The sequence below is a fragment of the Nymphaea colorata genome, chromosome 6 (genome assembly GCF_008831285.2).
Source record: "Nymphaea colorata isolate Beijing-Zhang1983 chromosome 6, ASM883128v2, whole genome shotgun sequence".
NCBI lineage: Eukaryota > Viridiplantae > Streptophyta > Magnoliopsida > Nymphaeales > Nymphaeaceae > Nymphaea > Nymphaea colorata.
In genome coordinates, this window is record NC_045143.1 from 16,924,807 (window position 1) to 17,064,092 (window position 139,286).

General features: G+C 41.2%; 16 protein-coding genes across 24 annotated transcripts; 7 read left to right on the forward strand and 9 right to left on the reverse strand.

The window, feature by feature from the left end:
- The first annotated feature begins 3,956 nt into the window (after positions 1-3,956).
- Positions 3,957-8,101, forward strand: LOC116255755 (L-type lectin-domain containing receptor kinase S.4-like). Its single transcript, XM_031631719.2, has 2 exons — positions 3,957-4,072; positions 4,193-8,101. Exon 2 carries the CDS (start codon positions 4,959-4,961, stop codon positions 7,047-7,049), a length of 2,091 nt encoding a protein of 696 aa, XP_031487579.1. The 5' UTR covers positions 3,957-4,072; positions 4,193-4,958; the 3' UTR covers positions 7,050-8,101.
- A 2,221-nt stretch (positions 8,102-10,322) lies between these two features.
- Positions 10,323-13,880, forward strand: LOC116255756 (pentatricopeptide repeat-containing protein At4g13650-like). 5 transcript variants are annotated; one of them, XM_050078272.1, is made up of 2 exons: positions 10,323-10,567; positions 10,651-13,880. In XM_050078272.1, the coding sequence occupies exon 2, from the start codon at positions 11,831-11,833 to the stop codon at positions 13,694-13,696; it is 1,866 nt and encodes a 621-aa protein (XP_049934229.1). In that variant the 5' UTR covers positions 10,323-10,567; positions 10,651-11,830; the 3' UTR covers positions 13,697-13,880. The 5 variants fall into 5 exon arrangements, with proteins under 5 accessions (XP_049934229.1, XP_049934230.1, XP_031487580.1 ...); XM_050078273.1 differs by having other exon boundaries at positions 10,748-13,880; XM_031631720.2 differs by having other exon boundaries at positions 11,540-13,880.
- Positions 13,881-15,001: 1,121 nt separating this feature from the next.
- Positions 15,002-17,828, reverse strand: LOC116256304 (light-harvesting complex-like protein OHP1, chloroplastic). The gene is made up of 4 exons (XM_031632639.2): positions 17,742-17,828; positions 16,300-16,620; positions 16,050-16,172; positions 15,002-15,439 (listed from the first exon to the last, which is right to left on the reverse strand). The coding sequence occupies exons 1-4, from the start codon at positions 17,811-17,813 to the stop codon at positions 15,371-15,373; spliced, it is 585 nt and encodes a 194-aa protein (XP_031488499.2). The 5' UTR covers positions 17,814-17,828; the 3' UTR covers positions 15,002-15,370.
- On the reverse strand, positions 17,819-23,279 carry LOC116256846 (uncharacterized). Of its 2 annotated transcripts, none has more exons than XM_050078400.1 (12): positions 22,976-23,111; positions 22,158-22,285; positions 21,628-21,700; positions 21,188-21,234; positions 20,936-21,083; positions 20,128-20,187; positions 19,209-19,404; positions 18,928-18,989; positions 18,720-18,820; positions 18,584-18,638; positions 18,465-18,506; positions 17,819-18,304 (listed from the first exon to the last, which is right to left on the reverse strand). In XM_050078400.1, the coding sequence occupies exons 1-12, from the start codon at positions 23,001-23,003 to the stop codon at positions 18,129-18,131; spliced, it is 1,116 nt and encodes a 371-aa protein (XP_049934357.1). In that variant the 5' UTR covers positions 23,004-23,111; the 3' UTR covers positions 17,819-18,128. The 2 variants fall into 2 exon arrangements, with proteins under 2 accessions (XP_049934357.1, XP_049934356.1); XM_050078399.1 differs by having other exon boundaries at positions 17,822-18,304; positions 22,971-23,279.
- A 3,326-nt stretch (positions 23,280-26,605) lies between these two features.
- Positions 26,606-27,667, forward strand: LOC116256847 (thaumatin-like protein). Its single transcript, XM_031633360.2, has 2 exons — positions 26,606-26,740; positions 26,849-27,667. Exons 1-2 carry the CDS (start codon positions 26,680-26,682, stop codon positions 27,526-27,528), a joined length of 741 nt encoding a protein of 246 aa, XP_031489220.1. The 5' UTR covers positions 26,606-26,679; the 3' UTR covers positions 27,529-27,667.
- Positions 27,668-28,372: 705 nt separating this feature from the next.
- LOC116255626 (pentatricopeptide repeat-containing protein At3g24000, mitochondrial-like) lies at positions 28,373-31,317 on the reverse strand. The gene is made up of 2 exons (XM_031631498.2): positions 31,248-31,317; positions 28,373-30,935 (listed from the first exon to the last, which is right to left on the reverse strand). Exon 2 carries the CDS (start codon positions 30,848-30,850, stop codon positions 28,433-28,435), a length of 2,418 nt encoding a protein of 805 aa, XP_031487358.1. The 5' UTR covers positions 30,851-30,935; positions 31,248-31,317; the 3' UTR covers positions 28,373-28,432.
- An 895-nt stretch (positions 31,318-32,212) lies between these two features.
- LOC116256470 (thaumatin-like protein) lies at positions 32,213-33,190 on the reverse strand. The gene is made up of 2 exons (XM_031632841.2): positions 33,112-33,190; positions 32,213-32,995 (listed from the first exon to the last, which is right to left on the reverse strand). The coding sequence occupies exons 1-2, from the start codon at positions 33,176-33,178 to the stop codon at positions 32,325-32,327; spliced, it is 738 nt and encodes a 245-aa protein (XP_031488701.1). The 5' UTR covers positions 33,179-33,190; the 3' UTR covers positions 32,213-32,324.
- Positions 33,191-34,861: 1,671 nt separating this feature from the next.
- On the reverse strand, positions 34,862-46,223 carry LOC116255445 (laccase-17-like). 3 transcript variants are annotated; one of them, XM_050078234.1, is made up of 6 exons: positions 46,030-46,223; positions 37,709-37,860; positions 37,091-37,335; positions 36,660-36,788; positions 35,479-36,456; positions 34,862-35,296 (listed from the first exon to the last, which is right to left on the reverse strand). In XM_050078234.1, the coding sequence occupies exons 1-6, from the start codon at positions 46,156-46,158 to the stop codon at positions 35,166-35,168; spliced, it is 1,764 nt and encodes a 587-aa protein (XP_049934191.1). In that variant the 5' UTR covers positions 46,159-46,223; the 3' UTR covers positions 34,862-35,165. The 3 variants fall into 3 exon arrangements, with proteins under 3 accessions (XP_049934191.1, XP_031487126.1, XP_031487148.1); XM_031631266.2 differs by lacking the exon at positions 46,030-46,223 and adding an exon at positions 39,023-39,200; XM_031631288.2 differs by lacking the exons at positions 34,862-35,296; positions 35,479-36,456; positions 36,660-36,788; positions 37,091-37,335; positions 37,709-37,860 and adding exons at positions 41,921-42,303; positions 42,486-43,463; positions 43,667-43,795; positions 44,098-44,342; positions 44,716-44,867.
- Positions 46,224-48,925: 2,702 nt separating this feature from the next.
- On the reverse strand, positions 48,926-52,903 carry LOC116255542 (laccase-17-like). The gene is made up of 6 exons (XM_031631404.2): positions 52,728-52,903; positions 51,749-51,900; positions 51,196-51,440; positions 50,742-50,870; positions 49,494-50,474; positions 48,926-49,312 (listed from the first exon to the last, which is right to left on the reverse strand). Exons 1-6 carry the CDS (start codon positions 52,836-52,838, stop codon positions 49,182-49,184), a joined length of 1,749 nt encoding a protein of 582 aa, XP_031487264.1. The 5' UTR covers positions 52,839-52,903; the 3' UTR covers positions 48,926-49,181.
- A 5,011-nt stretch (positions 52,904-57,914) lies between these two features.
- Positions 57,915-60,093, reverse strand: LOC116256885 (transcription factor PCL1-like). The gene is made up of 2 exons (XM_031633423.2): positions 59,275-60,093; positions 57,915-59,103 (listed from the first exon to the last, which is right to left on the reverse strand). The coding sequence occupies exon 2, from the start codon at positions 58,942-58,944 to the stop codon at positions 57,943-57,945; it is 1,002 nt and encodes a 333-aa protein (XP_031489283.1). The 5' UTR covers positions 58,945-59,103; positions 59,275-60,093; the 3' UTR covers positions 57,915-57,942.
- Positions 60,094-64,555: 4,462 nt separating this feature from the next.
- Positions 64,556-69,693, reverse strand: LOC116256889 (hsp70 nucleotide exchange factor fes1-like). Its single transcript, XM_031633428.2, has 6 exons — positions 69,351-69,693; positions 67,983-68,125; positions 67,835-67,885; positions 66,026-66,247; positions 65,826-65,928; positions 64,556-65,360 (listed from the first exon to the last, which is right to left on the reverse strand). Exons 1-6 carry the CDS (start codon positions 69,434-69,436, stop codon positions 64,805-64,807), a joined length of 1,161 nt encoding a protein of 386 aa, XP_031489288.1. The 5' UTR covers positions 69,437-69,693; the 3' UTR covers positions 64,556-64,804.
- A 712-nt stretch (positions 69,694-70,405) lies between these two features.
- LOC116256858 (uncharacterized) lies at positions 70,406-71,636 on the forward strand. The gene is made up of 3 exons (XM_031633380.2): positions 70,406-70,839; positions 70,952-71,137; positions 71,356-71,636. The coding sequence occupies exons 1-2, from the start codon at positions 70,489-70,491 to the stop codon at positions 71,120-71,122; spliced, it is 522 nt and encodes a 173-aa protein (XP_031489240.1). The 5' UTR covers positions 70,406-70,488; the 3' UTR covers positions 71,123-71,137; positions 71,356-71,636.
- Positions 71,637-74,037: 2,401 nt separating this feature from the next.
- LOC116256857 (pumilio homolog 1-like) lies at positions 74,038-84,081 on the reverse strand. Of its 2 annotated transcripts, none has more exons than XM_031633377.2 (10): positions 83,866-84,081; positions 83,035-83,732; positions 80,711-82,269; positions 80,476-80,617; positions 80,285-80,392; positions 78,403-78,615; positions 78,201-78,311; positions 76,121-76,315; positions 75,238-75,412; positions 74,038-74,466 (listed from the first exon to the last, which is right to left on the reverse strand). In XM_031633377.2, exons 2-10 carry the CDS (start codon positions 83,677-83,679, stop codon positions 74,429-74,431), a joined length of 3,186 nt encoding a protein of 1,061 aa, XP_031489237.1. In that variant the 5' UTR covers positions 83,680-83,732; positions 83,866-84,081; the 3' UTR covers positions 74,038-74,428. The 2 variants fall into 2 exon arrangements, with proteins under 2 accessions (XP_031489237.1, XP_031489236.1); XM_031633376.2 differs by having other exon boundaries at positions 83,856-84,081.
- A 10,919-nt stretch (positions 84,082-95,000) lies between these two features.
- Positions 95,001-97,691, forward strand: LOC116255415 (glycerol-3-phosphate acyltransferase 5-like). Its single transcript, XM_031631216.2, has 2 exons — positions 95,001-96,179; positions 96,577-97,691. The coding sequence occupies exons 1-2, from the start codon at positions 95,595-95,597 to the stop codon at positions 97,510-97,512; spliced, it is 1,521 nt and encodes a 506-aa protein (XP_031487076.1). The 5' UTR covers positions 95,001-95,594; the 3' UTR covers positions 97,513-97,691.
- A 1,674-nt stretch (positions 97,692-99,365) lies between these two features.
- Positions 99,366-101,448, forward strand: LOC116256568 (probable E3 ubiquitin-protein ligase RHC2A). Its single transcript, XM_031632968.2, has one exon. The coding sequence runs from the start codon at positions 99,857-99,859 to the stop codon at positions 101,030-101,032; it is 1,176 nt and encodes a 391-aa protein (XP_031488828.1). The 5' UTR covers positions 99,366-99,856; the 3' UTR covers positions 101,033-101,448.
- A 14,529-nt stretch (positions 101,449-115,977) lies between these two features.
- Positions 115,978-118,099, forward strand: LOC116255521 (aspartic proteinase PCS1-like). The gene is made up of 2 exons (XM_031631374.2): positions 115,978-117,085; positions 117,559-118,099. The coding sequence occupies exons 1-2, from the start codon at positions 116,120-116,122 to the stop codon at positions 117,859-117,861; spliced, it is 1,269 nt and encodes a 422-aa protein (XP_031487234.1). The 5' UTR covers positions 115,978-116,119; the 3' UTR covers positions 117,862-118,099.
- Positions 118,100-139,286: the final 21,187 nt, after the last annotated feature.

The following is a 139,286-nucleotide window of genomic DNA, read 5'->3' on the forward strand; positions in this document are numbered from 1 at the left end:
TGTTGACATCGATCGGATACATATATCGTGACACAATAGCTAATATTTTCATTTTTCATGCCCCATAAAAAACTTGAAAAATTATATTTGGCCCTTGAAAATTCTCAGGTACTTCATGAAAAATTTTCACTCCCGCAAGAAAAGCTTCCTGGCGCTGTGGAGGTGAAACACGAAAAACAGATGTTCCATGTTATATTCTGTCTCCCTCCTGGACGCAACAAGACAAGTTGTGATGGCACACGTTTCAAGAGCACACCAAATGTGAAAAATGGTGTTCTCATTGCATACCTTCCAAGAACAATAGTCAAACGACTCTAACAGGTAGAGTCCCACCTGCCACGAAATACATGGCGTTCAATATATTAGGCGGATGCAACCACCCGTTTGGTGTTCTTACTCATGCATTCATATTGTCATCAAAATTAATCACTGATTAAGGAAATTATACTTACTTTGGTTTGAGGCGACGAGAAAGAAATCATTTGGGGAGGTTTCATTACCCCATATCTCATATTCAAGGTGATATATATATATATATATATGAGACCATTGAAGGGAAACCCTGGATCTAATGTGGATTTGATGTGACATACTTTTGCTGATATGGTAAAAGATCTATGATAAAGTCCATAATTTATAAAAACCTTATGTCGGACTTAAGATTCATACTTAAAATCCTTATTTGGCTTTTTTGCATTAAGAAAATATCCTGTTTAAGATTGAAGGAGGGACGATCTGATCTTAAATCTATGGCTTCAAGTATTTAGAACCCAAATCCAAGGCTATCAAACGTTCCTTGAGGATCTGAGATCAGAGGATTTGAAGTCAGACTTGCCCCATATATGAAGTTTTAGCCACATATTGAGGATCTCGGATCCTCATTTACGGCGAGATCTCATATGCTTGCTAACTTTGTGGGCTATCACATACACCCTCCAGATCATGTTTGTTAACCAAAGCATCTAAGGTCCGATGAAATATCACAAACTACAGTGAATGAGATTCACACAACAAAATTTATTTGATGCGACCGGTGAACATTTTCGCAGGCCTCTTGTGAAGTTCAGACTAGACCTCCCCCAGACCTCCCTTCCACTCTTTCCCGCAACTTATTTTCCGTCTTTTCTGTGGTGAAGTTTTTTCTCCACGTATAGAACGAATAAATGCGTTCCCATCCAGCTGTGGAAAGTTTTACTTGGTTTCTAATGCTCAAGTGCCAAAGAAAAGGAGCTTTTTGATCATGTGAGAAGGGCCAGCTTTTCATCCAAAAGAGGAAACGCCATTAATTACCTCTTCCGGGGAAGCTACGGCCGTATACATCCCATCGCCACTGGCTTAAGCTGTAATTCTGAACAGCCCTCCTGCAACTCGCTTCCATACAGGTTGAGAAGCTTTTATGGAAGCTGAAATGCCAGTACCATTCAGATATATTTATTGAGAGAAACAACTTCCATAAATGTTGATGATCTGCAACTGTAGAAACACGGAATCCCAAGATTCCTGTGTAGCCAACTGCAGAAGAGAGAACAAGTATGAAGGCTTGAGTCGAGTGGCTGTGGGGGCTGCAATGGCGACGGGTCACCCTCGTGGTTGAACTGCTTGTCGCGTTAGATGGGAACTAAAGTTGCTGTACAGGATCACTCATTTGATGGTGGTCGCTTTCTCCAGATTCCACGCCACCACATGAGCCCTACCGAGAAGAGGTTGCCCGGTTGAACTTTTCTTCTTTGAAAAGAAGTTTGAAGGCCCGGCTAGTACTGTGGAGATAGGAATGAATTCGGCCTTCGATTCTCTATGGTCACTGCTTCATATTAGACCGACGTCAGATCTCGGTTAATCGGAGGACCCTCTAACTGGAGTTTCTAATCCTCCCTCTCTTCCTCTTGTTTTAGGGCCTTCAGACCTTCCAGTTGAAGAGACTCAGTTGCAGTAACTTGTAACAATCATGTCGGTCCCAGGTTCATGGAGGAACGATTAACTGATAAATATGTTTGAATCCAATAGAAATCAAAAGGGGCCATCCCCACAAAAAAGCAACTTTATTATTGTACAGAGAGAGCCCACAAAATGAGAATTCATTAACAAAAATTGGATGACAATATTCCAGAGAGAGAGAGAGAGAGAGAGTATTAAACGAGAGGGAGAAACAAGAAGGTCCAAATTTGTCAGCTAATTAGTTGAGTGAGGCGCACTCCTTCAATCAATTAGCTAGCTAGCAGCAATCTTGGACTTAGCAGCTCTTATCAGAGGAGACCCTTTTCTTTCCAACCCCTATCAGCAAGTTGAATCGTTGATGATATCTGACGCCACCTCAATTGGAATGATCCAGATATCACGATTTGGATCTGGTTCCAAACAGGTTCCAACTGCGGCGGTGATTTTGAGACATTTTTTGAATACATACAAGTTTTTAATATCGTTTTATCGGCATATCAATTCAACAATTTGACCGCCACAGTACCCATATCGACCAGTGCCAACATCATTTAAGATGTGAGCTTCATTATGGCTCAATTTTCATAAATAAACCACACATTTCTTAGTTTCATAAATGGGCTTGACTCTCAAAATGACAAGGGAGATCACTTAGAAGGATTGATGCTAACATAATATCTATGACCAAACAGACATCGATTGATAAAGTGCCTTTTGGACTCCTCAAAGTCATTAGCCGCCTCAAGTTTGGGGAGGCCACTACTTTTTTTTTTTTTTGTTTTTTTTTTTCTTTTTTCCCCCTCGTATTCTATTATTGAAAGAGACTACCAAACTTTTTTCTTGTGGCAAACTCTGGAGTCATCGTAATTGCCGGCCATTTTATGTCACATCAACTTCGCCGGATTTCATCATCTCAAACTTGTCTGGTATGGTATGAGTATTAAACCGAGTGAAGTTTGTGTATTTTGACAAGTTAAAATCCACGGGTCTTAAATTCTAAAGATTTTAAATAAATCTGAAACAATCAAACACCCTTAAATGACTGAATAATCATGTGGTTGGTTCGTGTGTAGTTTAGAAACAAAAACATAATAAAGTTTTGATTAATCTCTAAACGACACCCGAAATTAAATCATTCATGTGACCGATAGTCGTGCCATACTGGCCACAAAGGGTGCGGTTGTCAACAACGCACTTGGACATGATGGACTATCGTCGTGCCTTTTTGACGATAACTTGAAGACGCCAGCCAATTGTAGATAAACATGAAAATACTAATAAAATATATCTTTAATGCCAATCAGCCAAAAAAATATAATTAAAAGGGAAAAAACGGCACGTCGTATGGGAAGAGGTGGTTTTTTTGCAGGTCGTGGTATTTTATGCCCCGCATATTATAAATCATATATTTGGTTCATAAAGTATTTATTTAAAACATTCAGAGCAACGTCGAAAAACTACGAGCGGTTGACTAATAGAATTAAATTAACTTGTACGATAAAAAAAATTCATAAATTTACGAGAACTCATATGAATTAATGCTATTTGTGATGAGACTTTTCTAACAAAGTTAGGCGTCTATTTATTAACCTTGGATGTATTTTTTGTAGTTTTTCTTTTTCGGAGAACATCTGATGTGGTTAGCCCTCCGACCTTTTCTGTATTTTTCTTTCACTTTACAGAATGAACCGAGTTTTTTTTTTTTTGTTTTTTTCCGGCTCATTTATCTGTCGCATGCGTCACACCGACGTTATGAATGGGTGTGTTATCGCTGTCAGCCTGTCACCGACATCAAGATAGTTAGTCCCAACTTTCCAGATTTTATTTCTCTCCCAACTTTATTATTTAAAACTATTGTTAGATACTACAGCATCCCAATTCTTTATGTCGTTTTTAGGATGATGATGATTTACTGCCTTTATCAAATATACTTAAAAGCATTCATAAAAATGAATTATCTAGCACTTGCATTACTTTTTTCTTTCTTTTAAATAGACAGTTGGGGATTACACAAACGCTTATAAATTCCTTCCTGCCAAGAGATGCATTGAGCTCTTGAATTTCTCGCTTCTTAGATTTGAGAGTTTGATTTTACGCGGGTGTACTTGAATTCATAGCTTCTAGCAAAATGTAAATTGTATGTCCACAGATTTAGGATCTTCGATATGCTTTAAATTCATGTTTTTTTTTTTTCTTTCTTTCTTAATAACTGTAAGGCCTTCGTTTTTCAGACAAATGAAGTTCTTTTATCTTGCAGAGCGAAGCGCGGAGGGAGAGCTGCACTATTGTCGACAAAAGCAAAAAACAAGAAAGGTTATGATCTTGAAATTCTGTCGCCCACAAGCAGGAAAAAGAGGACCATCCAACCTGTTTTAGTCGATGCGTGGACTCCTGTTTCTTTTGTGCTCTTCTTCACCGGTCCACGTGAAGCGCTCTGGTTTGTCGTTTCTTCTCCAACCCCTCGCCGTTCTAATTCTACAGTAGTTGGGGATCCATGAATTATGGGTTATAAAAGAAGGCTTAATTGGATCCTGGAAAAAAAGTCAGTAATAAAGTATGTAGCAGTCTGTCGCCGCCGCTTATATCCTTACACAGGGCTTTCTGGGGAGCCTTCGAGTTTTCTGCACTCGCCATACCTAATCTCTCTCTCTCTCTCCCCTCCTCCCTGTTGAGATCCATTGGGAATTTTTGCAGGTAGTCCCTTCTCTTCTATCTCCGTATTGTGAAGATTCATACCAAAATTCCAATCAATTCTCGCTCTCTGCCACTGGTGGTTCGTGGGCGAAAACTTTTCACGGGTACCAATGTTAAAGATTCCTGTTAGTAAGATCCCTCTTCCTCTCAGTTTCTATGGGTTGCTTTCTTCCATTCCATAACCTGCAACTTCTCAGCAACTTCTTTTTCCATTGGTACCTTGCCGATTCCATTTCTTACTAAGTTTCTAGAACTTCACCATCACCTCCCTCTTTCTCTGCAACAAACATAACTTCTTACCCCTCTTTCTCTTAGCGAGAGAGCCAACCATGCCTAAGCTCTTCCCTGTCTCCCCCTTTCTCCTCCTCTGCTTCCTCCTCACCCTGCCACCCTCCCAGTCTCAGCCAGCACGCTTCATGTACACCGGCTTTCGGAATCTCAACGCCAGTAACATCACCCTCGTCAGAACCGCCGAGATCGAGGACTCCGGCATGCTGCGCCTCACCAACGAGACCTCCCGCCTCATCGGCCGCGCCTTTTACCCTCATCCCCTGACATTCCGCAGCGGTTCCGACGGCTCCCGCTCATCCTTCTCCACCTCCTTCGCCTTCGCCATCGTTCCCGAGTACCCAAAGCTGGGCGGCCACGGCCTCGCCTTCACCCTGGCTCCCGACCCCCTCATTCCCGGTGCTCAGCCCAGTCAGTATCTAGGCCTCATGAACGCCTCCATGAACGGCAGCGCCGTCAACCACGTTTTCGCCGTTGAGTTTGACACTGTGCAGGACTTCGAGTTCAACGACCCCGACGACAACCACGTCGGAGTGGACGTCGATAGCCTCCGATCCTCCGTCGCCTCCACCGCCAAATATTTCCAATCTGACGGCTCCACTGTTGCCTTCAATCTCAAGGGCGGCGAAACCATCGTGTCCTGGATAGACTACGACGGCCCCTCCGGCGTCCTCAACGTCACCGTCGCCCCGGGCAGTGCCGCCGGATTGAAGCCCGCCTTTCCCCTCCTTTCACTTACCATTGACGTCCCCAGCATCGTCGGAAACTCTGCTTACGTTGGCTTCTCCTCCTCCACGGGCCTCCTTTCCAGCTCCCACTACCTCCTCGGCTGGAGCTTCGCCCTCGGTGCCGGTGCCGCCGAGTCGCTGGACCTCAAAGCCATCCCGTCGCTACCGAAGCAGAAATCATCCATGCAGAAGATACGCAACGTCGCGATAGGGACCTCCGTCGCCGCCGGACTCCTCTTCGTGGTGGCCGCGGCCGCCGGATTCGTGATTTGGCGGCGTATAAGGGACGAAGCGGACCCGATCGAAGGTTGGGAGTTGGAGTACGGTCCACACAGGTTCCCTTACAGGGAGCTCGCCCACGCGACGAAGGGGTTCGGCGACAAGGAGCTGTTGGGGTTCGGCGGGTTCGGCCGGGTCTATCGCGGCGTCCTGCCGGGGACGAAGGAAGAGGTGGCGGTGAAGCACATCTCCCGGGGCTCCAAGCAGGGGCTCCGCGAGTTCGTGGCGGAGGTGTCCAGCATCGGTCGGCTGCGCCACCGGAACCTGGTTCAGCTCCAAGGGTGGTGCCGCCGGCGCGGCGACCTCCTCCTCGTCTACGACTACATGCCTAACAGCAGCCTCGACAAGCTCATCTTCGACCAGCAGCCGGGAACCCAGCCACGCCTCGGCTGGGCGCAGCGATTCCGTGTCCTCCGCGGCGTCGCCTCCGCCCTTCTCTACCTCCACGAGGAGTGGGAGCAGGTGGTGCTCCACCGGGACGTCAAGGCCAGCAACGTCCTGCTCGATGCTGAACTCAACGGCCGCCTCGGCGACTTCGGCCTGGCTCGCCTCTACGAGCACGGTTCCAACCCCAGCACCACCCGCGTCGTCGGCACCCTCGGGTACCTGGCGCCGGAGCTCACCCGCACCGGAAAGGCCACCACTCTCAGCGACGTCTACGCCTTCGGCGCCGTGCTGCTCGAAGTCGCCTGCGGCCGGCGGCCCATCGAGCCGAAAGCCGTGCCGGAGGAGCTCGTCCTCGTGGACTGGGTCTGGGCACTCTGGTGCTCGGGTCGGATCCTCGTCGCCGTAGATCCGTTACTCCAGGGCGAGTACGAACCCACCGAGGCCTTGCTCGTGCTCAAGCTCGGGCTCATGTGCTCGCACCCGGACCAAGCCTTCCGACCCGGCATGAGGCAGGTGATGCAGTACCTCGACGGCGACATGCCCCTGCCGGAACTTCCCACCGACGGGCCGCCCGTTGACTACTGGGCACGCGCACAATGCTTCGATGACTTCGTTCACTCATACCCATCGTCGGACGGAAAAGCATCGACGGGGTCCGCGCCCATCGGCCGTCAACCAACGGGGACATCCCCATTGGTCAGGCCTGTAAATTCCGGCGAGGGCGAGGATCTTGTTTAATGGACACGGCAAATTTTGGCGATCTGCACGGTGCCCATTTCATGGGAGGCCGTCATCCTGCTGGCCTCCAGCTTCAGCACTACGTGAGATCCAAACATTGAGCAATGTCATTCTTTCTTGTCACAAGGATACCTCAAGTCATGTTCATGGTGTGTATACATCCACTGGTTGAAATGGGAAACTGCACAGAATTTTGTGTCTTGTGCACTTTGATGGTCTTCATGTGATACGATCTAGGCAACATGTTCTGTCCAGTATTCATTTTATAATTGTGTGCCACTTGCTGGTCTTGGAACTCTGAGATGGGGAGTTCCTTTAATATTGTTACCTTTCTCTGTTGTGAGGGAGGATGGTTGGGCATCTTCTTCTGCAAAAAGCATCTGGTGCCAATGTGACGGGTGAAGTATGTACAGCTGTGGATCAGTGAATCTTGCCTAAACAACTCTCAAGCGACCATATAGAGTTTCTGTGGATGGTGGCAGATGCGACAATCGTGGCCGCGGAAGGACTGCTTCCAGCTGTGCCACCATATAGAGTGTGTCACCGCATTAACATCCGACAGAGTGGAATGCATTGGAAGCCTAATAATAAATTAGACGGGATCTTCAGACTGCACACTTGCCAACCATAAGCATGGTTGTGATTTTTCATTGCTCATCGCAATGTCCTTTCTGCAGTTTCCACATATCATAATTGCGAATGGCTGTCCTGTCTCTTGTATTTTTCTTTTTTACTAAGGGAAGAAAAAAGGGGTGAAAAGCAGTGTCGATGTCAAACGCTTTGGATTCGAGTGAACGTGATGCAAGGATATTCGAATTGGCGAAAGAATGAACTCACGTGGAATCATTTGTTTACATATATATCTAACTTCTTTGTTATGATGTCATAGTTATTGTTCGTTCTTCGTTAATTGATTGAACTGTATAGATTGTTACTTGTTCATTTTCATGATCTTCGACTGTATTTCATTCCTGTTTTATATTTTGTAATCCAAATTACGGGCAGTTCCTGAAAAAGACTTGAAACCTGGTCTTGAGGTTTTGCTTGCTTCCCTTGGTTGTATCAATTACTCTCTACAAATTCAATTTTTTCTATGCTCAATCATACATGTTGCGACCGCGGAACAGATATTTTCTATGAGTTTTAAAATCATAAATCCCAACGTCACTTTGTGAACTCACTAGTCATCCCTGCTAGGAAAGGAATTAGCGCGTTTAGATTAGCTACTTATTTATTGACAATGCGATAATTCTTGATGTAAAACATAGGAGATAATTAGTTTAGAAATTTGTATTCGAGTCGGAGTTCTCCTTTTACAAGTTGGCACATTCTTTTTGCAAGCCAAACCACACAAGAATCGTGGCTTGACTTGTTTCCTTGCCTTAGTTGTGGTTGTGGGGTATAGTAGGTCAGCTTTTCAATTGTGACGGTCATGAACTGCTTAATGCTTTGGTGTTATTAAGGAGTGAAGTTCATTGCCTGCAAAGATAAGGTGGGCAAGTCTCGCACCTGGAATAAGAAAATGCTTATTCCTTGTACTTTTTTTGAATGGGCAAGTTGCAAACTTTCATGGTCGCCGCAATTTTGACTGTAGGGATAGAACCATGATTTTTTTCAAGGGTGGGCCAAACGGTTCAACGAACTTATTCGGGTAGGATCAAACTAAACTAAACTTGAATTTGCAACAAAAAATTTTCAATTTTGTAATGTAAAGACATTTTTTTTTTTCAATTAGTTGGGGTGGGGTCATTGCCTAAGCAGGCCCTCCCCTTCCTCCGCCCCTACTTGAATGTAACCGGTGGGTCTGCTCCGGCCCACTCGCCTGGTTGACTACGTTGCTTTCGACCATCAAACATAACACATAATCCGTCTTGTTTCCGAAATCAAACTCGAATTCATGCATTGACAGCCAGAGCATAATGCTTTCTTTGGAAGTTGTAAGGTAGAAGCGTTACAAACTTATGTATAAGTGCTTTTCAAGTTTAGATTCAATGTGTTGTCATCATCATAGGTATCATCTACATGATTGCATATAACTAGAATTCTGCATGCATGTATGGAGAATTTTTTCCATTTTAAAAATTGCAGATCATGAAAATGACAAAGTTTGGGGACTAATAATAAATACCACGAAAGTTTTTTTGTCAATTCAACCATGTTGAACAGCACCCATCATCAAAATTGAATGAAAAACATTTTAAGGCATTCAACTTCAAAAAGAGAGAGTATCTGCGTATAAACTTTTGTTTTTTATTGTTTTGCTTGAGAAAACTGCACTTGGGTCGAGAGACACCTAGTGACAGTGACATAGAAGCTATTAACCCCCTCCCTATATAATCATGGCACGTGTCGCCAAAGGAAAAGGGTGACAGCCATGCCGCTTGAACCAAAAAGCACCTACCGGCTCTTAGTGGGTCTTAATTTGGTAGAAATTAAACAACATATGATTCTTAGAACATAAGTTCCTTGAAAAATTATAGAATTCTTTACAACAGCGAGTCATATTCCAAGAACACACTGTTTCTTTTTCATCAAACACCCTCTCAGGGCTTACTTGCACATAAACTTGTAGCTCACGTCTTATACTACTATTGTTAGAGATGGTGATTGAAGGTTCTGCAGACAAACATTACATTAAATTAAAATGTTTTCAGGCGCACCGCCTCATCTAATTTTTGCGTCATAGTATCACGTTCAGATTTATCTGTCATGTGCACACTTTAAAGTTTAAATGCATAAAAGAAGAAGAGGAGCTCTTGAAAGCGGGGCTGAAATATCTAGACTGAACTAAATTCAGGTGTTGGCTAATAGGAGAGACAAATTAAAATATGACAGCACATACAAAACTCTCGTGAGAGTCTTAATTGGATGCATCCTGAGATGTAGCATAGTTGATTGGATTAGTGGACCAATTAAAATTCAGTCGCCAATGTAAATTTCATAGACATTACTCCTTTAAACTGCAAATGGTAGATGAAAGATACTTTAATTAAAGGGTATACTATTCCCTACCTATGTTTCAAAGCAACCTTCAATCTTAAAAACAGAAAACAAAAAAAATGAGAAGGAGTTTCGGTCTCTTCTCGGTATCTTTTGAGAATCTTAATTAGACATCCTAAATTTTTATTCTTCAATAAAACCAGATCCTCTAGGCTCCAGAACATTCGGTTCCAGATCCAACCCAACAAGTTGTCACCCTTTTAACTTAACTGCTAAGATAGGCTAGGCATCATGGCATGGAGACAAAAGGGAAAGTAGCTTTCTTTAAGCCACCAACGAAGCATCCGCATTCCATAGCGCTAGCGAAGGGATAAGTAGTTTCAACTTACTACCATTAATGCTTGAATCTGCTTTCTTCCAATTCAACCATGGCTGACTCCAACCATGACATAAGCGGTAAGAAGTGGGAGAAAGGAGTTCTAAAAATACTCTGGCTGCACTATGGAGGTCAAGCAAGGATTCACTGAGTCGGGAAAGATCTGCCGGGGGATAGGGCCGCACTCTTTATTAGGCAAAAGGTAATATCTACACCTAAACTAGACCTGCACATAAGCATATTCAAATTAAGATTCGTTAGTGACCCTAATATCTTTCCCTTCAGATGATGATGCGATGTGGACCTAGATATTCTTTGCTTTCAGTTTTATTCATTTTGAGGAAGATTTCTGGTTTTTTCTGAGTTTGTTTCATGCTTACAGAGGAAGCTTCCAAGAAAATTCATTTAGAGAAGGCTCAAGGTTTATATGTTTTTTCTGTTTTTATGGTTTGTGTATGTGATCCTGATAGGTCTTCGATGTTTTATTCAACTGTTGCTTTAGGCAAGCTCGTTCTTGCAGACAAAGCAATTGATCTGCAAGACAAAGCAAAGATTTGAAAAGGTTGGCTGCTTTTAGCGCTCAGGATAAGAGTTGACTGCACTTAGAACTTGTAAGGTGGTTTAGGGCTTTACTGGTTTTAATAATTGTAAACGAATTGCTGATGTTGTGTCGTTTGATTTCTTGAGCACTCCCATATTCGCCTTTTTTTTTTTCCTGATAACTACTAGATATAAATGATCTTTCAAAAATCATGGCAGGCCTACCAGATTTTCATTATTGTAGAAATCCGAAATTGGATAGAGTTGGGGAGGCTGCCGTTCAGTGAATCAGATTATTCGTCACCAGCCATCTGTTACGAATAGGCAGAAAGCAATATTGCATCGTTTTTTAATATATAAAAATATTTATTTAAAATATTTAAAATTATGAGTAATATATGGCACATGACACTCTTTGCCTCGGTGTATAAAGTGAATTAATCTGTCACCGATACAATTTAAATCGTCTGGTTTAGCCGATTTCTGAGTTCCGAGCAGGTCACGTTTAATCTAATCTAGTCACTCTTCGTATTCGAGCTCATCCCAGATCAATGCAGAAATGGTTCCTTCAAAACTATTTCAGATGATGATTTTAGTTGGGATTTGATTTGTAAATCTTGTGACCGAATTCCAGGTGCTCCCATGTTTGATCTTGCCAGTAGGAACAGGCTCGGATGCAAAGAATTCATGTTTTACAAAAAGGGACATAACTCCAAAAATGGTCGTTGAAACGATTTTCAAACAAGTCAATGTTTTGTTGAAATTGAAAAAGAAGAAGGAAACATGGTTGCTGCCACTGACGAGAGTGACTTTATCTCGCAAAAGAAAGCACTTCTGATGAGGCTTCCCGTCCTAGCATGCAGAGTAGGTGGTGGACAGAAGTTCGTTTTCCAGCATATCCTAAGGGGAGAGAGATGATGGGAAGATGGTGTCGCGGTCTTCCGCTTCTCTCCGGCGTCTTATTGCGAATTTTCAGCCTAAATGCAAAATATACACCTGCCCACAGTCAAATTCTGATATACAGAGGCAATCGGTTGCTTGGAACAAAAGAATTGCCTCCTACGTGAACGCCGGCCATCATTTTGACGTGTTGTTGCTCTTTGCTCGCATCCAAGTCTCTGGTGTGCCTCCTAACCCTTTCACTTTCTCCAGCGTCCTTCATGCCTGTTCAGTATTGGGTAATATCTGTTTTGGCATCCAGATTCATCCCACCATTGTTAAGCTTGGTTTTGATTCAGATGTCTTTTGTGGGAGTGCCCTCGTCTCCATGTACTGTAAATGTTGCAGAGTAGACGACGGTCACCAAGTATTTGCTGAAATGCCTGAACGAAACACTGTGACCTGGAACTCGCTTATTTCGGGTTACGCGCAAATTCCCGAATTTTCTCATGTGGCCGTCTCTTTGTTCCTCCAAATGCTGGAGTCAGGAGTTGTTGCTAGCTCATTCACCTTAACGAGTGTTCTTGTGGCGTGCTCGAGAACGGAGGCACGTGAACTGGGTAGGCTGATTCATGGATATTGTTTGAAACTTGGGGTTCTCGATAATGTTGTTATGGGAACGGCCCTTGTTGATATGTACGTGAAATGTTCTAGTTTGGTGGACGCTCGGCGGGTGGTTGATGAGATGCCTGAGAAGAATGTGGTTACCTGGACCAGTTTAGTCACTGGCTATGCACAAAACGGACTGTCAGAGGAAGTTCTTATGACCATCAGAGAAATGCTGCGAGTGGGGGTAAGGCCAAATCAACTGACATATAGTAGCGCTTTGAGCTCCTACGCAAGTGCAGGTGGCTTGCCTTATGGTAGACAAGTACATTGCCAGGTGATCCGAGCAGGTATTGAATCTGCAGCATATATAACAGCAACTCTTCTAACAATGTATTCAAAATGTGGTAGCTCAGAGGATTTCTGGAAGTTGTGCTCTGGAATTTTAGTACGTGACCGGGTTACATGGAATTCAGTAATTGCAGGGAATGCTTGTCTTGGGGATGACAAAGAGGTCCTCAAAAACTTCTCAATAATGATGAAGGAATCTGTACGCCCAGATTTTTTTACGTTCGCAAGTGTCCTACGAGCAGTAGGGAACTCTGCAGCCCTTGAACAAGGTAAACAAACTCATGTCGTGGTCTTCAAAACTGGGTATGCATCAAACTTGTATGTCCAGAATGGTCTAGTGTCTATGTATGGAAAATGTGGCTTACTAGAAGACTCAGAAAGGGTCTTCTACATGATGCGGGAAACTGATCTAATTTCATGGAATTCATTAATGGCTGGATACGCCCAACATGGACATGGTAGGAAGGCTGTTGAGTTGTTTGAGCAAATGAGACATCTAGGCATCCGACGAGATGATACCACCTTCCTCTGTGTGCTATCTGCCTGTAGCCATTCAGGCTTACATGACAAAGGACTGGAGTGTTTTGATCTGATGAGCACTGAACAAGTAGTTCCAAAGGCAGAGCATTATTCTTGTGTGGTTGATCTTCTTGGCCGAGCTGGTTATCTTGATGAAGCAGAATCTTTCATCAACAGCATGCCAGTAAAGCCTGGACTTTCAATGTTTCGATCATTGATCAGTGCTTGTCAAGCATATGGATACAAGAGCATGGCAATTCGTGTGGCTAAGCATTTTCTCGAGTTGTACCCTGCAGATGCTTCCACCTACGTCTTGCTGTCTAACATGTTTGCAGGAGAGGGTAGCTGGGGTACTGCAGCTGTTGTGAGGAAGCTTATGAGTGATAGAGGTCTGATAAAGAAGCCTGGCAACAGTTGGATCGATGCTGGCAAGTAGATTTAAAAGTGTGGTTCTGAACCATCTGTTTTGGCTAAAAGTACAAGTTCAGTTATAGAAAAAATGGGGATACCAGAACCCAATGTTGACCCGAACTGCCAATTTTTGGACGTATTGGATATGTCGATCTGAGAAAACCTCTCTTGGTTCCTTGTACATGGTAAAATGCACGGCAATTTTGAAATTGTGACAGTATCAGCTTGAATCAGGTTGAATAAGCTGATATACTTCCTGTCAGCCCTCACCAAAACGAGACTGGCTGTGAAACTTTTGACCTAATGTGAAAAAAATGTTAAGTGGATTCGCTCAAATTCGATTTGGACAATGTAGGCCAATTATCATTCCATTTTATGAAACAGTTATCACCTGCAACTGATGCTAATGTTGATAACATTTGTTGCAGCTACGTCCTTATCGTGAGCATAATTGAATCTGATCTTTCCCTCAAATTTCAGAGAGTCAACAACCAAAGAACAACTAGAATGAGGTAACTTTATTCTGAATTTGGCCTAGTTTTGGAAATCTGGGAAGGTATTCTCAACCTTAATTCTCCATTGCCTTGTTGCTTTAGCATCAACACGTAGAATTTCTTAGAAGTGATCAATAATATAGTTCATGTGAACGAGAGAGAGATTGGTTGGGAGCTAGAACAGTTACGTACTATTCTATGAATCAGATTATATAAATGTTATCCATTATCTACTTAATACTGCACAGCGCCGAAAGTGCGGTTTGCTACGTCTTTTTATTGATGGTTGTTGCAGCTCGAGCAAGCAAAAGATTAGCAACACATACACGCAGCGAATTGAATAAAGTCTTAGTGAAGGGGATTTTGCTGAAATGAACATATAGAGATGTGAAACCTTTACTCAAGCAAAAGAAAAGTAACGAGATCTTAAATGAATCTTTATTTCAGATGGCTACATGGTTCGGTAGTAAGCCCTAAATTTACATGGCTGGCTCTAAAAGATCTACACAAAGCTTGAAGTAGCATCACGCTTTCCACACGCTTTCACACAAACGGATAAGATGGCTTTCGGACCTGCTTGAAAATTTTCAGACAATCCCTACACATACTCTATATATTTTTTAAATAAACACGCTCCAATATCTATTAAACCAGCTCCTTCATCACGCTTACTGACTGATAAACTTACGAAACAGTTTTAAACAAGAGTCGAAAAAAGGATCGTGATAGAATTTGAGTTAGTGTAATTAAGATTGGCTCCATAATAATAATGTGTATTCTTCAGTTGCATACCCTTTTGGTCTTTGGCATTCCCACAGCAATTGAATGCTTTACACTGCCTTGAAACATTATCCATGCATTAATCACAAAATAATATGTTTGACAAGAATCAGTACTTGAACAATATGACAAAGTATAGCCATGGCATCTGCGATTCATTATTATTCTATTTTGGAGAGCCAAGCAGGAAGAGCAATGGATTGCAGAATCTTACATACTCCTGGACAAGATGCCACTGTGTCATAATATACCCACCTTACTGGATTCTTGCCGTTTGATTCAAGAAATTTGGTACAATTTATAAGAAATCATGTAGATGTGTTGTTACAGTTTACGTGCGGTACATGGCAAGCATTTCATATGGGGTATAAAATAATTGCAACTTAAATTACAAGACCTGAGGCACATCAGCAAGGAAGACGGCTTCATAGTGGAAGATCGAGTCCTTTACCCACATCGACTCCAATGACCTCCAATATACCTTTATTGAGAATCTGAATCGCAAAAAAGGAACAGTGAATCAACATGAGCAAAATTCAATCCGGTCAGCAAAAGAGAAAAACCCAAAAAGAGAATATACCCTATAAATAACAGTTATCCAGGCTACAAATACAGGTGAGGTTCATGCAATCATGCTGGACTCGGATTATGCAATAAATTTGGGTATATTTCGTCGTCGATTTTGATAGATAAAAGGACTGTCCGAGAAATAAAATTTCCTGGAAATTTGGTCGTTCTAGTCATTTTACAAAATACGACACGTATAAACAGAGGCTATCAAATATTAAACCTGCTGTGAAGATGTACATTTTTTCAGCAAAAGGTACTGAAAAGAAACTATGAACTAAGACGGTGCTACCTCTACATTTTCCCTTTCTTCCAATGACATGGAATCTGCTACCTTCACATTAATGGCCAGATTACAAAGGCAAACAAATTATTGACAAAAACTTCCAAAACTTAAGCAAACGATGCAAGCTCCACAATAAACTACTATCAATTGCCAAAACTTGAAAACAATCTCCACCGTCAAAACCAATTTCAAGCACAACATGCTCAATAAGCGTTAAAGCAGCGACTAAACGATAACCTCATAAGCCATACCAGTTCAACAATGAAGGTCCCAATAAGGCCTATCATGCAAGCCCTAGAGTTCCAGATCTCTGCTGTCCTTGTGAATCCAAATACTGGGGATGTCAGTTTGGGCTTCTCCTTCGGTAATTCCACCTACCCATCAAGTTATTTCTCTATCAATATGTGACAGAAAGTAGTATAGTGGAAAAAAACACACACCCACACACACACACAGCGACAGAGTGAGAGAGAGAGAGAGAGAGAGAGATGGTGAACTCACACCGGCAGGAAGCTTGGCAGCTTCGACTCTCAAACGGTAATTGGGCTTGTGAGGTCTCTGATGGGTGGTGGAATGGAAGAACGATTGACGGGTGGGACGACCAGAAAGCCTTGTGGGAAGAAGGGTGCACATGGACGCTGATGCAGCCATCTCTTTCTCTCTGTCTCGATTGCTGCAGAGGGTTGGTATGGTTGTGGATTCAGGAAGTAGCGAGCAAGAACCATATCCTCTGGTTAATCGTTGGCCGTTCGCTGCGAAGCTGGGGGGTCCCACTCGAGAACGCCTTTTAACTGGCTTAGCGGCTCTTATAATCTGGCGACCCTTGAAAACAATGAACGATCTCCAGCATTCATTTTTTGTGATAGACGAAGACGAGTAGGAATATTAATGATATATTATTCTTAGGCCGAATGAGACAAGCGGTAAAAAAAACAAGGTTTAAGGTATCTCAAAAAATAGATATGAGAGACGACAGATCAACTTCTTGCTTGGTTCGGCTATCCTGAGTATCTTCCTTATCCTAAATCCTCCTGCGCTTTTCACAGTATCTTTCAAGTTAATTACACTAGTAAAGAAGACGTAATCATCCAATGCTTAACCAAGGAAATCACATACTTATCGTAAAAGATGTTTTAGCAGAGGCAGGATGGCAACCTAAGATGTCGGGGCCCAGGCTGTTTCTCGTCCCTTGCTAGGTCTCAACCGCTTTAGCCTTTGAAAAGCATGCTGCCTTCAATATTTTTATGAGAAAAATCCTTTAAAATAAGTCTTTTGACAGATTAAGACCCTGATATACGCACCAATCTTTACGGCTTTTATGCTTTAGATGTTTTTTTATCATTCTACAGGTCAAAGCAACCAGATTTTATAAAGTTCAATTCAGTGTCACAGGTATCACGATATCTTCAAAAATATGGCAATATGAACAAAAAACAAGAAAAACGAAAAACAGGTGAAAAGCTTTTACATGCTTGTGCCATAGATTGCACCCTCCTATTTAAACTACCGAGACAATTATTCAGCATCATGTTTAATTTCTCCACAGGCAAATGATACAAGCATCAATTCCATACACAAAGCAAATATATTGGGGGTGATCATGTGTATGGATTGCATCTGAAACATCCCACATACGTTGAAGGCCCAGACAGAATTTCTTGTAGAACTACAAAATGCTCATAAAAGATCGAATCCATTTGCAACGCGGTAACTTAGGCTGCTTCCAGCAAAAACAACCATAAAACTCCCATGCTAATCAAACTGACTCGTTCATGCCCAACAGAAGCCCTCAAGGAAATCAGTTGCGTCGAATCAGGGGCGGGGGAGGGGTCCGCCTAGGCCGTGGCCCGTCCCAACTACTTGAAAAAAAAAATTACATTACAAAATTGAAAAATTTTGGTTGGGTAATGTATTTTTTATATTCGGATTTAGTTTGACCATACCCGAATAAATTCGATGGACTGTTTGGCCCGCCCTTGAAAAAAATCCTGTCTCCGCGCTTGCATTGAATGCATTACTTCTGGCTCCAGCACAATCAATGCAAACAAGGTAGCTATTTTCACGTCCAAAGAGCACCTCAGAGATTGTGAAGGATGTGTGAAGTTGGCTTACATATATGAAGAGGAAAGCACAATTTACAACCTTTATTTGTTACATAAAAGCACATGTTATGAGCAGCAAAATATAAGAGGACAGACTTCCAAATTTTAAAAGACATGCTCTGCAGGCCCGTAAGATTCTACTTCTGATCTGCCACAAGGGGGAGACTCAAACCGTCAAAACTTTATCCAAATCCTACAATGCTGTTACAGTGTCTAGGATGTCAGTTATCAGATTATCCTTTCAATCCTAGTGTCTAGGATGCAGACATTTGAAGCATCAGCAGAGTCAAGTGCCTGAGCCAGTGACATCCTCCTGTTTGTCCAAGCCCTCTCCGCCCACCTCCTCATTCTTTCACCTTCACTCTTACGGTTTTGCTGAACACATAGTGCCTCCGCATATCCACCTTCACAAACACAAAATTGATACGCTCAGTGCCATAGAGAGAATGGTCCAGGAACCATTCTCAAGACCAATAAATGAGATCTTAGACTTATGCTAAGAATACTAGAATATGGCATAACAAGCAGTCTTTCAGAAAGAGGAGATGTTGAATAATTCTCTACCTCTAGCAAGGGCTACTATATCTCTTCTCAAGGATGGAATATCTGCATTCATATAAGGACAAGAAGTTAGCAATTGTGCCACCAAACTCTCCACCTGATATTGCAAGATCTGGGTTTACCTTCAACGTCCAAAGAAGGAGCTTTCATCAAATCAATGGCCCTTCTGTAGAGCCCCTGCAGGTTTAGTTCAGGTTATGAAAGGAAATGATACAACCAACAACTTCAAGCTTAAAATGGCAGAGGCGAAAAGGCAACCTCTTGAATCAAAAGAGTACTTGAGCCATCAAGTGTCCCCTTTTGCCTAAACATGTCTGCCATGCAAGTCAAAACCATGCCCACCTTCGGATGGTTTGAACCTAAATCAAGTGACAACGCTTAATGTATATCTATCAAGAGAACCAAAGGAAGGTCATATAGTGCCAAAAACATTTTCCACTATCAATTTTGAGCCATAGAAACAAACCAAAATGCTCCTCAACTTCCTTGAGAGCTCCAGTGAGCACCTCCTCTGCTTCCTTGAATTTTCTGAAAAAAATCAGGTTTCAATTACTAAAAAGCATCTGCAGCACCCCAAAACAAAGAATTGGTACCAAAGTTTTCCGCAATCCAAAAAATAAGAACAAATACACAAAAGTCCCAAAACTGAATCACTGAAGAAAAATTGAAAAGGAAGGAGATAAAGAAATGGAAACAGAATAATAAATACTTACCTCGTATGAGTTGCAAAGAATAGCAAGTACTTACCCTGTATGAGTTGCAACTTGTCCTAAGGCACAATTAGCACTCAAATGGACCCCATCCATGCCTAACGCCCCAAGAACTGATGTTTCAGCTAGACCTTTTGTTGGAGATATAAGAAGAGCCTTTTGATAGTACTCCTTTGCCAGAAACAAATTCCCCGTAGCATGTAAATACTCGGCATATGAGAGTGCAACTCTTCCTGTGGGCACAGACAACAATGCCTGATATTTACTGTCACGATAAAAAGAAATTGTGCATGAGTTATGGCCCTTTTCAGTAGTTTTTGGTTGACCTATTCTGGGCTTATTCACAAGTTTCCAATATTCTTCATCATATTTCACAGTTAAGTAATAGGTTTAAAAAGGAAAAACAAATAGATGAGCATGTGAAGGAAGAAGATGGTGGATGCTGGAGAAAGCTACACTCAAAAGGAGAGAAGAAAGTTATCTGCCATGTTTTCTTGGAAGACCAAGGAAGAGACAGAGACTACAAGGCACATTAGTTAGTACCATATCGAAGTCTTCTAGTGCCTACTTATGAATTGCTTCATCCCAAAAAGAGAATTATGGAGACGCAACCTTTTTTAATATCTATTTCTTTCCTCTGTAATTAATTTCATCAGCCTTATCTTTCTCTCTCTCTCAACTATCTCTTTCCTCTGCAATTAATTTCATCAGCCTCTTTGAATTTAATAGCTGAGTGTGCAAGAACATGGACACAACCAATTAAATAGGCTGCACAAATCTGCATGAATGAGATTACATGTATAAATAAAGATTTCCATCAAACTCTCTTTCTTTCACATTTTACCGACCTTTCATTGAATTAAATGGCTGAATGGGTGTGGATCTAATCCAATTACATTAGATTCATGCATGTGCATATATAGGAATTTGAATGCATAAAGGAATAGATCACATACCACAGAAGCTGCTTTCTTTCTCTGAACCACAGGTTTCAAATCCAGCAAAATATGGCTTGGCTGTGATTCAAGTATTTTGAATAGCAGGTTAGACTATAGGGAAAAAAAATCATGTTTTCTATTCAAAGAGAATGAAAAAGAGCCTGACTTCAACAAGTTTCTACCAGCAATATAATTGATAGTTAAGCAGGAACAGTAACATGTAAACGAACCACCACACCACGGAAGAAAACAATCTAACACCTGAATGATGGTTCTCTATGCACAAAGATAATATGCAGGTACAGTTCATACATATAATAAGAGTTGGAAAATCATATCATTTTGCCCCTTTCAAATGAGGAAATACAAAAGTTAAGAGTCATGAGTGCTGAAACGAAGGCAATTCCTCCATCCTCCTTGCCAGCCACACAAGCACATATGTGGATGATTTGGGCAGGTTTTCTGTCCAAATCCAATATAATTTATCTATTCCAGAATTCTCGACTAGTCATCTAATGGCTTATTAACTGCTTACTTTTAGCAGATAAAAACTCTCTCTCTCTCTCTCTTGTTTTTTTCAAAACCAGTTGGATGATTCTGTCACTTAAAGAAATATTAAGGACACGTGCCTTTGCTTCAAGATCTTTCAGCTAAACAGTACTTTGTAGAGGGCACTTAACTTCTTCTGTTTTTATTTTTTTTTTCTGACTTGCGAAAAAGAGCAAAAACAGATTGACTGTACGTACCAAAGAGGTTCACTTGTTTTCTCCAAAGATTCCAAAAGAAGGAAGGGAAAAGTAAGAACAGAAAGGTCATGTCACATCACCTGATTCAGGTGTTCCAAGCACCAGGTCAACAAGGCCCTTAAGGGCTTTAGCTTGCAGTTGTAAAGCCTCATTTTCAACGCTGTCTGCACCAGACCCCTCACTTAGAAGTTGCAAGCACTTCTCTGCAAGTCCCAAAGAGGCAGCATCCTATAGATTAAACAAAACGCACTAACATTTTTAAAAAAACGCAAACACAGGTCAAGACACTGTCACTTGGTAAGAGAAACTGTAATGACGTAAAAATCAGTAACCTGCCCCATTTGCAAGTGCAGATCAGTTGCTGATTCCAAGGCGGCCACTGCAAAAGGTTTGACAGAGCATATGTTTTACATTTTCAAGTAGTCAATAGTAACAACGAAATGCCAAGAAAGCAACAAAGACAATCCTATACCAGAAAACATATCCTTGGGGCTTGACAAGCTGATATGATATTAGCCAACAAAATATGATGGACATGAAACACAATCCTTAACAGCATTTTTATATAGGTTACACTGAGCATACCATTAATATAAATAAACTAAGCTGATGAACACATCTTTGCGCAAAATCATTTCAAATTGACAGCGATAAGGAGTTACTATTTTCAACTTATATAAGACTTAAGAATATCTTGAGTTATGCAAAGCCTCATCTCACGATCTCCATCTGGCACCATAAATTTGGAAAGAGGTTGAAAAGAGTAGCTCACCTCTTAATGCAAGAGAAGCAAATGGCAATCCATGCACCAGCTGAGCTTTGTCCAACGCAGTTGCAAGATCCCCCTGCGCACATGTTGGACATGTGTCCATAACCATGATATTGATGAGTTCCCCCAGGTAGGGCAAGCAAAGTGATGATGCAAGTAAACATTGCCACCTTACCGATAAAAAAGTGAACTTCATCAAGTTAGGTACCTAAACATTTCTCCATACGTGATGTTTTCACAAGTGCGAGCAAACAGCTAAATAGAATCCTCCCATCCAAATTTTGTTTTACAACAATAACATCGAATGGAACTATGTAAAGATTATGCTATGCAACCGAGAAGAAGAGGAGTTATAGTTACAATTGGAAGGAAAGTGAAATGCATAAAACTTAAACTGATACGTTGTCCGTTCACCTTGGAACATCACAAGCTTTAGCAAGCAGAAGATGGTACGTCCTACTTCTATGATTGTTCAAATCGAACCAACTAGAGTTACACAAACTTACAAGTGAGAACAATTGTTCGATAACCTACCTTTCTGAATGCAGTGCCGACATTGCCAGTAGGATCTTCCCAATAGAATTTTCACATGATTTATCCGTTCTTTGCAAATTCGAGAGACCCTGCTCAAGCACCAGAAGAGCATCCGAATACGATCCATCTGCACATACAGTTATACCGACACAGGTTTAGAGTGGATAGCTTTCAATTCTTAAAAAACGCCAAATATCAGATTGTTATGATGTGAAACGACAGCGGAAACAACCAAGAACCAACATACTGTAATAGCTTTAAAAAACAAATGGAAACAGCAAACTTGTTCAGCAGAAGCGAAAATTTTCAAGAAAAGCAATTATCACATGGAATTGACAAAATATCTTCGCAAAGGCATAAGGCCTTTCATGGTTAGCCAATAAGAAACGTCTTCCAAATAAACAAGCGTTTGAAAGTAGTCATGACCACATTGTCCAATTCACAGCGAAGAATAGTTGATGTGAAAAAGTCTACCCTTCTTTCACTCCTTGTCTATTGAAGCATAATGTTTACTCACACGAGACACTGTGATCCGCTAAAAACCAAGCACTCCATTCCCTGACTTCTTCATGTAAAGAGAAACAGCTATGACCGAAGTGCTCAAAATCAACGCAAAGAGGAAATAAACCGAAAGGTATCCTCTTTTAACAGATTTAGATACAACAGAAACTAAAATGCCTCACTTCCTTCTTCAGGCAAAAACAACAAGCGGCACAAATTAAGTCCAGGACCATGATTTCAGAATTAACGTGAAAGAGGAAGCATAAAGGCACAAAATAGTGAAAATTTTCGAAGCTTTAGTAGAAACCCACCTGACCTTTGGGACCTAGCATGGCTGAATGCATAATCGATCATCTGATGGGTCACCGTCTCCGAAGGTCCCGCACCAACACTCGAACAAAACAAAGAAATCCGATTCATGGAAGAACTTGGAGTAGGTAGGGCGAGACGCCCTGACCAACCCCATCCCAGTCTGCTTCTGCATACCTGCCTCAGCGCCATGGCCTCTCACCTGCTGGGACCTGAGAGTTCCGTCAGGGGAGACTCAGGTGCAAACGAGTCATGTACAAATCGAATTATGGCAAGTCGGGATGTTGGCAGCAGCACAAGATTTTCTTCGCCCCGGGGTTGATGAGCATAATTATTTTTTCATTAGGTTGATACTTTATACCTAATTTTTCATTTACAATTGCAAATGGACAAGTTATAGACTGCAGTCAGAACCGTCGGTGATTTACCTATATAAAAAAAACGCATGTTGGCTCGAATTTTATTAGTGTAATAAATGCTTAATTAATAACAAATGCACTAACAATTTATGTCCATTATAAAACAATCTCTTTGACAAGCTATTCTTTATTCTTGCATGTATTTATACAAATATACACATCAATGACACGATGGTGGCGAGAATGTGTTAAAAATACTTACAAAGTTTTTATTTCACATTCACCATTATACAATAAAAAAGCACCACGAAACCAGTCTAATTAAGTAATACATTTTGAAAAAACTAAACTGCTCCTTATCTTTTTTATAAAAAAGGGCTACTTGGTTTCAAGGGGCATTTGATTACCACACATCTTAGATTAGAAACTTACGTCATAAGTTTTCAAATAGTTGAGCTCCAGCAAGATTTTGAAAGAAGCAAAGTTTATGCTACAAATTATCTTGAAGTCTACGGAGCTTAAGTATCTTAAGTATGATCTCTCTCTCCTTTGACTTTATATATTTGAATCACAATCCGCATATCAAGTTCACAGTTTTCAAATCACTTGTTAAAACTATGGATTTAAGGTCGGCCTCATGACCCTAGGATTCGGTTAATCAAACGCCATCTTATTAAAAGCTATGGTTAACTATAAATTGCATGGTAACCTCTCCCTCTTGTATACTTTTGTCAAAGGTTTTTCTTTTTTTTTAAAAAAAAAAAATCATAGATCTTTTCTATTTTACTTTATACTTTTAATACAGTAATTATATACTCTAGAAGTTTGTTTTGCTCAAGTTATTAATTCCCGTTGCGAGAAATGGACGGTATTTCTTTACATTGGTGTCTCTTCTCGTTGAAGTCTGAACCGATGATGACATATGTTCAAGAAGCACTGATACATCAAATTGCAACTTTCAAGGGGCACCAACATATAAATAATTAAAATATGTGAGGTAATATAAAAATAAACAATTTGTGTGAGATCATACATGTGCCTCCGCCACGCGTTCAATGCCTGTATAAAATTCTACATAAAAGCACGTAGCAAATTTGGTATCTTGGATTTCTTTAACTAAATTAAATGTTAACCATTAAGATCTAAAACCATGACTTTTGGATTTTAATCTGAAGCAACGACACGCAATTTTGAATACCCATAGTATTAGCTTGTGTAAAAAGTGACGTATATCATTTGCCTTCTACGCCTTCCAATATTTAATTTGTAATATCATTGACTTCTAATTGAATGCGCATGATTAGTTGCATCATTTTTTCTTAATGCTTTTGTTAAAGAATTATGCGAAGCCATCTAGTTAATGTTAGACGAATAATAAATCTTCCGTTAATTTTTAAAAATTAACAACTAAGTGCTTAAACATTTGATCAAAGAACTACATACTGAAAGAAAAATTTCATTTTTTGATATAAAATGAGAAAAACTCTTTGTAAGAAAACTATCTAAGTAGGGAAAATAAAATATATACCTTCCAACTAAATGAAAAATAATAAAAATAATGAGGAGAATGCTCCATTAAGAGCGTCTGGCAGATTTAGACCTAAAAAATACACAAAGTGTTGCCCGACGCCTGGAAGCTATCTTCTATGGCGCGGAACAGTGGAGGCCATCTTGCCTTCCGGTGATTTGGGTTGGATGAAGGCTTCGGCTTCCTTGTAAGTGGTAGAAAATCTGCCCACCCCAAAAGGACACTTAACAAAGTAGGAATAAAACATAACTAAAGCAACGAGAGCATACTAAAGAACAAAGTAACATGAACCTAAAAAGGCTTGTTTCACCTTTATCTATGTAGCCTATGGACATAGTTATCACAAAATTTATGACGCTAAGAAGGTTTTTTTTTTTTTTTTGGGGAGAAAAGAATGTTCGTTCTCATATTTCATGACCATCGTGGATTGCCTTAGTCTGTAAATTAGGGGATATCAATTTTATAAATTCTTGCAAAACAATTCTCATTGTTAACAATCAGCCGGTACTTACTAAAAACCCCAAATAATATTGGACGAATACAGAATGATACTTATGCCTTTGTAGAAGGACCGTTATGAAGGAAGCAAGCAAATTTATTAGAGGCTGGACCGAGTTCGAATTCAGTACACTAGAAAATTGACAAAATCGTCAAATGGGGTTCGATCCAATTTGCAACCCTAGTTACCAGAAGTGCGATCTTAAGTCCATGACAATCTGATCACCGTCAACAACTGCTCTCTAATGTTCTGAAACAGTTTCACAAACCATTACTTTCAATTTTCTTCATCCAAAGTACCCAATTAATTACTCCTGAGGAACGCACCATTTGGTGAATATATAACGTAGAAGAAAAAAAATAATACAAGAAAGAAAAGATTGTGGCACCATGCTTTTTGAGCTTCCAGACCGAGTGAGGAAATGGCTTTATTAATTAACTTTGCATAAAGCTACTAAATTCCCTACAACCACGCTTGCACCTTTCAGAAAGAGAGATTCCTGAGTGTACCCAAAGGAAGAATTAAAGAGGAAGCAGCCAATGCACTGAGACAACAGTGTGCTACTGTCGGTTACGTACTGCACATCCATTGCCTGCAGGCTTCTTCAAAATCATAGTTAACGTTTGATGAAAATTTCACCACAACAATGCAACAACGCGATGGGAAGAGAAAATATGCATAAAATCTTGTCTTGAATGCAGTAGTGTGAGCAGAGGATACTCGAAATAAGTAGTTCGAGTACTTTCTTGTTCTCTAATAACAGTATAGTAACGTGTATACATCAGAAATGTTGTGGAACGCTTCTAATTGATACTGTTTTTTATAAGGAGGAAGGCACTTAAGTACTCGGTTCGGGTACTTGGTTCCCCTCTTATGAGGAATAGCAGCACAGGTTTTATGTTCGGTCATTGTTGCTTTGTTGAAAGCTTGGTTCAAGCTTACTCGTTCCATCAATGACCAATCTGCAACCTTCAGTAACACAGGTGCACTCGAACCTGGCTCCTATTCTGTCCTACACCACTGTGTGAATTGGAGGAGTATCTATGAGATACAACTCTCTCTCTCTCTGTTTACGCTTAAAGCACAACTGGTTGTGAACCTCAGAGTATATGAAAGGCGGAAGCTCCACAAAGGAAGAAAAGGATATATGCCAGAAGTGAAAAGCAAAAGAAATGGTATAATGCACCAGCATCATACTTTTATCGATAGGTATGCTATGCCCGTGTTGCCCAAACAAGATGCTTGCTTTCTTGCTGTCTATATATACATATTTGGATTTCATTCATCATACTCACGCAGAAAAATTTGGTCTTAAGGCACCAAAGATGCACTCATCTTTTCCCCTCTTCTTACTGTTCCTCTTCCTCTGCAGCTCACTGCCTTCATGTAATCAACCTTCATTAGTTTGGTGTCTCTGACAACTGTGTTTTGCATTTTCTGCTAATTAGACTTAATTTTATAGCTAAATTGCCATGTTCTATTGCTTTGCTGCAGATGGGATAGAGCTCACTTTAGTAAACAACTGCAAGGAGAGCATCTGGCCCGGGTTCATGGGTGGTGCAGGGCATCACACACCACACTACGGTGGCCTGCATTTGGGCAATGGAAAGGAAGTCATCGTGAATGTGCCGCAAGGTTGGTCAGGGAGGTTATGGCCACGGCGAGGATGCCAGTTTAACGAGAATGGCCATGGTGAGTGTGAAACAGGGGACTGTATGGGACTACTTCATTGCAGGGGAGCAGGCGGCCTGCCGCCAATGACGGTGGTGGAGATGACACTGGGCACGTCCAAGTCGCCCTTGCACTTCTATGATGTGAGTTTGGTAAATGGGTTCAACTTGCCAGTCTCTGTGGTTCCAGTTGGCGGTGGCATTGGGTGTGGCATGGCTTCATGTGAATCAGATCTGAATCTATGCTGCCCAGCATCATTGGAAGTAAAGAAGGAGGGGAGGGTGGTTGCTTGCAAGAGTGCGTGCATGGCTTGGAATCATGAAAAGTATTGTTGCACAGGCAACTATTCCACGCCACATACCTGCAAGCCCACAATCTTTTCCAGTGTCTTCAAGGTCATATGCCCTAGAGCTTACAGCTATCCTTATGACGATTCCAGTAGTCTTCACAAGTGCATGGCATCTAAGTACCTCATCACCTTCTGCCCTCCTAGTCCATACTAAAGCAATGCAGTTCACCAGATCCATTGGTGTTCCTGGCAGTAATCTCATCCTTGGTTTGTATGAAAATAGAGTATGAAGCACTGTTACCTGCTTAAGCCTAGTAAAACTTACGCAATAAATCTCTCTCTCCCTCTCTCTCTCTCTTTCTCTCTCTCTCTCTCTTTCTCTCTCTCTCTCTATGCACATGCTCTGCAAGCTTGAAAGTCATTGCCACAAATAGGGATGCGGAATAAGCCAAGCCGCTTATAGTTTGGATTGTCTCACGAAGCAAAGTTAGCTCAAACAGAGTATGAGCAAGGACTACACGGGTTGGCTCATTAGTGCACAATATACAGATACTCTTACGTATATTTGTACGGTCATTTCATATATATATAAGCATGACACTGCACATATTATGACACATATATGTTTTATTATATAACATTATGATGAATGTATAATATTAAATTTTAAAAAATATTTGCAAAGAAAATAATCTGCTTCTGTTTGGTTCGTTTTGGCTCGTAAGGTTAGGGCTTGGCCTTGGATACTCTGTGATGCCCTTGGGAACAATTCAGAGAACGAGCTTGAACAAGCTTTCATCCTTAGTTACTAATCTTGAACAAGGTCAGCAAGTTATTCCGCTTATCTACCAGAACTAACTCAAAATAAGGTGCAATTATTGACGTGCAGGTTTATATCAACAGACGCCTTCAAACCTTAGTTCCTTTTCTTTCAAACCCCCCGTTCGGAGGCTTCAAGTCCAGAGAGTTGAAGACAGCGCTGCATCGTAATCATTTGAAGGTTCCACAAACCTTAGGCATAACATGATGTTCATTCACAAATATGAATTTACGAGAAAAGAACAGAAATGTTTTATTTCAATATCTTGAGATTGGTATTTGCGAACGGATTAATTTAATCACCAGTAGTCACCACACGAACAGAGGCCATGCTTAAAGTAGTGGAATCTATAGTTGTCTCCCACAATTACATCACGCCTTGTGATTGTAGAGATGAATTTCATAAAATTGTGGCAGTCCTTACAGATTGTGAGGTTCTTGAATATCCTAATTGGACCTGCACCAGGTAAACTTACTAAACCAAAAGCAACAGCAAGCTTTTCACTATGTTGCAAAATGTATTCTTCCTTCCGTTCATTCTCAACGTCATGCAACGCAATACTAGTATCAGGAATGTAGCCGATTTCCTTCATCTGGTTTACCAACTCATTCAGTTTCCTGTATACACTCTCCGTCTCCAAGTTCATCTTTTGCCTAGCGAAAAACCTGTACATCTTCCCGTTAACTTCAATCCAACTACATCCTGGCTCCTTTCTTACTTTCTGATGTTTCATCAATTTTCTCTTGGTTTTTGCTTCTTCCCACCTCCCAACTGCAGCATACACGTTTGACAGTGTAACATAAGCAGTTGCATCTCCAGCATCGGTTTCCAATATGCGTGCGGCTACAAACTCCGCCATCTCAACATCTCCATGGCACCTGCATGCTGCAAGAAGTGGTCTCCAAACACATGCACTGGATTTCACAGGCAGATCCTCGATAAACTTCTTTGCTTCTTGTAAGTGGCCAGCTCGCGCCAGTAAATCGACAACACAGCTATAATGTGTTGCTTCTGGTCTAATACCATAGTTTTCAACCATGGACGTGAAGCAGTTGAGCCCTTCTTCCAGCAATCCAGAGTGACTGCAAGCGGAGAGAAGTGCAAGAAATGTGCAGCCATTTGGCCTAACATCCTCCAGTACCATCTTGGTAAACAAGGAAAATGCTGTACTAGTAAGTCCGTGCTGGGAATAACATTTGATAATGGCATTCCAGGACATTGTATCTCTCTCCCGAAGAGTGTCAAAGGCCACTTTCGCATCCATTAAAGATCCACAGTTTCCATACATTTCTACCGCAGCAGTTCTGACACGTAAATCTCGAAAATGTCCGGTTTTTATGGTCAGAGAATGAACCTGCTTACCACTTCGTAGCCATGACAAACATGAACAAGCTTCAAGTACGATAGAGTATGTGAATTCATCACACATCATGCACTCTTTAAGCATGATATTAAAAAATTCCATTGCTTTCTCGTGCTGTCCATTATGAACAAAACCAGACATAAGTGAGTTCCATGATGCATCAGTCTTGAATCTAATCTCTTCAAACTGTTTTTCAGCATCCCTCATCTCTGCTGCCTTCGAGTACATGTCCACAAGTGCAGTCCCTACATAGACAGATGAAGCAAGGCCACTTTTTACGGCCTGAGCATGAATTTTCTTGCCATCATTAGCAGAGTTCAAGTTACTGCTGCAAGACAGAGCAATCGCAAAAGTGAACTCGTTTGGCTTCACAGAGCTCTGGCACATCAAATCAAATTGCTTCAAAGCCTCCTTGAAGAACCCATTCTGGTAGTGCCCACTAACAATGGCTGTCCATGATACGACATTCTTTTTCGGCATTTCTCCAAATAAGACCTCCGCATATTTTAGCTTCCCGCACTTGCAATACATAGTCAAGAGAGAATTCGCCACCGCTGCTTGGTATAAACTTTTCGCTTTTATCACGTGGGTGTGAACCTGCTTTCCTTCTTCAATCGCAGAAATGCTGCCACAAGCGCTCAGCGCCATGGAGAGAGTGAAATTGTTAGGACAGATGCCCCCTTGCTGCATTTGAACCAGCAGCTTCAATGCTTCACTAAAGCACTCATTGGTTATGTAACCAGATATCAAGCAATTCCATGCAACCACATCTGCATCAATCAACGCATAAAATAATCTTTCTGCGTCATTTATCTCCCGAAATTTAGTGTACAGACCTACCAGACTACCACCAACAAAGTTATCATCATCAAGGTCAATCTTTACAAGTAAACCGTGCAGTTGCCTTCCCAAATTTAAGCTTCCTAGCTGAGTAGACATGCCGATAATGCTGCACAACGTTAACCGGTTCGGCATGATTCCCGTAGATAGCATGCTAAGGAATACACATATTGCTTCCTGAAACTCTGAGTTCTTCACATAGCCAGCTATAATGTTGTCCCAATAAGCAGAATTCCTATCAATGTTTCTCCCGGATAAGTTGCAGAAATCCCATTCCTCAGCTAAAACCACACGACGATCCTCTTCGGTTTCGCAGACGTGACTTCCTTGCATGTACTGAATAGGAAAACCGCAAGCACCCACGTCCCGCGCAGGAGTTTCGTCGAACAGTTTGTGCACGTAACCATGATGCTTAGCACTAAAGGAAGACAACTTGCCTATGCTGCGATGAACATCGAGTGGACCTTGATGAAGGAACAGAGACGGTTGGGTGCAGAATCCGATACTCAACATGATGTCCCAATATGAGCTTTCATTCCTTTGTCGTTTCCCCAGTTATATTTTCCACGAATTTCAGCTGCAGCAACTGCATCTCTTTCTGCAATTTTGAGTCCCCAAATAAGAACCCAACTCAAACATGATACTGTAAAGTCGCCAAATAAGAACCAACTCCAACACGATCCTGTAAAAAAACCACTAGGAGTCTAGGATAGGTTTTCTCACTCTTGTAGCTAATCTCAATACAACACCCACATTGTTTTGGTGAAATTTCCTATCTGACGACCCACATTACATTCTGACCCCGGAACAAGAGATACGTATGAGGTCCGTTTGCTGACGTGTCAAGAAAGTAAAGATTAACACTGGGAGGGACACCCCAACGCTTCATGAGTCCTCCATTAGTACTTACAGCGTGATTTCAGGATGAGTTGGGGATGCACTACTCCGACGGTTTGCCTTCGTGTGGACGCCACTCGCCGGCATCGCGGACGATACGGCGTCCCTATAAAAGTTAGCCGATTTGAGGCCAAACCGGCCATACAACCCCCTGTATGCTGATCTATTAATTAAAAGGTGATTAGAAATTAATATATTCTTTTAAGTTATTCATTTGGAGCCGATGCATCAGTTCTCAACGAAAACGGTTTATTTGTCCAACTATCCTGCATTTCTCAGGACGGTTTTTAGCTTTTGAAATTTTCTAGCGTTCGATTCAGTAGTGCTAAAAAGGTTCGGCTCTTCTAGTGATTGGGTTAATTATACCAAGAAAACCAGATGGTGTTATTCCTCCGAAATTGGCTTTTGCTCCAAGCCTAGTCGTCGCTTCGTTCTTCTGACAAATGACAAAAAGGATGTATGTATTGGTCTTTGGACGGCAAGTGCAAAACCCTTTTATCTAAAAGCTTTGACCAATCTGTTAAAGAACCATTGCGGGCATGTACCAACCAAAATAACTTGCACGCACAGATTTCGCACTCATTAATTTGAAAGAAATTACAGCATAATCAAACAGCTAGGGATTGAATTGAAGTTCAAGATGGTGGGATTTCATGCATAGAACACAAAATGACAAGCTTGAGATTAGATTTTTCGCAGAGGCTTTTTTTTTACCAGAAATACCAATTTCACAGGGTGTTCTGATTAGTGTTTGTTTTTCTCTGAAAAGAGAGAGAGAGAGCGAGAGAGCCGACAAAATATAAATCCATTGAAAAACAAGTTCTGGTGACAAGGCCTCACCAATCAACAAAAGCAACAAAAGGAAAGAAGCGGACATAAGAAAATGAGAGAGAGAGAGAGAGCATTTCGAGTAGCAACTCTGAATTCACATCTCTAAACGATTAAATGTCAAGAACCAAGATGCAATTCCTTCAAAAAAGTGAACATGAAAAACTGATGATGGCAATAGCCACGCAACAGTCAGAAAACTAAGAAAAAGAAGGAGCACCGAACTTGCTCCCAAACTTCTGCAACGGCAATAGAATTTTTCTTAGCCGGCCTGAGGGCAGAAGGTGATAAGGTACCTCGGCGCCTGGCAGGTGAAGAGGCTCGAGGCATCATCGAAGGCGTAGCTGTAGGCGTGGGGACAGATGGCCTTGAACAGATTCGAAAACAGAGTTGGCCTGCAGCTCTGCGGAGTGGAGTAGCTGCCCGAGCAGCAATACTTGGGCGCCTTCAAAGCCAAGCACGCGCTCTGGCACCCCACCACTCTGCTACCACGCTTCACGGCAAACGTGGACGGGCAGCACGAGTTCAAGTCGGCCTGACACCCGGCCACGCCACATCCACCACCCACCGGAGCCATGGATACCGGCAGGTTGAACCCATCAACCAGACTCACGTCATAGTAGTGCAGCGGCGACTTATCCGTGCCAAATGTCATCTCTAATACCGTCGCCGGCGGTGTGCCTCCTACGCCCTTGCACTGCAACAAGCCCGAGCAATCCCCTGTTTCGCAGGCGCCACGACCTCTCCAGTCGAAGCAGCAACCCTGCCGGCCCCAGATCCTTCCCGACCAGCCTTGTGGCACGTTCACTGAAGTTTGTTGACCTGAAGCCATGTGAAATCCGCCATTTTCCAGTGATGGGTAGCCAGCGCCACCGAGTATGCCCGGCCATACGTCTTCCTTGCAGTTGTTCACTAGTATGAGCTCTATCCCCTCTGTACCACAGTGGAAGAAAACTTACGGTTAGCCAAAAAAGTTACTATACATAATGCAGAAAGCAGGAAGATCTAATATAATCGACTGCATGCCCCGGGTTGTGGGGAGTGATTGCCTGAAGGTAATACAGAATTGCAGAGCAAGAGGAGGAAGCAGAAGGAGAGAAGCGGAAGAGATGACATTGTTGGTGCAGCCTGTTAGCTGTTGTGTACGTGATTAGTGGGCGTAGCGTCATACATAAAGATGAAGGAAGAATCTCGATCCATGGGAAGTAACCAATGGCAGACCGTATAATTCTTGAAGAAATATCATTTAGGGAAACTTTATACATATTTGTAATACATATAATGAGCTATTTTATATGTTACATGTAGAAAGATAACCGCCTCCCACTTAATTTGGATCTCCAGTTACAACTTTTTGCTACCATCATTTTCTTTTTATGATTCAAAAGTGGAGATAGGTTACCTGAGATGCTTCAATTTTTTTTAACAACTAAAATAATGCCTAAACGTCCCCCTCTGTCTCCCCTAACGTCCCTTAATCCCACAATGCCTATTTTATCTCCACACCTTTGTTTCCCACTTCAGCTTGTTTTCAGGAGAATCACGCTTTCCCTCTCTCTCCCTTAGCTGATGAAGCTCCCCTGGTGGTTTCGGCCGTTCATGGTTCCATCCATGTCAGTATCGAGCAAAACACTCCTCAGTGATTCTCTTTAATTTGTCCATATTTCGTCCACCTTTTTTCTTTTTGAAGCTTATGCGGAAAAGAGGTATATTAACCGCATTTGATATTTTACAAAACCATCTCACCATAGAGGAAAATGTTCCAATTGTAAAAATACTGTTCTTACTGTTTCGGCTTTATATATGATGCAAATGGTGGAATACGTCATAATATTGTTGAAAAAATGGCCAAGAAATGTCCGACTCCTTTTCAGTGGGAGGAACGGCACAGAAGAGGATCGTAGCATCCATTTAATTACTAAAAGGACAAAAATGTGAAGTTCATAAACTCGGATTGTGCAGTTCCTAGCAGGGCACCTCTCACGCCGAGCATGTCTACACAGGTGATGTACCTGGTTCGAGCCCAGAGGTTGAGGTCCCAAATTAGGATCCAATTGTAGGTGATATGGCTCGAGGTAATCCAGATGTCAGACAGGATAAGGTTCCTCTGCACAAGTCTTGAGCAACCAAGGGACAGAGACTTGCATATAGGCCGTCACGGATGACTTCTTAAGATTCTTTTGGTCCCCATCAATATTTTAGGTCCACGCATATAGTATTTTCTTATCCATTAATTGTTTGGATTTTTTTTATTTGTTTTGGATCTCTATATCAGATCCGTTTTGCTTTAGTCCTCTACTTATATGTGATTACGCCCTCATTTGAGACGGTGATCATTAATTGAAGTACCTGTTTCTTTCTTTTATCCTTCGTTATTCTTTTCGTTTTTGTATATTTTCTTCACTAATTTACGTTTCCCAAGTATGATTGTGCAAGGGTTAGGGCAATCCTTTGCATCAACCTCTTCAGGTTTTCCCAACCCAACCAAAAATAAACGGTCTCGCACAAGCTTTTTATTTCCCGTTGTAGTGTCGGCTATGCAGTATCTAGAGAGAGAGAGAGAGACCACAAATTGCCTTGGCTTCTTACACTTTAAAGATTAAAGAACAGTGACGCACTTTATTCTTTTCTGCACAAAAGAAATTAAAGATGGTAAAAAAGTGTCTGGCCTACAACTAAAGATGAATGCTCCGCTGAGATGAAACCAAGAACATAATCATACTGAAAAACCAGACGTGCACAAATGAAAACAACATGAAATGAGCCAAAACTGAAATAAGGTAGATGGTCCAATTAAGCTAACACAAAACCAGCAGCCAACTTTGATGAAATCTAATGTCAATGTCAACACTTTGGAAGGTTACTGCGTTTGTTTCATATAACCACAGGCTGCCTAAAACAAATTAAAGAAGGAAAAATTATTCTACAACTAAACAAGAAATCATTGAAATACATATATTGAAAAAAACACGACGCACAACTGCACAAGTGAATACCAACAAGAAAGGCTACATGAAAGCAGTAACCCAAAATTGAGATCAGGTGAATTGGCCAATTGAGGTGCACAAAACTTGTTCCAAATTTGACCGCATCTTATTTGTTGTCAACACTTTGGAAGATCAGATGGTGGTGGAGGCAGCTTTTGATTGGGCTTCTCTCCATCTAAGACCACCCAAGCCATTTTAAGGCCCCAACTGGTGTGCACCTCCAGGTGACAATGCATGAACCACACACCTGCCATCATCACGCACAAGCAAATTACGTTAATCAATCAAACTAACAGGAAGAAACTTGATCAGGTTAAGTAAAATTAACTTGAAAATTGTGAAGAACACAATTAAGCTGGGCCAGGCCCGGCTGGTTGTGTAGAAATTCATCCCTCACTCTTAAAAAAGAGAAACAATTATTCATCTCACCTGGGTTGTCAGCCAAGAACCGGATCGCCACCCATCCTCCACTTGGCACTCCGATCGTATTCCGCTCCATTGGGTCCAGCAAATTGAAATTGAGGAGGTCCTTATTTGGGTCATAATTTCCAAAACCTTGTCCCACCACAAAGAAATTGAAGCCATGAAGATGGAGGGGATGGCTCTCCGCCCCCAGAATGCTGGTGTCTTGCATCACCAACTGCACACTCGTGTTGTATTTCAGAACCACCACCTTGGTATCGTTGATCACTCGAGTATTGTTTGGTGGAGTGCCAGTGTAGTTGAAGGGAATAAGAGGTTGGCTAGGAAAGTCGGTAGAGTAAACCCCATTAGATTGACCAAAAAAGTGGGATTGAAGGAGTGCAGTAGTAGGAAGAACGAAGGAGACATTGTTCACGGAGGCAGAAAACCTTGTCCCGTTTGGGCCTTGGCACGTTTGGTTCTTAGGACAAGGAAGAGTCCCCAGTCCCACAGTGAAGAAGAAGTGTCTGTCGACTGTTTCAGGAACGTTTGCCGGAAACCTTCCACTTGCTAAGCTTCGAAACTTCCTACTAAAATTCATGGCAAAACTGCTGTCGTTTAAAGCAGGAAGGGTAGGCATGATGAGTGAGGTCTTGGGAGTAGGAGGAAAGTAATGGCGGCCTTGTTTGACTTTGTATTGCAGGAGGCCAACTGTTGTAGAGTTGTCAAATGTTCCTTGACCAGTAGCATACGGTCTTGCAGCCATAAGGAAGGTGCTGTTTGGGACAGGGGTGTAACATGTCTTGGCATGAAGGAGGACGTTGGTGGTTTGGCCTGGTGTTATGACCACAACCTCAGTTTTGAAGGGCTTTGTGTAGATGGCATCAGCTTCTACCACCGTAAGAGTGTGGTTGGCAATGCTAAAGAACAGCTCGTCATTGAGTGCAGCATTGATCAGGCGAAGCAGGTACGTCTTGCCGGGAGTGACGCTTAGCTTGAAAGTATCTGCATCAAAGTGAACAAAAAAAGTGCATTAAAATTTGATACTTCATAGGATACACATATTTTATAGTATATATGTTTTTTTGTATTCGTGTCCTTGACCACTTACTAAATCCACCGTTAAAGACGTCATGTTTCTTAAGATCTCAAAATTTGATCACCGGAAATGGAATTATATATATCGGCTGATTAACATTGTAATATACCTTTAGATGAGCAATTGTAAAGCATTCCTGGAAGGCCATTAATAGTGTAAGAATCAGACACATTAGGACCTCCACCAGTCCTTAAAGCCTGAGCTATCACCGCTTCTGGATCCGCATTAAACCATTCCCCTGCACATATTTTCCAAAAAAGGATGGCCTGAGAACTTGTAACTCCAAATGCGAAACTGAATTCCTGCACTACCATTAATGATTCCATACTGTCAAATATATATGCCACATGAGGACGCTACGTCTAGAGTTTGCGTCCATGGGACAGAGTTATAGAACATAGACACCTCATGGAGCAGCAACAAATAACATATTTTTGCTTCATATGAAGTATTGACGAGCAGTGGTTGCATCTATCTCCGTGCCACATGCAACAAAAAGGCCATAAGAAGAAGATGGGAGACGTAATTGAGAAGCATTACCAAAGACAATGGGAACTTCTTTGTGGGGTTTAGGGAAAGGGTAGGACGTGTTATGCATGGGGAGGATGACCAATGGCCCATAAATGGTAGCCCTCATCCAAGAGTCATGGGCGTGATAGAAGAGTGTCCCTCTCTGTCCTGTGATTGTGAAGTTGTACACATAAGTTTGTCCCGTTTGAATTGGACACTGCGTTACGTAAGCAGGGCCGTCTGCCCATGCACTGTTGAGCTGCCGAACTCCGTGCCTGTACCCGAAACAAGAATCAAAGTGTAGAATTCAGGTGCTTATATAATAATTACAGTTCGTATTTCACATTTTATTACAGAATGAATGCAAAGGAATTTGGAGAATCAATTAGCTTAGGTAATTGGACGCAATTCTACTACCTTCATGTTATCCCAACAGATGCAAATTAAAGCGGATAATGCATTCTGGCCTTCTCTAACTTGACTGTCTTAAGTCGTGCTTAAATATGAGATGATCATGGAACACACACACACACACGCACACATATATATATATAGTTGGCCTGTTTGGAAGACAGCCTTGGTCACGTTTCATTGCATGTTAATTATATCAAGGAAACCAATCGCTCTACAATCTTCTGGAATACTTACCAGTGTATGGTGACATTGTTGCTCACATGATTGATCACCTTCACAATAAGTCGGTCCCCTTCACGGGCAACAATCTTGGGCCCTGGAAATTGCCCGTTGATGGTAACGACTGGCTTTGTCTGGCAAAGCCGCGTTATGTTTTTCAGTTGTATCTGCACATGAACGCAACAATCAGTAAATCACAGTGAATCTCTCTCCTTATGTGTGTATTTCTATGTGTATCTAAAAATTAAGATTTTCTTGAACGATTTTCATGTCATGGAAAACGATGATATGGATGTTTTTGTAGGCAATTTTATGTAATATGCCTTGCCTTTATCAAACTAACTTGGGTTAACAAACTGTATATTTTCATGAGCTTTCGCATTTTGCTTGCTTAGTATGAGCTTTTCATAACTCAAGGCAATAAAGGCAATGTTTTCTTTAGAAAAGTTAGCCGTTCATCTATTGGTACATGGGTCTTGCTGAACTAGTAGTTCAACCATGTAAAAATGCAAATAAATATATCTAATATGCATGATTTTGCACATGCGTGCCAGTGGTGGAGCCAAAAGTGTTGGGTTGAGGGATACTAATTCAAAAGTGATCTTAGACTCTAGTTAGTGTCGCCAATATATATCAATATAAATGAGCAAATAATTGTAGGCATTGTATATGCAAATAATAAATTTTGTGCGATCGTGTGGGGAACTGCTCATACATAACCACATGTGGCTCTGCTTCTAGTAGTAGACCCAGTACTCGATATGCACATATAATATAGAATGACCATAAACAAGTTCTTATATGTAGTCGTATTGCCGTGAAGACTTATAAATCGTGTTATCAGAGAAAGCATGCAGTATCTCAAAAGGAGAATTACTCAGAAAGGCACCTATCTTTTAGGTACCCTGGCAAGAGAAACACATTCGCCTCAGGTTTGATCTTTTTCTTTTTTTAACCACAATTTTTGTTTCGAAGTTGCAAGTAAAAAAGATTCAAGAAAAGACATACTTCTGTCAATATTTCAGCAAGAGATAAGAGCATTTCTTGTAAATTATATATACGAAGAGTGACACATGCACTGGGTATTATGGGCGCATTTCTCGTGTCGCCCATTTCTTTGAGATGGGCCGAAAATTGTTGAGGCTCCATCAAACACTAAGCATGGCACGTTTTGACGGATTGATGATAAACGGCCTTCCAAATGTTCGTTTTTGGATAACAGAGAAGTGATGCAAAAGAAAAAACGAAAGAGGGAGAGCGTTCCTAGACAAGAGAAAAAGAAACGAGCGAGAGAGAGGGATCAGAGGATGGTTGTGTCCTGCAACATACACGAAACAGGTAGTACCGGGTGTTGCCAGTGGACGCCTGAGCACATGCAATCTGTGACAAAATGCACAAAACAAACACAGGCCAAACCAGAGAGTACTCCATGAAAGTAGCTTTGGGACCGATACCCATGTCCTCTCTGCTCGCTATCTCTCTCTCTCTTTGTTCTCTGAGAGAACTACTGCTGAATAAACAAGAGGTCCTTCCAGTTTACATATATAGGGGAGAGCTCCATGGTCACTAAGTCGGTATGAATAAATGGTTAGGTGCATTTGAGTAACAGCGTATGCGTGTTACTGCGGAAAGCGTAGGTGAGAGAGCCCGCTCATGCAGCGGTCCGTTCGTTCGGTTAACCTTGTAGAGTGACTTCAAAGAATAATTGCAGCAGGCCTTCAAAATAATAATTAAGAATTTCCATGGCAAGATTTTGATTAACCATCCGCTGTTGAAAATTAAGGTCGATTTTGTATCTGCTGATCCTTCTTGAGAGAAGGTCGTTCAATCTACCACGCCGAAATTGCATGTGCAGTCGCTTGGATTTCCCTCCATAATCACAGTTAAGAAGTTTATGTAGTCAATATAGAGAAGGTAACCATGATTACACCACTCGTATTCGGTTTTCTGTGTAGTCATGAATTCTGTAGAACATTAATTAATTAATTACATATCTTGGATCTCTCATCTTCCTCCATTTCCAAGCAAGGTCGGCTGTTGCCAAGTGCCATTGGACTTGGCTTTACAGCCGGCACGTCCACATTGAGTTTCACTTGTCAGGAAAGATAATGCATAATGGCAGCAAGGCTTGGTTTCAAGTTTCGTGCTCGACTGTAAGTTCAGCAGAAAACTAAGATGCAATATTACGTGCGTGGAGTTTTTAAGCACATAAGTGAGAATAACAGCCACTGATTTCTCGAAGCAGATTTTCTGGGGAAGTGAATCGGTCTTTCAATTGACTAATAGCTTATTGTTTTCAATAAATTGATTATTCCACAGGATCAGTTATTATTTCTAAGAATTTCTGTCGCAGACATTGCCGATATTCTCATAGCACAATGATTTTGATCATAATGCATGTTTCTAGAAAATATGATCATTTTGTCATAATGCACGTTTGCCCAAGATTGATGAAGAAATCCCTTTCAATCTATTTTTGTACGTTCTCATCCTTCAGACACTAAGAGTGCAACGGGCGCAGTAATTCCGCATGATTATTTTTGTCATATTGTTTGCCAAAGATTAACAAAAACGCACCTAACATTTCTATATATATTGTTGGAAACACAAATAAGTAGTGTCCTGTCAAGAAAATAACCTTATCTGAATTTAATTGTAGCTTTGTTCTGACTGAGTTACGATAGATTATGCTGCTAAAAAGACTGAAACATGGTCTCAAAGTAATATCAACTGTCCAAGTTGAAGGCCGTGAATCAGATTGTAATCTTATAAATCTGGTTTCGCTTCATGTTGTCCTACTAAAAATGAAACTCTTTTGTTAACAGGATACCTCTTAAATTGTCTCGTGCATTATTCTAACCTAATTTTTATGTTCATCTTTATTGTACATTTTCAACAAAAGAAATGTTATCTATTAATCCTAAAACCTATTTCCAATTTACAGATTCATCATTCACTATAACAAACAGCATTATTGGCCATGAATATGATTGCCAAAAATGTTTTTGGCAACGGCTTGAACCTTATCAATGGCTAAGGGCCACAACCCATATTCATGGATTCCCTGTTTACACATCAAAATAATTTTTCCTAGAACATTATCACGCATAATTTATCTATAAGAATAACTAAACGAATTAAGAAGCGGCGACGGCCTTGTTTAATTTTCTGGCTCCTAGTTACCACACAGCACCCCATACATATGATCCGCAGCTTACTAGAAATGGATACAGAATCGCTACATAGCGTATGTATTGATTATCTTTGGAACATAACAATCCACAGTATTTTAATTTGGTCTTGGGTATTAACATAAGCAACGGAAAATATCATATGATCAAATTGGCGTTATTTTCAGAGTGCTGAACACGTGCGTGTCTATTATCTTTGTTATAAGCGCCACGCGCAGCAGAATTAGAAAGGAAAGCTCGAATATGAAAATCGGTGAGCAACTTTGTTTGTACAAATTTCTTTTGCTTTTAATACGAGGGAAGAAGTAACGCATGAGATAGATCTCGGTGGCTTGTTTTTCATCTGAAAAAAATAAAAGAGATGCGATGCCGATGGCCACCATCCATATTCCACAGACTAATCAAATTTCAACGTCCCAACATTTTCTGCTTCCTAATTCGTCAACTTCTCTCCTTTGCTATTCGAACCTAATTTCTCCGTCTTGCAACGTTTGATGTTACGTTGCATTAATTCTTGGGTCTAATATAATCCACTGGACAATATCATGTGTTCAAATTGGTGATATTGTTGCACGTCTGAAACAAGAGCCACGTCCAGCAGAACTAGACAGGAAACCACGAATATAAAAATTCGGGAGCAACTTTGATTGTATAAAGTTCTTTTGCTTTTATTGCAAGAGACAGATCTTGGTGGCTTGTTTTTCATCCAAAAAAATAAAAGAGATGCGATGGCCACCATCGACCATATTCCATCGACTAGTCAAATTTTCAACCTCGAACATTTTGTGTGTCATAATATATACGCGAAGGGATAAATCGAGATCACGCCCATGTTGCATTAATATACACTGAAAGTTGAAACGGTTCGTGTACAACGGACAACCTCTAATCCATACTTTTTCATATCATATTTGCTTCGTGTTCCCTCTCTAGATCTGTTCCATCTGCTGTTTGCTTTTTGCATGATATGGATACTTGTATCATATCAATTTTCCATTTTTGCACGAGAGAGAGAGAGAGAGAGAGAGAGAGAGAGTTCAACCACAAACTGCGTTTGTTTCATATAACCACAGGCTGCCTAAAACAAATTAAAGAAGGAAAAATTATTCTACAACTAAACAAGAAATCATTGAAATACATATATTGAAAAAAACACGACGCACAACTGCACAAGTGAATACCAACAAGAAAGGCTACATGAAAGCAGTAACCCAAAATTGAGATCAGGTGAATTGGCCAATTGAGGTGCACAAAACTTGTTCCAAATTTGACCGCATCTTATTTGTTGTCAACACTTTGGAAGATCAGATGGTGGTGGAGGCAGCTTTTGATTGGGCTTCTCTCCATCTAAGACCACCCAAGCCATTTTAAGGCCCCAACTGGTGTGCACCTCCAGGTGACAATGCATGAACCACACACCTGCCATCATCACGCACAAGCAAATTACGTTAATCAATCAAACTAACAGGAAGAAACTTGATCAGGTTAAGTAAAATTAACTTGAAAATTGTGAAGAACACAATTAAGCTGGGCCAGGCCCGGCTGGTTGTGTAGAAATTCATCCCTCACTCTTAAAAAAGAGAAACAATTATTCATCTCACCTGGGTTGTCAGCCAAGAACCGGATCGCCACCCATCCTCCACTTGGCACTCCGATCGTATTCCGCTCCATTGGGTCCAGCAAATTGAAATTGAGGAGGTCCTTATTTGGGTCATAATTTCCAAAACCTTGTCCCACCACAAAGAAATTGAAGCCATGAAGATGGAGGGGATGGCTCTCCGCCCCCAGAATGCTGGTGTCTTGCATCACCAACTGCACACTCGTGTTGTATTTCAGAACCACCACCTTGGTATCGTTGATCACTCGAGTATTGTTTGGTGGAGTGCCAGTGTAGTTGAAGGGAATAAGAGGTTGGCTAGGAAAGTCGGTAGAGTAAACCCCATTAGATTGACCAAAAAAGTGGGATTGAAGGAGTGCAGTAGTAGGAAGAACGAAGGAGACATTGTTCACGGAGGCAGAAAACCTTGTCCCGTTTGGGCCTTGGCACGTTTGGTTCTTAGGACAAGGAAGAGTCCCCAGTCCCACAGTGAAGAAGAAGTGTCTGTCGACTGTTTCAGGAACGTTTGCCGGAAACCTTCCACTTGCTAAGCTTCGAAACTTCCTACTAAAATTCATGGCAAAACTGCTGTCGTTTAAAGCAGGAAGGGTAGGCATGATGAGTGAGGTCTTGGGAGTAGGAGGAAAGTAATGGCGGCCTTGTTTGACTTTGTATTGCAGGAGGCCAACTGTTGTAGAGTTGTCAAATGTTCCTTGACCAGTAGCATACGGTCTTGCAGCCATAAGGAAGGTGCTGTTTGGGACAGGGGTGTAACATGTCTTGGCATGAAGGAGGACGTTGGTGGTTTGGCCTGGTGTTATGACCACAACCTCAGTTTTGAAGGGCTTTGTGTAGATGGCATCAGCTTCTACCACCGTAAGAGTGTGGTTGGCAATGCTAAAGAACAGCTCGTCATTGAGTGCAGCATTGATCAGGCGAAGCAGGTACGTCTTGCCGGGAGTGACGCTTAGCTTGAAAGTATCTGCATCAAAGTGAACAAAAAAAGTGCATTAAAATTTGATACTTCATAGGATACACATATTTTATAGTATATATGTTTTTTTGTATTCGTGTCCTTGACCACTTACTAAATCCACCGTTAAAGACGTCATGTTTCTTAAGATCTCAAAATTTGATCACCGGAAATGGAATTATATATATCGGCTGATTAACATTGTAATATACCTTTAGATGAGCAATTGTAAAGCATTCCTGGAAGGCCATTAATAGTGTAAGAATCAGACACATTAGGACCTCCACCAGTCCTTAAAGCCTGAGCTATCACCGCTTCTGGATCCGCATTAAACCATTCCCCTGCACATATTTTCCAAAAAAGGATGGCCTGAGAACTTGTAACTCCAAATGCGAAACTGAATTCCTGCACTACCATTAATGATTCCATACTGTCAAATATATATGCCACATGAGGACGCTACGTCTAGAGTTTGCGTCCATGGGACAGAGTTATAGAACATAGACACCTCATGGAGCAGCAACAAATAACATATTTTTGCTTCATATGAAGTATTGACGAGCAGTGGTTGCATCTATCTCCGTGCCACATGCAACAAAAAGGCCATAAGAAGAAGATGGGAGACGTAATTGAGAAGCATTACCAAAGACAATGGGAACTTCTTTGTGGGGTTTAGGGAAAGGGTAGGACGTGTTATGCATGGGGAGGATGACCAATGGCCCATAAATGGTAGCCCTCATCCAAGAGTCATGGGCGTGATAGAAGAGTGTCCCTCTCTGTCCTGTGATTGTGAAGTTGTACACATAAGTTTGTCCCGTTTGAATTGGACACTGCGTTACGTAAGCAGGGCCGTCTGCCCATGCACTGTTGAGCTGCCGAACTCCGTGCCTGTACCCGAAACAAGAATCAAAGTGTAGAATTCAGGTGCTTATATAATAATTACAGTTCGTATTTCACATTTTATTACAGAATGAATGCAAAGGAATTTGGAGAATCAATTAGCTTAGGTAATTGGACGCAATTCTACTACCTTCATGTTATCCCAACAGATGCAAATTAAAGCGGATAATGCATTCTGGCCTTCTCTAACTTGACTGTCTTAAGTCGTGCTTAAATATGAGATGATCATGGAACACACACACACACACGCACACATATATATATATAGTTGGCCTGTTTGGAAGACAGCCTTGGTCACGTTTCATTGCATGTTAATTATATCAAGGAAACCAATCGCTCTACAATCTTCTGGAATACTTACCAGTGTATGGTGACATTGTTGCTCACATGATTGATCACCTTCACAATAAGTCGGTCCCCTTCACGGGCAACAATCTTGGGCCCTGGAAATTGCCCGTTGATGGTAACGACTGGCTTTGTCTGGCAAAGCCGCGTTATGTTTTTCAGTTGTATCTGCACATGAACGCAACAATCAGTAAATCACAGTGAATCTCTCTCCTTATGTGTGTATTTCTATGTGTATCTAAAAATTAAGATTTTCTTGAACGATTTTCATGTCATGGAAAACGATGATATGGATGTTTTTGTAGGCAATTTTATGTAATATGCCTTGCCTTTATCAAACTAACTTGGGTTAACAAACTGTATATTTTCATGAGCTTTCGCATTTTGCTTGCTTAGTATGAGCTTTTCATAACTCAAGGCAATAAAGGCAATGTTTTCTTTAGAAAAGTTAGCCGTTCATCTATTGGTACATGGGTCTTGCTGAACTAGTAGTTCAACCATGTAAAAATGCAAATAAATATATCTAATATGCATGATTTTGCACATGCGTGCCAGTGGTGGAGCCAAAAGTGTTGGGTTGAGGGATACTAATTCAAAAGTGATCTTAGACTCTAGTTAGTGTCGCCAATATATATCAATATAAATGAGCAAATAATTGTAGGCATTGTATATGCAAATAATAAATTTTGTGCGATCGTGTGGGGAACTGCTCATACATAACCACATGTGGCTCTGCTTCTAGTAGTAGACCCAGTACTCGATATGCACATATAATATAGAATGACCATAAACAAGTTCTTATATGTAGTCGTATTGCCGTGAAGACTTATAAATCGTGTTATCAGAGAAAGCATGCAGTATCTCAAAAGGAGAATTACTCAGAAAGGCACCTATCTTTTAGGTACCCTGGCAAGAGAAACACATTCGCCTCAGGTTTGATCTTTTTCTTTTTTTAACCACAATTTTTGTTTCGAAGTTGCAAGTAAAAAAGATTCAAGAAAAGACATACTTCTGTCAATATTTCAGCAAGAGATAAGAGCATTTCTTGTAAATTATATATACGAAGAGTGACACATGCACTGGGTATTATGGGCGCATTTCTCGTGTCGCCCATTTCTTTGAGATGGGCCGAAAATTGTTGAGGCTCCATCAAACACTAAGCATGGCACGTTTTGACGGATTGATGATAAACGGCCTTCCAAATGTTCGTTTTTGGATAACAGAGAAGTGATGCAAAAGAAAAAACGAAAGAGGGAGAGCGTTCCTAGACAAGAGAAAAAGAAACGAGCGAGAGAGAGGGATCAGAGGATGGTTGTGTCCTGCAACATACACGAAACAGGTAGTACCGGGTGTTGCCAGTGGACGCCTGAGCACATGCAATCTGTGACAAAATGCACAAAACAAACACAGGCCAAACCAGAGAGTACTCCATGAAAGTAGCTTTGGGACCGATACCCATGTCCTCTCTGCTCGCTATCTCTCTCTCTCTTTGTTCTCTGAGAGAACTACTGCTGAATAAACAAGAGGTCCTTCCAGTTTACATATATAGGGGAGAGCTCCATGGTCACTAAGTCGGTATGAATAAATGGTTAGGTGCATTTGAGTAACAGCGTATGCGTGTTACTGCGGAAAGCGTAGGTGAGAGAGCCCGCTCATGCAGCGGTCCGTTCGTTCGGTTAACCTTGTAGAGTGACTTCAAAGAATAATTGCAGCAGGCCTTCAAAATAATAATTAAGAATTTCCATGGCAAGATTTTGATTAACCATCCGCTGTTGAAAATTAAGGTCGATTTTGTATCTGCTGATCCTTCTTGAGAGAAGGTCGTTCAATCTACCACGCCGAAATTGCATGTGCAGTCGCTTGGATTTCCCTCCATAATCACAGTTAAGAAGTTTATGTAGTCAATATAGAGAAGGTAACCATGATTACACCACTCGTATTCGGTTTTCTGTGTAGTCATGAATTCTGTAGAACATTAATTAATTAATTACATATCTTGGATCTCTCATCTTCCTCCATTTCCAAGCAAGGTCGGCTGTTGCCAAGTGCCATTGGACTTGGCTTTACAGCCGGCACGTCCACATTGAGTTTCACTTGTCAGGAAAGATAATGCATAATGGCAGCAAGGCTTGGTTTCAAGTTTCGTGCTCGACTGTAAGTTCAGCAGAAAACTAAGATGCAATATTACGTGCGTGGAGTTTTTAAGCACATAAGTGAGAATAACAGCCACTGATTTCTCGAAGCAGATTTTCTGGGGAAGTGAATCGGTCTTTCAATTGACTAATAGCTTATTGTTTTCAATAAATTGATTATTCCACAGGATCAGTTATTATTTCTAAGAATTTCTGTCGCAGACATTGCCGATATTCTCATAGCACAATGATTTTGATCATAATGCATGTTTCTAGAAAATATGATCATTTTGTCATAATGCACGTTTGCCCAAGATTGATGAAGAAATCCCTTTCAATCTATTTTTGTACGTTCTCATCCTTCAGACACTAAGAGTGCAACGGGCGCAGTAATTCCGCATGATTATTTTTGTCATATTGTTTGCCAAAGATTAACAAAAACGCACCTAACATTTCTATATATATTGTTGGAAACACAAATAAGTAGTGTCCTGTCAAGAAAATAACCTTATCTGAATTTAATTGTAGCTTTGTTCTGACTGAGTTACGATAGATTATGCTGCTAAAAAGACTGAAACATGGTCTCAAAGTAATATCAACTGTCCAAGTTGAAGGCCGTGAATCAGATTGTAATCTTATAAATCTGGTTTCGCTTCATGTTGTCCTACTAAAAATGAAACTCTTTTGTTAACAGGATACCTCTTAAATTGTCTCGTGCATTATTCTAACCTAATTTTTATGTTCATCTTTATTGTACATTTTCAACAAAAGAAATGTTATCTATTAATCCTAAAACCTATTTCCAATTTACAGATTCATCATTCACTATAACAAACAGCATTATTGGCCATGAATATGATTGCCAAAAATGTTTTTGGCAACGGCTTGAACCTTATCAATGGCTAAGGGCCACAACCCATATTCATGGATTCCCTGTTTACACATCAAAATAATTTTTCCTAGAACATTATCACGCATAATTTATCTATAAGAATAACTAAACGAATTAAGAAGCGGCGACGGCCTTGTTTAATTTTCTGGCTCCTAGTTACCACACAGCACCCCATACATATGATCCGCAGCTTACTAGAAATGGATACAGAATCGCTACATAGCGTATGTATTGATTATCTTTGGAACATAACAATCCACAGTATTTTAATTTGGTCTTGGGTATTAACATAAGCAACGGAAAATATCATATGATCAAATTGGCGTTATTTTCAGAGTGCTGAACACGTGCGTGTCTATTATCTTTGTTATAAGCGCCACGCGCAGCAGAATTAGAAAGGAAAGCTCGAATATGAAAATCGGTGAGCAACTTTGTTTGTACAAATTTCTTTTGCTTTTAATACGAGGGAAGAAGTAACGCATGAGATAGATCTCGGTGGCTTGTTTTTCATCTGAAAAAAATAAAAGAGATGCGATGCCGATGGCCACCATCCATATTCCACAGACTAATCAAATTTCAACGTCCCAACATTTTCTGCTTCCTAATTCGTCAACTTCTCTCCTTTGCTATTCGAACCTAATTTCTCCGTCTTGCAACGTTTGATGTTACGTTGCATTAATTCTTGGGTCTAATATAATCCACTGGACAATATCATGTGTTCAAATTGGTGATATTGTTGCACGTCTGAAACAAGAGCCACGTCCAGCAGAACTAGACAGGAAACCACGAATATAAAAATTCGGGAGCAACTTTGATTGTATAAAGTTCTTTTGCTTTTATTGCAAGAGACAGATCTTGGTGGCTTGTTTTTCATCCAAAAAAATAAAAGAGATGCGATGGCCACCATCGACCATATTCCATCGACTAGTCAAATTTTCAACCTCGAACATTTTGTGTGTCATAATATATACGCGAAGGGATAAATCGAGATCACGCCCATGTTGCATTAATATACACTGAAAGTTGAAACGGTTCGTGTACAACGGACAACCTCTAATCCATACTTTTTCATATCATATTTGCTTCGTGTTCCCTCTCTAGATCTGTTCCATCTGCTGTTTGCTTTTTGCATGATATGGATACTTGTATCATATCAATTTTCCATTTTTGCACGAGAGAGAGAGAGAGAGAGAGAGAGAGAGAGAGTTCAACCACAAACTGCGTTTGTTTCATATAACCACAGGCTGCCTAAAACAAATTAAAGAAGGAAAAATTATTCTACAACTAAACAAGAAATCATTGAAATACATATATTGAAAAAAACACGACGCACAACTGCACAAGTGAATACCAACAAGAAAGGCTACATGAAAGCAGTAACCCAAAATTGAGATCAGGTGAATTGGCCAATTGTGGTGCACAAAACTTGTTCCAAATTTGACCGCATCTTATTTGTTGTCAACACTTTGGAAGATCAGATGGTGGTGGAGGCAGTTTTTGATGGGGCTTCACTCCATCTAAGACCACCCAAGCCATTTTAAGGCCCCAACTGGTGTGCACCTCCAGGTGACAATGCATGAACCACACACCTGCCACCATCACGTACAAGCAAATTACATTAATTAATCAAACTAACAAGAAGAAACTTGATCAGATTAAGTAAAATTAACTTGAAAATTGTGAAGAACACAATTAAGCAGGGCCAGGCCCAGCTGGTTCTGTAGAAATTCTTTCCTTACTCTTAAAAAAGCGAAACAATTATCATCTCACCTGGGTTGTCAGCTAAGAACCGAATCGCCACCCATCCTCCACTTGGCACTCCGATCGTATTCCGCTCCATTGGGTCTACCAAATTGAAATTGAGGGGATCCTTATTGGGGTCATAATTGCCAAAACCTTGTCCCACCACAAAGAAATTAAAGCCATGAAGATGGAGGGGATGGCTCTCCGCCCCCAGAATGATGGTGTCTTGCATCACCAACTGGACGCTCGTGTTGTATTTTAAAACCACCACCTTGGTATCATTAATTACGCGAGTGTTGTTTGGCGGAGTGCCGGTGTAGTTGAAGGGAATAAGAGGTTGGCTAGGAAAGTCGGTAGAGTAAACCCCATTAGATTGACCAAAGAAGTGGGCTTGAAGGAGGTCAGTGGTAGGAAGAACAAAGGAGACATTGTTGATAGATGCAGAGAACTTTGCTCCGTTTGGGCCTTGACACGTTTGGTTCTTAGGACATGGAAGACTCCCCAGTCCCACTGTGAAGAAAAAGTACCTATCAATTGTTTGAGGAACATTTGCGGGAAACTTTGCACTCGCTAGGCTTCGAAACATCCTACTAAAATTCATAGCAAAGTTGGAGTCGTTTAAAGCAGGGAGGGTGGGCATGATGAATGGTGTTTTAGGTGTAGGAGAAGGAAAGTAATGGCTGCCTTGTTTGACTTTGTATTGCATGAGGCCTACTGTTGTTGAATTGTCAAATGTTCCTTGACCAGTAGCATACGGTCTTGCAGCCATAAGGAAGGTGCTGTTTGGGACAGGGGTGTAACATGTCTTGGCATGAAGGAGGACGTTGGTGGTTTGGCCTGGTGTTATGACCACAACCTCAGTTTTGAAGGGCTTTGTGTAGATGGCATCAGCTTCTACCACCGTAAGAGTGTGGTTGGCAATGCTAAAGAACAGCTCGTCATTGAGTGCAGCATTGATTAGGCGAAGCAGGTATGTCTTGCCAGGAGTAACATTTAACTTGAAAGTATCTGCAAGAAAGTGCACAAAAAAATGCACCCAAATGAGAAATTTAGAAGCTTTATAGGATATGCACTAAATCTTTTGTTGTCAATAGTACTTGTGCTTTATATTTGTATTCCTGTTTGTAGCCATATAATAAATCCATCGTGAATTATGCCAAAACTGTATACGACCATGTTAATTACCTATAATTTCCCTAGATGCTAGGCCGCACAATATATATATCCTTTTCTTGATTTCAGTGTAAACAGTTAGCTGATGAAAATTTATTGTACCTTTAGAGGAGCAATTGTAAAGCATTCCAGGAAGGCCATTAATCGTGTACGCATCAGAGACATTAGGACCTCCACCAGTACTTAAAGCCTTAGCGATCACCGCTTCCGGATCCGCATTAAACCATTCTCCTGCACATATTTTCAATATATATATATATATATATATATATATATATATGGCCTCAGAACTTGTTACTTCAAGCGCAGAGATGAAGAGGAATTCTTAACAATTTCTAGTGGAACCACGTATATGTTGCACCACCATTAATGGTGCCACATGAGCATGCTATGTCTGGAATTTCTGTCCAAGAATAGACACCTCATGGGGCATAAAGTAATCACATATTTTTGCCTCACATATAGTACTGTGGAGCAGTGATGGCATCTATCTCTGTGTAATATGCAGCAAAAAGTTCTTAAGAAAAACATGGAAGATCTAATACTCAAGCATTACCAAAGACAATGGGAACTTCTTTATGGGGTTTAGGGAAAGGGTAGGATGTGTTATGCATGGGGAGGATGACCAATGGCCCATAAACGCTAGCCCTTATCCAAGAATAATGGGCGTGATAGAATAGTGTCCCTCTCTGCCCTGTGATTGTGAAGTTGTACACATAAGTTTGCCCCGTTTGAATTGGACACTGCGTTATGTAAGCAGGGCCGTCTGCCCATGCACTGTTGAGCTGCCGAACTCCATGCCTGTAATCAAAACAAAGAACCCATGAGTCAGATTATGCATAGCACTTTGCAGAACATACAGCAAGCACATTTCAGCGAAGAAAATTGGATAATCGTTCAGCTTAAGTAACTAAATAACTATGTGGCATTCGGATGCAAATGTGCATGCCAATAGATGCAATAGTATTGAAATCTGGCCTCCAAGTCGAATGCCTCAAGTCTTATTCCTTCCAACTACATATATTGTTGGCCTATATGGAAGACGGCCTTGTTGTTTTATGCACATTGGAGTGCAGGAATTAAGCTCCATAGTCTTCTGGAATACTTACCAATGTATAGTGATATTGTCGCTCGCATGATTGATCACCTTCACAATAAGTCGGTCCCCTTCGCGGGCAACAATCTTGGGGCCAGGAAACTGCCCATTGATCGTAACCACTGGCCTAGTGTGGCAAAGCCGTGTCATGTTTTTCAGTTGTATCTGCAGTACACGAATGCCATGTTACGCATCAATCAGAATTCTCCTCCCATACGCTCTTGGCTATTGTTTTACAATGACATGAAAACATGCTTTCTATGTACAGCCTACCAGATATAAACCGTCCCAGGATCAATTCAAATTATAACTTGAAGAAATAAACAAAAATTTCACAATGAATTGAAATTTCCTTTTGTTGATGAATTGAAGATAGTTTCTTGCCCTCTAGCAAAATAGTATTGGTCTTCTCGCTAATTCATATCTCAGCAAAAGAATCCCTACGTTTAATGGTTGTATCTTACTCCCCAAGAAAGTTGATGAACTTGGATCGATTACTTTCAAGTATATATATATATATATATATATATATTCATCAGAAAAATTGGTCGTTCCTTCCTCCATGGATGGACAATTGAAACTTCTTTTGAAGTATGGAGGATGACGAGACCACGGACATAAAAATCTTCTTGGATCAACTTGCAATACTCTATGTCTCAGAGTGGCAGGTTTCTCTACATCGAAAAGCGTATGTTAGACACAGTTTTAAGAAAATCATGTACAGGATCCCTGGATTCAGCCGCTATATATGAGTTTTGGTTGCTGGACAGAACGCCTGTTCCAGGAACATTTTTCTGTCTAGGCCGGGCGCCTAATCAAACGGAGGACCCCAACGACACTAAGAAGGTGGTTATTTTGGCTCGCACATTTGTACTGTTGTTGGCCGTAGGCCATGGTAAGCGCATGCGCAACTAAGAAAACACAAATGATGGAACTTGGAAGAAGAAGAAGAAGAGCGTGTGTGTGTGTGTGTGTGTGGTGATGCAGCATACGCGAAACAGGTAATGCCGGGTGATCCCCGCGGATGCCTGCACACAAATGCTCAGAACACATATTCCCCAAATCAAGGACTCCATGAAAGTAGCCTTGGGACCGACACCCATCTCTCCCTGCTCTCTCTCTGTCTCTCTCTCTTTCTTTCTCTCTCTCTCTCTCTGTCTCTCTCTCTCTGAACCAGGCCTGAAGAGTCAAGGTTCTTTGCAGTTTATATAGGGGAGAACCACAGTCAGCAAATCAGCAATTAGGTGTGTGCTTGCGAAGCAAAGTGTTGCTGAGTAGGTGGGATTGATTCATGCAGCGGTCTGGTTATTGGTTTGACCTTTAGAGTGACTCCAAAGAAAAATTAACCAAAATCTTATTAAAAAAGATGTCGAGAAATATGACCCTGAGCATTCCCTGTCATCCTCTTCTCTGATCACCTTTCTCTCCAATTTGCTCTGGACCTGTTTAGCACTGAAAATCAGTCGGTTGCTTAAAATCCCTTGAGAGAAGGACGGCCGATCGAACCATCACCATAAAATTTGTTTTCCTTTCGCTTAGCAGTCACTGTTGATTTCGTCTGACATTTTAGCAGAGACATGGGAAAGTGAACTGAATCGCTCCCGACTTTTCACCATTCGTAGAAAGTTTGATTTTTCTTCCGTCAATAAAAATTAAATTTCTCATTTAAAATAAACCAACTTTATCAGAAATCCAAAATCATAGATATCAGTAATTGTGGACAGGACGTCTCATTTGAGTCTCACTTGTTATGCAAGACAAAGGGTTTCAACTTTCAAGTGTGACTGGTAAGCTCACAACAAGCATTCATTTCGGAAGGATCGGATATTCTGGGAAATTCTTGCGCCTGATAAAGAGGGGTTCAGCTGACTGCTAGCAGGTTACACCAGTAGCTTAAAAGTTAAATAAAACCCCATATCGAACCCCGACTCTGCCAACGTGGGGCCTGAGTTTTGCCATGGTATTACCCTCCTAAAGCGTGCTAGTGGGACTAGAAGGGTTCCTCATCAGAAAAATAAACAGAAATTAGATGCATTGGTTACAGAACTTTGGACTCCTTAACCTTTTGACCAGAAGGCACGAATTCAAATGTATAAACAACTTCTAGAATGACACCCATGAGTTCTCTCCACCGACCATGGCACCCCCCAAAGTGAGATCTGTTTAAGTTCAAGGCCGCAGGAAAACTTTCTTGGGAAGCGACAAAGAGAGTAGAAGAAGTCTTACAGTGGGGCAAGCACATGAACACAGGATGCTTAACATACACCATTCCCTGTTACAGCCAAAAACTTATTAATTTTCTTCATCAGCAAAAACGTAACTGTGGCAGATAATCCACAAGTCACAACCTCCCAAAGAAAGGTCTACCAGGTACAGGGAAAATGTGGGACCAAAACTCCATAATATATAAAGGGCACCAACATATCAATCGGATTCTGAGATCTTTTAATCCTAAGGAATACAGGGAAAATTTTTGCCACATCATTTTGTTCTCGGGTACCAACTAGTGGGCGTTTCCCTCTAAATATATACACCAGTTTGAAGTAGTTTACATTTTTGCAGTGCTGAACACCTGCTAATATTCCTCTGAGCGCGATTGCTGGACATAAGATCACGTCCACATGTACTTGAGAATAAAAAGCTCTGCTTTTTAATGTGCATACTTTACGATTTTCAGTGCTTAAGACGAGGAATGGCGTGAACAATTTAAGAAACAGAGGGCAAAGGAGACGTGCCTATGGGCGTGAACAATTTAAGAAACAGAGGGCAAAGGAGACGTGCCTCTGGCAACAATTTAAGAATCAGAGGGCAAAGGAGACGTGCCTTTGCATTTCTTCGCTTAAAGTTGTAGGTTGTCGAAGCATGTCTAGTAAACACATACACAAGCATGACTTTATAAAATTGTTCCAAAAATATGTGTGGAAAAGAAAAAGATGAATTGTGCATGAATTATCGGTCAGAAACAAGTGATACGTACATCTTGAAGATTGGCCAATAGTACCGCCATTCCACACCACGAAACTAAGAACATTCAGATATCAAGAAAGTAAGAAAATCTGTTCTATAGACGTGCGATGAATATTTACAAACAATTACAGACATCTTGAAGCATGGCCACAAAAAGAGTACGGACAAAATTTATAGGTTTTTTCTCACGATAGAACAAATGAATTTTTCCCCTTATCAAGAAAAATATTAAAACAGCAGGATACCCACCCTTCTAGGCCACAGAAAACAAGACAAAAGAGAAACAGCATTGAGGATATAGCCTTATCGCAAAGTAAGAATATCACAGAAAGTCTGAAACACTTCATAACTTTAAAAGGTGAACAAACCATTAGAGACACATTACCAAAAAATGTAAGAGTAACTAGGGATTTTCAAACTGGAAGAAAGCGGCATATCGGACAAGTGAAGCTTATCGACTTTGTGCAAATTGTTGCGACGCTAAAATTCAATATAGGAGTAACTGAAACTTTGTTACAAGGTTCTTCCTAAATGTAAAAGAAACTTTAATTGGAGGCTACGTGAAGAACACCTGATTTCCATGCATTTTCACAGGTCAATATATCTTCACAAATGGAATCATTATGTATATAAGGTGCTTCATGTTGGATAATTCAAATTAGTTTACCCCAACGCAAAGATAACCCGGAAGTTAAGCTGTCCCATTCATAAATGAGAATTAGAGGAAGAGTTACTCGATTTTCTTCCAAACAAACCCTCTTCGAAAAAGAAAAAGGATTCTAAAATAGCCCACATATCAAATTTAGTTCAGTTGATACCCAGTGCTAGTCAATAAATGGGTGCCACCAATCCAAAACCAATACTGACTACAGAATGCACTTTATCAAACAGGTTGAACGTCATAATCAACACAAGCAGCAGGTTCTTCTAGTGAAGAACTTGAAGGACGATACATTTGGCTTCTCTACACTCTCCAGCTGACTTTCCCTTGGAATATCCAGCTTTCAGATAAAGGAATGCTTTACCTAGAATTGCTTCTGATTTGAGATGGCTTGAGGGAAAGATGACTCATGATCCACATAACAAACTTTAAACATGGCTTTCTCTCACTCCAGTATCTCCCATCAGGTGCTTTGCATAAACATTCTTCTCATGGCTGATGAGCAGTACTCATCTGACTTTACAGCATATAGAATATGCCATCAAGAACCAGAATCAAATATCATTAAATCCAACACTACCTAAAGAGGCTTATGCAAGTCATTTTTGAGAAGCAACTAATTTGGAGACAAAGACGTGAACACAAAGGATGAAAACATGAGCACAAAGTTACAATCTAGCTGTTCCCTTTATTAAACGAGTATCATTGCACTCTCACAGTAGCAAATAACATATCAGTAGCATTTCAAGGTATCAAGCTAAAACAACCATACATATTACACAAAGAAATACTGATAAACAAACAAGTGGGAAAAAGAAAGTGAGTGGTCATGGGTTGTCAAATTTTGGAAGAGTGGTACTTCTGGGCTGAGGGTGTAATGATTACAGAAATTAAACAAAATCTCAAATGTATTGAAGAACCCTGGGTGGAGCTTTACTTAATCTAGTGGGGTTCCAGGTATATTAACATAATCTGGATATGCTATGAAACAAAAGCTTTATAGTCCAGCTATTCGCTATCTTGTTAAGTGTCTCAACCATTTAAATTCTACATCTTCAGCCATGTAATTCCAATGAAGTGCAGTGTGATCACCAACTGCGACACACAAATCCAACCACAACTGTTTTTTCATGTTGTTCAGGAAAAAAAAGGTGCATTTTCTGACATCATTCCTGAAAAAATTCTTGTTTCCATTATCACTATCAGTAATAATATTTCATCACATTGTATTTTTAACACAAATCTGGTACTAAATAACCGTTACTGACTTCTTTGACAGTCTTTAATGCACTGATGTAAACTAGAACATGTCACCTTCATTCACCAATCCCAGAGCATGCAGGTGCATGACTTAAGACGTCGGCTAACTATTTAAATTGCTCCAACGATCCATATGTGATTCAGCTTAGTCATCTTATGATCTTCATTCACCTCTCTCTTTGCAGCTACAAACCCATATGGACCTTCACTTGCAGTTTCATATGTAAGTACTAAGTAATTCTTCACTATTGGGTTAAACCCATTAGGAACGTAGGCAGATTTACTACGTGGCCACCACCAAGATCAGAGAATAGGAAAGAGAAATCAGAAGATCGATGAAACGGACACACAAAAAAGGCAAAAAAGGTTACACGATGATGAGAAAGGCATTGGATTAAACCACCCTTCCAGCAACAGTAGTGGTATTAGCCAACATTCTTATGCATTGTTTATCCATTACAATAATGAAATTTCACATAATGAAATCAGCTCGCTACTGGAAGTAAGACAGGAGCATTGAGCCACCTTCTAACATCAATAGTGATTTTAACCATCACTCGTATACAAATACACAAGTGCTTGTCCTATCCATTACAATAACGAAATTTCACTTGATGAAGATAAAAAATGTAAGTAACAAGTAAAGCATATTAATGAAATTGTGAAGAGAGGAACAAGTACCATTTGGATCTACTTAAGAGTAAGTGTAAAACATTCACATCCAAGTTTACAGCAACATGTGCCTTCCACAATATCTTATCAACAAGTCCACATTTAAAAAGATAACAAGAAAATGCCTAGGGATGCAACAATGAAACTGGAATATCTTCAAAAATGTAAATTTTGAGAAAATAAACACAGAACATAATTATGCCTCCAGAAATAATCGATGTTCCAGACAATTTATGGTATAGACAGAAAATTCCACCTCAAATGGACAAGCTAACGGAATAACTTTGAGCAAGAGCAGCATTAGAATCAAAGGAGCATTAATGAAGATCATCAGTAATAATGGGCAATTCTGGAAAATCCTTAGTAATAATGAGCATCTAAATTTTTCTGGAAATCTCTATGATTCTCACAGTTAAAGGGTGCACACTACGTAGCCTTGATAGGCAACAGTCACTTGCCACATGCAGCATGTTCTGGGAGATGTTATTTTTCATAATAGAGAAACATTACAAAGAACTAATACCAATAGTTCGGCTCTGTAACATACAAATTATCAACGGTAGTTGGCAAATCACCGTAACAATCTTAGGAAGGAATGAAAGAATTAATGGATACGAAGTGAGAAAAGAAAAAATTAAATATGCTGTTCATTTATTGTTAGGAGTAACATAAGGATATGGCATAACCGACTGAAAAGTGTTACACGACCATTCTCTTTGTTGGTCTCCTGGTAAGATTCTCTGTGGAACGAAGTATCTGCCGCTCCCACTACAGGGATGTGTCTCGAACCCATTATACACACCAGGGGCGACGATAGGCATTGCAGGAGGACCATGGCCATGTGCTACTCCAACCACAGGCATCGGGACAAAAGGAGCGGCATAGGGCATGGGCACAGGCATGTGCTTGGATGATTCCTCACGCTGTGAACCTGCGTAAGGCCGTCCAGCGATGCTGTTTGTCACAGGTGTAGAGGAGAAGAGTTGATCAGAAGAGGATGGACCTTCATTTGGTAAACCTTGCATCCTCTTGAGATACAGCCGGTACTTCTGCAGATGGCTGGCCACGTTCTCTCTCGTCAAGCCCTCCACGTTCATCAATTGCATAATTGTCTTCGGCACCGCGTTCTTGATACCCAAATGACCTACGACATCGACAAATCGCTTGTGCAGCTGTGGAGTCCACACCAACCGCGGCCGCTTCAGCGCTCGCGCCGACTGTTCGTCGTGTGAATTCTCAGGCCTCAGCCCAGATTCAGCCTCTTCCATATCCCCCTCCGAATACCTCCGCCCTTTCTTGCCTTCGTTTTCCTCCCCGAGGGAACAGTCATCGCCACCATTACCACCATCGTCCTCGAGAACGAAAGAACCATCACGCATAGAGGATGTCGGAAGCGTTTTCCAATTGTGTTCCAGAACTCCCGTCTCAAACCTGCGCCGGAGATTCCTGATCGTGTTCTGCGTTGCACGGTCTACGTCAAGCATGCTCCGGCAAGGTTCCGGCACGATGCTGAAGGCCGAAGCGAGCAAAGGAGGGAACAAGGTCTGTGAAAGAGGCATCAATTCCTCTTCGCGAGGCAACCCCTCCTCCCACTCCGTCACTCGCACCTCCCCTGCATCAAAATCGACCATTTCATTGCCTTCCCCCATATCTTCTGATCAAACTCTCTACCCAAGTATCACCCGAAATTTAAGCACGAGAGATCTTCCCTCCCAATCACAAAACTAACACCATGGTGCAAACGCTCTAATTGCACCCAATCTGGTCACCTCTTTTCCTGTATTCTTCAGAACCCATCACCCAAATTCCTGAAAAAGGAAAAAGTAAACAAAATCCTTCCCTCCTCGAATCAAAAGCATAAAAACACTACAGAACCCACAGAGAAACCCATGAAAGCAGAAGACTCATACATTCCAAAGATTATCCTACATAAAAGAAATAAGATGCTCATGTTCTTCTATATGAAAAGGAAAAGATACCATTATCAGGACTTCCATTCCAATAAGTCGGTGCCCGTGATAAATCGGCCTGATAATTTACAGGAACCGGAGAAAGGAGAAGGGGAAAATATTTGTTGTAAGGGTCGTGGAAATATCTTTGCGGGGAACCTTGTAGATTGTGCTTGGTTAAGGATGGAAAAGTGCAATTCTGCCACGCAGCCATGGGTCCTACTATCCACGTGGTAAACCGGCCGGAAATATCTAATATCTGGATCGCTTTTCTGACCACGTACCTAGGTTTCCTGTGCTTGGAATTTTTTTTTTGCGTTCTTTGTGCGAAATTCAGCAGCCCCCTGTTTGAGAAAGGAGTTTCACATGGCACCGATTGTGGAAAACTCGAGATTATGATGACAGAAGAAAATGTCAAAAGAAAAAAAGAAAATATTTCTGGGGCTTTTTGAAACTATGGTGTGGTGCCCGCCTGCCCGGTTCTGCTGAGCTCCCCGGTCCTCTGTCAGAAAAAGCACAGCGTTCTTTCTGTCGCAAAAAGCACACCTTTCTTTGGAGAACGTTAGCGGGCTCTCAACGTTTTCTGCGTTAAAGACCAACTGCCTTCAATTTTTCCTCTTCCTTTCCGGCGGCTACCACCAGTTGTTATGAGCGTCGAGTATCTGCGCAGCCTCCTGAAAAAAACAGCTGATTCTTTGTGCAGCCTCGTCCACAAGCAGCCCATAAACCTTAAAGTCTAAACTTTAGATCGTGTTTGGTTGCTTTAGATCTTAGATCTGAAGTCATTTGAGATCTTATGATCTAAGATGTAGACAAGATGGAGTCAAATGGTGGACATAGGATAGGGCTCCCCTCCCTCGGATTTGCAAAAGAAATTGAAATTTTTTTAAATATGTCCTACAATATATAAAGAATCTCTCCAAAATTTGTAGAAATTATAATGGTTTCCTCAAAAACCTTTTGGCTGCGCCGATGCTTGACGTTGTTCGTGGAGCTTGGAGTCACCCTTTCGCTGAAACATGAGTCATGCACATGCCTAAGGTTGTCTTCAGGGTAAATGGATTTCAAGTGCAACATACGAAAGTAAAAGGGGAGAATCAAATGCCGAAAAGGCATCGTATGAGCATGATTGAAGGGGTTTGAGCAAGTGAGATAGAGAAGTTATTTCCCAGCAGGGTCATGCCGAACTTCAACTTTACACCTTGGATGTTTCTTCCACTGGTTCAGGACATCAAAAAGCATAAAAAAAGAACATGGCTTGTCGATGAATGTCAACTTCAAAGGGTAACTTTTTATGTAATTGGAACACTCTATCTTTAGTTCCTATTTCCAAGAGTTGGGCAACTTGCGGGCCATTCCTACCGTCCAGGACCATTTACAAGACAACTGCCAAAACATAAACTAAATGAGCCTGCGTCGATGCCCACTTTGTAAAGAGCATTTGTTAATAGATCGTTGATCAGATTCAGGTAAACTAACATTATTGGGAATGGCTCCAATTCAGTACAGATGAAGAACCAAAATTGTAAAAACCATGTTCGAGTCATTTTTACATCCATATGTTTGTGGCAAAGTCTGTGAAGGAATTTTTGCATTTTCGGAACTGGTATTCATGCTTAAGGTAGATCCCCCGAGGCATTTGGTTCCGTGTCCTCGGATTATATCTCTGAAATTCGGCCATGCTTGGTTTCGGAACTTTTCCAAATATAACAAACTGCAACTATGTGCAGGTTCATGACTTGGAGCTACTGCTACCTGGTTATTGATTCAGATCCTCCTATTCTCATTCTTAATTTTCCTTCTTTTCCTACACAGGCATAACACTCTTTCAAAAGATGTCACAGGAGCAGCAGAATTCGTCGAATGAATAATTATCAGCAAGCCAAATGAACACGGAACTCTACAAAGTTAAAGGAACTCAAAACATATTATAGTGGACGGAATTTCGAGACAGCAACGTGGAACGAGAATTTGAAATAGATGCGTGAACCGGAACTTTAGTAATTAAAAGCGCTTTTCCTGCCAATTGCGGAAACTAAAATTCGTCTGTGCATGTAACTTCGTTAGGAATGAAAAGTACAGCTATCTGACGATTGGGATATTGTAGGAGACCAGAGGGTAGATCATGATCAGATATCAGAACATTTTTATAAGAGTATTTCATTAGTTTTGATTAATGCATCTCAAGTAATTCAGCCCCACGGTTCTTCATTGTCTGCTGACGACTCCATTTCTTAGCGAACTTTGTAGCTTGAATTGTGAACCATTGGCCTAATTGCAAAATACGTTAAAGAATACATTTGAATTATACACACATGTAGTCAACCGGTAATTTAAAACATAGTTTAAACGATCTAAACTAAACCAAGCTTTTCTCCAAGTTTGGTCACTCATTTCAAGTTGTGATGTGGCTTGCCATCTTTTCCTAAGGGAAAAAAGTACTATATTTCATTTAAAATATGGTATCTAATCAGTAAATGTTTCCAAATTTTGACTTTTAGAAGTAGGATTGTGTTAAAATGCGTCAGCCAAATCTATTATCAGTTAAATATTACAAATTTAACTGAATGTGACAGTCTTTATGTCATATAGCATGGCACATGTTAATGTTTTCATTTCCATATCAGTTCTTCTTCTGGAAAAAAAAAAAAAAAAACTAACCTGAACACACTTCGACCTGATATCTTGAGTTATCTTGTGTCATTTCACAAATGCAGTAAAGGGTCTAGCATTACAACTACAACTATACGGGGTAAGTGAGGTGGTGCAGACACAGACTCATCTGACCAAGCGACGTTGATGTTGGACCCAGACTTCGATAATTGTCAAATCCCGCATGAGAAAAGCAATGGGTCACTGCCGTCACTTGTACAATAATATAATCCAAACAGCCACTAAAACATTATGGAAAATAAGTCAAATCATTATCCAAAGCAGAAGATCCACCTTCATGTTAGATCGCCCGTCCGTCTCCCATAGCTATCTTTCATGCATTCATGGAGGAATCAGCCTGTGTGTGAGAGGCATCAGCCTTCTGTGGAAATGAATGGTGTCTTGTTAGCGTCCTGAGGAAAGGAAACTGCCAATTTGGTCGTCTGCCTGCCTGAAATCACCAATTTTAGGATGGGGACTACAGAGAAGAGACAAGTAATGGATTGACAGATTATTTGTCTAAAAAATCTGCACTTTTTTTTAAGTTGGTAGGGCCTAAATCAGGGGGGCAAACGAATAATGAATGACTATAAAAGATATTGAACCTTTGTTTAGTCTGCAGATAGGGGAAAAGCGGGCACTTTGATTTCTCGAACGCATTTCAAAACCTAAGCAGTTTAAATGGCAGAATTAGCTGTCCTTGTTTCTTTTATGATTTATTAATTAGACAGGACTGAGCTTTGAGACCCCACAAAATTTGACGATATCCCAAACCATGGAAACTCCCAAAAACCAGCGGCATATCAGCTGCTTGTTTTCGTTGATGGTTTTGCGGCATTTCGGGACGTGCAAAAGCATGTACATTTTGCATGCGTTCAAACACACACACACACACACAATAGAGGGGGCAAGTTGACTCCAGCAATCTACCAAAAAGATTTGACTGTGTTCTAGCTAGAGCTGCAATCGCAAAGGAATCGAATTCGTCGCAGCGGAATGCATACAAGAAAAGTCACGACCGGAATTAGATATGGTACAGTAAAAACTGACAAAATCTTCGATCTAGATTGACAACCACTTGCTACCCTAGTTCTAACATCCACAAGATCAACACTCTTTTCAGTTCTAGACAAGCCATAAGAATTTCAAGCCTTCCGCGAATCCACTCACCTCGAACGCTTAAATCCTTTTTCTCACATGGTGAAAGCGTCATCCAAACAGTCCATACGTTTCTTGAGAAAAAAGCGTAGTAATCCTGCAACTGTTTTCGAGGCTTCTGAAATTAAGTTTCTTGGGAAGTATATGTTTTGGTAAGAGTTAATATGTTGGCAGGTAGAGATGTGCATGTGATGAAATGATTGCAACAGGATGAGGAAGGAAAGTTACGGTGGACGGAAGATTCGCCTCTTCTGAATCCTGGACCGCCTTCGAATCAGCCAAACCTATTTGGTTTCTCTGTAGGTATCAATGCCAAGCAGCAGAGAAACAGGATTAGATGAAGCGTTGGATTCTCACTAGTTTCTCCCTGGTACCTGGGAAGAAGAAGAATTTGCAGTTCACATTATGTTAGGTCAATCAGCCATGTCAACTGGTTGCCCCCCCTTGAATCAAGCAAAAAAGGCTGTCCTTTGTCAATTGACCTAGAATACGGGCATCATATGTTCAATTTAGGTAGCACAGGAGGCCTATGTTTTATATCTTTATCGCTGTTCTCTAATTCTACTTAAAATATGAGGTAGGACAGAAATGATTATGATGTCCTCTCTTTTCTATAACGTAAAAGTTTTTTTTTTCTTCACTAAAAGGGCAATCTTAATGGGATGTTTCTTTTGATTTAAAAGGTTCATTCGCATTAAGAAAACAACAGGTGTGGAGACAAAGTATAACAACGCCAACTTCTATACCTTGGGCGTCTAGTTGCAATATGCCAACGCAGGCTGTCAACAGTCCCCACCGGAACCTTATGATCAAAAGGATTTTGCCTTATAACTGCAAGCATTAATCGTTCCTAGTGACACATCCATCCGACCCTGATAAATTGTGATTCTCTAATCTGCAAGAAGCTTTGGCTTCATAGCCTATATTTCTTCCTTAGATACAGAAACAAGGATAAAACTATAGTAAAAAAAAGCTTTTGATGTTTTTTTTTTTTCGTTATAATAAGGCAAGCTTGAAGAAAACGAAAAAGAAAATAAAATAAGTGAACTAAAAACACGAGCATAAAAATAGTAGATTTACAGCAAATGAAAATAGAAAAAAAAAACGTCTAGCATTAAAAAAACATGAAAAGAAGAATAAAATGAAAAAAAAAAACATGCTTTTATTTCGCGTCTTTTTGTTTTTTCAAAAAAATAATGTTCTTTCAAATTCTAAACGGCTAATTTATTTATCATATTACTTTTATATAAACAAAAGCTTAAAAAAAAGCTTTTTTTGTGCCTAAAAATAAAACAACTCTACAAAAGACCCATTTCATATGATGGGAGTTGCCGGAGTATTGGGTGCTGCTCTGCTATGCGCTATTCATGGTGCTACCGTAGAAAATACTTGAGGACTGGGAATGCGGAAAAAAAAGGTTTTGTTCCCATCTCAACGTGTGACGGTTTAGAGGTCACAATTGCAATATCATCTGTGTGCAACAGATGCCTAGACAAACATAGAAAAGCAAGACCCTAAGCATTCATTCAACTGCAAGAACTAAGGATCCCAGATAGATTTGATTATAGAAAACTGTGGGAAAAAAAACGTAAATATTCATATGCTAAAAAATGCAGGCACAATATTTAACATCCAGCAACAGATACAAAGATTCTAACTATCTCACAGGGGCGTCAGGCAATATGCACGTATGCTTCTTCTCCTGAAAGGATATTAAATTTCCTTTCTTATCAGATATTCCTGCATGCTTCTAACTTCGTTTTGAAGAATCATTTTCCTCCCCGGTTGTATTCTCAGATTGAGGCTCTGCTGGAGATGCATATCCCAAGAGCAAAGGATCATCTTTCTTCTTGCTTGCACTTCGATTAGCTGCAAAAGCACGAAGTGGTGGTTCAAACATCGTGCTTGCAACATCAGGAGGTGGTTCATCTTCTCCAGCGAGCACAACCAGCCCTTTCCCTTGCAATGATGATGGCTCCTTATAGCATGCTTTCCAGAGCATATCCACTAGCTGTCTCTCTTCCTTGGCAGCTCCCAGCTCTTCAGGTGCCATTGAGCTGATTCTGTCGATCTGATCCTGAAGGATCTGCTTAAACCTCTCGCTCTCCTCAACAGAGGCACCTCCAATTGCAGTAACGCCACCGCCCTTGATGAGCTCTAGAAGGCTGCGAAGTGCACTCTCTCGCACGTCTGCATTTTCGCTAGAAGCTAGGTGCATCATGATCCGTGGGAACCCAAGCTCTGAAACCACTGCACAGTCTGCTTTGTCCTCTTGCAGCAAGTACTGAATCAAGTTAAGAGCCTTCCTGCAAAGTTATTCAGGGTCAGGTATACGGAAATCCAAGACCAAAGGAACTGCAACCCGCTCCATTCAACAATTAACCACGTGGCCCTCAAATGACATTGCTAAAGTTCTTCAGTTCATTTCATGAAGGGAAAGAATGTAATCGATGCATTCAAAAGCCCTGTCTAGGTATCCCTCGCATATTGAAGCCTAAAAAGGCTTTGATGGGAAACTATACGCACAGGGCTTCTAGGTGGGAAAAAGTCCACATGAATAATTATAATATTAGTAATAGCAGCAGTAAAAAAAAAAAAAAAAAAAAGTGAAAAAGGAAAAGGGGGTGAAGGAATAAGAACGGTAGGGGTCTAAAGAAAAACTTAATTTTTCCTCACAAGGTACTTCACTTGGTGAAGAGAATGTTCGTCTTCAACATTCAACATAAGCATTTGAGTGACCCTAGTTGCAGCAGCAGATGTAGCATCTTTACCTCTGAAATCTCACACTGTCAGAAGTAAGAGCATCCTTGAGAGCAGTATAACCACTGGCCAAACGAAATGCAGAAACTCCCAGCTTGTTGTGACGAATCAAAGCTGAAATGGAAGAGGCCCAGTTAGATGTTTTGCTACAAAAAGAAGGTGCATCATCAACTCGAAACAGGAAAAAAATGAAGAACATTTAGATACTAACAGGATATTGCACCGAGTGCCTTGGTTCGAACGGTTATATCTGGGTCTGAGCTGAAGTTCAGCATAAGAGGCTCAAAGCTATTAGCCTCCATCACAAGTTGCTGGCTTCTCGGATTGTTTTGCACGATAGTTGTTACCACATCCGCAGCTTTTGCACGAATTCCAGCATGTGAATTCTTTAGGTAGCTAAGTAATGGAACCAGACCACCTATCGAATGTAAATCTGTAATCACCGAAATTGGAAAGAAATTATAGCTTCATATTGTATTCAAGAGAACAAGAGCAAGGTACACCAAAAACTAAAAAGAATGTCTTATCCAATATCACTGTGCAATTGAAAACTCTAACTTTCTGCACATACAATACTTTTATCTAGAAAGAAGGAGAAAAAAGTCTCTATACCATGATACCATCTAAAACTAAAGCCAAACAAACTACATAAAGGTGGTCTAAATGAACAGATTGCGACATCATGATGCGATGACAAATGCTATGTTTGCTAGAACTGATACTCAGAACAAGGGGATTTGAAAAAGAGAATATCGATTCAAAACTATAAACTGGTCAAATCAGGAAACACCTTACGTAGTCAATCTTGTGCAACATGATGAGCAGTCCATTTTCTTTTGTATTTTTCAGGCTTTAAAAATTTTTATTAGCCGCTGCTTTAATCAAGCTGGACTGCAACAAAAAAAAGGGCCAAGGACCAGCCTATGGTCAAAGCTCTAGCAGCTCTCTCATCAACAGCAGTAACCAAATTTTCTTCTCGTTATGATGCCTGAGTTTGACAAACCCATGCTAAGCAACTATAGTTTCAATGAAATGAATCAAGGTACACATGCTCTTAGACACCCCCAATGTTCCTTTTCTACATTATCCTCTCAGGTTCCAATGATGACAAATCAAATGAGTGTTTAACAACTGAAGGATTAGTGCCATTTATTTGATGTAAACTCCAAAAAGGGACGTGAAAATATGCCTAATATATGAGAACGATATGCAGATTTGCTACGCTTCAAGCAAAATAGAAACAGCAAAGTGAACAAATAAAAAGATAGGCTAACTGGCAGGAGTGACACCTTTGATAGTCCTAACTTCTTCCATGTAGAAACTTGGAATGAGAAGATACTCTGGAAAATTATGATCATCACTGAGGAGTTGGTTCAACAGTCAACACACTAAATAAAATTGCTGCCTAAGTTTGGTTCTTTGTTTCCCCAGTAATTCTATCCTAACAAGGAAAATAATATGGTGCACAATAACAACATGATGCTAGATCCAATTTTTGTCGCTTAATGAACTGCTGTACATGCTGCTCTTTCTTCTGGAGAGAGAAGCACAGAGTAAGGAAACACCCGAATCATCAAAAACTGAAATGAAAAGCTTTTGATACTTAGGAATGAGTTCAGGAATGATATATGATTAGACCATTTCTATTTTCCTTTCTCATGTTTCTTTTGTCATTTGTTTAGTCAAGAACAGCTATAATCGTCTTAAGACTTCCTGGGACTTGGGACCAGGTCTGAGGAGATCAGCAATGACACAACTTCGTTGTTCCTTTTCTTTTTCCTCCTTAACTTTTCACTCTTTGAACAACCATGAAAACTATGTCTTAGAGTTAGAGAACAGCTGATAAGGAGGCATAAAATATTTTCATTTTAGAGTCTTTCACAGGCCCTATATCAAGTCACAAACATGTCAAGTTCCAGCATATGACATCCTTGCCTTTAGTAGGAAAAGAATAGAGACAACGATCATAAATATTCCACAAGGATTCAGCTACCACAGAGAAAGCCAATGAGGATCCTACCATTGGCCATATCAATAGACTCGACGTGTTCTTGCAGCTCATCTAACATATCTGCATGGTCAAACATGAATAAAATAAATAAAATGAATAAAATTGTGGACAACAGTTAAATTCGCAAGGAAACAACAATTAGTTCAGTTCAAATGACCTTCAATGTCATCTGTTGTAACCCCTTGAGACTCCAAAACCTGCTGTGGGGTGTTCATAACAAGAGTAATTTCCTTCATTCTCTTGACAACATCAACTGTTTGAGCCTCCATTGCTTCCATGAACCATTTCCTGTCCTCTTCACTGCAAGCAACAATATTGATGAGTTGGTTGAATTCGTATAGACAAAAAATTCAGCAAAAAGTATGGTAAAATATCCACGACCAACCAAAACATAATTGAAAATGTTGGTTCTTGAAGTTTTCACTCATTCAAACCACCGAAACCACATGCATAACTTGTGATCTAGAATACGGACACTATGACATGAACAAAATCTATCCAATTGATTATCGGCAAGCTTAGTCAAAATAAAGCCGCAGGACACTTGGTAGCCATACTAGAATAGGCTTACTATACACATGCTGCCGTCCCTACACAATAAGAGAGAACAACACCAGTTCCTGGTCATTCTCCTTTGATCTACTCCCTGAAATCACCATATTCGAAACAAACTCAAAACCTCTAACAGTAATTTGATGGTTTGAGCCCAAGATGATCTAAGGCCGAAAACATTTCTGGATGAATTTGCATCTCTGACGTGAAGAAATAGAATCGTTTGAGACGAAAACAAATGAATTAGATATTTTGTTCTCTAGGTAAAATTGGCCGAGGCCCTAGTCTAAGAAAAAAGAAATGAGTCCTAAGAGCTATCATCTTGAAATGTATAGATCATAATTTGCCTCCATCAACAACTAGACGAAATGATGCTCGATCCATTCAACTCACTTGCACTGCAGCTTATTAGCAAACCGACCACCAGAATGTTTCTCTTATTCTTTTTTGAATTTTATCTACCTCCCTGGAGTCCATGAAGAGGCAAATGCAACAAAATAAACAAAAAAACAAAAATGGTAAAAACGACCACAAGATGTTGGGAAGGATAAATGGCTCGGATAAGCGTACTCCAACCCTGGCTTTAATAATTAATAAGGAAATGAACACAAACGCGCAGAGAGAGAGAGAGAGAGCGAGAGAGAGAGAGAGACAGACACACAGACAGACAGACAGAAAAACGCTCACTCACTCACACACACAGACACAGGGGGGAGATAATAACGACAAAAAAAAAACAATCAAGACAATGCAATCGCCAAAGAACAAAAAGAAGCGAAGAGAAAATCCTGACGGAACCCATCGCAACTGCAAATGCATCACAAACCTAAAACTCCAGCCATTTGAAAAAAACGGTTTCAAGAATATATAAACAAACACGGGCGCTCTTCGGATCAATGAACCATCGCAACTACTAAATACGGAGTTTGCGAAGAAAACAGGGAAATTAATACCGGAAAATGAGACAACGTACCTGAACTGACGAGGAGGCCGAGTCCCGTCGGAGTGCGACAGGCTCCATTTCAGTAATCCGTCCCAATTAGGCCGGTCCCCCGCCATTAGGGAACAAAAATTCAAGACGGGCTTCAGGAAAGAACAAGCCTCGAAAATGCCTTGTTCAATAAGAAACAAAGACGAAGAAGATGAAGAGGAGAGAAAGGGAGAGGTTGCAGACAGAGGCTTCTTTAAGAGACGGCGAGGAGGGGACGAGAGCCTTCCAGAAGCAATTCGAAGGTCAACTCCGCTCTTCCAGACGGAGACGCAGACCGCCACGAACGCTCAGAAGAAGAACGACCCGACCCTGTATTTCTTCTAATTGGCCGCCATGCCCCCACTCCGTTTATGACGTAGCTCGACGGTTCGCGTACCGCCGAATCGAGTGATTGGGTCTGATCGAAGAGCATCGGATCCGTTGGCGGCTTCGTGCCTGATCCGATCCATAAAATGGACCAAATTGGTCAGATCACTAGGGCATGGTGTAGTTTTACTGATACTTGATAGTTGATACAGGAGGGAACTGGTTGAGTTACGCTAAGTGCTTGTCTCATGTTAGTTTTTGTAAACGCGATTCATTTGATAAGAATTGAATTGTTTTTTTTAGAGTTTTCTAAGTTTAATGTACAAAATGCATTCGTTTAAATCATAGAAAACATTGATATTTCAATAAATCATTATGAAATCCTGCTTATATGCGACTGTAGGATGTATGATTTTCAGACAAAGTTCTTACTGCACAATCAACAAAAACTACAATGACTTGGTTAAGTGGGTTGAATTAAGAACTTAGACTTGAAACCGATTAAAAGGCCCATCCCCTCATGCTGAAATGATCTTAGAAACCTGATTTTAACTTCAAATAACCTTGTCTGAATTAGTTTCGATCAACCAAGCCTCTATTATAGTTGCAAACTCAGCCAAGAGTTGAATACTTGGACCTCAGACACACTGGGTTTCACCGTAGAGACTATTTTTCCTCCAGTAGCGTCCGGTTGGGGTCAAATGAACACCAAAAATCCGAATCGAAAAGATCGAACCTGACCCGAAACAAGAGATGTAGCCTCATCTTCTATTTGGAACCAGCGGTGTCTCCTTGGAATCAGGTGATCTCCTGGATGTGCCAAACGATGGCGATATCGCTATCACCATTGCTTCCGTTACTGAATCTCCATCCAGGAACTCGACCCTTCTTTCTTTCTTCTTTGAAACTCCATCATTCCACCGCAATCTCGGCTGCCCACTTCCGGGGATACACTCTCTCGCTCCCTACTGAGCATAACCGCTGGCGTTCATGGAGAGGCAGGCGAGGTTTGAGGCTCAGCGCCCTTCCTGATGGAGATGTGCCTGCAGAAAGTGCAATTCAGGAAGCCCAACAAGTTATTTCGGGGAACAACGATGTTGGGTCTTCGATAGTAGCCTTTCTTCTTGGTGCAGCGTTTATTGGTCTCACAATCCTTACAATTGGGGTGAGTTCAGAAAACTTTAACTTTCTCTTTTTGGGGTTCTAGGCGGTTGACGAAAGCTTCTCATTTGGTTGAGAATTTTGGATTCTGTTTTTGACATTTGTTGGTCTGTTAGGTCATATACATAGGTGTGACGGATTTCTTGCAAAAGAGGGAGAAGGAGAAGTTCGAGAAGGAAGAAGCGACCAAGAAGAAGAAGGGTGGGAAGAAGCGGGTAGTGCGAGCTAAGACGGGACCAAGGGGTTTCGGACAGAAATTGGAAGAGGAAGGTGATGATGATATCTGAAGTAACGCGGAAGAAGTAATCTCTCTTTCTTGCTCTCTCTGTGGTTTGCAATGCTCAATTCGCCTGCAAAGTCCCATGCAACTCCTGCCAGTTATGGAGCAAGGTCTACCTAATTTGCTCCTGGTGATTTAGCATTCCTTATCATGAACACGTGATGGAAGCTTCCTGTCAATGCTCTCCATCCATCTTTCTGTAGCCATTATGTTATGATCTAATAGAAGTTTTTCTGGCAGACTTATCACAGTAATCGAGGCATAAGCTGCATTAGTGGAATCAAAACAATAGATCTTTGAAAATTTTCCATGTTAAAGAAAGTGCCTTCCTGGATCGTGCAGCCAGAAGTCTTTGAGTAGAATTTTTGGTCTATTCTCTGTTCTTTTCTAGGTTCGAAGTTCTTCTCCTTCTCGTATCCTCAGGGATGGTCTGTTGCATTCCCAAAACAGCATTCTGTGTAACTTTGCAAATGTAATTTCTGTTCTAATGATTACTTTCAGTTCAAGTCATTCATCTTTCACTCTGTGGCCTTTTCCTTTTTCTTCTTTGGATTTCTGCAGAAGGCATTTGGATATCGCAGTGTTCATTTGTGTAGTTGGCATTTACTGTGAGCTTTTTTCTGTTCCCATGATAATCAAAGGTGAATGAGTTATGATCTGGTTCTTGAACTTGCCACCAACTATGATCTGATGCCTACCCATATTCACCTATCCTGCTATGGAGCAGGCTGGTACTGGTTCCTTCACAACGAACGGCCTTGGCCGAATCCATCGCAGACAAAAGGACATGCTTGTGTGGTTCTTTACACCTTCTTTGTCTGATCCAAGCAGGAACACTGGACATCATAAGCTGATCATGATCTTCAACGAGAGAAGGTAAGTTGAACTTTCTCATACGGTTTGACTATACCAGTCAAAAAATGCCCAAGGATCGAGTATGGGATTAGCATTGACACTTCTACGCAGGACATGAAAAACTTTCCAACCACTAACCATTGCTGATACGCTGAAAGGCGGTGTCGCCATTGGCACAGATATGTTATCGCACTTCATGTCATCATAGTTATTCGTTCTCGTCGTCACTGAGCTTGCTTCTGCCGCCAAAGTCCAATCCTTCTTCCTGCTCTGTGCTGGTAATGCCTCAGGATTGATGGACCTGGCTGTTCAGCTATTCCGCTTCGCTTGCTATTTATCCCTGGAGTGTCCGGCAATAACATAAACTTTTAGAAGGCAGGAGTTGCAAAGAGCTTTGATCCCAAGGTACAGAAAGATATCCGGATTTCCATCCTCAAGCCTAACGCTCCCTCCTCATGTCTGATTCAGTGACTTGCCCTTTGCATATTTAATTACGCTTCGCAACTTTTCTTTTGGGACTGAAGAATGAGCCGGCGGCTGTAGAAATTTCACTGATTGGATTGTGCCCAATGGACCAAAAGATATGCTAGGGTATGAAAAAATCGTAATAAATTAGTTCAGTTTTGTCCTCAAGCTTGGTATACTGGGCATCTATTATGGAGTCTACGATCTCTTAATGAGTGATTTGCCCTTGCATAGTTAATTCCTCTTTGCAACTTTTTTTTTTGGGCTATTAATACACGGCATGTCCTTGGTAGTCTTACGAGTTCTGTTTAGAAGTTTCACTGATAGAGCCCAGCGGACTACAACGTATCCCAGGTTTTGACAAAATCGTACCAACCATTTCACTTTGTTCACAAGCTCCGTATAGTTGGCGTCCACTCCATAGCTTAGCATTGGTTGAACTGGCTTTTCTCTTATTGGTAACACAAGGGTTGGATGTATCGATCCCCATGGACAGAATAGCCACTACATAAGGAGAAGCAGGATTGATTAGTATCAACGTCCAAAGGTCTCATGAACTGGAAAAGGGACATCTTTCTTTTGTTTTCCTCTGACATATTAAAAATCTAAATGACAGGGAAAAAGAGAATTTCAGAAAAGAGAAATTAGAGGCCGACATTTTACATTTTCTAACGCAAACTTGTGATTTGAAGCCTTCCATTAATGGAAGAGTATGCTTTTGGAGAACCTATAACGCTCAACAGCCATGAGCGCGAACATAAATTCTCAGATTTTTTCGAGAACCTCCCGCCATAACGCAGAGACGCCTTGTATAAGTTGAAAAGCAACACGAATCCCGTTGGGGTATCAAATTCATGACACTGTGACTTCTCAGCTAGGATATCAAAATGCATGACAGACAAATTATCAGCAAGCTGCCACCTGATCAGGTCCCATGCAAGTGAGACCCTCAGCCAAGCCAAGGCACAGGGCTTATAAACAAGAGAACCCATGACACAGTGGGTTCTCTTCACAATATCCACCATGTGAAAGCAAACTTCGTTACTTGTTCACACCACCGTTCCCATCGAACCACAGCCAAAACAGATGGTCCGACCACCACACCAATCTCCCTTACGCCTCAGGAATCAAAACAGAATGACGGAATGATTTCCCAACTGAATCAGGACCAAGGAGACATAAGTCAAAACAGCTACCAATAGGCTATGTCATAAAACAGCCAACTAGAGCACCTCAACGAGATATGGCGCACAAACTTAGCTATGTCGGCATGAAGGACACAGGATAAAATGTACTGGAAGGCGGACATCAAGAGGCGTTTAATTGGACAGCCGGGATTAATGCATCACATTGCTGTCACATCCACAAAGTCTGAATCCTCCCACAATGGGAATATAAGCAAGCTTGTCAACAGAGCCAGTTCAAATTGGCCACATTGTCCAATTGCAGTATGTCGACGTAAATGCATCATAACCATAACTCAAAATGGGCAGCTGATGCACAAACAGCAGTCCAAACTGAAGTGCCAGGCCAAGACAAAGATAGTACAGCAATTTGATCATGAAAGTAACCATCAAATATTCAGGCCAATCCATGCTCATCTAAAAGAGAAAAGCTGAATAAATAAAATTATCCCCATAGGAAAATTTTTAACATAAACCTACGGAACCTGATGGCTCTCCACATGGCGACATTTGTACAGTCACGTTACTTTAATTTACTACTAATTATCACCTCCCTCCTTTTTACAACAAAGACCATGTACAGTCTTTTTAACTTCTCTGCTACAATGCTTTTTTGCAGGGGCATGGGCATTTCACCATCTGGGCCTCTCAGCAACTCCTAATCATCTTTTTTTAGTAACAAACCCTCTCGTTTCAAACTACACAATGTACAAGTTTCAGTACAAACTAAACATCTTTATTTCCAAATCAAGCTTGTACACGCTCCAAGCCTCAGTTAGCTGTACAACATCCTTCACAACTCATCTGACCTAAGATGAATGTGAAGCTTGAACTCCAATTCGCCTTTCTGCAATTGAGATAAAAAGTAGAATAAACCACATCTCTAGCAAACAATGACGCGACTATAGACCAGATAACCAATGCAGGGCTCACAAATCCGGTGTCTTGTTCCCAAATTCAAAAATCTACCGATCACTAATATTTTACTCAGACTGGAGATCAATCTTTGAACTCAAGGAAATAACGGCAGCATCACAGTTCATTTCAGACACCACAGTTAAATTTAACCCTAATTCACTACAATTAGAAAGCGATCTCAATTTTTGCAAACATAGACTAGATAAACTTTGTCAGACAACAGAACTGTACGCCTTTGAAACATGCAGGCGACATGTAGGATGCTATTCAAAAAGACACGTCTGCAAACTTGGGGAGCGAGACTTGACAACAGGATGAGAGCCAAGTCCATAAAGGCACGAAGCTGTCCTTAAATTATTTTTGCTGTACACCTCCATCCAAAAAAAAAAAAAGAACTCAAGATCCAAGCAAAGTTTTTTTTAAGTTTGATTTCCCACTAGACCTGAGTAACCCAATTGCTGTCAAAGAACATATACCCTACTCCTAGTTAGCTGTGCACGGGCACAGGCCACCAGTAGTGCCCTAATTCATCAAATCCCAACACCCTGATCAGAATTAAGTTTCCTAACAGAAAATATGAAACCGCTTTTGCATTCCAAGTTTTAAATTAAGCCATCCACGGAACTGAGACAGCCATCAAGTCCCAATAAAGCCGTGAAGCAATGGAAGGAAAAGACTAGGCAATATAAAACCGACATACCTCCGGCAGCTACAAGTTTCTCTACACGTGCCACAATATGTTTGCCATATGTGTACTTCTTCAATGCATTCAAATGGACCTTAATTCGTGAGAGGATTAACTCCCTTTGTTGGTCATCACAGGTTTCTAAAACTTTCTGAACAACATAGTTTGCAAACTGATCCTTCATCATTGCCTGAAAACAAAAACATCATAAACGAACCACATCAACAATTGAATACTGGTACTAGAGAAAACACATTATTTGAGGAGTCGAAACTATCGTATGTACGCTATAATCCAAACAGCACATCCTTGAGTTAACCATAGTTGCACCCTACTGAGTAAGCAGATCCAACCTGCTGCTAAGCTGAGCTTAGCCATAATTATTGAGACTTGAAACCACTGCATAAATGCCAAATGAAATGACAGAAACTGCCAAAAGGGTCAGCTTAGTCAACTTGCTCTTACCCTATTCATAAGCCCAACCCGTCCCATAGACAAACTTACTATTTCTATATGCAATAGACAGTCTCTGAAAGTTGGAACGAAAATTCAAGCTTAGCAGGTTGGTCATTAGTGCCTATTTGAGGGAGAAAAGAGAATCAGAAATCTTAGAGAAGCCCACTCCCATCAAAGCTTTTATATTGGGTCGGCAGTTCAGAGGTGCTCCTTTCTCCATCTCAGATTGTGTAGAGTACACCAATATAACCATAAAAGGTAGGAATTGAAAGAGGGCAGAGGCCAATCCTGGCCATTCAAAAGCAAGTGTTCTCATCCCCTTCCATAATGTTATGCTTCCAATTTATTCCTATATGCACCGCAAATTCCACAACCACTTTTCACCTTCAGATCAACAATCAAAAAATGCATCCATTGTGTTAGAGAAAATAAAGCTACAGACCTGCAATGGTTCATTTTCATCGGTGGTACCAAGCATCTCATTGACCAAAATCTGTCGTTCTACAGGTCCACCAAATGTTAAACATTTCTCAACGACGTTAGAAGCAAACTTCTGTTGACTCATTTGAACTATCTGTCCAGCTAACTTTTTTATTATAGCTGAACGTTCATGTGGTTTTCCATGCTCCAATACATGCTGTTTCCAACAAAATCAACACCAGGGTGTCAGAAGCATTAAAAAAATTGAACACGACAATGGATACCACATACAAATGAGAGGAAAAAACTAGAAATTCACAACCCAAAACTATAGTAAAATATACACACACAAAAAAAAAAGCATAAGGATAGCATGTTTGACTTGCGAAATGGACTGGAAAATCATGCAGCAAAACTAGAAACAGTGACAGTTAAGATCTAAACCGTACTTATCATGAAAATAAATGCTCCATATGTGTGCTCCATATGTGTGCACGTATCTGCTTACTTAGCAGTAGAAAAGAGTTAGTGGTTATGCAATGTACATCAATAAACTCCCTGAAGAAATCATAGTTGGTGTCCCCTGTATTAGATATTTTTCTTAGTGTTACACGGGCATCTTCTTTTTTCAATAGGGGAAGGCAATGAGGGGATAACAAGTATGTTGAAATCCACTTATCAGTAGGCTCTATAAGCAGTGAAAAATAATTTTTTATAAAAGAAAGCATACACAAACAAACATTTTTAACTACTACATGTGCTGTCCAAAGTTCCAAACTATCGAAATTGTGACATTTGTTTATGAACATATGGGCCGACACAAGTGCCTCTTTATAACTCAATCAACTGCTATGAACAAAGTACAAACACTGAGGAAGGAATTTATTCTTTATTGTCATGGAAATGAAAATAGCATCCACGCCTGCTTGGGTGTTACAGAAAAATAGCTTGCTGATAAGGGAGTTCTGGTGATTTGACATCGTATACATGATGGTAGAATCCAAATAGAGGACTGACTCTATGATCCAACTACAGAATGAGACATAAGATGAGTATCACATCTTTCTAATGTCTTGAACAAGACTATCACTCAAATAAAGCTTCCGGACTTTTAGTACTTATATTAGCACCTCTATCCCAATGTTCCTATCTATCTGTCTGGGCAATCCAGCACCTGGTGGCCAGAGAAAATCCGATGTCATCAAGTCATAAAATGGACAAAAAGGACAAATAAATGTGATGCAACAAACATATCAAGGTGTTGCAAGATTTTGTACATTTGCGGACTCTGTATTTTAGCTGCCAAAGGCATGTAGATGTGCATGTTCTTACATTTTTACATGCTAAAAATAATGAAAATTGTGCCTTTATTCCAACAAAAAGAACAGATGACAAGGGATCCAGACTCTAAAAAGATAGAGCCTTCTAAGCCACTTGCAAAGAGGATGTATCACTTGACAATTTGATACAACAACTGAACGAGGCCAAGAATTAGCAACTTCTATTTACGAAAGCCAACTGCAGGCCCTGATTCGGTGAAAAAAACGGACAGACGACCTATTGCAATACAATAAATAGCTGCAACACTGTATAATCAACTGCAGCGATTTGTTTATCTAATTACCAAAAAAAACAGAAATATTGTACTACTCTGCAGCATTCAGATGTACTTATATTGTACGTCCATGTAGCACTAGCACTCAAATAGGCTGACCACATAGATCTAGAAAAGGTATAAAAAAATAAAACTAGCAAATCTTACAAGGCAACCCCACAAAGCAACCCTGAAAGAAGGGGACATATCTCACTTCCAATCTCGATTAGCAGCAAAAAAATGATCAGACATAATGACAACTCCAACTAGGAGAATAATCAGTTGCTAAAACAATTCGATCTACAGATGGCACCAATATGCAGTTCAGAAGTTATTCATTAGCTATACAAGAAAAAACTCCTCGGCCCAGAAAATAGACGATGGAAAAAATCTAGATTAAAATGAAGTTCTTTCACAACAGTCACTCAGAAGCATATCAAGCAAAGGACCACAGTAAAAAATATAACCATGTCAGGAATCTGTAATACAGAAATAGATTGTGACACACCTGAACAACATAATTTCCATATTGGTCTTGTGCTAGCATGCATACAGACTGCAGTATCTCATCCATCATGATGTGTTGTGTTGTTGGATCACTGCAATGCTCTAGCACTCGCTGTTCCAATAATAGGAGCATTTATTTATTAGAGATGTGCAAGAGGAACATCAACTAATTAGAGGAAACTAAAATAATAAAATGTCTAAACCTGGATGACACGGCAACCATAGGGATGTGTTGACAATGTCACTACTTGATCATAAAAAGAGGAGATGATAAACTGAATTGCATCTTGAGGGATGCATTCAATGCACTTCTGGATAACATGGTTCCCATTCTGATCGCGCACACATCGCATGACATGGCCATCAAGTTCTGAAACCATTTTAGTCTGCTGATCCAAATCCACCACTTCAATTGCCTGCATGTTACAGTTAATTGCAGTGTCAAGTACTGCCAAAGCAACAAAAGAAAAGGTCTTCATTTGCAAACATAACCAGCTAATTTACAATAAATTAAGCAAAGAAATAAAATTGCTTAGAAGAACAATAAATCAAACATAACCAGCTATTTCAAACAATAAACCACAAGTGAATCCCATGTTAAAGAAACATGTCACTGATTTTAACAAGAAGAACAACACTTCATGGGAAGCACACATTAGCAACAAACTGAAAGGACATTATCTTCCTCCCTTATGGGAGTCATAAAACCATATTCAGGCATCATGTCCTATTTCCTGGAAAATAAGGACAAAAAAAAATTGAAATTTGTCACAATCCCTCTTCAATTGAGGGGGCAAGATCTCTCATGCTCCCACAAATCATGTCCCAGAAGAATAATTGCAACACTCACACACACATAAGCACGCACAAATAGTAATAATGATAATAACATAAGATTATCAATAACAAGAATACAATACCACATTAGAACCAAAACTTGAAATATGAAAGCCAGCATGTTATAAAGTATGTGAATGAAATACAAAATAGTTTTGAGAAACATTGAAAATGCATCTTCAAAACCCCATGGTTAAACTAGTGTACAGAAAAGGGAATTAAAACCTTCAATACGTAAGAAAATCATTACAGAAATCAAATTCAAACAACTGGAATTAGACAAAATATGATTAAAAAAGAAGAGAAAAAAGAAAACCATAGTTGGCAAACCCGGCAAGTCAAGTCAGGAAGTATCCAACCAAGCCAACTCCGATCTCCAAGGGACTGGGTCATATTGACTCAAAATGCAACTGAATCCTAGAGGAGTCCGTTCGGGATTGCTTGAATTGGTTGAATCAGCTTTAGATCATCCAAAGATAGACCATCTCATTCTGCACCAATTCTGACTATGACCCAACATCTATAACACATGTCGCTTAATAGTAGTTACCATTTGTAGTTGTGTTCATTTAGTTAAATTTACTTGATAGTTACTTTTTTATCTTCATCAATTAATACACTAAAAAAACATATCACCTTACCCAGCAGGCAGCAGGTCACTGAATCAACTCACTGACCTGTGATCTAATAGTCAGCTCAGCTGATCTGAACGCAATTCATGGGTTTCCCAACTATGGAAAAAAAAAAGGAACTGTCGACAAATTTTTAGATATCTTAAGATCAGACATTGGAAAGCAGCTGACGTACAAGAGCATGAAATCCTCCATAGCTTGATGTGATTTGCAACTGCAGATGAACTGCAGGCTCTTGAATGTTATCTATAACTCCATCAATCTATAGGAATACAGGTTCCTATACGGTTAAACTCAATATTGCAGAAACCTAAAGACATTTGAAGGGTTCAAAAGCCTTCTGTGGTGTCAAACTATCACTAGTCCCTTTGAACAGCGCACAATATTTTTTTACGGTACGTACATATCATAAATTATCTTAATTAACAAGACTGAAACACTATTGAATACAAGGTCAGACGTTTCTTTTTTAAAAAAGAAAAATCCATATTGACTGCATAGAAGGCAGCTTTATCAGCATCCCCGCTAAATATCATTGTCACCAGAAATAACAGAAGCAGCATAGAACAAAATATGTAAGGTTTTAGGTAATTTCAGAATAAAAGAAGTAAGGCACCTTCTGAATTACTCTACAGCCATACATCTGAAGGCTTAGAGTCAAGACATGACCAGTGAGCTTGTCAGCCAGTTCCCTTCTCTGTGCTGAAGTCCCATGCTCAAAAAACTGATGAGTAAAAGTAAAACCAATAGATACGTTAACATGATGTCGCTCAAGAATTCAATCAGTACAAGTATATAATATGACACCTTCTGTATCACATAATTCCCAAAGACATCAGTCATCAAGGAAAGAGCTTGAGGAATTATTTCTTGGAAGACCATGTTTTTCTCGTCAATTGATGCAGTTTCTAATTTTTGTTGAATGAACCTGCTTCCATACTGATCAGCGCTGTTTTACAGACATAAAAATAAGTCACATACTTTATGGAAAAAAAAAAAAGCCCTCAACTATGTGAAACCATGAGTGAGATTAAGTGAATACCTGAACTCAACAACGTGGCCAGCAATCTCAGACAGCTCAAAGCATCTGGTCTTATTGCTCTTAAATTCCTCCAGCAAGGAAGCTGCAAAACTTTCGTCCAAATTGCCTCCATTGTCTGGGTGCCAGGATCCCATGATACCTCCACCTAAGCCTCTCATAACAGAAGGAAAGCGTAAATTCCTTTCATTCTGCCTCAAAGGGGGACTACCTGGCCCCCCAGGAGAACCAGGGAGGATAGAACTAGCTAATGAGTTCGCAGGATATGGCATACCAACTCCATATGGAGGGCTGCCATAGTATCCATGATTCAATCCACCTGTTTTACCTAAAAATGGCATATTATACTGTGATTTTTGTGCAAGTACTGCACTAAGGTATGCTTTCTGCAGCAAATCAACGTAGGAGTTCCCCATATAGTTTCTATCCAAAGAAGCATCATTGAAACTGGCAGCAACTTGAGCAGCATATTCTGGGTTTCTCTGCAAGTACTGCATATACAGCGGGTCCACTGTGGGCATCTGAAGCCCAGTTGCAGCATGGGTTCCAAGTCGGTTGAGATTCTGTACATCTGGTGTCCCCGTTAAAGTTGCACCAGAAGGAATCCCTGCACCCAATCCTCTTGAATCCATTCCAGGGGCAAACATTGACGTTCCACTGTCATAGAGAGGAGGCAAATTGCCAGCACTAAGTCGATTAGCCATCATTGTGGACAAAAGTGGGTTAACACCATATGCACCCAGACCATAACCACCGAAAGCATCATTCGAAGGATCCAGGCTCTGATAAAGAGCAGAAGAACTCATTGGATTGGCAACAGAATCAGCAGCTCCAGATTTCCTATATGAATTACCAGAAGCAGAAGTTCGTTTTGGCAAGTCAACATGCCCATTGGAAGTCACAGATGAATTGTTAGCATCTAGTACCAGTCCATTACTTCTAGCCAAATCAGCATATGAAGCTTTTGTGGGTTTGGGGGCAATAGGCATACCTAGAGCTTCAGATTCAGGGCCTTTTAAGTAGGACTGCTGCTTACCATTGCCTTGATTATGTTGCAAATCAAACAGAAAATTCGACTGGTCTTCAATTTCCTGATGAATCTGAGGATGCAAATGATGGTCCTCGTCTACCATATCATTCTTGGAGAGACTCATCCCAGATAGAGCATTGACAAGTTCTGCAGATTCTCCCATACTTGATGGGGCACGAGATAGTGAGTTTGGGCCGCCAACATTATTTTTGTCAGAGGAAACAAACCTTCCACCTAGAGGCAGATGGCCAGCATTGCTAGAGCTTCCAACATGCTGTGGATCTGGAGTGGTACTTCGTGAAAGAGACGTGCCAAGGGTAGGAGCAAAGGCATGAGAGGAAGACGAACCAAGACCTTGTACAACACCTGGGCCTTGTAATCCTGTACCAGGTTGTAGATTATCCATAGATAGTCTCTCACCATGCAGATGCCCAAAGTTTGGTTCACTAGCATCACCACCATCGCCAAAAGCGTTTCGGCTTGCTGGACGAGATGGATGGCCTGGTGCAGGACTACTGCGGCCAAGGTCCTCCTATGATCACAAGCCAAAGAATCTATGAACTCATGAGCGAGAAAATAATAGAAACTACGAACAAACTTATCAGAGAGACAGAAATAGACACAGAGAGAGGAAGAGGTGATATTTTTCAAAACTGAAAAAGAACTAGAAAACCAAGCGCTTATCCAGTAACCCCCAGAAATATCTCCAACGCCAAATTATAACAGCCTAATACGGTTTTTTAAGTAAGAACATTTTTTCTTCTTTATATTCCCGATAAAATAAACCGGTAATGTGTAATGGACAAGTCCCATGTTCAATCCAGGCCGCTGTTATCCTGATGGCGTTGAGAAATGTTGTTATTGGGTTGAGAAGTATTTAATGTTGTTTAAGGGATGAGGCGTTACGTCCCGGGCCCCCTCTTCCCCTGGCCGCCTCTTTCCCCTTCTCTCTCCAGAAGAATCAATATTCAATGAAAACATTATTCAAGGAAAAAAACATTCTCTAAACATGTGTTCGCACTCCTATCAAACGGAAACATGTTACAACAAAATATCACATTTTAAAGAAACATCCTTTTTAAAATTGCAACAACATAAAACACAAAAGGAAAACAAACTTAAGGACTTCCATGGAGGCACCGCAATATTAACGAAAGAAACAAGAATTACTCCAGAATACTCGAGTAATAATAAAACTGGGCATCCTTTGAAGCCAAAACCCACACATGGTTATGCTCTAAAGACTTAGCAGAAAAAGTTAACAAATCTGTCATAAAAAATGGAATGGAAGATTCACCTGTAGGATATCGGCGAAGCTCTTCTGCCTAGGTCCCAGACCGAAACCAGAGAACCCAAACAGTCCGTCCCCTCCGCACTCAAGCCACTCGGCCGACGGCTGCCTTGCAAGACTGCCCTGATTGCCCTCTTCTGCCGGTGAATTGAACCCCGGCTGCGACGAGAACAACGACCTGCTTGCCCCATCGCCCTCCGCTCCTCCCGGCCGGTTGACCTTCCGCCTGTCGCCAATTCCACCCAGCAAAGAATTGCTGCCAGAGGCCGCCTGCAACCTTTGCGCGAATCTCCAGTCCTCCTTGGACAGTGCTGGTGGCGGCAACCTGGGATTGAGGTTCACGTGAGAGTAGTAATAGGAGAGATAGGCCGGATCTTTCCTTATCTCCTCATCGGAGCCCGCAAGGCCCCCGGCCGCCGCTGCGACCGCACCCTCGCCAAGAAGCCCGCCGACGGCAGCTAGTGAGCCTTCTACCGTAGGCGGTGCGCTACCGCTCCGGAAGAGGTTGAGCTCCCTCTCCCGCTCGCTCACCTGCTGCCTTCTCTGCTCCCTCAGTAGCAGGCCCAGCTCCTTGTCCAAATCCTCACCAAACGACCCGTCGCCCCGATTCTCCCCGAGAATCCCTGGCCTCATACCTACATCAGATAGCATCCTCCGGTGTCTCTCAGCAACCCATCACGCAAGCCGAAATACCTCAGTCTCCACTGCGAGGGAAAAAAAAAAGGGGGAAGAAAAAAAAAAAGCGAATTCCCACTGTCAGAGAAAGCAACCAAGATCATTTACCAACCAGAGAAAGAATTGCAAAAAGAGTCGAAGGCAACGGATACCGTTAACTACCGGCGAAAATCGGCGCGATCAGCGTGATTTTCCGGCTATCCGGCGGCGATCGTCCGCCATTCTCCCTTCTTTTGCTCCCTGTGTTGAGCGTACGAAAAGCAAGAAGGAAGCCGAGGTTGGTGCGAAGGGGATGATAAGCACGAGCCCGGGACAGGGAAGGCCGTCCGATCTACCCTACTGACGGCTCGGATCGCCCCTCGAGAATGGTCGGCTTCTTACAGGGCATGCACTCTAGGGTTTTTATTTCCCGTCCAAAATAAATGAAACGGATTACCGAATCGAATCCCTAGATCCACCTTTCTTTCCATTCCAAAACTAAATAAGTGATTAGGCGACAACCTGTTGCACTCTCAAATAAAGTCCCCAACGCTATACTTAAACGTGTGAATGACTACAGATTTTAAACCCATTATGCCCGCCCACCGTCCATCGGTGGAAACGTGGCTAACCAGGAATGCTGCCTTGATGTCTGAGTGCACCTCTTCGGTGGATTTTGCAACCAAAAGAAGGATAGGTGGGTCCGTCTTTCCTCATTCGGGCGCCGCACCAGTGCATGCGTGCACGTGCGGCGCATAAATGCAGCTTACCGTATGGGTACTGAGAAAAGTAGGATTCTCTGTTTGTTTGTAAATGACAGTAATGTCTTTGTTTCCGATACCAGTTGAATACTTGAAATAACCCTTACCCTATGTTTGGATAAATGAAACTTTACTGCTTGAGTTCAAATTCAATGGAAAGTTTCAGCTTAGACACAAACACGAAACAACTTTAGTATGGACAGTTTCGGAGTCATGATAGAACTTTAGCAACAGCATTAAAGTTTCTACTTTTGCCTGTTGAATTCTCAATGCTCATAGCAAAAGTTTCATGAAATCAAACAAACGAAGCAAATAAAAGGTAAAGCAACATGTTGTTTCAATTGGTTATTATGGAGTAGTAACTTATTTTGTTTCAAGTTAAATATTTGGTTTATTTTCTTTCTATATTATTTGGTTGTTGTTACTCTTCAAGAATTCAAGGCAATGCTCTTCACGGTGTGTATGGGAGTGTATATGTCATTTTGACTAAAATTTAAGGATTTAGGCATCAATGTGTCAATAACTCACGGAGATGTAGGCGATGACTATGAAAAAAAAAAAGAAAAGAAATACCATTTTGCTTCACGTCCATGTTTATTATTAAGAGCATGAATTGTCACATTGCTGCTTGTATATTTTTTAGTATCTACAACGAAGGGACGTGCAGCTTAGTTCAAGCTCGCATACTTATCCATTTATAGACTATTTTTATAAAAACAGTAGAGAAAAACAATGTATCATGTGTTGCTCATTGTTTGTTTCATTTGATACAAAGCTATACGTGGTAGATTATCGAGTTCTTGAACTGTTGTTCAAAAAAGCCACGTTGAACAGCCTCTTTCAGGGAAAGCAACAAGGATAACGGATAATGGAAGGCGTTCGAACGAGTTTGGGCACACAGTCTTTGAAAAAGTTACCCATCGTAGACCAACACGTACGACTCCTTGAAAGTTTATTGCAATTTTTAGAACCTGTCTCTGGCGTTTATCTTCCTTTTCACTTTTCGTTTTTAATGTTTGGTAGAGGGCAATTCAATACGAGTACTGATACCTACAGCATTGCATGTAAGTTTTTTTTACAAGTTCAGAAGTCTACCTTATTTGAATCAGTATAAACTTCTTATGTATATTTAGCCATATATACGTTGCTGCTCCGATCTAAATTAAGCAAAGAAACGTAAGTTGCATATATATTCCGCTTCCATCAACAACAATAACGAAAACTCATTATATACAAGACATCTGAACAAGTTTGTCATTTATGCACTAAGCAAAACATACTTTAATTTAAGTTCATTCAATGATCAGTAAACCTAACTTTTGACTTGTTTGTCATCTTTCTATAAGCTGTTGCAAAATCTTGGCAAGTCCAGATATTGATCAGTCTTTCGTCTCTCTCTCTCTTCCCCACTGGAGAATGTGGTGGTGGATTGTCTGGACCACTCGCAACTTCTACTTCAAGATGGATCTTCTTTTCCTCATAAATTAGAGGCTAAAGTAAGAATTATTATCTTCCTGTTTCATGAATTCCTCTTTCATGAACTCAGCGATCTTCATAGCTTCATCAGCGCTTGCATAGTCACTACTCGCCCGACTCTGTCTGGTCTGAAGGGCTGATTTATTTATAAGCCCTTTCTCCAAATTCGGGGTAACCAGTAAATGCCCCCTCTCCTCCGCCCTTTCACATCCACCCCTTTCAATCATCATCGCCATCGTCTCTCTTCTCCATTCTCTCGTCATCATCGCCACCTTCTTCCTCCATCTTCCTTCACCGGCACCACCCAGCTTCCTTGCCCGCTTCCAACCACCCACCGCCACCCTCCACTTTACCTCTTCCCCTGTCACCCCACCATGGCGAAGCCAGTGGAGACACTGGTCAAGAGATTGTTGGTGTATGGAACATGATCCATACTGAACACTCATATGCAATACCACGACATGTAAGGACATTAATATCATTTTGTACAAATACAAGTTTGTCATAATTTCTTCTTTGGTCTTTTTTTCTGAGAGTGTCCATCTGATAGTGAATAATGAAAGATTTGTGCGATTGTTGACATAAGAGATTATTGCTCCAAACCACGTAAATTTTTGTGTTCTTCCTTGTTGTTTCTATCACCCTCTTAAAAGTGCGAGAGGAGAGTTTTGTGTGTTGCCCTAGCCCTTGCTCTTTCAAAAAAAAAAATGATAATAATAAATTTAAACATTCAAACTTTTAAAACGGTGAGTTAGGCTCGGAGAACTTTCGAAAAATGGGTATCGAATCCTGTGAAAAACTTATGAAAATTATTTTTAGTTTGTCTCAGGAACATTCTGCCGAGAGGCAGAACTATTACTTTACTGACATATATAAACTTCATTCATTTTCAGTTTTTTTTTAAATTTTATATATGAGTGTTTTTTAAAATTTGAAATTTGAACTTACAGTGCCTTTTAACCAAAAAATTTATAGCTGTCGCTTGGATTCCTCCTTTTGAAAGGGCGAAAAGTTCCACAAGAGAAAAAAATATCATGTGAAAAAAATTCTAATGTTAAATCCAAACAACCCGCTCACGTGAAACTGCTGCAGTGAACTACTTTAGATAAAACGAGACCTCCTAGTTAACAGCGTTTTGTTCGTTTTCAAGAAATACTTTTAAATTTAAATGCATGTTCATTAAATTTTCACGATCAGGAAGGAAATCCTCTTAAAGATGCGTTAGTACTTTTTGAGGGAGGATTGGGGCATCAATTTTTACGGTGGAGACCACGTGATCTCATCAATGAGAGCAGCTCATGTATAATTCCTAGAGCAGAAATTGAATGACACTCTGAACATGTTGTTAGAAACAAGAAAAACTAGGCACGTTGTCATTGATTAACAGCCGAACAGGTTTTCAAGGGAAAGATATCTTCAAACCAGTGACGGATTTTTATATTAACATCGTTTAATATTTACTTTGTTATATATGTAAGTGTCCATTTAAATATGACAATTTGTGAATCAGCACCCCTCCATAACAAACAGGCCGTACTACATACTATCTAATTTTAATTGATGAAAAAAATTAAGCATCAAGTCCCAAGAGACTTACATTTTTCATCTATTTTGTAGAAAAAAAATGCACTGTAAAAGTTTATAACTTAATCCAGTCCACTCGCCGAGTCAACTCTTTGACCTCTTCAGTGGACTTGAGTCTGAGTCAAAGGCTTGCCAACTATGTGTCAACCGATTTCAAATTTCCATGATAGAGTACACATGAGAACAATTTAAAAATTTTATAACAAATGTATAAAGGAACCAATTTTGGTGATGACAATTTTTGTTTTTCATTCATTATATTTGGTTTGATGAGTCTTTTGTTTGACAATAGTAACACTTTTTTTTTTTACTGTCTGAAGAAGTTTGGTTAAAAAATTGAAACAAATTCGTAGGACACTTTAACATTATGAATCTGCTCTAATTTTGAAGTATATTAGTAACATTTTGTTATGTTCCAAAAAACCCATTAATATTATAATCACTGGAGCCAAAATGGAAACTTAACCTTGGCAATATGGTGCTTCGGTTAGACCAAAGATGGGCGCCAAGCATAGAAAAATAATCATGTACATGTCATTATGCCATGTGGATAACTCCAAGGGGTTTGGAGCTAAAGTCGATTCAGATATGGGGATTTTTTTTTTTTGTTGCATTTGTTTTGGATTTTTACTCAAGCTTCTTTAAATATATGCGTATAAATGTGCTCCAGATATGGGTATTTCTAAATAAATACCCCTCCTACCAATTTTTCCCGTCTTTCTCATCAACTAGGTGCATGGCAGTTGCGTCTTGCCACTATCAGATTGGTGGAGCATAAATGATAAAAAGTGTCCACTGTGATTAGTGATCGCTAGCTAGGAATAAAGCGCACCGTTGCCTGGTTGTCAGCGGTTCTGAAAAAAAAAAAAACTTAGCAAATGTGAGCCGTCATGTGATCAAACTTTCATATGGAGAGTTCAATTAGCTAAAAGAGCCAGAAACCGGCCTACCATTGCCGCCGGCCGGCCATCTGCTTATTCAATGCTCTTGATTTTGTGCTCACACAATCGCAAGCTTTTGGAACTGGTAATTAGCAAATGAAAACTTGCTGGTAGCTCTTTGCTGCCACTGATTTGAATCTACTAATGGTCGGGAGAGCAGATCGAGTGTCTACATACATTTACAAAATTTTTACTTTTTACACGTATGGTATCAGCGAATCACTGGAGTAATATTGGGCCCGTATGGGTCTAGAACAAAGTCCTTGTGCTTCCTACATTAATTTTTGAATAGAAAAATGAAAATCCGATCCATATTAGCTGATATGAGTATCGGTTGATTGGATGCATCATACCGGCCAGCGACGGAGAAAAAGAGGGGCGAAGCAATCTTCCCTAGGAAGAGCTGTGTATTTCATACGAAAACGGTTGCTTCTCAGGATGCCCCCAAAGCGTAGCGTCCTTCTTTCGTGTTTTCTGAAGCACGCTTCTGGGATGATGGGAAAGAAGGACTGTGTTATCTTCCATGGCATCCGGAAAGAAGGACTGTGTTATCTCCTCCATTCAGTGCATATATATATATATATATATATTGTCATTGAATGGTTTGCCTTTTCTTGTGGTTTGTGGTTTTGGCTCAAATAGTTCATTGGATGGGATTTACTTATAGTTTAACGAACAAATAGGAACTTTTGAATCACTTTCCTTTAAAAGTATAAAAAAGAAGAGAAGAGTGTCAAAATCAATGAGGGAGAGCGTAGCAGAACCCAATGGGTTGAAAGTCCGCATTTTTATTTTAAAAAATGATTATGAACAAAATGATTTGCAATAGTAATACTATGTCAAAGCCATGTTTGCCACTAAATCACACGAAACCATTTAGTCTTCAAATGACTTTATAAATCGGAAAGCATAAAAAAATGCGTTTAGAAACTTTTATTTTTTGTAAATGAAAATTTGTGCGGAGAAGATGCTCAAGCACATGACTCTTGAGTATATGAAACTCGATTCATCAACTGAAAACATGATTTTGATTACTTTATCAAACAAAAGGATCATAATCATATATGTTAATTTCATTAAAAAAAAAAAAGAAAACATGGCAACAAGATATCTAGGATTGAGGAGGAAAACTTCGCTGCCCAATTCAAGTTGCGTGCCTACGATCGCGACCATGGATTCCGCAGAGCACTGGTTATATCGTTGACAAAAAGCCTAAAAAAAGAGAGAAAGGAAGGCACCGCCTTTACTTTATTGCGGCAACTCAACCTGTCGGGCGGCTAGATTCATATACCACCAGCAGTATCGGCCATGCTGTGACCATCTTTTCATGTTAGTCGACCGGCCGGTTATAAAATGTTCACTAATGGTAAAGGGAGAGGTTAGCCGTGATTGCATACAGGCAGGCCTCTTGCTCGTGGATGCCTAATGTTCAAGGGGATTGAACTGATGACAAGTCTTTAACCTCTGACTAGCTATGTTGACGAGGAGGTGCTGGAGGGGTGAGAGAACATGTGTGCTAAGTTATGTTTGTCCATACCTGCGGTATGCTTTCCCATACCTGTGGTAGACAGTAGTGCTCATGATGGGGTTTACTCAAGAGCTGGCGGAAGCAGGATTTTTTTCAGGAACGCGCCAAACAATTCAACCTCTGGATACGGATGAGACAAAACTGAATCCGAATTTAAACAATAGACGACACAACTAATTTTTTTTTTATTTTTTCAATGTTTTTTTTTTTTTAAATTTGTTGGGGGTGGGGTTATGGCCTAGTAGGCCCCTCCCCTCTGCCCCTGGGTTTTCTAATTGTTTTCCTTATAGCACCCCAAAGAGCAAACTATTTTCCTTGCTTAACTTGATAACATGGTCTTGACAAAACTTAGGTGATATGGGTTCAATTGCATTTTAATTGGGGATCTCAAATATATGTTACCTTGTAGTAATTATGGTCGGAAGGGGGAAAGGTCTGATCACAAATCCATGGTTTTGAAATCTGTGGTAGCCTCCGGTTGAAGATCGGAAGCTATTGTAGATGAACAGATTTTTTAATTCCAAGCATTTATGTGAACTTCAGAGCCATCAATAGATTTCTAATCATTTAAAAAAAAAAGAAAAAGGCAATGAGAGTTGTTCACACTTCAAGCTATGATTATTGGGCTCCTCACCCTCACTGAGACACGAGTGGCACTTGTTTTAGCCAAAAGTTTGGCTTATATAGCAAGAATGACTGAATTTCATGTTCATTTAACATGCTCTTCCGCATACCCATGCGTGGAACGGAATAGCTCCAAACTAAGTAACACGATATAATAAAGTAGAGATATCTTCACGACAATTAATGCACTGCTTGCTTTAGATTTATTAGGACAGCTGGTCGTGAATACATTTAAATTTCAACAATCAGTTTTTTTAATCTTCCATTCTTAGCTAGATTGCCCATTTGCATATATATATATATATATATATATATAAAAGAGGCCTCCCCATTTTCTTTTTAACTAATTAAGAATGTAATTCTCTGGTTTGGTATCAAGCAAGTGGCATGACATACTTAATTTCTAAGCCATATCTCCCTACGCGAAAGCAAAATATACTAGACATTTTGATTCTAGAATTAAAAAATGACTTGTTTGATGAAAAAGGGAATTCAAATTCTAGAATTCAAAATTTGAAGCTTTCATGCCTTGTACCTCAAAGTGAGATAAAAGAATTTCCAGAATTCTGAATCATAATTACACCCTTTAGGACGCGATCATAATTTCAAAATGTTGATTTTGAAACGAGTCTATAATTCTAGAATCAAAATTCTTTGTTTGATAACTCAATTCTCATTTTCACAAAATGAGAACAATGATTCTAAAATTCCATTAATTCTAAGAGAATCGAACGCCTTTGGAGTTGGATTGGTGAATCGGCGTTGCCATATGAAGTCGGTCTGCATTTTGAAAGATAATTTTCTTAACAGGTCTAAGGCAATAAATATAGATTTGTCAATTACGTTGCTTTAGTAAGAGGGTCGACCAAATGCCATGAGCCACAGCCTTCATTAATGTTTCGGTACAGAGCCGGTGCACAACATGATATTGATTGATACAGACCGAGGAGATCCAATGTAGGTGACATCGACATGGAACCGCCGGTGCAATTTCACGTCCAGTTGGTATTGAGTTGGAAGAGTATAGCCGGCCGGAGTGGATCAGCAGCAGAATACCAGGGAGGTGGTTGAAAACCAAAGTCACGTAATTAACGTAAGCAAAACAATCGGCGCCGACCCTATCAAAGGAGGAGCTGGAGGGGCTCAATTACAGGGATGGGCCTTCGGAATTCCGGCGATCCATCGTCATCTCAAGATGGAAGCTGTTGCCCACAAGCGATTCTTTTCATTTGATTGCCTCATTGAGTTTGGAGATTTCGATCGAGTAAAATGTTTTTCTAATGTACGTCTACATGTCAATCGGACACATTGGCAATTGATAAAAACAACTAGCTCCATATGGATTTTATATTGTCTTTCATTTCAAAATAAAGCATATAACTATTACAGTATCAAAGCCATATCTGCCGCAGAAGGTGTTAGGTTGAAGACTGCATTATTTCTGCTCAACTATTCATCGTTTTCGTATGCCATTATTCCGCGGGATCACGTGAAAAAACAACTAAGGTCTTTGGAAATTACAAAGAACGTTGCCGACTGAAATGGATTTGGCTTGCTCATTAGCCAAGGCAAGTCGCAGCTTCCAGCTAAAGATTGAAGACTTGTATCAATGCCGATATCTTCGAGATGCGGCTGCTAGGTTGGAGCATGCCGAGCGAAAGTAATGAATATTCTTGATACCCTTTCTCAGTTACCTCTTCACTATTTTATTTCACGCAAGCAAATTTCTGCAAGTTGAGTATTTTCTTGGAGGGATAAAGCGATAGCGCGTTTGGGGATGCTGCCATCGTCTTCTCTCGGCACTTTTTTTATTCTCATTTGAGCTTTTCAAGGTGGGGTCTGATACTTACTTGATCTTAGGGTCAATTCCTAGCACGCTAACCTCTGCATGCCAATTTGGCGACAGCTGATTCAACTGATATACAGCGTCGATTGTCAATAGGCCGCAAAAACATTAAAATTTTGAAATGAAACACATATACAAAAATGAACTGAAAACTGTCATTAAAGATATGAACTGGAAGAAAAGAAGGGGGAAGTTGGGATATTTGGGATTTTTCAAAAAAAAAAAAAAACTTTTTTGTACTTCTAACTTTTTCACTACCTTTTTTAAATTGTTATCTTTATAGAGGATGTCCTCTTTTTATTAAGTAAGTGAAAAGTCAAGAATTCAACACCCGAGTCCTTCTCTGGATGTCAGGCTCTACTATAATCTGGATACGACCAGGAGGCCTAAGTGAAAAGGTAAAACGCTAAAGTACTTATCATTGATGAACTTATTATGCAAGTTTGGTTCCTTATGGCCCACAGCTGTCTAACAATAATACTTCAATAAAAGAACCAAGTCCTGTCTCAATTATTGTTCTTAAGGTGCATTTGGCTTTATCAAAGTGTCCGAATATAAAATTGACAACCTCTGTCTTGATTTAGCACAATACTGTAAACAAATGCCACATAGATGAGATATTGATTAATCGATGTTGTGATTAAATGCTTGCATTTAATTTTTTTTGTAATCTCATCTCATTGGGCCGGTGAGACAAGACAGTCGAATACAACTGATAGTCTATTTTAGGAAAGACGTTTTTGACTGTGCCGTTTTAACATTCCTGTCAAAGCATCCCAATCAATCCCCGCCTAGGCATGTTAAATGGGGCAAATTGAGATGGACCCGGCACCGATCTTTCTTTTCTCACATTTTTCCGGTAACTCCGGCCGGTCGAATGAAATTTTACCGAGAGAAAATGAAACAACTAGTTGATCATGATTCTTACCGGGGGCATTTCCACTTCATCTATTTATTGTTCACATACAGTTGCTTCATTTATGGTTCACTAATTCTTCCATACGGCCGCCCCTACTCTGCTTCTGACAATAATTCTACTCATGGGTAGTGCACCAATTGATATCTTGTTGGTGGAACACTGCTCTTGGTTCACATAAATGTGTGCAAGATGAACTTTATGGTGGCATGGTCATGCTGCAGACAGAGGTGACACGATAATGTAAAAAGTCGACTTGTGACTCATAGTATTCTTGGATGAACTAGTTTCTGTGTTTTCATGGTGCACTTTCGTCTTGAATCGTGTTGGCATGTGCTCTTTATGGTACCACCTGCATCGGACGCAGTAAATGAAGTTCAGAGAGGCCGATCGACGCGTATTTGAAACACAGAAAGTCTTTGAACGTGGTAACACGTATTGCATTGACAATCGTCTTTTCGAGTTGTTGAATCCGTTCGGACGTTGACATGTTATATCCATGAGTTATTGTTTCTTTCTGTTTCCTGAACTATCTCTATCCTCTTGATGAATCTCGACGGTGGTTGATTCTGGTGTGCAGTATCAAAATTATCCTTCAAGATGATTATAATTGACTTTTAATCATGAAAAATCACATTTACCTGGTTGGGTAACTACTTTATGAAGAAAATCATGGCCATAGACATAGGTTTAATATGTAGTAGTTTCACTTAAATATGCAACTACGGGATATTCTCAGCTACATACACGCGCCTGCTCATAAAAACGTAGCCATAAAGATGCGGTTTCTTCTCTCTTTTGTGGAAAAGTCGATCCATGGATTACTTGGAAACAGTCGAACATTTGCCAAAATCAACACTTGAATAGTCACACCCTTGATGTGGGAAAAGGCAGAAAAAAAAAAAGGCGGCTAGGCCTTCGAATTCAACAAAAGTATGGCCATTGACCTTGTTGAGTTTTGAAGTTTGAAAATGAGTCCAATTCATTCATTATCATAATCAAACAATTAAATTAGCATTTACGTTGATTCTTATAGAATCGAAGCATGGAGACTGGCAGTAAGATCGAATTGCTGATGCACGCAAAGTTTCATGCTGAGGGTCGGAAGGGAGTTTCTTCGTTCGATCGGATTGTTCTGGAAGTCAGAATCTAGGAGATCGATCATGTGGTCCACATGGTCCGGGATTCAACTGTAAGCCATCGCATGTTAGACCACATATCTAGTCGTCCATGACTGCATGATATGTTTGCGGCAAACAAATCTAAAATGAATCCAATACTGTACGCTGGTAAGACAATCCAAGGTAATCAAATATGGGTCATTAAAGTCGTATGGTTTTTTCAGAGCCAATTATTGGCAATTGGCTCTGGTGCTGGAAAATCATTGTTATCAACTGATCTGACAGAGAGAGCAAAAGAAAAGACAAGCATTTTACGCTAAAAAATGTATTGTTATCTGCTTTCATTTATTCTGCTTCGAATAGGACAGAAACAAACTAATCCTGTTTAAATCTGAACGAAGCATATAAGTTCATATATCTTACGGTAATGATGCGAAAGGAAGAATGATAGGTCAGTGCAAAGTCGAATAATTGATTAATTAAAGTGGACGCATTTGCAGCCTAATGAGATATTGACCTAAAACCATAACTTGCGCAGTAAGTACTTCTTCCAGAAGATACGTAGACGTCAATAGACAGAGCGGAACCGAATTAGGAGCGCCTGTTGTGGTTGGGTGAGGAAGGGAAGAGAAAAAAGAAAGAAGAGAGAAGACACCGTGAGATTGGAGTTGGATGTATGGTTGGTGAGGTTAAGTAATCCAACAAAAAAATCCCTTCCTGCACACTATCTGCCCATCCATTCCCCCTCAATTTATTCCGCTTCCATCATCTTTGGCTTCAACTTCACCCTCTCTCTCTCTCTCTCTCTGTCTAGATTTTCAAAGCCAGGCCAACAAAAATTTAAGGAAAATTCCTCAGGTAGTTGGGGATTGTTAAACTGCCGTTTGTTTCCTTCCCTGCCCAGAGATTCAAGTCAAGAAATGCATGCAAATACTCATGTCCCCACATCCTCCTTATAACTCCTCCCACTGGCTCCTCACCGTACTGAATCAGATCTCCTACATCCTACACCCTCTCTCTTCCTGATCTTCCATTGACACATATAAGGTAAGGTCGATTCGCATCTCTCTCCCTCTCTCTGTTGTGAGCGGAGGAGGAAGAGGCGGAATTAAGCCATGGTGTCTCGATTCTCGCTGGAGGATGCAGCGCAGGAGTCGGTGGTGTCGGAGCTGGAGGGAACGCTGCTCAAGGACGCGGACACCTTCTCCTACTTCATGCTCGTCGCCTTCGAGGCGTCGGGCCTTGTCCGCTTCACCGTCCTTCTGCTATGTTGGCCGTTCTTCCGCGCCCTCCACTCGCTCGGCTACCACGACGCCGCACTCCGGCTGGCCATCTTCGTAGCGGTGGCGGGACTGCCGGAGATGGAGATCGAGATGGTGTCGCGGGCGGTCCTGCCCAAGTTCTTCATGGACGACCTCGACGTGGAGGCGTGGCGGGTGTTCAGCCGGTTCGGCCGCAAGGTGGTGGTGAGCAGCTGCCCGAGGATCATGGTGGAGTGGTTCGGCACCAAGCACCTGGGCGCCGATGACGTCGTCGGTCCCGACCTCGCCTTCAACCGGTTCGGTCGGGCCACCGGTTTTGTCGTCCGAGCTGGGCAAGGCTCGGTAGCCGACCGGGTCAAGAGCGCGCTCAAATCGGACCGGCCGGACGTCGGCCTCGGCCGCGGGCCCTCCATCTCTTCCCTCCTGTCTTCATGCAAGGTGCGCCTTTCAACAACCTTCGTCTCTCCGCTTCTTCAACCTTCTTCCTTCTCGCTCATCTCTCGCTCTTACCCAGAAATCTTTTCCCCAAGCCCGTAAGAATAGAATAGAAATGGCCTCATTAAAGACCATAACGTGGCATAATGGGCAGCCCGAGAAACGTTCTGTTCAGAAATAATGCAACAGATCCATGTGTCCGGAATGCATGATGAGTTTCCCAATCCACTGGTAAGAACAGTTGGGGCAGCAGGAAACATGATGGACAAGAAACTGTTGAACTTATAAAAAAGAAGAAACTAATTAATGCACAGCTACTGCGGATGTCAACAGAAAAACAAAATTACTATTTTCTTGACCATTTCACCAGCTTTAACCCTCGAGCGATATCGACATGCAGGAGCAGCACCACACGCCATTCACTGCCGACGGCGAGACCCACTCGGACCAGCTCTTCCGGCCACCACCTGTCATTTTCCACGACGGCAGACTGGTCCGCCGGCCGACGCCAGCGACCGCTCTCTTGACCCTCATCTGGATTCCTCTAGGCTCGGTTCTGGCCTTCGTCCGCCTCCTGGCCGGGGTCTTGCAGCCCGTATGGCTCATCCCCTACTCCATCCCCATCTTCGGCGGCGAGCTCACCGTCCGGGGGAGCCCTCCGCCGCCGGCGAGCAGCGAGGCAGGCGAGGGCGTGCTGTTCGTGTGCACCCACCGCACCCTGATGGACCCGGTCGCCCTGTCAGTAGCCCTGCAACGCAGGCTCACGGCGGTCACCTACTCGATCTCGCGCCTCTCCGAGATCCTATCTCCGATACCGACGGTCCGACTGACTCGGAACCGGCAGGTCGACGCGGAAAGGATCAGGTTGGAGTTGGGGAAGGGGGACCTGGTCGTGTGCCCGGAAGGGACGACGTGCCGGGAACCGTTTCTGTTGAGGTTCAGTGCGCTCTTCGCGGAGCTGACGGACCGTATCGTACCGGTGGGCATCAACTACCGGGTCAGCTTCTTTCACGCGACGACGGCTCGGGGGTACAAGGCAATGGATCCGATATTTTTCATGATGAACCCGAGACCGGCGTACGAGGTGACGCTGCTGAACCAGCTGCCGGTGGAGCTCACTTGCTCGGGAGGGAAGAGCGCGCAGGAGGTGGCGAACTACGTGCAGCGCATACTGGGGTCGGCGATGGGGTACGAGTGCACCAGGCTGACCCGGCGGGACAAGTACCAGGTGCTGGCCGGCAACGACGGCACCGTGTCCCATGCCTCCAACTGGGACGGCTTCGTTAAGAAGCTGGAGGGCCTTCTTCACCGGCACCTCCTCAAATCTTTCCACTGATTTTTCTCTTTCCCTGCGTGTAAGATATTTATAATTTTTTTTTTTCCCCGTATATAGATAGGTGGATTTTTTCAAACTTACAAACGGTTGTCTTTCGGCCCCGTTTATTGTTGGAGTTTCCAGGTGTTTGTTGTATTACTTTGCATGAAAAAGAATAAATGAAGTGAAATATATTTGCATGACTTCACTCAAACACACATATACAATGCATCAAAAGAATGTTTCCCAGAGATAAATTGTTCACCTGGTTGAGGTAGAGGCTGGTCTTAAACAGTAATGTCCCGTGGACAGGTCACCTTTTGGCTTATCCTATTGGAAATAGTTGGCATGATCTTCATATTTTCATACTTTTCTTGGATATTTGAAAAGAACGATATATGATTTTAATATGGCATTCTTTGCGCGTCCCTTAGTTCAGTTTTAGAGTTAGAGTTCCTGTAAGAACCAGATCTCAGCCCGGTATACATGGATCTCTAATAAGAAGAAAAGGAGGTGGTAGGATTGAACTGCAGATCTATGGACTAAAGATACATGAAATACAGATCATTCCTGATGCATACTTAGTATTTCATGAAAGTATAGGTCCCAAATGTTACCACATATTGAATGTTTGAGTCTGCTTTTGACCGCAATAAAACAAATAAAAACGAACGCCTTGGGAATCGGCGAATTTTTCTGATGCAATTTTGGTCAGCCGTTCTGGCCGTTGGCCAGAAGACAGGAATAGATCCACGAGTTTTTTTGGGGATAAGAACCGCATGTATTTATTAATTACCAGATTTAGTTGGTCAACCTCTTTACTTAATTAACTTAATTATTCGTTGGAATATGAAATGGGTAAGGCCGTGCACTGCTAGGTGTGGGTTGGACCAAAAAAATTATGCGCGGGCGGGACCGATAACTTAGGACCTAGCTCTCCTGCTCATGCGCCACGCTTCCTGTTATAATACAGTGTTTACAGTACAGCACTTTACTCTAATTTTTTTATTGGCAGTAAGGATTCATTATTCAATGCTTCTGTTCAATTTAATATGATTTTTTTCATCCACCAATATGGTGAGAATGGAAGCAATACAAAAACTTCACGTGATATATATATATTTTTTAAATGCACTTAACTTGTTGTATGCACAAAAGTCTAGTGAAATGAAAAACTCCTACCTGCTTGTAACAGTATCTCCTCTTGTAGATGCGTTTGGTAAGAAAGGAAATCTAAAGAAATCTCCACCGTATCTGTTCCTAAGCATAAACGTATCACTTATTGGAGCAAACATGGTAACCTTAGAGGAACTCCAACTCTATATTAAGATTTCCATTTTGCTTGCGTGCATATTTTGGGAGGCGGACACTAATGCATATATCCAAATTATGATTGGACCCAAACGCCTTTCAGTTTTGGGAAGCGGACAAGTTTTTTCGCTGCACAGCAAATAAATCTTTGTCACTATAGTGACAACGAATACCTCCTTGCCAGCCAAGAATGAGCTAAGAAGACTTGTCCGAATCACGATAAACCTGGATCCAGATCCAGCTACAAAGGGTAGAGGCAAGATCTGAAAAAGAGTGATACCCACCCGTATGCCCGATTCGTGTCGACCATCAAGTGGCGGGTTTGGATAATGGGGAACCAATTAAAAGTCCAAAGCAAGCCCCATGGTCGTCCATCCCATTCCATTCCACGCCTCGGCTGGAGCAGGTGGGCCGAAGCGTGGGTCCCGCAGGGCACCAGGCTGGTGGGGCTCCGTTACTACGCGACAAAAAAAAAAATCTAACTCCTTTGGCCAATGGGACGACGCCAGGTCAGCTGCTCCGCTGGCGCCGGGAAGTCCTTAACACGCTAGCCCTTGGCTGAGCTATCAGACGCGCCTTCGCGGTTGCCGCTGTTGAAGATTCCCAGAGAGAGAGAGAGGGAGGGTGAAGGGGATCGCTGCGCTGCGTTTTCCTTCTTTTAGCCGATCCCTTTCTCTCCTCCTCTCCCCTCTCAATAACAACCCCCTCCCGCCGGTCTTCACTCTCTTATTCCGGCATTATCCGGCCGGAAAGTGATCGTTCGGGGGATCTTTAACACCCTCTCTCTCTAATAACACCGGACGGTGCGGATCATACCCTTTCTTTGCATTGTTCCTTTAGCTTGGCGCTCCTCTTGTTTTTGGTCTGCCTTTTCTCGAATCCTGGGGTGACTTCGCCTGTGGGGTTTCGTGTTTCGGGGGGTGCTAGGCAAAAATCGTGTTTCTTGGTTGTGTGATTTTGGGTTTCCGTTTTAGGGGGAGGATCTTGGGAGAGTCGAGTCGGTGCATTTGGGGTTGGGGGCTTTCTCGAACTGAGGGTGTTGTGCGGGTCGTAGATGTCTTCCCTGAGCTCCTCCTACTGGTGCTACCGATGCAGCCGGTTTGTGAGGGTGTGGACCAGGGAGAGCGTCGTCTGTCCCGACTGCGATGGAGGGTTCGTCGAGGAGATTGATAGTCCCGGCAGGTCGACCGAGCTCCGCCATCGTCGGTTCCCGGCTGCTTCTGTCGGTCGGCCCACTAGCCGGTCCAATTCTCCCGGGCGATCGTCTCCGCGCGCTTCCGTTGGTCAGGGTTCGAGCTTCGGCCGGAGGAACAGGGGCAGCGGGGAGAGGTCGCCATTCAACCCCGTAATCGTCCTACGCGGGCCCCCCGGGGAAGCCGGTCGCGGGGCGGTGTTGCCTGCGCTCGAGCGGGGAAGGTTCGAGCTATACTACGACGATGGCGTCGGATCGGGGCTCAGGCCGCTCCCGTCGAGCATGTCCGATTTTCTGATGGGATCCGGGTTCGATCGGCTCCTTGAGCAGCTGAGCCAGGTTGAGGTGAATGGGGTCGGACGCTGCGAGAACCCGCCGGCGTCCAAGAGCGCGGTGGAGGCGATGCCCACGATCAAGATCGACCAGAGCCATATCAGTTGCGATTCTCACTGCGCCGTCTGCAAGGACCCCTTCGAGCTCGACGCCGAAGCTCGGGAGATGCCGTGCAAACACATCTACCACTCCGACTGCATCCTTCCTTGGCTCTCAATGCACAATTCTTGCCCAGTCTGCCGCCACGAGCTTCCTACCGACGTTCAGCCGCCGGCGCCAAGGACTGCCCCTCAAGCCACTGATGCCCCAGAGGAAGAAGACACGGTCGGGTTGACTATTTGGAGGCTGCCTGGTGGTGGGTTCGCCGTCGGCAGGTTTTCTGGTGGCCGCCGTCCAGGGGAAGGCGAGCTTCCGGTGGTTTACACGGAAATGGACGGCGATCTCAATTCTGGAGCGGCGGCAAGGCGGGCGCCTTGGGTTGCTGCTCGAAGCAGCAGCTCAAGGCCGAGTGGTGGTGTCGGGCAAGCATTTAGAAGGTTCTTTTCCTTCCTCGGCAGGCTCCGCCCATCGTCTTCTTCAAGATCGTCGAATTTGGAATCTCCGAGGGATCGCAGCAGGCAGCATGGTTCGGCATTGTCCAGGCCCTCGAGGCAGCATGGTGCGTGGGCATTCGAATATGGTAGTGGCGTTTCCAGATGGGGTTAGGAGCTTCCGTTCATGCCGACGGCGGCGGCGATGGTGGTTGGAGGAAGTTTGAGGGATCATTATGCTCCTTTCTTTTGGTGGGATAATTGTAAAAGCCATGTCTGTTATGCATATTCTTTTTTTCCTTGATTGTAAATATACAACCATGGTGCAGACGACAAATTTGGGAACTTCAAAATTGTGACGGAGTAGAGAAATCAATGGGGCTTCTCTAAATCAAGAAAGAGATGCAAGAAAGATGGAGTCTAATCTCGTGATGGAGAAAAAAGAAAAGGTAAAGTCCATCCTGATCATCTGTTCCCGTGACCTGAAAGAGACACTGTGATTAAGCATCTGCTTTGGATGATTGGAACTGGCAATCCCTTTTCTGTATCATGCCCTCTGCTAATGATGTGATTATTCATTAATTCTTTTCATACCTGCAACTCTTTTGTTGGTTCTTCCATCCCTCGGTCAATCTTTTCTCCGATGAATCCCGAATTTTTTCTTGTGGTTTGTTTGGATGACGCCGAGCGGCTATTTTCCTGTAATGCGTAAACCTGTTTTTATGACGGTATTCCAACAAAAAGAACCAAGATGAGATAAGGTTGTGGTCCCTTGCTTTTATCCTGCGCGCGGAAGATCCCCTCACTCTTTTTTGCCTTGGGTTGGTTGGTTCCATATTCGCTTTTTCTCGTTCCATATTCGCTTTTTCTCGTGTTCTTTTTTTCCACAATGAAATCACACTCAAAACTGACAGACCTTGTCACACGCTCAACCCCATAAAATTTTAATCAGCATTCTCGCTACCTTAACTTTTAGGAGCTACCTCTCTTCTCCTCCTTTCAAAGAAAGATGTTATCACTTATCCGCCTCAGTCTCGAAGAAAAGATTTGGTGTCTGTGTCATCCGCGGACGTGCTGGCTGTACTTAGCACTGGTTAAAGTGGTTTTCTGTTCTCTTGTTGGTTGAAAAAATTTGCGTGGTAAGTCGCCACTGGCGACCATTGCTAACGACGCAGCACGTGGATTAATTGACCTGTTTACTGTGTCTTCTTCTAACTGTTGGAACCTATCTGTAGATACGTGGCTTTAAGAGAGTAAAAGCTTTAACTGGCCTGTCTGAAACTCCCCCAGACATCCGCATGGTATAAAAAGATATGAAAGGAGGACCAGGGTCTGGCGAGCCGCATCATCATCTAATCTGAAGTTCTGAACGAAGCTGGCTTCCTCAAGTTACAAGCCTTGGTGGTTCAACCTGAAAATTCAATCGGATCAAACTTCCCAAGGTCCACTGGTCCAATGGGCCCATAAACTGGTCGAGTTGTCTGCCCCTTTTTCACGTTTGGGACTTCTCATGGTGGCTCTCTTTTCTCCCAGACGTACGCCGACTTGGCTGCTGCCTTACCAGTGCGGTGCAAGTTATAAATGGCAGGGCAAGCAGGGATGATCATTTCCGCTACTGCTGACAGTAGCAGCGAAGTCTTGGAGCTTAAGCTAGAGGGGAATCGAGTTAAATCAGTATCCGCTACCCAATGTTACCATTTTCGCGCAAAAGGAACCATCTGATCAACAAGGACAAGTCAAGTCATTCACTGTCATTTTAGAGCAGCTCAAAGGCAGCGATGCTTTTGAGTTTTGTCCCCGTCGGAAGAGAGAGAGAGAGAGGAACCCCCGTCCCCTCCTCTGCCCATCTTGTAATTCTGGCATGCCAAAAAGCCGGCGAAAGAGTTCTTGCGGCCATTGGTCAAAGATCGTGCAAAAGATGAATTGTCTTCTCGCAGTATGTAGCCGTAGAACTGCTGGCGTGCAGCTGCACATCCTCTCTCTCTCTCTCTCTGTTTTGAAGCAAAATTTTCTTGTGTGCATGTGGTCGGCCGAATTTTCGAGGCGTCGAACATGGCACCCAAAGTCTTTGCTTTTATTTTTAATCTTTCAAGCCATTAGGAATGTCAATAGACATAGGAACCTAAGTACGATTAGTTGGTTTCAATGAAGCGAAAAGGAATTTATTAGTAACCAGATTCAGATTCCGCGTGCATGTTTGCATTAGAAATGAAACCCAAGCATGAACTGAACCTGAAAGTGGACTGCGACTCAAGTAATAAATGCTAGTCAACGAAGAACTCAAACCTTTAGACTCTGCATCTTGTTAGGTTTCCCAACTTGTTTTTCTCAGTTTTCAGTCTGTAGACGATCTCACCGTTCTTGAAGTCGGTAGTACATGCAGATTGGATAAAAGGCAGAGCCAGAAATTTAAGTAAAAGAAGACAAACATGTAAATTTGTAGTTGTAAGATACACAACTAAATCTAAGTATATAGGATCTTTGGATTTCTCTTGTTTAGTTTCAACAAAAAAAAAAAAAAGTTTGAATCAAAAGAGTCCTCTGACCTCTCACAGCACACCATCGGATGCAATGCATGAAGTGGCTAGTCACCAGTGATTGGACAAAGGTGTTACATATATATATATATATATATATATATATATATATATATAACTGACTTTCCATGTCTCTGCATGGATAAGCCCATCAAACAATACTCGGTCCTGCCGGTCCTGTGGTGGGTGCAACACTGTCTTTAAAGTAGTGGTTCAAAGTAGGAATGTAAGGGCAGATTCATGTAAGAGTTACAGGGTGTTACCGCTGCCAAATGCGTAAGGTAGCTGGAACAGTATGTGATTGTTTTATGAATTTGAGTCAAACTTGAAGCAGATTCATTTGAACACTAAAACTAGTGTTCCATCTGCCCTAATTTTTGAAGTGAATTCATAGAACATTCCCACACTGTTCCATTTTCCAAACGACTCATCACTGAGCCAGATCCAAATTGAGTCCAACCTCTTTGATCCGAGCAGTTCTTACTCTCGTTTGTATTCTCAAGTGATCTTAACAGGAAAGGCTTCAGATGATTTTGCAATTTTTTTTCTGGGGGCAGCGGGAGAGGCAGCCGTCTCCTCCTACGTGATGATCACAAAGTACTCTTTCGCCTGCCTTGTTTTGACGGTTCAGGGCAGCGTACCCTTTTAGTCAGATGCCTGGTGCAAGGGGAAACAAAATTTTCAGAAAAGTAAGGACTTGAAGTCATTATGTGCACAATTAGCATATTTATTTTAATTGGATGTGAACCTGCTTCAGATGCGTAAGGAAAAGATTTTGCAAAAGAGACATGTTCAACTATTCATTCCGGTTATTTGCTCAGTCAGACTTGGTTCGCCTTTCATGGACATGCATCGCACACGATGGTGCAACGTATAAGAACTAGGTTGGGTCGTCTGGCCCGATCTTGACGGATGCTTAATTTGTGTTACAGAGGCTTGCTCTTGTAGTGTGCGTGACCTCCATGGTGAAGCAGGTTCAGTTTTCTTCGTATGAATGGACAAATGAGTCCGAGTGTGGAACAAAATGGATCGAACTAAACATGGACGGCGGTATTCTGGATTGTCTCTTTGGTAGATCTTTCTTGTAAAATGAGGAGCTAGTGTTACGTAGCCCACTTCACCCTTTGCTAATTTAATCCCATTGCTGGAGGAGGAACCTTGAGCTGTAAACCCATGGCCCAGAATAGCAACCCATACTCAATTATTCTAAAATGTGTTTTCGGCCAGATCAAATGAATGTGAATGTCACGGTCACTCCTTATCGCAAGTGCAGTATCTTTTTATCGAATTCTAACCCGACGAATGCGTGGTTTGATTACCTGATCTCGACGTTTGATTACATTTTCAATTATTTTGTCCTTACAAAATCCTAGATGCGCATAAAAGTTGACAGTTCTCGTAGTATATCCGAAGTTTTGAACATATAGATTACATTTCAGCAGTTTGAATTATTTCTGAAAATGAAAAAACTATCTATTTTATCATCATCCTTGTAAGTAAAGTTAAATTGAGTTCTATCTCCGCTCACCAAATTACCAACCACAAGTTTGTATTGTCTTCTGCAAGTTAAAGGGATCCACATGGCCACAGTGGAAGGATAAAGCTGCACCCGGATATAAAAACTTCGCAACCTCCAGATTAAGATGATAGACTTGGAAGATTAATGGATAAACGAGGACTGACATACGCACAAAGGTAAATGAAACACCCACAAATACGAAGCGTTTCTTTACTATGTTTGACAAGATGAGCTTCATAATATAATCATAGTTTTCTTTAATGAATGATCAATAATTAATATTGTCAGAAGCAGCCAAGCAGGAATAGTTAAAGTTCAAATGCTAGTTCTTTTCCTTTTTCGTGAATTTTTGTAGCAGTATTTTATTTGATCGATACCACGATCAGATACAGAGAAGCGACGAACAGGGGGCCACTGTTATATATCTGTGTATGATTCGTGGCTAGAAGAAACCAAATTTAAATGTTTATACATAAAATGGCGGTACTTCACCCTTATCCTGCGCCAAGTGCTTTGTCTTTTCAATTAGATTTCTCAAATACATTCGGCAGTTCGCAAGGCAGGAATGAGTTTTTTATTGCATCCGCAACTAACCACAATAATTGAGAAGAAGTATCGGATGACCATACTTGATTTCTTATTTGTATTGGTTGTTCGTGCGCACCCTTTTGTTCATGATAATTCATGACATTTTTAAAATAATCTGTTTAATTAACCCCTGCTGGAGCTTCAGCGACAATTAATAATCGCCCAGTTATGCTTTTCACATCTACATGACTTGGTTTAGAATGTAGGACTAGAAGGTGGTTTAAGAGTTGTACTCCAAAGCATTGCAGCAGACCTTGTATCTTAAGGAGTTGTTTGACACTCATAACAGATTGTTGCTGTCCAATGATTTTGCTCCAAAATTTCACTGAACAGTAATAATTTATAATTGGTGCCAAACGGCCTTTAAGGGAATGATGGATTGAACAGGGGCTTCGGCCTTTGGCCGGATGATAGGTCACCCATTTTTACCGGGAACAAGGTTTAAGAGTTCAATGCTAAGTTTTAATGATTTGTTGACGGCAAACACGCACATCTTGAGCCAGCAAGCTTGATAGTTTTAGAAAACCCTGTATCGTTTCTATGAACATGGGGAGAAGATGATCGCGCTCATTAATACCGTATTAACTGAGATTCTAATGGACTAGGTACTATGCTGCTTTGGTTAATTAGCGTGCTCATAAGCACGTTCCAGTTGTCCATACAGCAGTCATCGGTAAATTTCCTACTTAGAAGGAATCCGCGCCTGCTTGATCTTGCAGATCCTAGCTAGAAGTCTACTTTGGAACTCGTAAAAAATTTCAGGTTTCTTTGGAAGAAGCGGGAGCTCAAACAAGCTCGTTTCTCACCGGTAGAAAATTCACTTCCCAAGTGACAAAAAGTTTACTTTAATTATCTGCCGTTTTTCTACGTATCCCTTTTAGTTTGCTGTTCAAGTTTCTTAAAATTTCAACGGGTGGATGCTGTCATCACTTTTCCACACTACCAAAGTACTCGTGCTTTTCTTTCCATTTTGTAAAGCTTTACGTCGCTAGCTTTGGAAAATTGCAACTTAGATTGAGATTAGTTACTCAATTTCTCTTGTGGTTGTTCTACCCAATCTCGAAATAGTATGCATCCCTACGATCTTCATCGATCTGTTTCCGTTTCTTTAGTTTTTTTATAAGATGCTTGTGATCTGCCTGTCGACACGAGAAAATCACTTCTGACAAAAAGGATGCATTGACAATGAAACTTTCGGTCTGCATGTTGGTGCAACTCACAAGTCAAGCCAGTCAATCTTTTCTCGGAAAGAAAAAGTTTCATGCAATCCAATTAACAAGATACGAACGTAAGTAGGTGTTAGGCCAAAAGTTACGCAGCCTAAGGCCTGTAAATGGCCGTCTCCAAAACCTACTTGGTTACCTGACTAGGTTTGGCTGGTGTAAAGGAAGGGAAAGTGTAAGGGGATCATGTGAATTTTAAGAAGGGAACTAAAACATCAAACTATAACTTTTCAAGGGAACCAATATGCATAAATAATTAAATGATCATGAGGTGTTAATGTGTGAGCTGGTGCCTTCACCGTTGATCCAAAGACAAACCGATTATGCCACCCTTTGAAACAGTGATGTCATGATAGGGAGAGCTTAAGGTGATATTGGTGCTTGTATAAAACGTATAGGAAGACTTTACAAAGTTTTGCTTTCGTCCCTGCTTTATGCGCCGCAGTAGGTAACAAATTTTCCAATTTAAACAACAAAGTGCTACTCCTGCAACCTGACTGCTTACAATTTAATGAAACTCAAAAATGTCTGTGACATGTGGTCAGATTCTTTAGAGAGAGGGAGAAGGGTGAGAGGGGGAACCCTACCATAACGCTTGCATTAAATGAAACTAAAATAGCAATGGACGCCAAAGTACAGCTTGAGAAATGACGCAACAATAAAAAAATCAAAAGAAGCAAACAGTAGAGAAAGAGAGAGGGAGAGCAGGAGATAGTTTCTCTGTGCATTCGGTGTGACATGTGTAACAGGTTATTGATCGGGAGCACTGAATTAGAGAACAATCAACTATTGTAGACGGTGCTGTCACCATTTTCACTTTTCTGGCGGCATTTCTTTTGGAAAAGGTGATTAATCTAGCCTCATAGTAGCTCAAAAAAATGTATATATAATTGGGCTTGCATGTCTTCCTGATCGCGCATCATCTGATTTGATCTGAAATACTTAACATAATGACCATCGACAAAAAGCAAATCAAAAAAATAAAAAGAGAAGCAGCTAGATAAGGATAAGCACTGGTACCTCATCCAGAAGAGTGTTGCGCGCGTACGCTTCTTCGATGGCTTTAAAACACTTTTGTTAAGCGCAACAATAATTGCTGAAGGCACACCAACCTTAACCTAACTCCAAACATATATATATAGATATTGTTTCCCTTGGATTCTTTCAGCTGTTGCTTCCCACATCTCTCTTTGATTCTCATGATTGGTACCCACACGGCCATTCGTTATTTGCTGCGCGCACGGCTCACCCACTCGAGCGACCGGGCCACACCACCTTCATTTATTGTATTAACAGCCCAACCTTGCGAGATCCACTGAGTTGATCCTTCACCAGGTCCCCCCTTCAGGCATTGTTGATCTGATTTCTTTGCCACAAATAATACAACTTCATCTTATCGAACAATTTTGCAGAGCTGGAAAGGAGAATTATTCGGTCGAATTTGATCCGATGTAGGTTTGAGCTCATGACATTAAGAGATTGTTTGCAGATCATGTTTTTTTACAATAAAATTTGCACTATAGATTATTTATTTACAATTTCACCTGTATTTTCACATCAAGAACATTGTACCATATGCACGAATCATCGAATAATTACAGACAGAATGAGCTGATATTGATCACAGGGGGTAAGGGGAATGGAGTTGAATCACAAGCACCTCAATTTTGGCACCCTTAAATCCAGTAGTTTGATTAATTTAGTTGCTTTTCACAAGTTTTCTTTTCCAGTTGTCCACAAGATTGTGTGATAGAACAGAAATGGCTAATTCGAAGACAAGGATTCAAAAAAATTTGAGTTGAGAATTTCAAATCCCCACATTGAAAACATGCTAATCATTGTGACGTGCACCAACAATGATTGAGCGACCACAGGATTTCAAAATAAGAGCCAGGATTTGTCAAAATCATGATTTTCCCAAAACTGGACCCATTTAAGTGGCGTGGCGAGGCCTCTCAGACTGTGTCCTCCTTCTTCCTCGACCATTATTATTTGCCGTCCGACTTTTCTCTTTGGTGGCTTCCCATACCTGTGCCAATCAATCGTCATCATATTTTTCTTTTCTTTTTCCTCTTTACTTTACCAAAAGCGATCAAAGAAAGATTAGATAGCCTCGATCGTCATGTCGTCTGTGGGCAAGCGGATGTTGTTTTTAAAATCACAAAAGAACCCAGATATAATCAATGCGTATGGTTGCCCTTTGTTTTCTTCACGGTAGTCGGCCAAGTATTTTCATAATTATAATTTAACGATAGCCGCCTCCAAGCGAAAATGTCCCTTTCAAAAGCTTCATTGCTTAAATGAGTTGGGTGTTAGAAGTTTGGATCTGCAATCGCCCAAAAAAAAAAAAAAGAAAAAGCATTCAAATTTGGTTCAAACTTTGAGGTATCGATACTGGGATCCAACCTAACCTCAACTTGACCTACCATGGGGGGGGAACGACGTTCCGACTCCTATAAGGATTAAATGGCCTACACCCAAAAGATCTACTAGTCTTTGCGATATTCAAATGTAAATCTTAATTAGATCTTTGAAAAATCTGGCATTAAATCTTATAAAATAAGACTGATCTGCCAAACCGTGTGGACTATGGAGACTTCACTTGGACGCTAGTGATTCACTCACTTGACTGGCCGGCTTGGTTAAGCCTAGCTGGTTTCACTACTCCCAGTGCTAGAGACATCATCTTTTTGGCTGAAGGGCACTTGAGTCGCCAAGCCCTCATTTATGAGCCATCCCTTTGTTCCCGTCTCAATGAAGGTTGAAGCCTTTCAGTAAACCACATTGGTCTCTCACGGAGGCAAAATGTGAAAATGACTTTTTCTCGTTTCTTCCATTTTGTCGGTATGAACATTAACCACCTTTGCACAAGCGCAATTGTAACAACCCGGCCCACTTTTGGGCTCGAGCCCTTGGTTCGACACATCCCAACCCACCTCCTACGTGTTTTAGTTGTAATCCAAAAAAAAAAAGCTAAAAACCATGGCAACCATCTATTTAATAACCCCTTGAAGATCCCTCATAATGTTCAATAAAAAAACTAAATTTTTAAGATGTTACAACAATAACGCACAACCATGCAAGCACTGAATGTTCTAAAATTCATCAAAACTTTAGCAACATGAGACCGAAGTTTGGGTTCAAATTAACCAAATCCAGCCTTTAGCAATTGACTTAAGCTATTATCATGAAATTGTGATTCAGATATAAACACGACCCTCTTTTCGCAAACCCAAATTCGAGTGAAACCAGTATAACATCCCACACTTAGTTGTATATAACCAGCTCGGTTATTTATCAAATCTCAATCTAATACAGAAACTTTATACCAAATACCAATATTCGGTTGAATCAATTTTTTTTTTATCAAAGTATAATAATTCAGGGCGTCCAATCAATTTACCACCCTAGATGCAGCTACCCCTACACTGCAAGTTATGAAATTCTTGTACTCGCTAGAGGACAATAAAATTATGCAGTTGAAGTGAGCATTGAAGGGCTCTATGTGAACTTTGGCCATACTTCACTAATTAGCTTGGCAAATTGTGCCTATAAAGACATCGGCTATAGCCCCTTGATGTACATCTAAGATCCAAATAATAAGCTATATAAATGCATTTAAGTAGAAAGTTAAGACCAAGATTTTGCTATTATTTCTTATCTGAAACTAGTTATGGGGGCGAGTTTGCATCCATCATATCATGATGGGCGCTCATGGCCTGAGGCTCAACGTATAGAGATGCGTGTTCCTTAAATAGATGGCAACACCGCCATGTGAACACGCGGAGAACAGCTAGCTACATGATCTTGATCGAAGATAATTGAACACGAGGCTCCATTTAAAAATTGACTAAACCAAGCTTTCATATGACAATCTTCTTAAAAGGCGAAGTTTGGCATACTCCTTATTAGCCCACGCTGAGAATTGAACTTGACATCCTCCAATATAAGCATTTGAAAGCCAACCCAGTTCAAAAATCTTTGCCATGTTCCACTTTAAGGGAGTGCTTAGTTGACAACCTAAAAATACTTGGTTTTTTAAAACCAAGTATTGTAAAAACGTAAGTAAGTAAAAACACAAAAATCAGTTTTTCTGTGAGAAACCTGCTGCTCATCATGAAAACCATGCGTTTGGTAAAACCCAATTTTAATATCATCCAAAAACGTTCTTGAAAAGGTATTGTATAGCAAAACCACGTTTGGTATCCCAAAACCTGGTTTTAGGTGGTCATCCAAACACCCTCCTAAAAAAATTTAACAATATCCGAACGCCTTAGTTAGGTGGGGAATTTATTAGCTGAAAAGCTTATAAAAAATTCATTTCACCTGATTCGAATATCGGCATACGAAAGTCGACAGGAGCCAGAAAGAGCGTAGAGGAATTATGATATGGAATGATGGGAATCATCGTTGTCCTGACAGGGGGACGCAGGATTTTTCAGACCCGACTCTCCATGTAGCAATTTTAATCCGTGCTCTATCCTTTTCCAACCACGTCTTTTAAAAATTGAGGGAATAACTTTAGGAAGAAAAACTGCATCATTTTCTACTACTTTCTTTGGCAGATTCGAAGACAGACCAACTTTTTTTTTTTTTTTTTTTGGGGTTTCCATTTTTGCTTGAAGAGCATCAAAGGAGGGGAGGTCAGGCAGATCTTTCACGAGATGTGACGATTCGAATCGATCGTAGGTGTTAGGCCAGAGAGTCCCAGCCTACACGAAAATGAGCTAGCTCTCAAGGCCTACGCATGGTTCCAAATAGTGTAGGCCTGCTGGCCGGCCTTAGCTGGTTGAGCTGCTAGAAAACAAGACAAGGGAATGAGTCCATCTCTACTAGCTGGGATCTATTTAGGTTGGATTCAGCGTGGAGCTAAGGTTTATAGGCCGAATCAGAATTAGATTAAGTAGACTTGAATGACCAAAAAGTTGGATGGCCATGAATAGAAACTGCCGAATCTTACATGTTTCCTGAATAAACCTATCCATTTGAAAAACATATTAGATGGATTGGTTCTCTGCTGGTCTTGATGGTATAAAAATTAGCTAACCTAAACTACATTTACATGTCAACTTACTGCAGGCTAAGTCCCAATTCATGATTGATAACAGCTTTGATGGATCTTCGTATGATCATTCTGTCTTTGTATTGAAAGATACAAGGTTAGATCTGCTGCATGCACACGGATGTTGGTAGTCAATAACATGAACAGTCATATATGTTTGAAACGTAAGATCTTTTCCATATGCGCAGAAATAAAGTGGCTTCTAAACCAATTTGGCTAAAAAAATAAAAGAAGAAGGGCGTGCTTAAACCCTATCGTACGCGAGTGCACCACTGTACTATTATTATTATTATATTTTTTTTGGGAAAGAGGTATTTAAAATCAAGCTTTTCTAAAAATATAATATAAGCTGGAATAATATAAAGAAGCAATCATGCCATGCCCATCAACGCCGTATGATCGACCGAAACGGCCCAAAGTGAAAAGAAAAGTTCAAAGGTTTTGAATAGAAAGAAAAGAACTAATTGTTTATATTGAAAGACAAAAAAATTGTGGAATAAATGAAATTTATCCATCTATAAATTTGAAAAGAATGAACACAGAAAAAGAAAATAAGCGGCGTGGGGGTAATGCGTGTAAGAGTTGGTGAGGGAAGCCAGCAAGGCGGGGGGGCGAGTCAACCAACGAGCGCTATGATATGGACGAAAGATGATGATTTGTTTGGCTTTTTCGTGGGGATGGCGGATGTGACCGGAAGACGGAGGTGGCTGAAAGTTGGGTTGGCCACCGGTGGTCAATCCTGGGCGTGGGGCAGAAGCCGCCCCACCCACTCTTTCCATTTTTCTGATTTTTCCACGCTGCGGGGCTCCACCATGAAATAGCGACGTCAAACCCCGCCGTAGAAGAGAATCCCCCCATCTCCCTCTCTCGCTCCCACGGCTTGCTGGCGATTGGTTTCGCTTTCTTCGTCGCACTGTCGTTTGATTGAGATATGCTCTTCGGGATGACGTGAATCGTTCTTTCCATGGCATGAATTTGCTGCGGAACAGTCACTGTTGAACGGCGAAGCATCATCCCGACCACGCGGTTCTCGAGGTCTTGGATGATCAGCGTGAGCTGGAGAGAGATCCCTTCTTAAACCGACTAGGACACGTCCCGACCCGTTCCAATTAGTTCCCATCACCAGCTCAAATTCAGCAACACCACAAAACAATTCTCTTCCTTACATTCTTTGAATTCAAAGTTGAGCATGTTTTTGTTACAGTTTATAATCTTGAAAGACAAATTACCGACATCAAAAGAGAGATGATAATGTGAACGCCTTTAAGTATAAACTAATCATACCGCAGCTAATAAAAGCATAGCCAACATATTCTTAAAACCTTTGCACTGAAGGAGGTCAAAAAATCAATTCTTAAAAGTGCAACCTGCGGCACAATTTGGCAGGAACTGGACAGTAGCAGCTTGCCAGCAAGCAAGCAAGCAAGCCCCCTTTAAGGGAAAAGTGAAGAAAAGTAAAAAAAAAAAAAAACATTCAACTATTAAAGAGTATATTGCCTGTTGCCCGGAAGGACATTCTTTCTGACTTTTCAAAGAGGAGAATGAAAAATTCTTCTCGTGCTCAATAATTGATGCGTCACTAATGTGTGTGCACTATATATATATATATATATATATACACACACATTTACTACTACTTTTGAATGTACAAGTTAGGCCACTGATTCTGCATGACTAATGGGAGGCACTTGGGAGAAAAAGCAGAAGCTTTATTCAAGAACGGGAGATCGCCATGTTTCATGAAAGATTTGTTGTACCTACCACAGTGCTGGTGAACGAACAGAACTAAGCATCCCAATTTCGGCTCTCTTCGGCTCACGAGAATCGCGTTCGTGCTCTTCTCCCTGGAAAAATATGAATATTAGGTGTTTCTCTTGCTAGCAGTTTTCCTATATTTTTCTATATATAAAATGACAGAGTCGGACCAATGGAAAACACTCATTTGGGGATTTGAGACTTTTGGCTCAATGGTCTTCATAAAGAAATTTCTGGGCACTCAGCAATGTTGTCCTATCAGGGATTCCCAGTTGGCAGTCAGACTCGTTTTTGAAATCCCCAAGGCAGAAGAGAAGAAACCCATTGGTTCCTAGTGCGCCAATATCGTCCATTTTAAATTAAAAAGTTTTGAAACACAAAGGTTTTTTTTATTACTTCCGATCTGAAATCCACAGTTTCTACGGAGACACGAGGATCATAAAACCCGCATATCCTTCCCTTCAAATTATAATCACATGGTTTTTGTAATGAATGTAGCGTCAATCTCAAATTTGTAGCTCTGAAATCCGCTGCATGCTTCAACAGTTGATTTCACCTAATAATATAGATTAGAGATCTCTAAGGTCTGGACTCCGGAGCTACCAAACATAGTCTAAGTTTTTTATACTGTTGATTGAAATAAAAGTGGGTATGGGTTTAAATGGGAGGATATAGGCCAGTGTGGCTGAAATCGCTATCATATTATGCATACTATTGCTAGCTAATAAATGAGCCACATATTATCAATTCAAGGACAGACTCTTTTGGCTTATGTGAGTGGTACAATGGCTTGTCTCCCCAAGAATGTCAGTCAGAAACATTTCAAAAGTAAGCGCCCTTCTTCTCCATGTGTGGGATGATATGAATCGAGTGGAAGCTCATAAAGTACAAGCCCTTGCTGGAAAAAGTAGAAACGCCACAGTTCACAGAATTGGCATTTTCCAACTTTAATCCACATCTTACATCTTTCATGAATTTTGTCACGCTGCAAGTTGCCCCGATCATAGCGCTGCTTAATCCAGCCCCTGCATCAACATATGTAGGTAGCATTGTAGAAAAGAACATTTATTTACACCACAGTCATAATAGATGTAAAACATGTTTCTCTTTATGGAAGCAACTTAAAACCAATTGTCAACTACAACAAGTAAAGGACATAACGCGTTGTGGTTAAGGGCCACTAATTAATGTTCATTCTATCAAAGAGCAGAGTTACCTCGTTTGGAAAGGCCCTATGCAACTTATCAAATGGGTTAGCTTAAGATGTTCATACTGAAAGTAATTCGATTTTTTTGAAAGCAAAACACAACCAGGACATGAGAACTAGTTTCATGCCCAAACTGTCCATGTATATGTCCTTCAATAAAAACATGAAGCAAGAGGAATTTTGAGAAGGTGTGTTATATTAAGAAGCAACTGAAACAGGGCACCCCTAACTTACCTCCGCCATATCTAATGCAGCAGGGACACTTTGTGAGTAACCCACAAATCTGTCTCAAAGAGTGGGCCACATCACAACTATATTTCCATGAACCTATCTCAATCTTTGAGATGGAATCGCGTGACATACACAAAATGTCCATGCTAATGAAACATTCCTAATGGTTTTGTTTGGCATGCCCTTCTTTTCCAAAAAGAAAGAGAGGAAAACCCAGATAGCATCATATATTATACTAATCTTGAACAAATTTTCTTCTAGCCTATTGGCAGACCAAGTGATGAAAATCGGCCTTTGTCCCAGTAGCCATGTTCTTGATTAACAAACCAAAAAACAGCCAACTGAATCGCCACCGCAGCTTGTCAACAATTCAGCAGCACTGGTCTCAAGCCCTTCCTGAGCTCAGCTTCGACTGATGGCCTGGCTGGAGTCAGTGCGAGCAAACCCGAACAACTACCAGTCAATGGCCGGTTCACAATGAACCAGGTTTACTCATCTGGGCATGGAGTTTAGAAATGAAGGACCCACAACTTGGTCAGGTTGGTCGGCGAAACTCATTAAGGTCGTAAGCCTACCCAAGGTCATTTGAGGTCGCCTGCACCAAGAAGACTAGTCTACAACCTGCTGGCAGCATTTGTCATGGGCAAGAATTGGTGCACATTGCCAAAGAATCTCGATTTGAAAATTCGAAACTTTAAAAAGCCGATGAATACGTACTACTGAAAGCTTTTACTGCCCCTACTGTCATTAACATCCACTAATATACACGCATACGCAATTAAGATGCCAACAAACAATATCTAGAAAGAGATGTCTCCCTGCTGTCATTGATCATGAAATCAAACCACATTTTTCTATTGTCTCATAACCAAAGAGATGCTAATGACGTTTCATTTTTGCCTCCTCCTCTCCTTTCTTCAGTCTCCTCGAACTGGGACCATGGTCGACCCCAACGTTTAATATCGTAAGTAGATCCCAAAACGACCCTCCCCAAATCAGTCTTTGCCTCTTTGTGGCGCTTCCATCGACCAAGTTCTGCACTATAAATGCTTCTCTATCTCCCCTCCTCCTGCATCCCACCAACAAAATACTGGAATCCCTCGAGAATTCCTTGTGAATTACGGGAAAAAGCAGGAAGCCATGACGACTCTCTGCTCCTTCTTCCTGCTCCTCCTCCTCTTCTTCTTCTTCCCCACCTTCACGGCCTCGAAGCCAGTAGTTCTTCCCCTCCAAACCATGAAGATTTCCTCGGTAAAGCACACCACACCAACAAGCAAGCTTCTCTTCCGCTATAACTACAGCTTGGTGGTTCCCCTCAAGGTGGGCACACCTCCACAGCAAATCAACATGGTGGTCGACACCGGAAGCGAGCTGACATGGGTTCAGTGCCAGCCCTCTCCTGAACTCAGAGGCCCAATCTTCAACCCTTCGAAATCTTCCTCCTACCATCCTCTCGCTTGCGCTTCAGACGTCTGCGCGAACAAGGCCAGAGACCTTCCTTCCCCGCCCATCTGCGACTCCAAGAAACTCTGCCACTTTGCTCAGGCCTACGCCGACGGTTCGACCAGCGAAGGCACCATAGCCACCGAGACCGTCTCCCTCGGCGACCTCACCCTCCCCAGCCTGGTAATCGGCTGCACCACCTCGAGCTATAGCTCCACCAAGGACGATCAGACCATGACCGGACTGATCGGCATGAACAGAGGAGCGCTCTCCTTCGTCTCGCAGGTGGGCTCGCCCCGGTTCTCTTACTGCATCTCCGACACGTCTTCTTCTGGGGTGCTGGTCATCGGCGAGTCGGACCCGGTCTGGGCGTCGGCGGCGTTGAACTATACGCCGTTTGTTGGTGTCTCGATGCCGCTGCCGTACTTTGATCGCGTGGCCTACTCTGTCCAGTTGGTGGGGGTTAGGGTGGCCGGAAAGGTGCTGCCGCTACCGAAGACGGTCTTCGTGCCGGACCACACCGGCGCGGGGCAGACCATGGTGGACTCAGGGACCCAGTTCACGCTGCTGCTAGGTCCGGTCTACACGGCCTTGAAGAACGAGTACTTGCAGCGAACTAGGGGATTGCTGGGGGTGTACGAGGACAAGAACTATATTTTCCAGGTAACTTTCTTGACTCAAGCAAAAAAAAAAAATATTGAATCGAGAAAAATGTCGAAGGGTCCTATTCTCAAGCACGAAAATGGATTTCATTGATGTTTTCCGCGTTTCCGCTTCGAAATGTTATTTATTACGACGCATTAATAGATACTATTTTATCAAAGATTTGTTTCATTTACTTTCTGATACGAGTATCTCCTTTTGTAATCACTTCCTATAAATGCAAATGCTCTGTTTTTTGCACGCCGACTTTAGAAGGAATACTTCGAAATGAAAAGTTATCGAAAGTTCTTCTATGAACAGAAGCAGAAAGTTTACATGCACCACCAAATGTGGAAAAACTTGTCCTTAGAAAACTTTCAATATATCTGCCTTTGCATTTCAATCTTAAGGGGCTGTCTACTAGACTGTTTGCAAACAAACACATCTTTCTTCATGCGTGCTCGCTTCTTACTTTGGGAACTGTGGATTTTCAGGGAGCACATGACCTTTGCTACAGGTGGTCCGGCCGGGTGCTGCCGGCGCTGCCGCCGGTGGTGCTCATGTTCAATGGGGCGGAGATGGCGGTGACCGGGGAGAGGCTGCTGTACAAGGTGCCGGACAGGGCAGGGGTGTACTGCTTCACGTTTGGAAACTCGGACCTGGTGCCCGTGGAGGCATACATCATAGGCCACCACCACCAGCAAAACATGTGGGTCGAGTACGACATAGAGAGGTCGAGGCTGGGCTTTGCTCCGGCTAGGTGCGACCTGGCTCGCCAAAGGTTGGTCCGGGGCTAGGGGACTAGGGCTGATGTGCTCGCTCGCAACTTTTTCTTGGACTGTCTGTTAATAGTTTTTTGAATTTGGTCTCAGAAAAAGTACATGTACAGGTCTCTCTAGCCAAAGTTGTCACTTTGTATATGAAAAATTTTACCAAGAATTGCAGGATGAAAACGACTGGTGAGGACCCTTATATATAAATATATATATATATATACATAGAGATTAGAGAGAGAGCATGTTTCCTTCATTTCTCCTTGAAGAAAAGTATATTCCAAAGAAGTGAACATTGAACAATGAGAAGATACTAAAATTTATGAAGCTTTGCAATGCTCCAATTATTCTCCTATTTGTAGGAATGAATCTGCACTTACGTCGGGAACATTGAAGACATAATGTTTGAAACTTGGAATGTGGATTATATAAGATGGCGTCTTCTTTTCCCATCAGAAAGAGAAAGTAATAATAAAAGAGCCTGAATGAAAGCATTTCTGCACCAAACTTCATAGTTTTGCAGGTTTTGTACTACTAGAAAGGGACTTCCCAATGATAATTCGATTTTCAAGAAAGCCGAGTACCGAAGCATCCACTTGGTTCCATGCTTCTAGAGAGACGTTTCGAGGTATCTGGAAGCTTTCATTAGCCAAGCCAAGCCTCTCTGCAATGCCATGAAAAGGAATATATATATATATGTGTGTATAAAACTGCCGAAGAAAGCTGGACCCACTTAGGCATTGCAAATTGGGAAGAGCGGCTCTTGGCGAAGTAGAAAGATGTGAAGGAAGTGGAGCCAGCGGCGCCTCTAATTAAGCAGATATATACAGTCACCCCTCGACCATTAATTAACATATATATATATATATATATATGACCTGTGAGAGACGACAAGAAAATCGGGGGCCACGGCCATTTTTTCGCCGTTAACGTCTTCACGAACTCACCGCCACTCGTACTCTGGAGTCCATAAAATTAAAACTTTTTTGTTTCTTTCTCGGAACTCCGCAGCTGCTCTTCAAAACATGCAAAACGCGTAGCTTGATTTTCGCTTTAAAATTTCACAGGAAATAGCTGTGGAGAAAGACGGTACGCGAGAATAATTAATCTGTATAAACATATTTGCAGAAATGGTAAAAATGAACAGTTTACGACACGCTGCAAGAAAAAGGAAAAAAGCAAAAGCAAGAGTATCACAATCGAACTATATAAGGCTGCCATTTGATGCTCATATAGATTAAAAAAAGAAAGTTTTTTTTTTATATATATTAAAACTTCACGAATACAAATGGGCACCTTTTAAAAATTAAAAATTGTATATTTTTTAGCTGGATCCGTATCTGCTATTTGCATATGATTCAAGTGGTCCGCTCATTCTGCAGCCCGACCGATTCAATTCATACATTTTTATAACACTAAATTTTGATTATATCAAAAACTTAAAATATCTTCAAAAAAAATTTTGATAAATATCACGGGCTGTGGTTGTAGTTGAAGTGGTGGATAAGGGATTTGTTTGAATGAAGGCACGGAGTTCCATGGCCTTTTCCTCAAAAGAAAGGAAGAGAATTCCCACCCTATGTGCAAACCGAAGCTTCATTCTTATGAAAACAACAGTCCACCAAATCACCACCAACCTTACTTGCTAACAATCAAATCATTCCCATACATCTTTGGATGTTCTTTGTGAAGCTCATAAGCTTTATTGAATAGAATGAGAAATATAAAACCATATATGCGTTAGGTTTTGGATGGCAAGTTAAAAACTTGGTTTAAAGACAAAAGATCAATTTTGAATGAAAAACTTGGTAAGAGTCAGGTTTTTCATGTCCTTTACCAAAACTGGATTTTAACAGAACCAAGTTTTCATGTCATCTGAACATTCTTATAAAATGGTATTTTGAAGCAAAGCTAAATTTTTATCTTCCAAAACTTAGGTTTTAAGTTGTGATCCAAACACCCCCCAAGTTTTTTTGCCGAATTTAAAAATTTAAGTGGAAGGATCACAATTATAAAATTATAGATGGGAAATGATTGTGGAATCCCACCGACTGTGTCGGCGGGGACAAGTAGACAAGCGATGGGCTCGGGTCTCTGTCTGGGTGCGATGATCCTTTACCTTAAACTCATGCTTCCCTCGGTCGGCCCCAAATCCTGTTTAGTAATTTGGCGCACCCAACGTGGGCCCCATGCATTCCATTTAGCCACGTTTCGGAAAACATTTTCCCTAGCAAAAAAATTTTGCATGAAAAAATATTATTTGTTCTATATATATAAATATAAAATAGAGGACTAAATGTTTTGAACATATGCACGAAGAGTTGGCAATTTTAAAGGTAACCGGATGAACTTAATTCAGATACAGCTTGATTGGAGAACTAAACTAGCCGCTAAAAATTTCCGATCAATGATAATTACACCACCCTTTTTTCCTTGTTTTACTTTTGGACCTGGATGAGAAATATGTCACTCATCATCAACTGCAGTGCAGCACATCTATCATTTGCAATTTAGTGAAATAGTAGCCACGAGAATCAAATTGATGACCCACCTTTCACTAGTCGGCCAACCCAACCAAATAAATAATATAGGATCAACTTTCATATTCGTGATTGTAGACGCTCCAACATATGGACCTATCTTCAGCTTTCTCCTCCTTCTTAGAGTTTAGACACTCATGTTTGGATATTTCATTTTTGACTTGGAGATTTCTTATCACGCGAGTGTACACATTTCAAAGCCAATCATTGCCACGGCCTCTGATTCGTAAGGCCACTTTTTTAATGAAATTGTAGGTGCAATACTGGAGGAATTCTATTCAAACATGAGATTTGAGATTTTTGAGGACCGGACGTGATATACGGACACGACGGCGAGGATCGGGCCCCTTATTTGGATAAAAGAATCTGAAATTTACTTTCTCCCATAATACAACGTCCCATTTGGTCAAGCTGCAGCCGGTGGAATCGGGCCGACCTGCTGGACCAGAAACTGGTTAATTTCTAACAAGTCTGATTAAAATTTCTTTTTCGAAAACTATGTGTTGACTTCATTCTAATAAAACAAACCGATACCATTGTCATTTCCCAATTCCAGCATTGTCATTTGTTTTATCTTCAACGTGATCCCAAGTTCATATTTATTACTCTCATGACCTTAATCATATTTATACATTCAAAGATGTTTAGCAGAAAAAAGCAAAGACAATTTTGCATGCACTTCTTTTCTTTTTTTTTCTTTTTTTTTTGAGAGGAAAAACATTTATAAATTATAACTAATTATGAAATTCATGTAGAGAACTGCCAAAGCAATCATTTCAAACTGCCTATTTTCCTTTCCCTTTTAGAACATTAAAAATTTGATTTCCAAGTTATCTTACCAAAAGATTAACGAAATCCAAAAGCCAATTGTGCTGTTGATATTTAGGGTTCCATGTATATAATAAGGATAATGGTGCATGTAAATCGAGTAAATATGAGAACCATATAAAATGATCATAAGTTACCTGATCAACTTGTTTAATCGTTTACCGGTCTACAAAATCGTTCAAAAAAACTTTCTTCATTAGGTGCGCATCTGACGTTTTTACCTAATCAATGAAGCTCAGCCATATAAAAATGCAAGAAATCATAATATCTTCACCGCTGCTGCACAGAGAGAGGGACAGAAAAAGATTGATTGATGTAACTCTTAATACTATTCAAAATTTGGGGTTTCTGTTCTGGGCAGCATTTGTGGTGTGCCTTTCTTCGCACCTTCAACACGTTTCAGCACCCGGAACTAAAATCATGGGTCGTGAAGGAGACTGGCTCATTTGTCAAGGTGATCAATCATGTCAACATAAACATGCAGTCGTAAGTAGCCTACAAAAATTCATAATGACAAGGAGAACTGAGTACTTGATGTCTAAAAAGAGTCAAGTTGCAGAAACCATATGCAAAGTTTAGGTGCGATTAGTAACTAAACGAAATCAGTTTTTTACTCTCATTAGTTGTGATCGAGCCTTGGAATTAGTTCACATCGACCAATGGAAGGAGTACGTGGGCAGCGCAGGAGAGTTGAACAGTGCATGGGCAGATGACTGCTTACATAACACAGTTTCTACTGCAGATGGGATGAAACCTATAAGTACAACTTTACAATCACAGGCCAAAGAGTGACTCTCTTCTTCTATCATGCACATAAACTTTTGGTTGAGAACTAGCATCTTGACATTTTGTGGGCCATTGGTCATCCCCTCCTAAGCATACTGCGTCTCGACCCCCTTTGCTTGACCTAACCAGGAAGTTCCCATCGTCCTTGGTAACTCCACTGAACGTTTCCAATTTGAATTTCAGATCTTCCTACTTTAAAAACTCTGTATGTATTTTCTTTTGGACAAAAACCGATGAGCACCATGCCCTGTGCGTAAGAAACCCTTGAAGTTACTGCGACGACGGCAAATATGCTCGGGAGAATGGTAGAATGCAGATCCCTCAAGCTTTAAACACTAGTGGAGGCCCCATTAATGTCTCTGATTAAAATATCTTTGCAAAACTAACGTCAATACTGTGGATTAATGTTTAGATCCATAAGATATGATGGGCAGGAAGAATACTTGGAGATAATGAACATGCAGGTTTGGTGACCAAAATAAAGTTCTTGGATAGGATGGTTGAAATTTTAACAAAAGTGAAAAAAAAATGCCTGATCTTGAATTGACCCTTCTACAAAAACATACTTGAGTTTTGAATGCATACCAAAGTTATGTTCAAGTTTGGATTTCCTCTTTGCCGTGTAATCTGTGCAGAAATCAATACTTAACCATGCTTTTGTAAATAGAAAGATCCGCCTCCATCGGAGACCAGGTCTTTCTCGTGTGGATTAGAAAGAAACTTCGGGATTCATGAAACATGAAATGTAAAAGTACACATCACATCCTCCCCACATGCTCCAAAGGGGTTTCATGCATACCTTTTGTGAGGCTATGAGTTTCGCAACGTTGTTAGGAAAGCAAAAGTGATGGACGCCAGCCATCTAATCCCCCGCCCATTAGAAGTCCCTCGAGTTTTTTCTCAATCTTATATATGGGATAAAACTCGCAATGGGGGCGCTATAATAAAGGTAAAGATCACCTACTTTGCTTATAGTCTATAATGGGCTGTCCTTTAGCATTGACATTTGACAACCACAGTAATACTACTCAAGGAGCTGATAATGCGATAAACTCAAAGTCATCAAGGCAGAGGTTGCTGTGGTTGCTGTGCTAGCCCCCAGGAATATACCAAGCAAGTTCTGGCAAAACGTTCCTCTTTCGATAGAGGGGCAGTTTTTCTGTAAAAAAGTTAGACGTGGTAGTTTTCCTTTAACTAATTAACAATGAAACATGTCAAGTCCTGACAGGACCAAATTCTCTGCATCGGTCAAGGATGTCTCTTTCATTCTTCCAACTACTGCAGTTTCTTCAAGATTACATCTTTAAACCGCGTGCTGGGGTCAACACTGCAGATTTTCCTAGCAAACTTCGTGTTTCTTTCGATTACAGTACCATTTCCCTAGCAAACTTCTTGTTTCTTTCGATTACACTGACATTTCCCTAAATAATGTTCATGTTTTAACGGCACCAAGGTGGCAATTCTAGTACAAGTATGGAGTTGGTGATGCAAGATACCAGCATCATGAAAGCTCGGAGACACGCCATTCACCTTCATGGGTTTAATTTCTTTGTGGTCGGACAAGAATTTGGAAACTATAATGCAAACAAGGATCAAATTATTTTCAAGTTTCAACTTGATTGATTCAATGGAGGGTCACGCAGTTGCATTGCCAACTTTTCATGGAGTGCAATCACGTATTTGGCGGATAAGCCAAGTACCAGAAACAACCTGAACCCTATGTGTTTGTGTGTGCATTGCACGCCCACTACGGATCTGCAGGAATAATATCTGCAGCAAGTAATTTTTGCTTCGTCTAGCCCTGCATATTTCTAGCATAATTTAGCTAATTTACTGATTCGAATTCTGCCTACTGAACCAGCTTGTGTTCCATTTCTCAGAAAAGTCTTAAAAATTAAAGGCCGTTGATGTGTCATGTGGCATTTAGGCAATTAACATTGTAATATATTTGATGAACGTTCAATAAATTTGTTTTCAGTTGCACAAGGTCCATGTTCTTGGTCTTCTGGAAATGCATACAAGCTGGGGATTCGCGTTATCCTGGGTGGTATTGGATGGAGAGCGCCCAATCAGAAGCTGCCTCCAGCACCATCTGATCTTCTCAGCTACTGACCTACGGGTGATTGATAGTGACGATCTTTATTGGGCCGGATTTATTCACCAGTGTAACTCTGTTTTGGTTTTTACTGATTCTTTTTTCGTAAGCGTTTGTGTAGACATTCCTGTTTTCTTTGGTTTTCCTTTTGTCCAATTTCGATTCTTGTTGTTATTTCTAGAGGAGGAATTGTATCCTCATTTTCTTCTCAATATCTGCGCAACATTAACGCCTGGTCATTGTTCTTCAATGAGAAAAGATTAATTTGATCTTTCGTCAAAGGCCCAACTCTGTCTCTCTGTCTCTGTCTCTCTCTCTCTCTAGCAAGTGGCTGTTGATAAGTATGTGAAGCTTTCTATTAGCAGGTCATGCAACAACGATTCATCAGGCTCAAGCTCATCTTTCGCATGAGCTAGACGAGGGAAGAACCTGACCTGAACCTAACAACTCAGCAGGCTTAGTCGGTTTCTGCTCATTCTGCCTACTGAACCTGCTCTTTCCTGCTTCTGTAGTATTACAGCCATGAGCCATCGTCGTTGTGCCAATTTCAGTTGGCGCCGATCCAATTCCAAGCATGCTTATAAACAATCGCACACTCTACCGTCTGTCTCGTGCAGTTTAATATGAAAAGTTGGGCATGTTGGCACATGGATATCCGTTGGCATTCGGCCATTTTTTAATAGCCAAAACCATCATTCAACGTCTTGATCAGAACAAGACTCTTATCTACAGGCTATTTATTGGAAATTTTGTCTACATTGACAATTTCTAGGATGTGTTCATATCATACTGATCCCTTTAATTTTTCTTTTAGTCCTCTTACTTTTGTTAGCCTATGTCTCCATGGTTGTCTTCAGCCTGCCCAGTATGATTCTGCCATCATTGTTCACATATGTTTTGATGCACATAGGACGACTTAACTAATCTTAGCTTAACTAAAGAGTGTGATTCCGAGTTAAATAATGTTCCAAGTTAGAGCAGGTCACATGCATTTAATTGTCGGTAAAAGAAAACAATGGAAATACATTGGAGTTCAGGAACTAGTTGAGAATCTTAAGTTGAAGGTGCATCGTGGTTTCCAAAGACCCGTTCCTGTTTGGTTCCAACGTATTTGCAATTTGTTTAATAGCGTTCTGTTTTTTTGGGTGTTACGAAAATACTGTATTCGGTGTAGAGTTGACGGCACCAAAAACCGCCTTTTAACACTATTTCAGTAGGAATATGGAATTGATGCAGCATATTCTGTAAACCGGAAATTCCGATTTTTGTATTATTTTCTTTCCAAATTCCAATTATACGGATGTAGCCTACATGTTGCAGAACCTAAAAACGCGCACCTGCATCATTTTGTTGAATATTTAATATGTTATACCTCGCAAAATTTCAGAAATTTAAGATTCTTGCAACTTTTTATTCTAATGAAATCCTGTTTATGCGTCCAATTAAACTTGTGTAAAAAGGGATTTCTAGATTTTGTCCCATGGAAATTTAAGTTTTTGAAAGAACACTTAAAAAGTTTGATTTCTGAAGTGCCATTGTGCCAATTTGTGCAATCACGTTACACTTGATATCTGCTATTGTTTGGGACAATATCAGAGCTGCAGGAAAGCACCATTCTTTGGCGGAGCACCAATTGCATGGCTCCCTAACTGGTCATGAAAGAGCAGCTCCTTGAATCAGGGAATCTCAAACTAAATGCGCAGACATCTAACAGATTATGTGAAGAAACACACATCTGGTGTTGAACTCTTCACCTCTTCAGACTTGATGACCTTAGGCTGATCCTTCGTTTGGGCTCTGTGGATCTCTTGTTGGGATAACATTGACAAAAGGAAACGTATTGCCCTGGCTTCTGGTTACAACAGTCAAAGACCATTAATTTGGAAATTGCAAGTTAAGGTATTTGCTAGGAAAGTCATTGGTGGATAAAGAGATTTAGAAATAAATATCTTCATTGAGCTCGGCTAGCAGACTTCAGCGTGATCAGAAATTTATGAGTTCCAAACCAAAATTATTTCAGTTTTCAAAACAGACGTGTTTGAACAGATTCTCAACGGATTACCAAGCCATATATGGTTATGGAGAAGATTCTCTCACCTGCTTTGATTCATAAGAGGAGCTAGAGGAGAAAAGTTCATAGTTTAGAGTTTAGACAGACAATTGTCTGCTGGGTTTTTCCTAAAGTGGGAGATGGTTTCAAAGGCCATGCATCCACTTGTTGTTTATATATGCATCTTTTTCTGGCAGAAACCTGTCATGCATTTGTACAGATACTCCTCTTGCCACTTGAGGTTTCCTTTTTTCATTGCTCATTGCTAATTCATGAATCCCCGAGAAAAAAAAAAAAAGAAACGGCTATAACTAACAGCACGTTGAAGATATCTCATTAGGGAGTTCCTACCTACTGAAGGTATGTGCATCTTTGCTGTAGTATACTAAAGAATTGGAAGACATTCCATCCCTTTACAGGATAGCTCAACGGAGTATCCCTCCCTCCCTCTCTCTCAGAGTATGATTCCAACATGTGATCGCCTTAGATTGTCGTTTTTATTGATGTCCGATCCATGGACGCTCTTGTGGTTTATACCTTCCAACGTTACATAGTCCTTTCCACTTGACATTGGTAATGGTAGAAAATTATCTGTTTATGAACTGGAACATGCAGAATTCTGTTCATAATAAGATTGGCATTTGCAAACTTGAGCTATTTCCAATCTTCACATATTCACCTCGATAATTTGACTTAAGTGGGAGACTCCTTGGAATGTTAGCCAGCAGATGCTGCATGGCAGCGGAATCCAGAAACCAGACCATTAACTTATGTTCAACCGCAGAGACATGATTGATTGTAGTTGTTGTAGGATATCCTGTGCTCTATTTGCTTGCTTTGTCGTGCAACAAATGGGCAACAACGTGCATGCGCTTAATTCGACGAATATGACAAGTGACTTGATGAAATCCTCGATTCCAGTTGATTATTAGCGACACCCAATTGTCTGTTCTGGAGAAGCTTTTCACCTCTTCTTCCTCATCGTTAGTTAATTTCCCTAAGCTTCTTCGCTCTATTTTGATGGTCTCTTTTTGCAGTTTCTGACCGTTCTTAGAGTAAAGCTTCATAAAATGAACCGTAAGCTGGATAGTTTGTTCATAGACAAGTTCCCATTTGATGTCGATCTTGGATGGCATTTCCAGATGATGACCCACGCTTTTCCAAGACTAAACCTTATATAGTACTGGAATCTGATAGCCTTTTTCAACGTTATCGCAGTTTCATCCAGATAGCCAATTATGTCGAAATCCATTTACAACTCCACAGATCATGAGATGCCCAATTATATGTCGTGTATGTGGAATATCATATTCTGTTTTGGTTATTCCAAGGTGCAAAAGACTCGAGTAGTTGTGTACCCCTTTTCCTGAATGCTTCCGTCTCGTAGAAATATGGATATGCACCTCAAGGATCATAGTTTACTTCTCGTCCAACTTGGAGGCTTCAAGTCAACACAACGAGTTTAAAAATTTCATCTCCCAAAATGCTAGAGATTAGGAATCAGGCGATTGATTAATGGAGTGGTTGCAGCCTTTCTTTACAGCTGACGTTCAGCCAAGTCTTCAAACTGTATGCCCAGGTTGGCTGGATGGTCCCGTGCCTGCTCCGGCCGTTGCGTTGAACACCACAAATGAAACCAAAATGCTGGTCAAAGCTACAAAGAAGTTGGGATTCTTTATCATAGTTTTCTAGTTTAGTTTAACTGCTCTCACATGCCTGATGATGAACTTGGTCACCCCATAATATTATCTTAAGAGCAACATGCAGAAGGCAGAGGCTATTGGCCCTGTCAACTAGACCAGCGGAATTTCCTTGAAAAGAGATTAGCCTACCGGCCCTCAAGTTTCTTGGCATGAGAACTTAACAGCAGAAGAATAATTACCTCAAACAAAAAAACAACAATTTACCAAAGTAATTACTTGTCTCCTCAAGTGATGCGAGGCTTCTGGTCATATCTGGTGTAGTTATGTGGCCGGGAGCTGGCAATTAAGTAGCGACCGTCCGTTTCCATGTGACCGACGGCAGCAGTGAGCCATATTGCTTCTTGAGATCCTCAAAGAAATGTCTATATCTCTGCAGGGCCACTTCAGTTGGCGATGTGCGTCACATGGTTGGTGCTCAGTTAATCAGTATATGATACTGCCATTACTTGAAATGACAAAAACGTCGGCAGCTTACGTTAATCTCATAATTTCGTCCAGCGTTTGATTTTTGGAGGTATTAAATATTTATATATATATACTACTATGCGCCATTTATGACTATATATAATTTCAGAATAGTTTGGAGTGAAAAAGACCCAAGTGCGTTGAATAATTGATGTCTTCTGGTGCATGTCCACAAAAATGAAATCGGCTACGCGCAGCCAGCCGTTCCTTATGTCCACACTGTTACTGCTACGGATGGACGGAGCAGTCCCAGAGACTTTTGGTCATTCGGTCCAGGGACAGGACCCATTATTCGTGCCGACCTACACGTGTATCAGAAATCGGAACGACAACAGGAAAAAACTCCCGGACCTGTCATCCGTCTCTGCTCCCGTCCCACCAAATCAACTGTCCCTGCACATATTCGTCCCATTTTTTTGACCACCACGAATTTTCCCAGTGTCAGATTTGGATCAGGTAGATCATGTATGAATAACATTCAAATCATAATAAAACTTTTTTTAGCACTAACGTCACGATAAGCACACGATATTTTCATGGCTGTCTTGAGATAGATGTATATCATGCTTCATATTAACTTCACATGGACCTCCTGTTCGTTGAATAAAAAAACCATGCGGTTCTCAAACAAGAGTGGATATTGGCGACTGCATTAAAGATTTCAAATTAATCTCTCCTCTCAAACTTTTCATTTACGAAAATCTGACAGTCAACTAAAAAAAAAATTTATTCTAAAATATGGAGATTATCAAAATCCAATTGATTGGACTTCTCAGCATGACAATGCATAAAATAACCTAACCCGGTTGTACAACCTATGGAGTTGACAGAAGCTGTGTAAGAATCCGACATCCAGACCCATAATCAAGCCGGTCACCAAGCAAGCTAAACCTCGACAATGTGAATCTGAATAGATGAAAATATCCATTAAAACATCATCCGAGTCTGGTTCCGTTCCGAAATTATCGTCGTTTTCGAGTCTGAGTCGAAGGCCAAACAGATAAGAATTCAATCGGACCCTCTAAATTACCATCAAATATCCAGAATTGGACTTCTTCACAGATAGATAAGGTTGCTAAATGGATTTAAGTTTTGGAATAATTATTAGATTGAGTAAAAAATTGCAACACCGGTTTATTTCATAAACATGCATGTTTCTCACATGCTTCTCTACATATGGAATGTGCTTTTCTTATGCGTGCAAAATTATTGATGTGCAAATCAAAGATCAGTAATGATCTTTAATTTGCTATTTCTTTTCCACACGTTTCCGTGTTAAAGACTGTGTAACGTGCCAGGCAATGTACTAAGCTCGCCTTCTTCAATAAATTATGATCAAGATTAGATCCTACGTACACATTTATGTAAATGCAGGATGGCAACTTGTTTAGTGGTTTTATGGTCTTAGAAATTGCATTCACACGATATTTTAGAAATGAAGCATTACTTTGTGACCCATCTTCTTCTTCTTTTCCTTGATTTTTTTCTCTCTCTGTCTTTCATTTTGGAAAAATCAACAACCAAGATGATTTTTTTATAAGTCTTGCACTTTAGGGTCTTGTACCTACCAAACATTATCATGCGCCGGACTGTCTTCTTCTTTAGAAACAGTTCAATCCAGTTGCTCATCTGTGAGTCCAAGGTTTACTTTTTTATTCATGAGTGGCATTTTTCGCTTAATTCCAGAGACTTAAACAGTGGTCCTTCACTTTCACCATTACCATAAACCAACCGGCTTAAATGAATTCTCTGTTAAACTTGAATGCATAACAAACGAAAATTATAAGTCTCTGTGATCAGCACTCTGCAGTTTATCATTTGTCACGCTACCGGCCTCACATATCAGAAATTTGGGAAAGTTAGTCCCCTTATGAAAAGATTTCATATGGAAGACAGTAGAGATAATAAAAGTCAGGGCCAAAAAACTTTTTTGCTTGGATATATCGATTAGCTTTTACTGGTCCAAGAACGCCATGTACTGTGTAGAAGGCAGAGTAAAAGTAAAATCGATGGAGGAGGAGTGGAGTGAGTGAATGAGTCAGTACTGCCGTGGTACAAAGTTGAAAAAAAAAAGGTTAGGAAGGAGGGGGAGAAAGAGAGAAGGAAAAGGTTGAAGATGGCAAGGAAGGCTGCCATTTCCCACTGTTGATGGTGATCAGGTGAGAAAGGGAGAGTACAAGAGGAACAATGACAAAAGGGTATCATCATGACCACATGCACGTGCATCCAGTCTGTTCACTTGTGCGCTCTCCCTTTCACACGCAGATGTGATGGTACGTGGAAATTTTCTCTCGCGAAAATGATTACCTGACCCCTTCTCGCCCTCGTTGTGGAAATTTACCTTTCCAGCTTCCGAACACTTCTTCTTTTCTTCTTCTTCGTGGATAATTATTATCTGCGACGATCCCTCTGTCCCTTTCCCTCCATCTTTCTTCTTCAATAATTAGAGACTCAGATTCTTGGCCTTTTGGCGTTAGACGGAGAAATCAATGGATGAAAGTGTTGTGGATTTGTTGGCTCTTTCTCTGCTTTGCGGTACATTTGGACATCCATGTAACAGCTTCAAGAGTGAAGTTTCATCTTTTTTCTTTTCTTGTATGTCTCTGTGTTTTTGTGGATTAATCCTTGGCCGGCGTAGGTTGGTGACGTTATAATACATTCATCTTTTGCTCCATCTCTCTAGACCCTTCTCTCCCTCGTGAGAGTTGAGGTTCCCACTTGACAACGTAAAAAGGCCAACATAGAGATCCCAGTTTCCCACCTGTTTACTGTCTAGTAAGTAAGATCATTCTTTTATATGTTGATCTATGAACATTGGAATACTGATAAACCTGTTGTCTGTATGTAGATTGAAACTGATCTCAAGTCTGTACTGCCTTCTGGAGACACTCGTGTATTGTATGTAAGTGTGAGGTAAATTAGACATGGGTTTTCAACGGAGTGTTATTAGTATTAGTACGTGATACTCTCCAAATGACGGTTGCATGATCAGCTACATGATTGTGTTGAACATTGTCACTGCTTTGGCATTGCGCGTTTGTCAGAATTCCATGTTATATGTCCAGAACGGAGTTCTAAAGATCTTTCGAAAAAATATATGCATCAAGTCAAAAAAAAAAAAAAAATTTAAAAAAAGTGGAAAATGAAACATTTATGAAGGAAAGTGAAGAGAAAAGGATGTGGGACCTGCCATGGGAGAGAAAGGCGCAGTATGAAAAAAAATGGAAAATGTGTTAGGGAAAGGGACACAACATCATGAGACCCATTGCATCTTGCTGCATATGATTGCAAGTGCTGCTGAATATTGTATTCCACCATTAATGGGTGCAATCTATCTACAAGAGATCTCATCTGAAAAGGGAAAGCAGTGGCGGTCAGCTACATGTCTCTTGGCCTTCCGACGTGACTACAGTGAAATCATAAAATATTTCACGATAAACGTGAACACCATAATGATAAAATCTTTCGCTCTGGCTTGTTGGCTCGGGCTGCAGAACTGTTGTTGGTGCTTACTTTAGAGAGGGAGAACCTTCATGGCAGGTCTATTTCTGCCCATTGACTAGTAAACAACAATTAACTTTCCTGATATTGCTTCTATGTTGTTAATATCGCTCGTTATCAGAGCGTACTGTTTTGAAAATGGGTACTTAAGATGTTAAGTGAGCAAAAAAAAATTTTTTGTCAGATTACTTTCTTTTTAGCGCAATAGTCCTTTCTTGTTCTATTAATTTTCCCATACAAACAGTTAAGCCTTTCACATCTTTATCACTCTTCACACAAGCTAATATATGTTATTTTGCCAACCATATAAATTAATGTAATTTAAAATTGTTTTTCAAAGAACGCAAGCATTAAACAAAATAATTGTTGGACAAATACGAGCATTTTAAGAATCAATAGCTAACGGTATTCAGTTCTACGACTTGAAACTTCAAGTTTTTTGCGTCTAAACTGCATCATGGAAAATATATGTGTATATATCCGAACTAAAATCCGATTTAATTTTAGTTGAGACAATTCAAACCGTTGAATGTTTAAGAATGACCATTCAATAATAATAATAATAAAGCTCAGAGGTCATGTTGTAAATTCAGTTAAAAATTAGGATTTGATATATATTATATTGCACTTCATAGATTTGTATATTGAAACTTGATTTCTTCAAGTGCTTTTCTTAGTTATGTTGAACATGAAACTGCTAATTCAATTTGATTTATCATAAACTTAATCTAAGCAAGGACCATGGTTGGAAATTGCTTAATTGATCGTATTTCTCTGGGGAAGAAGCGAAACATAATCAATTACAATTATGTTTTTAAGTTTTTTCCTCGTAGTTGGATTTCCGAAGGCCGAGCAGAAAACCAAAGAACTACGAGACGACCGAACTCACACGGTCGCTGTTTCTCTCTATCCGGATATATACATACAGTAAACCTGAAAGGCTAAAAAAAAAAAAACCTTGGCCGCGGTAAAAATGGGTTAGGCAGACCCTGTCAGTTTATGTCAGGGAACTGTTTAAGCCCTTGATTTTCCTCAACTTGGAAGCATTAAATCCAACGTCCCGGTCAGGCTGGCTGAGTTTACGTTTTTTTCTTTTTTTGACAAAAGCAACTCATTGATATCTCATCTCCGGTATAAATAAATTTCCTGCTTATTGTCCTCCATTAAAATTTTTATGCAAATTTTGTTTTTCCTGTAGCTTTGAAATATCACAAATATTATTTATTCGCACTAATGTATGTCCAGAGCTCTATTCTTAGCAAAGCAAATAAATGGTAATGAAAGAGAAAAATGCATGCATGCTCAAATCTGCGTCATTCAGTGGGTTTGCTCTACAGACAAAATTTCTGCTGACGGAGGCATTGTGGTCATTTCTTGTCTTTTGTGCTTCCTTTCAAAACGGCAGTCAATTAAGATTCAAAGCTTTTCGCTTGGGGTGTTGTAGGTATAGGAAAAAGACTACTTTACTTGGTCTGCATTAGAAATCTCTCTCTCTCTCTTATCTCTTATCTCTCTGCAGTAAAAAATGGAGAGTTAACTGTGAACAGCCATACGGCCATATGGGTGAGTGACGGTCCTTTGGGTAGAAAGCTGGCGCTTCTAATTTAGAAATCGAAGCGACACTTTTTATAAAGAAAAAAGAAGGAAAACATTAATTTAAGACAAGGCAAGGGCGTTGTTCTTTGGGAACAGCACCATTTTCGTTTTCTTTTCGGCAACTAAATACCCAAGAAATAGCGTCACCTCTCCAAAAACAGGAGGACACTCAGATTTGAATGACGCCCTCTCCTTCTCTCTCTATCTCTTTTCCCTATAAATATCCACCCCTAAGTCTCACCCTCCTCATCCCAACCAGAGCGCCTCAACCTACATCGGAAATATAGGAGTACCTAGAGATTCTTGAGAGAAATCGAAGCTTGGGTGGCTGCACACTTTCCTCTCCTAGCCTTCTACGGTCTGCGAATCGCTTGCAAGCTGTTGCAGTGCTTCTGAGTGTTCATGGCGGCTGCCCCTCAGTTCTACGTAGATGAGAAGTGGAAGCTGTCGAAGAAGGGGTCTTGCAGGAGTGGTTCGTCCAACTCCTCTCTGCTGCGGAGCTCCTCATCCTGCACGTCGTCCAAAAGGCGGCCTTCCTTCACGAGCAGGTGCGCTCGCCTCGTCAAGGAGCAGAGGGCCAGGTTCTACATCATGCGCCGCTGCGTGACCATGCTCATCTGCTGGCGCGACTATGGCGACGCTTGAGATCGGCGCGCCGGCCTGCCCCTACTCCCCTCGTGACGATGACCGGGCAAATCTCAGCCGTCCGGGGATACAACACGCTTTTAGTTCTTCTTGCTCGCCAAAGTTTGGGTGGCAAAAAGAGGAAAACATAGGGAGAGACTGAGAGTGAAATAGCGAGAGTCCTGTATATAGATCCATCAATCTATCTATACTGAATTTAAAATTTCTGACTTGGGAGATTTGTATCTCTTCTCGGATTTAGATGTTGACCTAGATGCATCCATACTTACCCCTTCTTTTTGTTGGTTTTGAATGGGATCCGATTCTTTGCATTTTTTTTGTCGATGGGAGGCTTTAATACTTTTTTTGTTCATGAAAATATTGTAACTTTGCTGGTCGACGTACGTTATGTTGCAGATCCAATATATCAGTTATCAGTTATCTTTTGGAGATTTTTCTTCATGTTGGTTTTCAGGTTTTTTTTCTTTTACTAGATGTGCTCGCTCTCTCTCTCTTTTTCTTTTATCACTGGTTTTGATGGAAACCCAATCAACGCTGGTTTTGGAGGAAAACCAGCGTAGAGACAGAGAGAGATGGAGAGATTCCTCTCGCGTAGCTGTGGGCTTTCCTTGCAAGAGTTCCAATGCGCCTGTCAGATCTATTACGAGTTTTTATTTTAACGGAATTGTTTATACCTGTTGCTGATCTCATCGCTCGCGTGGAGGAACATGCAGTGTTCATTGGGAAACTGAAACTGCAGTGAGCCCCCTGATGGCATGTTTGGTTGTGTGATTTGGGGAGCTAGCTACTTTTCTGGATTTTCCGCTCTCCTTGACTCTGTAAATCTTTGTTCCAATGGACATGGTCTTTAGTAATTCTGAGATACACAGAGAAAGAAAGAGAGATACATTGCGCTCCGCAGGGGCCTATAGAGATTCCATTCTATTCCCTAAACCTATTCCACAGTTTTTAGTGATTTGGGGTCATCGCTCCCCCGCCTTTATTCCTGTTTTGTAAAGTATTGCAAGTTGAGATTTCTAGGTATTTGGCTTCTGGTGTGTACCGGGAGTAACATGGGTTAACATGGTGGAGGTTGGGTGGGATGAAGGCGACACTGTTTGGAGGGACATATCACGTGTGTTTCTCAGTGAAAACGTCAGTATACTATTTGCTTATTACAGTTACTAGTGCTAATGCCAACCTAGCCACATGGAACCTCTTGTTCCCATCTCCAGCTCCTCTCTCTCTTTTCTCTTTCTCTGAGCCAGTTTTCTTTTCTGTAATTTCGTTGTAAAAGTGCCAATGGTAGTAATAAACACATACCCATTATAGTTATTTTTTTGAATTACTAAATGACCAGCACAACTATGAGTCAGTGACAAGCAAGAGGACCCTGTACAACTAAATGACCAACACCAAAAAAGCTTAGGAACTTGTACAGCCACAAACACCCTGCGGAAAACTCCTCCTTTGCTTCATTTCCAAAGTGCGAGTTGACGTTGTATGCAATATATTGGCCTAGAGATCGATGCATTCTTAGTTGTCGTGCTGATGATGTTGGAGCATACAACTCAGAGAACGACATCTTCTGATTAGGGGTCAGCCTACATTAATTGCTACAGCCGTCTGGTGACTTTGGAAAGAAGAAAAGTTAACCAAATAGACGTAATAGAAGAGCCAAACTGAGCTCGGCCCATGAACCCCATGAAATGGGTCCTCGTCATCTGACATCTGCTGCACTGCATGAACGCCAACTCTTACCCTTCCACTGCACGCACCACACACTATACAGATCAAATATAAATAAAGAGATGGGGAGAGAGGAATCCGAGTTAGCGTGGCTTAATTTACCACGGGAAAGGGTTGAAACTGGTGGTAGACTAGTGCAGTAAAAAAAAATAATAAAGGAGGAGAAGATGAGGGGTCCGTACGTATGGATTTTTGTTCCTATTCTTTTCTTTAAAAACCCAGTGTATCGGAAGCCGCAGCGGCCAACGCACTCTCTTGCCTTCCTCTCTCCGTGTTTGGAGTGAAAGGCGGAGGGCACGCCCCCTCCCTCTGTTTCCTCGTGGCCTTTCTTTCCTTTTTTGCCGTGAAAGGAAGAAGAAGAAGTTGTGTTTGCAACTGCTCTGTCTCTCTGTTTGCCCGCTTTTTTAGGCACCTCCATGGATTCCCAACGCCTCCTCTTCTTTAGGCGGGAAAGAAATGCGTCCCCCCTACCCCTCCTGGTCTACCCGCTACTGCCACTCTTATTACTTTTCACCAGAAGCAGCCATGGCTGCAGACGCTGGTGATCTCATCCTTTGGTCAGCCTTTTCTTTCTTTTTGGCTCGTCCTTTCACATAGATTCGAAGAACAAAAGTCGCAAAGCTCCCCCTAGAAGAGGTAAAAATTAGCCGTGCTCCGCGTCAGCACTGTTGAAAAACCTCCGCCTCACCTTACCTACATGTCCATTGCAGGAAACCTCGACGTGACTCGTTTCGAAAAGAGAACATATTCTATTCAAGTATTTGCATGCATCTCTAACGTGCACAGTCTAAGACTCTCGTATCTCTTCGTCTTGTCTTGACTCCAATGCAATTTTTTGGATCTCTGCACCCAGCAGAGAGGCGAAGCCTTGTGGCATCCCAACTGAGCCCGGTGCGGTAGGGCTCCCAGGAACTAGGCCCAGCCAAGTTAAACTGTGGCTTGAACTCGCAACCTAAGACTGCCGGCTGCACCGTGAAACTGCGGGAAGAGGACGGGGGGAGGGAGCGTCAATGTGGGGCCCGGGCGGGGTTCTTTCACTTTCACATCGCTCGCAGGGCTCGCAGCTGCTGCGGGGCCCACAGGGAGAGGAGGGTGCAGTGGGCCCCACCGGGGGGTTGGCCGCGACGCCCCCTTCACGTGGGCCTGTTTGACTAGTCTAAAGCAGTGGCCCACGTGTCAAGGCACCTCCCGCCTCCATTGGCCGGTCGTCACGTGATCGGGTACGAAGGAGCCCACACGTGGGCAGCCCGGGTCCCACTGTTGTCCGTGGCCCCACCCCCCTCTCTCTCTGTCTCTCTCTAAAATCCACCGCGACTCTGCGTAGGACGGCCATTATCGAAGACGGGGGGGACTCCGGAGGAAAATGTTACCTTTTCTTGGCACCTGCTAGTTTTCTTATCAAGGGACGGTTTAATCAGACCCTTTTACATTTTAATATTAACGATCATTTGAAATTGACGATGCTTTCGGGAAAAGATAATATAATCATAATATAAAACCGACAAACGATATGATCACGATCAATGTTCTTGAAAATCATGGTACACATTCTCAAATATCGTTCTCTCATTTGCCGTTAGTCAGCTTAAGTAGATCCCCTTTTTCTTCTTTGACTCGGAAAAGACGACATTCGGGCTATGATGCTTTGGCTTGTGCAGAAGTCGATGATGATTTAAGCAAATCAAACCAGCAATGGACATCATCCCCATCATTGGCCCAACCAGCTGCGCCAAATCCATCGGAGCTGGATCCTTCTAGCTTTCCAAGCATCGATAGTCATATCTATGACTCAATGGACTTCAGGGAGCATTCCCAATCACCAGCAAACGTGGGCGATTTTGGCCTCTATGCATTTTCTATTCGATCTTCTTGAGAAACGCTGAAATTGATCTACAGTTCACTAGAAGGTTTCCAAGCTAGTATTTGGATTATCTCAAGTATGTGTACAAGCAGGGGGAAGGTAGAATCTTCTTATTAGGGGTCCAGCCAGAGGAGCTGGTGCCGAGGTCACTCTCTTAGCAAAACAAAACCAGGTAGGGGCCTCACGAACTCTTATAACTCGCCACAACAACTGGCTCTTGGATGTAATATAAACTAAAGCTCTAGTTAAAATGCTGCCCACTTATTGAAACCCCTCGGAGCTAATGCTCAAGTTAGTGTGAAGTAGGTCCATTCCTTTGACGGGCCGACCCTTACTATAGATGGTGTCGACCATGTTAATTCTGCCCACAACGGAAATATTCATGTAATTCGAAGCATAGGAAAAAGGAAGAAAAACTGTTTTTCTTGACCATTCCAGCGGCACTTCTTTGACACAGTTGACGTGATAACTAATATCTAATCCAAGGCTGCTATAGCTTTCCAAAGTTCATTACTAAATATTATATGTTCTCCTGAAAAATAGTTTTTCTGCATGCTTCTTTGTAAACGCACATTTTGATGTAAACTAATCCAACATCCCCAAAAAAACTTGATGGCCTGTTTCGCCATCAGGAGCCATCACTTCATCTACTAAAGACAGATGCTCTGCAATCACATATATAATTTCGTAAGGTGACGTTGAAATTCGCACGAACTCCGTATCAGCCAATTACTTAACTAAAAGAAGATCCATAATTAGAAGATGCCAATGTTGGGAAGATCTTTGGAGTTTTGCTCATTCAAAAGCTAATGCATGAGTGATTAAGCTTCTGAGTTGCGAAATTATAGCGCAATAGGGCCCATGCAAAGTGTAGGATTGACGTGGTCAAGCTGGAGCCTTAAGCCAGGAAGATAACGAGAGGGCGAGGTGCGGTCTCTCAACCGCAGCGTTTTCCAAACAATAATTGAACCGCACTATTTGGAGCTTCGTTTTGTCAACAAGTAGCGATGTGGGGAGGAGAAGTGATCCTAACTTCATTAACTCTATGGTTTCCAACTCTTCCTCACTATCTAAGTTGTAGAAAATATTGACAACTACATAATGCTTTCCACCTCCGACACGTTAGTATTTGAGTGAGAGAGAGACCTAACGAACAACGTTGTCCACTTGATTGATATTCACTATTGTTGGAGATAGAATCAGAAGATAAATAAATGTGGAAGTGATGAGAGAGAGAGAGAGCGGGCTATAATATGGTTGAGATTGAGATGGAGGATGATGTAGATAGGGGAGCTCATTTGGCCAATATGGCGGCAAATAAAAGTTATGATGGGCGTCCGGTCCCACTCTTGGCTCATGAAGAATTGGGGAGAAGAAACTCTTCTGCTGCTCTGATATTTCTCCTCGCTGCCAAACTGGAAAATTAAAAGTAAGAGCACGAAACACTAACGCGTCAAGAAGCGAGGGCTCCAGATGGCCGGTTAGCTCCAGTAAACGACAACCACGTCAACATTTTTCCTTTTTGTCTTCCTCAACTGTGCAGATCGATTGTTCCTACTCAACCGAGATTGTCCACCAATCTATTTGAATATTGAAAACTGAAAGTATAATAAAGAAAAGAAACAAACAGGGTCCAAACAGTTATTTTTCA

What these genes read in the sequence shown, in the direction of transcription:
- LOC116255415 (XM_031631216.2), top strand. Translation starts at nt 95,595, where the DNA reads ATGGTGTCTCGATTCTCGCTGGAGGATGCAGCGCAGGAGTCGGTGGTG. An exon ending in CCCTCCTGTCTTCATGCAAG is followed by an intron (nt 96,180 to 96,576) that starts GTGCGCCTTTCA and finishes ATCGACATGCAG; the next exon opens with GAGCAGCACCACACGCCATT.
- LOC116256885 (XM_031633423.2), bottom strand. Translation starts at nt 58,944, where the DNA reads ATGGGGGAAGGCAATGAAATGGTCGATTTTGATGCAGGGGAGGTGCGA.
- LOC116255445 (XM_050078234.1), bottom strand. Translation starts at nt 46,158, where the DNA reads ATGGGTATCGGTCCCAAAGCTACTTTCATGGAGTACTCTCTGGTTTGG. An exon ending in CCCGGTACTACCTGTTTCGT is followed by an intron (nt 37,861 to 46,029) that starts GTATGTTGCAGG and finishes GTTCATGTGCAG; the next exon opens with ATACAACTGAAAAACATAAC. An exon ending in AGAAGTTCCCATTGTCTTTG is followed by an intron (nt 36,789 to 37,090) that starts GTAATGCTTCTC and finishes AAATATGTGCAG; the next exon opens with GGGAATGGTTTAATGCGGAT.
- LOC116255756 (XM_050078272.1), top strand. Translation starts at nt 11,831, where the DNA reads ATGGTGTCGCGGTCTTCCGCTTCTCTCCGGCGTCTTATTGCGAATTTT.
- LOC116256846 (XM_050078399.1), bottom strand. Translation starts at nt 23,160, where the DNA reads ATGGCGCTGAGGCAGGTATGCAGAAGCAGACTGGGATGGGGTTGGTCA. An exon ending in GAAAGAAAGCAGCTTCTGTG is followed by an intron (nt 19,405 to 20,127) that starts GTATGTGATCTA and finishes CTGTGCCCACAG; the next exon opens with GAAGAGTTGCACTCTCATAT. An exon ending in CAAGTTGCAACTCATACAGG is followed by an intron (nt 18,990 to 19,208) that starts GTAAGTACTTGC and finishes GATTTTTTTCAG; the next exon opens with AAAATTCAAGGAAGCAGAGG.
- LOC116256568 (XM_031632968.2), top strand. Translation starts at nt 99,857, where the DNA reads ATGTCTTCCCTGAGCTCCTCCTACTGGTGCTACCGATGCAGCCGGTTT.
- LOC116255626 (XM_031631498.2), bottom strand. Translation starts at nt 30,850, where the DNA reads ATGTTGAGTATCGGATTCTGCACCCAACCGTCTCTGTTCCTTCATCAA.
- LOC116256889 (XM_031633428.2), bottom strand. Translation starts at nt 69,436, where the DNA reads ATGGCGGGGGACCGGCCTAATTGGGACGGATTACTGAAATGGAGCCTG. An exon ending in CGGCCTCCTCGTCAGTTCAG is followed by an intron (nt 68,126 to 69,350) that starts GTACGTTGTCTC and finishes TGTTGCTTGCAG; the next exon opens with TGAAGAGGACAGGAAATGGT. An exon ending in TACAACAGATGACATTGAAG is followed by an intron (nt 67,886 to 67,982) that starts GTCATTTGAACT and finishes TTGACCATGCAG; the next exon opens with ATATGTTAGATGAGCTGCAA.
- LOC116256470 (XM_031632841.2), bottom strand. Translation starts at nt 33,178, where the DNA reads ATGTCATCTCTTCCGCTTCTCTCCTTCTGCTTCCTCCTCTTGCTCTGC. An exon ending in CAATTCTGTATTACCTTCAG is followed by an intron (nt 32,996 to 33,111) that starts GCAATCACTCCC and finishes ACTGTGGTACAG; the next exon opens with AGGGGATAGAGCTCATACTA.
- LOC116256304 (XM_031632639.2), bottom strand. Translation starts at nt 17,813, where the DNA reads ATGCATTCAATGCAAGCGCGGAGACAGGATTTTTTTCAAGGGCGGGCC. An exon ending in CTGCCAAGCTTCCTGCCGGT is followed by an intron (nt 16,173 to 16,299) that starts GTGAGTTCACCA and finishes CTTGATGGGTAG; the next exon opens with GTGGAATTACCGAAGGAGAA. An exon ending in GGACCTTCATTGTTGAACTG is followed by an intron (nt 15,440 to 16,049) that starts GTATGGCTTATG and finishes TTTGCGATTCAG; the next exon opens with ATTCTCAATAAAGGTATATT.
- LOC116256847 (XM_031633360.2), top strand. Translation starts at nt 26,680, where the DNA reads ATGCACTCATCTTTTCCCCTCTTCTTACTGTTCCTCTTCCTCTGCAGC. An exon ending in CTGCAGCTCACTGCCTTCAT is followed by an intron (nt 26,741 to 26,848) that starts GTAATCAACCTT and finishes GCTTTGCTGCAG; the next exon opens with ATGGGATAGAGCTCACTTTA.
- LOC116255755 (XM_031631719.2), top strand. Translation starts at nt 4,959, where the DNA reads ATGCCTAAGCTCTTCCCTGTCTCCCCCTTTCTCCTCCTCTGCTTCCTC.
- LOC116255542 (XM_031631404.2), bottom strand. Translation starts at nt 52,838, where the DNA reads ATGGGTGTCGGTCCCAAGGCTACTTTCATGGAGTCCTTGATTTGGGGA. An exon ending in CCCGGCATTACCTGTTTCGC is followed by an intron (nt 51,901 to 52,727) that starts GTATGCTGCATC and finishes CGTGTACTGCAG; the next exon opens with ATACAACTGAAAAACATGAC. An exon ending in GACAATATCACTATACATTG is followed by an intron (nt 51,441 to 51,748) that starts GTAAGTATTCCA and finishes TTTTGATTACAG; the next exon opens with GCATGGAGTTCGGCAGCTCA.
- LOC116256857 (XM_031633377.2), bottom strand. Translation starts at nt 83,679, where the DNA reads ATGCTATCTGATGTAGGTATGAGGCCAGGGATTCTCGGGGAGAATCGG. An exon ending in ATGGTTGCCGTGTCATCCAG is followed by an intron (nt 78,312 to 78,402) that starts GTTTAGACATTT and finishes TTATTGGAACAG; the next exon opens with CGAGTGCTAGAGCATTGCAG. An exon ending in GAAACTTGTAGCTGCCGGAG is followed by an intron (nt 74,467 to 75,237) that starts GTATGTCGGTTT and finishes TCTCAATTGCAG; the next exon opens with AAAGGCGAATTGGAGTTCAA.
- LOC116255521 (XM_031631374.2), top strand. Translation starts at nt 116,120, where the DNA reads ATGACGACTCTCTGCTCCTTCTTCCTGCTCCTCCTCCTCTTCTTCTTC. An exon ending in ACAAGAACTATATTTTCCAG is followed by an intron (nt 117,086 to 117,558) that starts GTAACTTTCTTG and finishes GTGGATTTTCAG; the next exon opens with GGAGCACATGACCTTTGCTA.
- LOC116256858 (XM_031633380.2), top strand. Translation starts at nt 70,489, where the DNA reads ATGTGCCAAACGATGGCGATATCGCTATCACCATTGCTTCCGTTACTG. An exon ending in TCACAATCCTTACAATTGGG is followed by an intron (nt 70,840 to 70,951) that starts GTGAGTTCAGAA and finishes TTGGTCTGTTAG; the next exon opens with GTCATATACATAGGTGTGAC.